Source organism: Acanthochromis polyacanthus, chromosome 10, assembly GCF_021347895.1.
Source record: "Acanthochromis polyacanthus isolate Apoly-LR-REF ecotype Palm Island chromosome 10, KAUST_Apoly_ChrSc, whole genome shotgun sequence".
Classification (NCBI taxonomy): Eukaryota; Metazoa; Chordata; class Actinopteri; family Pomacentridae; genus Acanthochromis; species Acanthochromis polyacanthus.
In genome coordinates, this window is record NC_067122.1 from 14259896 (window position 1) to 14385481 (window position 125586).

Here is a 125586-nt window from a genome sequence, read left to right on the forward strand (position 1 = left end):
AGTTGCTTTTCAATGGCATGTCTACATTATCTATTGTCCCTTATAATAATAGTTTAAAAAGAAAACACTTGTTGCTCATTGTTATGCATAGACAGGCTCATTAAGTTAAATCCCCTCATGCTTCCTTCAAAATGTTCCAGTGAGTTGTGTTTCTTTGCAGATGTTCTCCTGTGGTGACAAGAATATCTGACCTTTACTGGAAAATACACATGCTTTGAAACACACACGCACGTTTTTGCCGCTCAAATCTGAAAGACCAGATTTTTTCCATGACGCAATTTCTCTTTTCATGTAAAAGAAAGAAGTGAAAAAAAGTGCCTCAGAAGTCCCCCCCTCTCCCACTTTTTACATGGGGGTAACAGAGCGTTACGTGACCGGAGTGCAGATGGGATCAGGGATGAGGACTACTTGAACTTCAGCAGAGGAGAGCTCATGGTAAGCAGTCGCTGCAGGACTGTGTGGAGGTGCTGCACGGTGGCAACTGGATTAGTGTGCATGCATGTGCAGGGACAAAACCAGATGACTGATGTCGCCCGGTTTTTTGACTTAATTTATGATTCATGTCAGAGAAACACCCGAGAAAAATACATAAGAAAATAACTCAAGTTAACTGCTGGAGTGGCTTTGTGCGTACAGTGCAGGGTAACAGAGTCCTGTGTTGGGATCAGCTATAAATATTGTATTCAGGCTTTGCTTCAGTCTCAGTCCAGCTTAGCAGACAATGGCTGATGGTGTGCGTGTACAGAATGCAGTGCTGTGGTCCAGGCCGCTGCCAAAACGTCTCTGGGACCCAAAAAAAGCACTTTGTATCCCACCCCCAGTTTTCCTCCGTCCAGCGTTCATTCACTACGATGCGCGCCTAGTTGAAGGAGGCTCTCCACAGCCGGTCCCCTCTGCGAGCCTAAAACTTTCTAATGAAATCCCCAAACACTTTTTGACAAACATCCTTTTTTTTCTCGACGGGTCGAGGCGGTTTTCGACATATTAATCCGCGTTTTTATTGAAAAGAAAACTTCAGGTATGTCAGATTTTTTGTTTTTATTTTTTCATGACACTATCATTTCTTCTGTCTAATGGCAGATGAAGTAATTGAGGTAGTTTGGGAAGTTGAGAAAAGTTTGCAGATGTAAAAATGTGAGGTTTTAGTTCAATGGACAAGGTAGATGTGATTGGTTTAACAAGTACCTTTTATCTTTGTGAAGAATATGGAGCCCAGTTCCACAGAGGGAGGAGCTGAGGAGACGCTCCTTAAAAATCATCCAAGTCCTGTAAGTGCTGACATTAAATGACTTTTACTCTTTTCACTTTTAAAGCAAGTTTTCCTTTAGCAATGAAGTTTTTGTGACAAACAGCACAGTTATCATTTACTCAGTAATCTGAAAGCTCCCATAAAGGTTGTGAAGACAGCAGACTCTTGTAAAGGCCAACCTCTCACGAAGGAAGTGACTTTTTGATGGTACTCTCAAGTGTCCTAGGGTTCCTCTGGGATCTGTGTCTCCTGGCCTGTGGATGCTGAGAGTCAGTGAGTAACATCTGGCTGTCAGAGTGACCCTCCAGCTCTGCTGTCTGCAGCTGCTGCTCCAAGCAGGAGGGTCCACTCAGAGGAGGTCAGCTCTCCCAACGAGTGCCACAAGGTCACCAGCGGGTTTATAATTTGCAGAAACAGGGGACAGGACCATCAGTGTGATGTTCATTAATATGCAGAGCACTGTCTGGCAGCTTATATTATCCGTCATACTCGGATCAGGAGGCATGCCATTTTTTTCCTGCAGTAATTTGAAAAGAAAATAGGTTGACTGCAGAACCTGGCGGTTTAGAATATGTGTGGTGAGGGCTTTTTCTCTTCTCCTTCTTTCCACCAGCCTCACAAAGTGATACTCAAACATGGCCAGGAGCTGGAGGAAGAGCAGGAGGAGATGGCCGAGCATCACCCTCTAGAGCAGGAAGACCTGAACTTTGAGAGATGGAAGCGCAGACCGATTCCCCAGAGGACGCTCCACCAGAAAATAGACGACTTGAAGAAATACCTGTGGAATGCAGAGACCAACGAATTCATGGGTCGCTCTGGGAAGAGCTGGAGTGAGTTGATGGAGACTAGAGGGTCTGTGCTGTTGGGTTGTGGGGAGAGACGTTTGGATTGATTTTACTGCATGTGTCCACTAAGTACAGTGCTAACGTAAAATTGAATGTTTCTTTAACAAGCTTAAGAGCTGATGTGGTGTTTTTTTAAAAGATGCACTCAAGGATAGTTTGGGGGTGAGAAATGTTTCTCCAGTCCAGCGACTCTGCTCACTGTGCTGTGAGTGTGTGTGTGTCCTCATGCTCAATGTTTACATAGGTGCATGGACAATTCAGAGTGTCCTGACAAAAACAGACTGCCTGGGGACGTATCCCCAGCAGGAGTGTACAGTTCCAGGCCTCACATTGGCCCGGAATCACATTCCTCTTCATCTTACCATGCTCTCCACAGCCTCTTTCCCAAAGCCGTGGCGACCTCATTGCTGACCTTTACATGCTTACGGCCCCTCAGTTGCAGTAAAACACGTACCGATAGATGATCGTGTCTTTTTTTTCTTCCATAGAGATCTCTGCCAAATTGAGCTTTGGTGCAGAACAACCTTTTTGGCAGAAGTGACAGACTGGACGAGTTTGTTGAGTCAATGATGATGGAGCAGCCTCTTGGTATTCCAGGGGAGTTGCTATGTGACGTTGTTGAGCCCCCTCCTTCAGCTCCACTGTACACAATAGCAAACATGATCCAACTGAGTGCAGAGACAACATCTAAGGAAAGTGTGTGTTACTTGCATAAGCCAAAATGCTGGATCCCAGGAAGGGCTAAGAGCTGATTTCAGCCTCATAACCAGTGTGTGCACACTTGTGGAGGAGTGGGGCCCATGTGTCTGCTGAAGAAAGGCCCTGAGTTGAAGTCTGTGCTGTGTGTCCTGTGAGACGAGTGTGTAAGAGGGGACACAATACCAGAGTGGGGTGATTGGGGCTCCTTGGAGCTGGCTGGGCCTCTATGGCCGCAAAAGACCTTCACTACGATGGCAACCGGAGGTTCACTGTGTTCCTGAGTGAAAGGACAGCTGGGAGAATTCTCACTGAGCTCAAACAGAAAGGCCTTTGTGGCTCCGGGGACGCAAGGCTGGCTGCAGCTCGTCCCCTGTGAAATTGCCCGCACAGCAAAAGCCATTTAATTTAGGGCACGTTTAGCTCGATTAGTTGCTAATGGACTGTTAATTGAAAATTGCAGAACAATACTAGGTCCCAGGATTTCTTTGTTACGGGGTTCTCACATTAGCTCAGTACAGTGGGTTTTATAGCAGAACTATTGGCGTTATTTGCAAATCCAGACATTAGGGGCGGGCTGCGCTTTGTATGAGTAAACAAATTAGAGGCCGTCCTGATCAAGGACAGTAGCTGGAGTCCAGACAGACAGTCTGAGCAAAACTGGAAACTCCTAATGGTTCATTATTTCCCTCCACTCACATCAGACTTCATTTACTGAGGGATGTGTTGTGTGTTACATAAGACACTTTTATGAAAGTACTCTGCAAAAAAATGTTCAATCTAATGACTCATTTTTCAATCTCTCCCTTTAGGCCTCATCCTTCTCTTCTACGCTGCACTTTATATGTTTCTTGCAGCCATGTTTGGTGGCTGTTTGTTTTGCCTCATGTGGTCTATTAGTCCCTACCATCCCACCTATAATGATAGAGTGATGCCACCAGGTAAATATAACCCTAAACACAAGCTGCTCCACTGCACCCTCCGCTACCACCTCCCTCTCCCCTCTCCGTCCGACTGTCCTTCTGTCTCTTGCTTCTACTCGAGTCTCAGCACAGTTGACTGTCTCTGCGTCTCCACTGGCAGGTATGACGATGGCCCCACACCTAGAAGGCCATGAGATTACGTTTAATGCATCTGATCGCAAATCCTGGAAGAAGTATGCCAGGTCCATGGATGAATATCTAAGACGTGAGTCCGTGCCGATGTGATTGTGGGGGATGATGTTGAAGATGGGAGGTCTGATGAGGTTGTTGGGTTTGTCGAAAATGAAGCAGACGTGCAACGAGTTAATCCTCATCTCCAGTACCTTTGTCCCCTTTTTCCATTTGGTTCTTGCAGGGCATGCTGGGAAGGGAAGCCTCTTTGTGGGCAGAGGGCAGCTATTCAGTGCTGTGTTTTTTTCACACCCAGCTTTTGTCAAGCTTCCTTAATCAGAGGCCTGAGTCTGGCATGGCATTGCTGTTGCAAAGGTTTATTTATGCCCCCCTCTCTCGTTCTCCCTCCCTCCCTCTCTGCCTCTCTCTCTCTGCTCTTCGTTTGCAGCCTATAACGATGGTGCTCAGGACAGGAAGAATATTCGCTGCTCACAGGACACATACTTCATGCAGGACGATTTGGAGGAGAGTGCAGAGCGGAAAGCGTGTCAGTTTAAGCGGTCCTGGTTGGGGGAGTGTTCAGGGCTGCGGGATCCTCACTATGGCTATTCTCAGGGAAGGCCATGCATCCTCCTTCGAATGAACCGGGTAAGACAAGTGTCAGTCCTCAAAACCTGTAAAATACTTAGCTTTACAAAGTACAATTATGTGGAAAAATAATAAAAACAAACAGAAGAGGGAACATTATACAGCAGGACCACAGTGTTACTGTACCAATGCTCAGTTTTTCAATGTGAGCGACATCTTGTGGCCATTCCTGGAAGTACATGACGGTACATGAAGCCTTTGTGCACTACTTTTTGTCTTGTTCAGTGTTGGGAGCGATAGCGTGTGCCACATTAAAAAAATGCACAATTTTTGAATATTTTTTATACAAGTCAGAAATAAACCTTTGCATGTTATTTTAATTATTCAAACATGAATAAACTTTCCTCCTGGAGTTCAGTTTGAAGCTAAAATGGTGGATTGTGATCAAATGGGAAAATCAGAGGTTTTCCTCACATTGAAACAATAAAGCTACAAAAAATGTCGTGTTTCAGCCTCCAAGTGTTCAGTTTAAAGACATATTACTTCAGACTGATGACACTTTATTCTTTCTTTTCTTGCTCTTTTATAGATTCTTGGATACTTGCCTGGCCAAGGCAAACCAATAAATGTGACTTGTGGAGTTAAGGTACAATCACCATCAACATTTTTATGCAATTTCATACCACTGTTAAGCAACACTTCTAAAAAAAAATATCATAATCGTGGCATGCAAGTCAGTGTAAGTCAACAAATAAAATGTTTTTCTCTCTCAGAAAGGACCACCAGATGCTTTAGGGGAGATCCAGTTTTTCCCTAAAAGCATTTTTGACATGAAGTACTATCCGTACTACGGGAAGCTCAGACATGTGAGTGAAAGTTTCATCGTTGTTGAATACTGCTGCAGCATGAGTGGAATGTAAAATCGACCGGTTAGTAATCTTCTCTTTTGTCTCAGGTAAACTACTCTTCACCGGTGGTGGCTGTGCGTTTTGCAGGACTGCAGTACGACACTCACATCCAAGTACAATGCAAACTGAACGGAAAGGGCATCATCAATGATTCACCCACTGACCGCTACCTGGGCAGTGTGACCTTCTCCTTTGACGTCGGGGCGTAAGGGGGAAGCATGACAACGAGGCAGGAAAATAAGTACAAGAAAAAGAAATGTGTTGAACCATTATTTTCCATGAATTATATCACTCCCTTCTCCCCATCTTTCACTTAAATGTCCACATCTTCTGCTGTGAAACAAAATCCTCAAGAAGTAGATATTTTCTCTGGTGTTTCTGTTGTATCTTTGTTCGCTGAGTGTGCTACTGGCACCTGCACCCACCACAAACAGTGCTGAGCACAGGACGAGTGCATAGAGTGAGTTACAGTTCAATTCCTGATATTTTGTAATGATTAGCAAGATTAATCAAACTAAATTACACTCTGCCCAATAGTTAGCATTTCTGGCTATGCAAATCCAATTATGACTTAAAACATTAATAGGGAATTAGAAATATTATGTTGCCAGGCTAGATTATGGTTTTGTGTGCACAATTTTGTGTGACAAAGTGTACTAATTTGTTTTGCATTATATTTTTCAAACCTGTATATTGTAAGAATTCAAAGAACTATCATGCAAATACTGAAAGCAGGACTTGTACTGTACTTACACGGTAAAAAAAAAAGATATAATAAATGCAAATACATGATTACTATATTTTTGTTGAATAGAGCAGTATTATACAGTTATGATAAAGTATCACAAGCCACTTCTTCTTTTGTAAAAACATTTGCTTTTGAAAAATGAAATACTACACAAGACTGATCAATAAAGAGACATACTGTGCTGTGAAATAGTTTGTGAAAGGTCTGTACCGTTTTAAAATATATAACTATTTTGTGATAGCATTAATCCTGCCTGAACTGTGCTACTAAACTTGGTATCAATGTTGTATTTATTCCTATTATAGTACTTATAATAAATACAATGTTCTGGTTTGTACTGTAAGTTTTCTTCCACATGAGACTAACAGTCTGCATCAACTTTGACATATTGTTTTATAAAGCTCTCAACACATAAAAACTTCGAACATTTCAATAAAGCTGTAGATAGTAAGTAAATGCATTTGAACAGCAAAGCCAAAGTTAAGGGTTTTATTAATTTAGTATCTTCTTGGCTCACTTTGGGCTGTTAGTACTAACTGAGCATTGTTTAAACACCACAGCCTACCTGAGCATTGTTGCTAACCATGTCCATCCCTTTATGACCACATCTTCTGATGCTACTTCTAGCAGGATAATGCACCATGCCACAAAGCTCAGATCATCTCAAACTGGTTTCTTGAACATGGCAATGAGTTCACTGGACTCCAATGGCCTCCACAGTCACCAGATCTCAATCTAATAGAAACTTTGGGATGTGATGGAACTCAAGACTGGCATCATGGATGTGCAGCTGACAAATGTGCAGCAACTGTGTGATGCTATCATGCCATTATGGACCAAAATCTACCTATCTGTCAAGCTCATATGTAAATGTTAAAGTAGGTCCTCAACAAGTCAGACTGAATTTTAAAAATGTAGATTTTGCGGGTATTTTTTAAACTCAACAGTGGGATATTTGGGTCAAAAAGGAAAGTATGACAAACCACCAATGTTAATAGTTAATCTTCATTCCAGTCTCAGTGATCAATGGATCTTTGTGTGACCTCAGTGCCAACCTGCCTCCCTGCTGCAAGGCGGTGATAGCTGCAGTGAGTCACGCTTCTGTTTGCAGCAACAGCTCATAAAAAACAGATCAAAGTGGACTCAGCAGTGTTGAGCCTGCAGCCGTTAACCTTTAAATTTACCTTTGTCACATGACACCTTCTGCTGTACCTTTGCAATAAAAGTGCAGGGGGGAAAAAAAACTAAGAAGAATGACAGCGATACAAAACAAGAACAAAACTTTATTTAATTTGTTCCCCACTTGTGTTAAACAAGCTCATCACATCACATTCTTCATCAGATGGAGACAAGCTTCAAGCAAGCAACTCAGAGGTGCAAAACAGAAAGGCACGAAACTGTCGGGGAGTGATCGGACGCACTGAGGACCACATGAACGAAGGGTGTGGCTTCAGAAATGATCCTCATGGTCTTGTACTGTTCCTCCTGTTGTTACTGTACCATCACATGGAGGCTATTGTAGTGTAATACTTTGTTATGTAGCACAGATTACTGTACAAACTTTGAGAGAGGTGACAAGTGCAGGCCTGAGGCTGCTGAATGTGTGGAAATATCAAAAGATTACGAGGGAACATTACAATTAATTAATCCTATTACTCACATGTAAAGAAGTGCACAATTCAAGAAAATAAAAGTCCTAAATCTTCCTACTATGAGTGATATAAACATAACCTAAAATCACAATTTCAAAAAACAATCTGGTCCCAATGCTGGTAAAGTGTCTTGATAAGTTATTGTCCCTTTCATCAAGCTACAATTAAGTGACTATATGTGCAACAGGCAGAGTTTCATTGAGACATTATTAAATTTGTGTTACATGAAGGTTAAAGAATTACTGAAAAAGGTGCTAGTGGGAGGGAAATGAATGACAGTGGCTCTATTAGCTTGCTTGTACATTCACATCATCAAAAATCAACGCCATTCATTCTATACAAGAGAGTAATTTACACATATACTATTATACAGCACAGAAACCGAGAGCAGAAAAAGCCTCTCTGGGGAGGGTGGGAGGAGGTGGACGGCCACTCACAGCCAGAAATGTCATTTTTAAAACATGCAATCTATAATCAAATGATGCAATATCGATCATAAATGTTTTGGTACTTCATTCTGGCATCAAAGCAAAACAAACTGTTAGGAAGAGTGGCTGCCGGACAAATTTGGAACTGGATACGAGAAATAAGCTAAGGGTTCATTGAGGGAGATGCTGCCTTACAGGAAACGGAACAAAGCATAAATCTGGAAAGCTTCTGATGCACTGACGGGCAGGAAAAGTGTTTTTTTTTTTCTTTAAAGAGCTGTGAGGGTTCAAAAGGGATAAGAGGCAGAAGCAGCTGGGTTCGATTATACAGACTGGTAGCCAGTGCGACTCTTCCGCCGACCAATCAGGTAAGAGATAAGCACAAGGATGATTAGGAAGCTGAGCGCCACGCCCACAGCGATGGGCACCAAAAAGCTCAAATCAGAGTCCAGGAAGCATTCCTCAGCTGACAGACAGGAAGAAACACAGAGAGACGGCAGGTTAGTGCTTGAGTTAAGGTTAGAAACAAAGGGTCAGAAACAGAGCAAGAGCAGCAAGAAGAGACCGACAAAAACTGGAACCAACGAAGTGAATGTAGTGTATATTAGAGGAAAGGATCACTAAATACATTAAAAATAGTCAAGTGAGCTGTTATTTTATATGAACATTGGTTTCATGCAGAATGTTTGAATTTTTGGGGGGAAAATAAGCAAAAAAGCTTCACTGAGGAGAGTCAGATGAGAAGATCAGTACCACTCTAATGCCTGAGGTGGAGGTTACTTAGCTTAGCACAAAAAAATGGAAACAAATAGCTTTACTCTGTCAGAAGGTAAGCTAAGAGCACTTCTGTAGTTCACTAAGGAGTTTTGTTCAGATGAAACAAAAAATAAGAGTGAAACAAACAGCATTAGGTCATTGTGGAGCTAAAATTACTAGAACCGGAGCAATGGAACAAATTCACTTTCCTGCAAATATCAAAACAAATTAAGATTTTTTTTAAAGCATGATCCAACTTTATACAGTTCAGAAGGAACTGGCAAGTCTACCAGTGGGCTTCACTATCACCATTTCTGTATGAATTTACCCAAAGACATTAAGCTTGTTAATTAGAAAGCTTTAGAGGTGCTAGTAGACAGACTTGTGTTACAGTTTTTCCCAGTCTACATGCTAAGATACCTAGCTACAGCTTCATAATTACCACACAGACGTGAGAGTGGTATCGATCAGCTTCATCCAGCACTCAGCAAGAAAACAAAGGCTTCCCATAATGTCTTACAGTTCTACGACAGCACTAAGCACCACACACAAACACTGATACAAACACATACAGGCAATTCTTCCCCAGTTAGTCAAAAGCAGCACGGTAAACAGGCAGGTCAGGTCTGAATGAGGCACATTTAATTGAATTGCTGGTATTCAGCGCGCATGTTTCTCTTTCTCCCGATGAAATAGGCCACCAGAACAATAAGAATGAGAGCAAGCAGGGCAACTCCGACAATTATGGGAACAAGGAAGCTCTCCGCATCATCAGCTTGGCAATCCACAGCTAGACAGGAGTGAAGAGAGCAGAGAGGTGAATGTCTTATAGGCTTGAGAGGGGTTATGAATAAAACATATGGTTAGTGCAAGAACAGCTGAAAGAATGAAGAGTCTGCTCTGGAAATGTCCAAAATGGAACGGTTCTTCAAAAGCATGAACATTTACTCAAGTGTCACGGACAGCAACATGTTTGTTTATTTCCATAGATCTTACAATACTAAAAAAGCTCCACTTACACAATTTGAAATCCAGTTTATTACAGCTAACAGCATGAGAGAATGCAAACTGAATCAGCAGTCATTTGTATCCACATAACACACATTAACGGAGATGGTCTTGCAGCACAGATTCCCTTTGCTGAGCGTGTGTGTTCTCCACTAGCGGAGGGGAAATATAAAGTGAGCCCAATCACACCCAGTTCTCAGTGAGTTATTAAAAGGTACAAAACAGAAAGTTAACATCGAATGAAGCCCGTTTATCATGATCATAAAGCTGTTAGATGATTAATTGAGAACAAGGGGAACTTTCCATGAGAAAATCTCTAACAAAACTCCCTACAGTTGTGCTGCGAAACCACCTTGAAAGTTAAGGCAACTGAGTTTGTACAAAGCTCAAATACACAAGGCAGCAACAATCACAAGCAAAAAAAAAAAAAAAAAAAAAAAATCAAAGCTCATTTTTGATTAGGAACTCAAACACATGTACAATATCCTGCCAAATCTAATTTTATGAGAGACTTTAAAAAAAGCTCATCTCTGACATTGCAAAGAGCTGAAGCGGTGCAAACAGTACACAGTGCTCTGCAGGAATTAAGCAGCAATATAGAGCTACCGCCACGCTTTCTATCTTTACAAAAGTACACGTTCTGTGGCTTGCCGTCCCTGACGACGCCTCACTGACTTCGAAGGACCTGAAAACTTACTTTGAGCTACTTTTTATTGGGTTACTACACAAAAGCTAATCAGTCTGCCAACAGTTTTGTCCACTTTACTTCAGATTATATCACATATTTAGGTGCAGCAATCATCAGTAAATCACAATCTGCTGACAGTTGTGGAAATCTGATTAAACCGCTGTCACATGGCCCTAAAGAGGCAGATCTAGTTGAGCTTTCACAGGAATAGTTTGACAAACAGGGGACTGCACATTTTTTTTTTTTTATCTTTGTTGAAAGTTGGTTGTAGAAATTAAACAAGCAAGATATTAATGGTAACTGGTGAGCTTAGTGGCAAAAAATGCTGATTTGAAGAGAGTCAGCCTAAAGTGAACCCGTTTCTAGTCTTTGTGCTAAGCTAAGCAGCTCCTGGCTGCAGCTTTACATTTAGAATACTCCACTGAGAATAAAAGTTTTCTCGGCTGACTCATAAAAGCAAAACATTTCCCAATATGTCAAACTAATCCTGTTTTAAACTACCCAGGCTATTTTCTTCTAAACTTTACCTCCAATTGTTTAGGGTTTTCAGGGGCTTTAACGTCCCCTGATCCAGCTGCAGTTCAGGCCAAGCCCAGACCTTTACACAGGTAATTTAATGCGACAACAGTCTAAACACAAGCAAAACGTAGTGTCTTAGTGCATTTAAATGTAAATATCCTCGTTTCAGAATGGTCTGTGCTGAACGTGAATATCCACACAATAGTTCTATCCCTTTTCTAAACCTAATGCCACAATGTATTCTGTGAGGAAAAACCAGCAGACATTTATTTTCAGATTTATTCTGACTGTGCAAATGTAAAAGCAGGAAACACACAGATGTCATTAATAACACGGACAGTGGCTTCATCTGGTGCAGGTGTGTCAGTTCACGGTAAAAGAGCCACTGTTAGGGTCATTAGTTCCATGTGGGTGTTCACTGCTCAACAGGTTAGGATGTCTCTATCGAAGGTCTATTAGACAATATACATCTGATTTCACATTCCAAATATGATTAGAGCCACAGAATCAGGACAAAATTCCAATGTTTCTCCTGTTCTACAGGGTCAAACATGGGCTAAAGAATGTGTCTATAGACAGCTTTCCAAATGGAGGAGACATTCATCCATGTTAATGAATTTCTAGGAACAAAGAAAGAAAGCTTCTCGACCATCTGGCTTCAATTTTGTGCTGTGGAAATGGTCATTCATATGTGTCTTAATAATTATGGGGAGTAAGAGTCAAACCATAAATGTGTTCAAAGATTAAGAAATAAAGCAAACAATAAGGGAATGTTTTCTGAGCAAGTGCAGGATCCCACAGCAACAACTAATGAAATCATAGCGCTTTTTGCTAAAAATGTGTGAAAAATTTAGGTTGTGGGGCTTCAGTCGATGTCAGTTGTGCTGGGCATGATGCCACCTTTCATGCGATTGTAATTATAACTTTATTTTGAAAGATGTGGATCTTGCACTTGCCCATTCACAAAAAGCACAACAAAAAGGGAAAGACAAAACATTTAACAAAAAACAAACAAACCAAAAAAAAACAAACAAACACAAACACTAGGGGTAGACAAGTTTGGTCCTTGAGAAGAACACACAGTCTCCATTTTACTCTTCTTCTTAAATATGATTAATGACCGCCAACACTATTCATGCATCATTATGAGCAAGAACTTCAATATCAAAGGACAGTCAAATCTAATCTTCTGAAAGCTGTCGTTTTATAAAGTGACATCTCATGTCTTTCCATTAGAGGCACTATTTTTAGATTTTCAAATTTTTTTTTTTTTAAAGTCATTTGCCAATTAAACATCTGTACATGAATCCCAAGGACCAGGCTCGGGAACCCCATGATGATTCAGGATCGACTCTGCAAACTGGATTTAAAGGGTCTGATATCCAACATATGTCTTTCTTCGACCAATCACGTAAGCGATCACTACAATTAGAATCAAGCCAGCCAGAGCAGCGCCAACAATGATTGGGATTAAGATGCTGGTGTCATCCAATGAACATTCATGGGCTGCAGATAAAGAGAGAGTCAGTCAACAGGTGGAACAGTGATTCTGTGATTGATAACAAATCCTGAGACACAAGAGTGAAGCAGCAGGAAAGAATTTCACATTATTTGCAATCTTAAAAACATCTGAGCTGTCCTACTGTACCAAAATACTACACCCAGTCCTACCTGTTTAAAAGACATGTGCACCTTCTGATGAACATCTCTGGCAGGATGTTTGCTTTATTCATAATAAAGAGATTCTTGAAGTATTTTAGATCATTATGAAGTGGACAAACCAGATCTAAACTTGAAGCTTGAGTCTATTGTTTCCTATTTTTCCTCCTATTTCTGCTTTTATCCCCTTCTTTAATACTTGATACTGTCCCCTCTTCAGGCTCCTAAAATAACTCATATAATTTACAGCTGGTGGTACTGGTAACTGGAAAATTGCAGATTTGACTGGCTAATATGCCAGAAGCAGCAAAACAAAATCCAAGTGTCATTCTGTTTTTATTTGGTACATGTGGTTCTGCAATTATTATCATTGTTTTATTATTATTTTCAGTTCTCTAAAATGTGTCTTTATTTGGTTATCCTGGATTAAACCAAAAGCTGAAAGTTAGAATTTCAGCACAAAAATTAAATTTTCTAAACCGTTAAAATTTAAAATCTGTGGGGGGTGGGGGGGTGGGGGGGATTAATTGTATTTACTCTCAGGTCATTTGAATTCAATACCTTTTATATTTGACACTGTATTGTCTATGTATATGTAGAATTTTACTGTTTCATTTCAATTTACAGATGTCTGTTTATAATACCTTGTGTTTCCCAAACATTTTACTTCTTCTGTGAAGATGCTTTGCAAACATTGCCTAAAAACACTTTCTGCTACCCTTATAAGAAATAGTGGATGACAGCCATTATAAAAGTAACCCCTTAACTGACATACTCCTTGTAGGTGTACAAACTTCCAGTATAATCCATTAGGTTTGCTTCGAACAACAAAATTCATCTTTCTTGATTCAGCCTCTCCAGTCATCAAAGCCCTTTCCCTCAGACACTGTCAATATGAAGCAGCTGCAGTGTTTGATGTAAAGATATACAAAGGAATAACCTACCTGTACTGAAAAGACCCTTCTTGACTCCAAAAGGCTGCACTTGTACATTGAAGGTGTAGATGGTGAGCAGGCTGGCGACGGTGAAGTTCTGCTCCTTGTTGCACATGTAGGAGCTGCCGAGTGTTGCCTCCCACAGACTCATGTTGTTGTTAGCCTCAGAAACCATCGAACCTTCACAGACACGGATATAAAAGCAACTCAGCATCAGCTTTCTTTTCAGTGCGGTGCCTGCTGTATACGACTAGACAGGATTCTTTGAATTACCAGAGCCCATCTTTGCGGTGACATTCAAAGCATGTAGGCGGAATTTCTTCGTGTCCTGTGAGAAATGAGACGAATACAAAGCTATTTTTAAATCAAACTCAACTTTGCAAAATACCATCAAGGAAGCTCGTTCAACAACGGAAGACTTACAGACTCAACACTGATATTTGCGACATGATGAAGAAAATAGAACACCTTTTACATTCCTTCATTCCATTGCCCACTGGTATTCACAGTTCTCTTCAAAGCTCAAAGTACTAAGAGTGAAATTTCTTCAACAGATATAAGTAGTTTCCTTCTCTTTTATGGGTGATGGGTGATACTTTCTGCATACACTTAACATTTTGCTGTTTCACATCTAATTCTCAAAAGTTTTATAATGTTGGTATTCATACTGCGGACGAAAATGAATGACAAAAATATGTCTATAATTTGTGTTTAGGAGGAAAATGGACACACAAACAGTACTACAATTTGGAATGAATCTGATCTTTGCATATTTATCAAGGCAGTAATCTGTAGCCTTCTGTATACACCGCTGATTCACATCAACCTGAGTCAGTGGTAAAATCTGCAAGTGCTGTGATTGAGTGTGGATGAAAACACTTTACTTAGAAGAAAATAGTTTTAATAGTTCTACCCTTCACAGTTGCAGAAGTAGCAGCCAGGTAGTAAATTTTAACTCATTAAAATGTGGGCGTTCATGAGCCACTGACAGATAATTGTGCAAATTCACCAGCTGCTCAATAATTAATGACTATTTAGTGTCTGAAATCTATCGACCACTTTAATATTTTACCGGAACTTGGCTGGTGCTACTTCCACACTCTGAAAGTAACGATACAAAACAGGCCTAAACATGAACCACTCCAGGATCATTGTCTCCTATGGATTCACAATGAATCCACCACAGTTACTGTTGTGACTTTTCTATTCAAAACCACACAGTCATCTGATCTATCAATGAAGGGGTGCTTCAGCTCTTCTGATGAGGCTGCAGGATGAAAAACGAAAAGGCTGGGAACACTTTTAAAATTCCACAAACTTAAAAAAAAAAAGATTGACTGTTTGCTATGCTACACCCTAAACAAAAATGATTTTTGATGTGAAATGCAAAACCATATACTGACAATGAACACCACTCTGTTAAATCTGTGAAGTAAATGTATATGTAATGAAAGCAAGCAACTTGTTAGCTTAGCATTAACACTGACAATAAAATGAAGGAAACAACATGCTTGCCTCTGTCCAAAGGTTACCAAATATGTGTGTCAACAGCTTCAATCTGTCATCATTACCATACTTGACAATAATAATTTACAATCTCAACAGAGACTCCGCGTAGTTCCTGGTTGCAAGTGAATCTGAAGCTAAGCTAAGGAGCCGGTGTTTTTAATTTCATAGAGTGGGATCAACCTTACTCTGAACAGCAAAACAAATAGAAGTCTTTAAATATGACTTTCAAACTGAGAAAACGCTTAAATTAAACATCAGGACCTACATTGGTGAAAGTGAACTCGATGGTGATTGAGTTGGACACCAACTTAAGCTCGCTGCTGTTGACTCCACAAGATCCAGAGATTTGGGTCCCGTTGGGTTCGAAGTTAATCTCCTCCAATTTCTAAGCCAGGAAAAAGAGAAATTAGCGAAAGTCAACAAGGGCTGTGGAAGATCTGATTTTTGTAACGGGATAAAAGCATTATAACTCCGTGTGTATGAACGTACGTCTCCTTGCTTGACTCCAATTCGCAAGCCAAAGTTGGCCAACAGGCAGGCTGTGCTATTCTCATCAGGCTTGTAGCTGTACTTCCCGGTGCTGGGTGTGGGCAGGGTGGGTGTTGGGGTGGTGGTAGTATGAGGAGGGGCAGTACTGGTGGTCGGGGGGGCAACAGTAGGAGTATCGGCTTCACAAACGGTTACTGTGTGAGGAGGAAACGGAGAGAAATGATCAACAACTATGTGATGAAAATATTGCAGCCAGGAGGAGGCGTGTAAAAACATGTAGACTTACAGTTCTCACTCTTGCTGCCGTTAATGACAAAAGCCTGTATGAGCACGTTCCACAGTGTCATATTGACCAGATCAGCGTCGATCATGTCTTTGCTGTGGCAGGAGTAGCAGGTGTCAACGCGTACACCTTTCATTTGAGGCGTCACAGTCACAGTTTTAATATCTAAAAGAAATCCAAAAATCCGCATTAGTAACAAAACTTTTTATTCATGTATTCTGTTTTTTTTTTTTTTTAATTTAGGCATTGTGAGGTGAAGGAGTTACCCTTTGACACAGAATTGGGGAACAATTTTGAGTCACTGAGGTTGTAAGAAAAGGTGACGTTGGCTGCCTGGTAACTTTTTCCATCTGTGGTGAAGTTCACGCTCCAAGAGTGTCCTTCAAAATCAAGCTTCAGCAGTGAGCTTGTGTTGTCACATGTACTCTCATTTGCTACAGCGTTAGCGGGAAGCTCAAACACAGCCGTCTGAGTCTGAAAGGGAACGGAGTATAATCTCATTCAACATTATTATAAAAGGCTGATGTTAAGCTGTTTAAAATGAGCAAGCAAAAACCTCGAGCAAGTAGAATTTTCATTTCTGGACAGTTACAATGCCACTTACAAGAGTATAGTTCAAAATTATGCAAACACATCTGGCACCAATGAAGAAAGGAACACTATAGTTTAGTACTTTCATTGTTGGTTTAGTGTACTTCATAAAAAAACTGAATTCCAGTCAATGTCAAACTCTTAAAAACTAGTAATCGTACCAATCAATCACTGTTTTGCATCATCTGAAATGCCTCCCCAGTAAACATGCCACTAACAATATTCTAACAGATCACGACAGCATCACAGTTAGGAAGAATGATGAATGCAGATTATTGCTTTAAAGTGTATATATCTCTGTGAATTTATTTTTATTGCGCAAAAACTCACTTAAGTTAAAACTCAGGACATAACAACTGCAGGATCTGCACCAGGAAAACACACTAACTGAAATGCTGAATAGCAAGAATCTGCTTGCTTTGTAATGACTTCTTCATTTCCCTTTTCCATGATGACACTTGTTTCCATGCGTTGGGTGCCCTGATAAGAGCAGTGCTGCTTCCATGTCCTAGTAAAGCGTTTCATAAGGACCCCGCTACAGTAGGCTGATGTACTAAATATACAGTTCGTCTGAACAGAGCATCTTGTGGTTGGTGTGACTAAGACCAGACACCCACCTTGTTGTCAGCTACTTCATAGGAGACTGAGAAGTTGAGCATCAGATTGGCATAGAGGCATAACTTGTCATCTTTTGTGACATTCACCTCAATGCAAGAAGACAACTGGAACACTGAAAAGAAAAGGAAAAAAAATATTCCGTTTACTTCACAAATGAGCAGCAATTACTCCAGTAGAAGATTAACATCTGCAAAAGGAAGTCATAACAGGTGGCTACAAATGGATGAATTATACTCGCTTTTCCGTGAGAAGAATCAAAGGGCTCTGGAGCTAATCCTAAGGCACACCAGAACAAGTTGACAGTAGGGCTGCAGTGACACAATCTGTGGTGTTTTTCTTTAGTATCACTGTAATTGTTGCATTGAGAGGTTTTTGGCTCCAGTCAATGCGAGAGTTTTATGGAATGGGGGCGGGGGCAGAGTTCAACTCGGTTAAATGTAAATGTTTCCGAAGACCCAAGGCTGTGAGAATATGGGAGTATTTCAAATTAACAAAGAACAAGAATGTGGCTTGTAAACTGTGCAGAGTTTCGATGGCAGAACACAGCAGCACAGTTTGCGAATAACTGAAGAGAAACTCACATATGCTATTCACCACAGAGTCACTTTACAAATGTTTGTTTCTGTCTGTGCTCACGTATGCAGTATGTTAATACAGCTGAATTCTCAATAAAGCCATTCTCATTTGCATATTTTTCTGTTTCTGTTGTTGGATAATAGAATGAGTATGACACAGATGGAAACACAGCTCATTTGGAATAAATGTTAACCAGCAGTTGGATTTTTTGGGGGAATTACACTACTGACTTGATTAATAAGCCCTCTTTGACTATTTACTTTTATCATGCCGGAGCTTTCAGTCTAATTTTTAATTATGTCAATCTTTGTTTAAATTTTGTTCTGTGCTGCATTGTATCAATGACATGCAGTTTGTCAAGACAAAATAAAAATATATGAAATGGCCATTTTCCTTTGTATGAAGCAAATGTTTAGTTTAAGCGCATAATCTGTCAAATAGTCAGTAGAATAACTACAGGGCGAGTCAACAGTCAAGCGGAGGTCTGACACAGAAAGAGAGAACCATTCACACTCTGGTAGGTTCACCTCTTTCTGTGAGGAGGCAGCGCTAATCACAGCAACCTGAGAAAAATAAATATCTAATGGCAATATTTCAGACTGACATGTTCATAAAGTCAAGCCTCAGCTAAAAAATAGATTTAAAACGTGATGGAGCATAACCACGAGATATCATACGATTAAAAGCGTGACGGTCACACAAAGAGGACTGCAAGAATTTGTAAAACCATTGATAGGGCAGCTTAAACCCTGGGTCAAATGCACTCTGTAACGTATATCCTAAAACGCAGCTTTTGCAGTTTCCAGATTGCACTGTTTCAAATCTCGATTTCAATGTGAAATTTATTAAATGTTTAGCCTTAGCACCATAACCCTCCAGACAGCAGAAGACGACCCCCACAGCCAACTGCATGTATGAGAATATAGCTTGGTTTAGGAACAACAGGAAGGTAAACGGCCTTAAATTCATGTAGACCTCAACAAAACCAGGTTTACACTGTGACATGATAATATTGCACACAGCTACTGCAAGAAAGGAAATGTTCTTGTTTACCTCTCACAAAGTTACTTAAGAACAATTCTGTCTCAACTTGAAAACACAAGTTAAAATGAGAGCACATGATGCTACATGATCAAAAAACAAAGTCCATTACCTTTACAGTTTAACAGGGAAGACAAAGTACATTTATATGACCTACATAGTCATCAAGTTACATGGCCATAAACCCATAAAAACACCCAGCAATCAGGCACACAGAGATGATTGAGACCAAATTACAAGAACAGGTTTTATTTAAAACTGAAAGTCCAGGGCGAGGTGTACGCGTTGACACCTGACACCATTTGATTGAACACTTTAGCTAAGTCTGTCTCTCACAGAGATCTTTGTGCACACCCACCAAATGTTGCTAAAATAAGTATTATAAGGGCATCTGAAAAAGTACGCAATGTAAACGTGGGTGATAAGTCACACTGACATTTGCAGGGGCAACATAGCTGAAATTCCTGATAAGCTCACAGAATTTGGTATCTTTGTGCACTAGAGATGAACTTCTGAGAAAAAATATGCATTACGAACAAACTAAAACTGAACCTGTGTGAAAAAAAACAATTAATGGTAGCTTGTAAATAATAATCTAAAGTCGTCAGATAATTTGTTGGGTTAGGGTTGGGTTACTGCAATAACTTAGGTTAATTTATTACACTGAAAAGTCTTAACCTCAACATTTACATTATTCAGGCAAATTTGGATAATTGTTAATATTGTAGAGTATTACCTTAAATTGATATTTAAATCTGTACTGATAAACGGGTATTTGAAAGTGTTACATAGTTATTATAATTACGCGTTAGCTACCATCAACATAACAATTCAGCCATAAGCTTATTTGAAATAATAAGTAATCTTGTTTAAAGTGGTAGCTGCTTTGCCATCCCGTGTATTTTTAAATCAGTAATCTAATCATGTTAGTACTAATCACTGCAGGTTAGTTAGCTGGTTTGCACTTTAGCTTGCTGCGTTCTAGCTGTACGGTCACGTGGCAACTTACTGTAAACTGCCAAATGAAGCTAATGCTAGCCGTTTGCGCCAGTTCACACAATGCTAATACGTTTCATGTCGTGCCAACGGGGTTTTCGGTCTTATTTTTACACTCTAAGCCTTGGTGTGTTTTTGGCAAATGTTATGTAGCGGTAGACATGGCTCAGACGGTCTTAAGTTTTATCATTAACTCGATCTCCTGCTTCCAAAACAAGTGTTACCCAACCACTAACGCTATGAAGTCAACCAGTACGCTAACAGCTAAGCTAGCTAACTAACTAACTGCTCCAACGTTAACGGAAGGACTAACGTTATACCTGCTATTTGCCTTGACAGGTGTTTAAGGAATTGTTGGGTTGTTGGACCTTAGGATGAGAATATAAATAGCAGCTATTTTGAGAACAGGAGCTACATGCAGCCATTTGGCAGGGTTTCAGTTTTATGTTGACGTAGGTAACAATTAGCTACAATGCTACCGCAGCACAACATCACGACTGAGCTGCTCCTTTCACAAGCAGCCGAAAGAGGTTTAATTTGATGGCCTAAGCAGCCAATTCCCCACCAGCAAATGTATTTATGGAGAAACAATTAAAGACCACTGACAACTAGGAAATATCCTGTCATTCTGTTGTCCGGAGCAGCATTTAGCCTGAGCGCAGAAGCACCAGGCCCCAGAAGTTTAACCGCGTCACTTCTCGGAAACGGGCTGCGTTTTTTTCTTGTGTTATCACTTTACAAAAAAAACGATTTGTAGATGAATTAATGTGGTTATACGTACCTGCTCCAAAGGCGAGGAGCAAAACAAATCCAGCATGTCGGGACATCATCGCCTGGTGTTTAGAGCCACCGGAGAGAGAATGACAACAGTCGACAGCGACGCTCAGTCAGCGGTGTTTGGATAAAGTCAAGCCTCCGCTGGCTGTACCAGGAAATGAGAGTCTTATGACAGAGGCTGTTCAGTGTGTCAGACCTGAAGAGGTGTGGACTCCAGTCTGCCCTACATCTCAAACTGACTTAATTGGTGCGCATTTTCAGACTCACAAGAATATGTTTGTTAAATATGTTATGCTAAAAATCCACATTAATGATCTCCTTTCATACAAATGCAGTGAGATGTTTTTACAAACACTGATTAAAAATGAAACCCCGATTGAAACAGTTGTTTTAATTTGAAGCAGTAAATCTAACAGACTCGTACAAACAAGGGCATGTCTAATCAATCATGTTTCCTCAATATTTGAGGCATATTCCCTCCACTTTTCAGCAAGGCCTTCAAACCCAACAGTGAGACTTAAACAAAAAAATTAAGTGTGTGTGCATAATGACACCAGAAATGGACTTTCAATGCATTGTGCTTTTTAGCATACCTTCTAAGGGTTAACAAAAACCTAAGAAGCAGTTGACTGTCAGGTGGGATCATTTAACATCTCACTTTAGTGATGTATGTACAAAAACGTACAAAGAAAAAATGAGAAACTTAAATTCATATACTTGTACAACTGTCTTAGCAGCTTGAATATGCCCCGTTACAAAACAAGTGCTCCTTTTTTTTTGGCACAACCTCTGTTTTGAACATTTTGCGTGTTCATGGTCACAGCTTTATCATGTGGCTACATGGCCTTAAAAAAACTGTATAACTTTGCTGAAGGGTCACATTTGACACAGATATTCCCAAATTGCCAGCCCCTTACTATATATGTTATTACCATAGTCCCACATTTGACACTGACTGAAGAAACAAGCATCCATTTAATTTTTTGATCCTTTTTCTCTCCAACATGTGGTACATTTAGAGCTTTGTTAGGTGTGTCAGCATTTGCTTGGGATACTGAATGAACAAAGAGAGAAAAAAAAGTGACTCGATAACAAAGAGCATATTGATTCAAACTATGGACAAAGAAGAATCTAAGTTTGAAAATAAATATTTTTCCTCTCCATTAAAAAAAAGAGCAAACTGAACGTTATCTGTGTGTCTTCTTTGTCCCAGCTCTCTCAGAGGCACTGAGAAATATGGACAATATTCTCTTTTCAATGGGCATGCAGTCCACAGGATCACAAGACCCCTGACAAAAACCCTGTGGAGCAGTAGCCATTCACTTGTCGGTCGCTGGGTTGAAGATGATAATGGTTAACATCCACTGGAGCAAAAGATTTATAGACCGATCACTCAGAACAGCTTTCATCCTAACCGGACCATCTGCGTCTCTTTTCTGTTCTCTAGGCCACATAGTTGTACTGGTTGGAGTTCTCCTTGTCACGCTCCATATAGTCCCTGTCAATAAGAGACTCTATCCTCTTCTTCAAGTCAGCAGGCTGGAAGAGAGGAGGGCAGAGAGGAGGCATAAGTTAACACATGAAAAGCTGATTCATGTTAACCGTTCCACTTCCCCAGAGCCATTTATTACATAAATGTCCTTTTTATTTAAGCCATTTTGAACTTTCCCATCTAAACTTAAATCAACTTTACCGAACTTTCTGACAGTAGTCCCTGACAAATTATTTGACTAATTTATCTGCTGGTAAGACAGGTGATCCAAAAATATAAAACAAGCAGTTGAACTTGTGGATAAAAGTAAAATTACTAAGAGAATTACACAAAATCTCAGCCCATTGCTATTATTTTAAAAGACCTCACGGTGTCGAGATGGGTTTACATCTACTTGGAACTCAGGAGATTGATTAAGTTATAGTTCACTTTTACATAAGTCTTTACAAACAAATCTCACAAATTCTTACATTGCAGAATATGGATTTAGCAGGAACTAGGTCATATTTTATCATAAATTCTTAAGATAATTTACCAAATGGATCAGGAAGTCTTTATCAGCTTGACCTATTTAAAACCCTTTCACCATACGATTAAAAAGCTCATAAAAGTTTGCTACTTTATTGCCAAAGAATGAGTGACATCAAATAGCAATCAGTCGATCCTGTGCCAGTGCGAATGTGGATTCTCTGGAATAAATAATTCCACACAAGAGAAAATCACATATTGGATTAGAAATAGACTGACTGTAGCCATGTCCAAACTTAATCCCACAGTGTCACCAGTAACTGTCGATTGTTGTCGTCGTACTGATTTTAGTCTTGTCTGTTTTCCTCTCCTTTTAGCTACATTTGGTCTTCTGCACTTCTTAAAATGCTGCGGTTTCTAAAAAAAAGCATGATTAAATAAAATCCCTCATAGATGTATATCCTTAAACAGCTGGTAAATTAATTAAAAGTGAAGAGAGAAAAAAGCAAAGAATAGCCTCCTTTATTACAGCTAACTGACTCATCTACTGGGCTGATTATCATCCTGCTTAGTGCACATATGACAATAATGTTAGCTGAAATAGTCGATAAGTAACAAGAAATGGCAGCATAAAAATTTCAAAGACATGTCCAAGCTCATTTTTAAAGCATCTCTAGTTCATAGTTTGTCCACCACAGACCACTACTGTAATCATGATTAAAGGGACCCATATATGAACACTGCAATATAAATCACTGCAGGATTTTAACTCGTCTCTAAAATCTGGTATCTGGCAGACTATGATCCTCAAATGCGGTGGCTTCAGTGAAATAATCCCAGATAAAGTTCTATTAATGCCCCCGCCCCCCCTCCATATCCCTCCATAGGACATAGCAAATACAGAATATATGAAGGTGCAGGTCATTACACATTACCTAATTTTGAGAGTAAAACTGCAAAATGGAATGTATGGGAGTAAACATATAATTTCCACACAAATCAATGCCAAATTTCTCATAAATGAATATTAAAGATTGAGAGTTGTGGGGAATCCTAGTGGCCAAGGCCATTGTGACACAGGCTGTAAAACCCAACATCTTTGGCTCGAGTCCAGCCAGCGTTTCTGTTGCTCATCATCTCTCATCCCTCCTTTCATTTCCTGTCACCTCCCTACTGCTGCGGTATAATAAAAAGGCCAGAGAAAGATCCAGAGTCGTGCTTATCACCTTGACAGGGAACTTGAGCTGGTTGTACACCTCAGACATCAAGAGATTATGGCTCAGAGTCTTCCTCATCTTCATGATCCGCACAATCGCAGCATCGATCTGGTACTGACGATCCTGAAAGACCCGCTCGGTGGTGCTGGCTTGCTCCTCCACCTGGGGTTAAAAAGACACACGTTCAAACGATTCTGCAAAACCTCAAAGGTAATGACAGGTGTAAAACTGCAGTCAGAAAACAGTTATACCGTTTCTTTCATCTGGATCTGGTTTATTTTGATCCTGAAGAGTTTGTGTTTGAAGTCGTCATTGCAGGAAAACTTGTCTCCATCCTCCACATCTTTGCTTTTTGGGGTTTTGGTGAGGACACGTGCTTTTCCACACGCCAGTGACTGCAGCGTCCGCCTCAGTTCACTGTCCTCTGCAAAACACAAGGCACACAAACAGCGTTTTAGATCAGTGGTGCTGAATAAAGATGATGCTATTTCTCCATGAAAAATCAATGTGCTGCCCAACAAACTTTGATGTGATAATACAAACCTATTCCTGTCGCCAGTTTGATCTCCTCCAGGGTAAACTCCTCTCCTTCATTAAACATCAGCAGTACAAGTGTTTGGAAAAGCGACACCTGTAGCTCTTTCTTACCCTTTTGCAAGAAAAGCAAAGACAACAATTAACATCAGGCTTTATTCACTGTGAGTGAGCAAAACACACTGGAGTATTGACAGAAAAGAGTTGTAAACCTCTTTAAATTCAGCTTTTAAAACACAATGCCCTAGTGTTGATTGCCACTGCAGCTTCCTGCCACTGTGTTTGCCCAGGTAGAAGGTCTTGAATATCTCTTGCAGTCGCACCATCTGGTTAAAGATAACAGAAGCGTTACAAAGCATCCCAGTATTTTTATTGCACGGCTAGTTGTAAAAACAGCGTGTCCCAAAAATCCCAATATTTGCTCAGCACTAACCTCAGGAGGCAGGTGTACTTCCATTGGGACATAGGTGGGCCAGTAGCCCATAGTGAGGATGTTCACCGTCAGCTCGATGTTGCCGGGAATGTTTTGGCACTGCATATACTACAGAAATAAAAATAAAAAGACATCTTTTGCACCTGTCACTTCACACATGGTATCAATTTCTTAATCTAAGGAAACTGAACCTGTTACTGAGCTGAAAACAGCAGTGCATTAACAAACACAGAGGCAGTGTTGGTCAGTTCTCACTGTATTAGGTACCAGTGAGAAGGTAAGTATGAACCATGATGCCCAGTCTGAATAATGAATACATGAGTTTGAAAAGTAAGATTGAATTGATCTATATTTATATGAATAAGCACTTAAAATTTTGGAAACTTTTTTTTTAAATATAAGCTATAGAAAGTATGCAGGCCAGTGCAGTCCGTAGTCAGATCACATTTCACAGCAGCGTTAACAGAAAGTTAAGCAGAGGCAACCATACATCATTTGACTGGATGAGGATTACTGTAGCTTTTATGTTATTCCTGTCACTTGAAACCCATTATTTTTGTTTTTGTGTGTATGAGCGTTAAGTGTTTGGTTTTAGCATCTGCTGTTTTATCATTTTTCATGATGTTCATGTATATATTTGCTGTTTAAGCCTGTGTGTTTCAACTGACATCAAAACAACATCCCTTCAATGACAGGAAAATCAAGTTGACATTGAAGTCTGAGAATCAAGTTTTTGGCAGCTGACCAAGCATCTTTTTGCCGAAGTTTCTCTAAAATCAATGAAGATGATGCATCATTTCCATGTTATGCTGTTATCTATCTAAACACAACCTTCTCCATAAACTCACAATCAAATGAATCAGCTGAAAAATGTCCCATGAACATTTATGTCGACTGAACCAAATGTTGTCTTTACCTGTTTGAACTGCACCATGATGTCTTTAGAAAGCTCCATGTCCTTGAACATCCCCTCTAGTTTGCTGGTGAACGCTGCTCCACATTCTGGGGAAAAGGTCAATATGCATTCATGTTAATGTCAGGGTTCCCTTTTTGTCACTGCTTTGTGTATGTTAAAGAAGTGGTGCTGTGATGGATCAGACTGACCGTGCTTCAGCTTTGACAACATTGATTTTTCGGCATCCACTGAGGCGCTTTTTCCAACCAGCAACCTCTTGGCCAGATCCTTTTTGTAAAATGCCTCAAAAACATCTTTTCCTACAATGACAACAAATGATTACAATGTGGACAGCCATAAAAATGGAAAAAAACACAACTGAAACCATTGTGATTATAAACATTACCATAGATGAATCTAAAGATGATCATGATCTTATCCAACATCTTCTCCAGTTCTTCATCTGTCGCCTCTTTGTTGCCTGCCCTGAGCTTTGAATCCACATGTTTTGCTGTGAACAAACGTATATTTACATTATTTGCTCTTGAACTGACAGTGTGACAGCTATAATTGGGCAAAATGCGCAGTTTCTGACCTATGAGCTCTGCGGGTTTGTTTGGCCGTTTGTTGATGAACGTTTCGAAAGCCTCCTTCATTGCATTAACAAATTTCTCATTCTTCATGAAGCACACGTCGATGATGTGATCCACCTTATCTTTGAAGTCCAGCAACTCTTGCACCATTGTTTTGTCTTTTTCTGGATTGATTACAATTGTGCTTCCAAAAGCCTGGATGTTGATTTTCAAGACAGTGGAAAACAATAGAAAACATCGTCAAAATATCTTAAGACCAAAAAATTTGAAACATCTCCTGAGAGCTCAGCGTCTTCAGGCTAAATCATCTCTACTTAATGCCGTCATACCTTTATGTACTCTATCCAGTGCTGCAAGAGCACCTGAACACCCCCTCGCACTCGACTGAAGAGCTGATAGAGGAGAGACAGATCCTGAATTCTGTTCTCATCCAGCAGGTGAGTCAGCCCTGCAAATTTCCAACAGACAGTCAGAGGTCACTTTTAAGACATGACATGTGATGGAGAAAGGAAATACATCCTGGACATTTTCCTTCTGCTGCAGTGCTGTTTACATATGTAGTGTTTACTGCTGTGTACCGTACCTTTTTGCAGAGTTGCAGTGAGATGTTCACCCAGCAGCTGCTTCTCCACCGTGGCAATGAGGGGTTTTCTGAGAAGTGGAAGAAAGCTCATGTTACACTTGAATCTCTGTCAGTGTTATGTTGCAACCTGAATGCTACAGACCAACACTCACTGTGTGCTCTGGTCAAGATATGTGATTACTCTGTCGGCCTCCTCTTCTAAGCGTTTGTTGACATGATGCAGATATTCTGGTACCTAAAAAAAACAAAAACAAACAAAAAATGCAGTGTGTACAGTGTGTACAGATACTTGATCTCACCAGCTTCTAACATGTTTTACATGTGTCTTCAAAGTCTGCTTTCTGCTATACAGCTGAATATGATCCTTTTACCACACGGAGGTTAATTCAATAGAGCATTTTTCGAATCATAGGTTACAAAGCGCTTCACATATGATGGCTTTTTGAAAAGGATCTAATCGCACTGATAAACTATAGGTCAGAAAACACAAACAAAACAACAATAACATCCATTCTAAAAAGATTTTTAAAAAAACCCCAAAAAAACCACCCAGCCATGATGAAAATAAAATTCATGTCTGCAAAGTAATATTCAAGTGTAGGATTGTCTGCAAATCTGAATCTGAAAAAAAAGATTTAATAGATACTAACCCAACTATCTTGTACTTTCTGAGTTTAATTAGTCTCGCTGACATGAGTTAATGTGATATAGTTTTTAAATATTACCACAAAGTTGCATAATCAGATATGTGAGCAGGAACATCTTGATTACAGTCTCTTTATGCAGGATTTAACTGACAGGGCAAGAATAAGGTTTGCGTGATTTTCAGAAAACCCTTAACTTATTACATCGCAGCAATAAATAACTGCAAACAGAAAATAAAATTGTTTACAGCCTTTAGGGAAACAAGAAAGTCTGAGCTGTCACTTCTTGGATTAAAACCAGAGAAAATAAAGATCGCAGAGAAAATGCGTTTCAATCCACTGCTTCAGGACGTCAACAAAGCTGCCAGTCGCAAAGTGAATGTTTTATATTCTTGTTACTTTCATCAAGCAGAACAGGTTTTCAAGTTGAGATGAAAGTAAACCTTCACTCAACACACATTTAGCGCGTCTGACGTGCATTCTGAGCCTCTGAAGTTATAAACAGTGAATTTAAATGTCAATTTCCATATTTTATGATGGATTTCTAGTTGTGGATTGTTTCTGTAAACGAGTTTAACATTAGGACAAGATATCGAGACCTTTCTTTTTTATTTTGTGGGATAAAAAAATCTAAATCTGATGTCTTACATGGTAGAGCTTGACTAAAAATATCATATGTGCAGCTGCATTTAAGGAGTTTTCTCAAAGTTGATCAATGTACTTGCTATGTTCTTGTTTTTTGAATTACTTGTTTGGTCTATAGAAGTCAGAAAATGAACAATATAACTTAACAATCTGAAGATTAACTAATCAGAATGCTTGTTTTATCCAAGCTACAGTCCAAAACTCAAAGACATTCAGTGCACAACATAGAAAAGCTTCAAATCTTCACATCTCGAAAGCTAAAATCTGAACATGGTTGGAAGGCCTGCTTGAAATACTTATCAGATTACTAAAATAGATGGCGATTTTCTGTTGATCACCTAACTGGCTAACTAATCATTTTAGCCCTAATCATGAGGTAGAATCATATTAAGTCAGCTAATCTCTGAAATAAGAAAAATACACATCAATAATCAGAATGCTGAAGAGGATCATAAATCACCTCTCTCTCCTGCATCAGCCTCTGTCCCTCTGCAGCATACAGTCGATTAGTTTCCTCCAAAAAGCGCTGCTCAAAGGAGTCTTGATAAATCTGTCAGGCACAGAGAGAACACAGGTTTCATTAAAACCATTTGTCAACAGGAAACTGACAGTTCATCACATCAGCGTGGAGGTGATAATGTAAACAACGCTGTCGCCAAAGTCACTATTTTCTTGTAGTAGAAGGACAAATACAAATGACAGATGGACAAGCTTATCACCTAATGTGTGGATCATTATCAAGCCAAAAATGAGCTGGTGTGGTACCTGCAGGTCAGAGAGCATGCTCAGCAGGCTCCTCAGCAGACTGCGGTCTATCGCCTCTCCGTTTCGCTCCCTCTCAATGAGCAGCAGAATCCCGTCGATGGTTTTACTCTGGACCTTCAGATCACTGATGATGTAGAACCTAAACAGCTCCAGACCCATGTCCCTGCACAGCACAGCAGCTTGTTCAGCACCAGCTTCAACAGCAATCAGCCTCATGCGATTGTAAAACTGCGAAATCACCGATCACTCACCAGATTGATGGCAGCATTGAATTTTGTAAAACATAGGTGCGATCCAAAAACAAAAATATACTCCTAATCATAATCTGAAAGGCAATGACAGACATTCACAATTAGAAAAGAGTAGAAATGGCACAGTTAGTAGTTAGGTAGTTTGTTTTTTAGTTTTCTTTTGTGTAATATCTGAGAGAATATCTCAGACTGGGACTGAAACTTCAGTTTTGTTCTGTGTTACAAACTGGGAGCATGGGGACTGAATCACATAACAACAGACCAGCGTGGAGTCTGTTGATTGGAAGCTCTTGCACACGTCAGGCCGCATCCTTCATGTGTTTGTCTGTCTGACACGCTGCTAGAGCTGCCCTCAGCATGTTAAAAGTTCAAACTACTACAGTAAAATGTCCTCCTTTCTCTCTATGATTGGAAGTATAACCTACATAGAAGAGATGACATGCAAAATTGAATTGTTTCTGACAATAAACACCATCTATTCCTGTCTGTAGTGTAACAGATGAAGTTGTACATCTTCTGTCTACCTTCTCTTCAGTCATTTATACTACAGTTCTTCTGTTTGTCTTATTCTTTTGGATGGTTTGACTCATTGGTTTCATCACAATCATCTGGGGAGACTAATGCAAGATGCTGCCTCGCTAGATTATTGGAACTAGATCAGTGCAACATCCATTTATTGATGAGAAATGTTCAGAAATAATGCTTAGCAGTTTCAAAGAGATAGAACAATTATCACAGAACTTACTAAAGTTATAAAACATACCATTTGTCTGCAGTGATCTTGCCAGCACTTGTCAATTTTCTTCAGGAAAAGCACACTGTCCAGGGCATCCGTAAGAACAAAGTTAAGTCAACAGTGAACTTCAAGAGTTTTACCACACATGATTATATCCCATGATTCACTCCAAACAATTTTAGTGGCTGAAACTGTGAAGGATATTCTCTGAATTGATCAATTTGTGCCTTGATGTGGTCTTCACACACAGCCCTCAGCTGTTTGTAAAGCTTGGCAGATATCTTATGGGAGCAGAGGTTTTCGACAGCCTGAGGGGGACAGAAAAAATAAAACGTCACCAACATGATAGCAGAAGAGCGGCTTCCTGTAGACTGTACATGCAGCGAGGTTCCTCTGAGAGCTCAGCAGGTGTGATGTGATACCTGGTAGAGCTCCTCTAGATTGTACTTGATTGAAGTGCTGTTCTGTATGGCCTCCACTGCCTCCTTCAGCTTCTGCCAGGTCTCCTGTGTGTAGTTCTCAGGCAACTTAGGCTTTTCTGTAGGCAAAACAAAACACAAGGAGCTCTGACAACACTGTGGACTACAACAGGACGGTTGGCCTCAGTGGACCAATGTGTGGAGCCACTGTTTGCTTCCATTTAAAGCCAAGTATACATGATATCACCTGAGATGTTTTCTCTGATTTAATTCTTATAATTACACTACATGAATAATAGCATCCAATGCAGACTGGCAACAAATCTAACCATCTTGGTTCCACTGTCACCTAAATAAATACCACAACTCTAACACTAAACTGAGACAACCATTTTGTCTGACATCTCTGATTCCTCCTGCAGATTTTAAAGCTTTAACTCATTTAATTATTTCTATTTACTCCATTTGTTGATAGTGCTTTTTTTTTTTTTTAAAGTTCTTGTGTGCTAATTGTGTGGCTGAATTTTGATCTCAATAAAACTCTGATGTCAGTCACATGCAGTTCAAATTATTTTTATAATATTAATTTGGATATTCCCCAATATCGCAAAGGTAGCTATAAAATCACAACTTTTTATCTTTACACTTGTAGCATTTCCTTTTAAACTGCGTGTCAGACAACTTTAATAGCAAATTCTGCAAACTAACTGTAGCCACAATATGATCAAAACTACATAACAAGTCAAGTGGTTTCCACTAGAAAAATACACTTGAAGTTACAAATCAACCTAACAAGTACACTTATTGGAGTTACCCTGTAGTGCTTTTATGATGTAAATTAACCATATTAATTTCACAAAAATGAGATTAAACATAAACAAACGATAATAATTATTAGGGATCAGATCCTACAGACTTACTAAATGTACAGATTAGCCTAACAGACTTAAATGTAAAGGCTGAAGGCTGAGAGTATTATTAGACAATAAACTAATCTGCAAATAAATTGTAGTGCAAAAAAGATATATAAGGCCCATTCTTTTTATAGAATTATTTGCTTATTCAGTATAGTATAATGGGAATTAACTAATCACTTCTATGTCTAGTTTTGTCTCCCATATTGACATAACTGATACCAACATGTCTAGTAAAGGAAACGCATTGTTTTGTCAACTTTTTGTTCTTTTACTCATCTACATTACTACTATATCAACATTTAACTGTAACACAGCCTCTAGGATCAATCAAAGACTATTGAAAAGCAGATCTGATAAATGTGCTGTCCATCACTGTCGCAGCAGGGGCTAGTTAACAGTTGAGTGTATTTTTTAGGAGCCTGTTTCACATCATCCACCAGTGTCTCCGGTACCTCTGAAGTTCTTGATGACTAGTTTCTTGGCTGCTCCGGGTTTGCTGTTGGAGAAGGTGCCGGATCCTGCGGTTTTGGTCAGTCCGTTTGCATGGTGCCCCACGCCGCCGGCCAGGAACATGGCTTTGCTTTTGTTATTGGAGCACGAAGCGGCGGCAGCAGCAGCCTCCTCAGCCATTTTCACATCCAGTCCAATGAAATCCACTGAATCCTCGAACCTCAACTTCTTCTGGATGTGCAGCGGAGTGGGAGAGCAGGAGGAGGAGGAGGAAGAGGAGGAATTCAGGGTCTTGGGAGGCGAAGAGGAGATCGTGTCACTGGTGTCTTCCCTCTCGGAACCGTTTATTTTCCTCTTCTTGGGGGATGTGATGTTACCGCTGTCGTTTTTGACATCAGTAGCCGCGGGTCTAGCCTCCTGGGTTGGCGGTGGTGGGGGATTAGGGGAAGATAAACCTGTTGGAAACATGAAAAAACGGGAATACTAATTCTTAACAGCCAGTCTTCTGATCCGAAACTTCCAGGCTCGCCGGGGGAAGAGCTCAGTGTCCGAGAGCTGTAATCTGCCGGAGCACGGAGAGGTTTTACCCAAGTCCTTAACGTACTATAAAGCACACAATAAATTGCAAACTACACAGCTCCACTTGAACCTAGCCTTGTCTCTTTCTTGTTATTGCTGGCAGAAGAAGAAAGATGGTTGGCTACTGCTTCCTCTTTTTCCCTCTCTTGTCTAACCGCGTCGTAAAGTCGTTTTTTGCGAGCGGCGGTTCGGAGCAGCCGTTAAACACGATTATTTACAAAAGAAATGTAGTTAAGATGAGAACAGGCTCACATGATAGTATAACCTCCACGGACAAACACGGGAAAAAATTCGCTCATAAAAAGCTAGTCGGTGACCCCACCGGAAGTACTTTGTACAAAAGTACTTTTTGCACAAGCGTGTTTTCTTTTTCTTTTTTTTACACCGTCTACAGCTGCGGTAGCGCTTTTAACCAGCAGATGGCGTCATGGCAACGACTCTGTGACTTGTTTAGACCACAAGATGGCGCCACTGACTCAGGAGATAACGTCGCTGTCACGGTTTAAAAGCATTCACAACATTGAACGACGGTCAGCATAATTTAACTTTTGGACAAGAATTTACAAAACATTTGTGACAAAACACTCAGTGAAACAACAAAACAAAGCAAAACAAAAAACACTGTAAGAAATAAACCAGGCTTTTACAAACAGTAAAATATTAATGTTTTTAATGCTTTTAATCAACCATATCATATCATTTTCCAGAAGTTAGATACTTGATTAAAACTCCAGATAAACAAATCCGGGGCTGACAATTAAATTAATGCGAATTTTTTCAGCTTTCAAGGACAAAACATTCTTACAATCCAACAAATTCATCTTTTCATCGTTCTAGATTCTCATACAACACTTGCATCTACCAATTATACCATTGCAAACTGTGTTTTTTGTGTCTTCTTCTTAAATTTGCTGTGTAAAATATTTCTTTTTTTCTGTTTTGTGACATATGTAATATAATTTATTTCAATATTTTAAAACTATTAAACATTGTATAGAAATGATAACTGGGCATTTCATTGCACAATGTACTTTAAGATGTATGATTGTGCCCTATGTGATTAAAAATTGTGTTGTGCTGATTCTGAAATACTGTGACAGCTTTAACAACAGCACAGAATCCAGTATATTTAGACTACTGGTTTAGATGGCATAAAATATAAAACTGAGCTTTGTTTTTGTTTTATTTATATGTCAAACGAACAGTATTTATAATGTAGCTTCCACGCTTTGAATTATTATAATCTTGATCAGCATTATCTCTGTTTATGGAAGAATCCAAGTTACAAAGGGCTTTATGAGATGACAAAATAATACAAATATATCACGTTTGATGATTTAGATTCATTTTGGAATTAATGTAAAATGTTGCAGTAATACGTAATGTAAAACTAATGTGTAATGGTAATAGTCACAATCATACGAAGCAGCGTTGTCCGATTTTTTTATATATAAAATAGATTTTTTTATATGTTACCGAGTTGACAGTATGACCTGCCGTGTAAGGTAAGCAACTGTCGTAAAATGACGCGCCCCGTACACCGCTGGCCCTCCACTGCCAAACAGGCGTGGAATTGCTGTAGTGTTACTTGATTGAAGAATTGTATTTTGTGATTTTTCTCGTTTAACAAAACCGACCTGGCGTTGCAAGTTCGGACGAGTTTTGACACACTTGAGGAACGCGGTAACGGCGACCAACGAGGATGTTTAAAAAGTACGTTGCGGATATTTTCGGTGTTAGCTCGCCACAGTTAGGTGGCTAATGCTAACTGATCAGCCGTGCCGTCTTCTAGTTTGTAGGAAGCTAATGTTCAGTAAATGAGACAAGCAGACAGGAGTTATACTTTTAGATACCCTTTGTTGTAATTATTAGAGGCAGGCATACACAATTAAATAACCACACAGAGACGAGATTAAACAAACACGACATTCTCTATGTTTCTTTTAAGGTAATCTACACATCAGTATCATTGTCATGGACATTGTATTCAACATTATGTAAAGTTAGCATGGTAATTGTGGAATTATTGTGTTCAAGGACATATAACATAGTGGTTCACCGAAGTAGAATTGCAAAAGCAGTCTTAAAGTACCCTAAGATGAACATTTAACTTAAACGTGACAAGTTTTACAGCAAATGCTACAAAAATGCTTAAAATGGAGAGTATTGACAAATATTAGTTACTGTCTCGGGCAACCGTCATTTTAAAAAAATCATATTTTCTGGTAATTGTGAAAATGCATTCCATATTTTGGGAAATAGTTTGAGAACCTTTTAGCCTTTTCTGGAGCTCTAAACCTGTTTCTTGTCCTGTGTTTCAGATTTGATGAGAAAGAAAATGTGTCTAACTGTATCCAGCTGAAAACATCAGTGATCAAAGGCATCAAAAATCAGCTGTTGGAACAGTTTCCTGACATCGAGTCATGGCTCAATCACATAATGCCAAAAAAGGACCCTGTCAAGATAGTGAGATGGTATGACTTTGACATTTTTTTCTCATCTGTGTGTTTCATAACTGGTGGAACTGCAGTGATGAACCAGTTTGCTGTCAGCATTACATTCAATAGCAGATAATATGATAGTCAGTTTGAGTAATTTTGTAAGATTTCTTCAAAATTCTCTGATTGCAGTTTCTTAAACATAAGTATTATCTGGTTTCTTTACTTTTCTGTGACAGTAAACTGATTATCTTTCTATTAAGTTGAGCTCTACTATGCAGCGTCTTCTCATTGAGTGATTGCCTCCTACAGTTTATAATATTTCTTTATTTATTCCAGCCATGAACACATTGAAATCCTGACAGTGAATGGAGAACTGCTTTTCTTCAGACAAAGAGAAGGACCATTCTACCCAACCCTCAGATTGCTGCATAAATGTGTGTGAGATGTTCTAACATTACATGGTTAACGGTTGTATTTGAATGTCCTCATGCTGATAAGATATTTGTCCTTGTCATAGATCCTTTCATTCTTCCACACCAGCAAGTAGACAAAGGAGCCATTAAATTTGTCTTGAGTGGAGCCAACATCATGTGTCCCGGACTGACGTCACCAGGAGCTAAACTTTACCCGGCTGGGGCTGACACAGTAGTTGTATCCTTTTGTAAATAACGCTGCACACCACAGCTGTTTGATTTCTTTACTCAAAGTTTTTACAACCTTTGGGGTCGTAAAAAGTCACCTTCATTCTGCATTTTAAACGAGCTTGCCAACAACTTCTTCCTTAATAAGCGGATACAGGCCATAATGGCAGAGGGAAAACAACACGCACTTTGTGTTGGCGTAATGAAGATGTCTGCAGAAAGCATGTAAGACTTGTTTTGCTTAAGCAAATTCTGAACGGTTGCTGCTTTTACTAAAGGATGAATCTAATCTGTCTGTGTGTTTTGCAAACAGAGAAAAAGTCAACAAGGGAATCGGAATCGAGAATGTTCACTATCTGAATGACGGATTGTGGCACATGAAGACGTATAAATGATGCCTGCAACGCCCAACCCCAATCTCCTCGGAAAATGTGCGGAGCTCTTGACAATGAGGCATGAGCTGCCAGTCAACTGTTTACACGTACAGACTTAGCTGTGTAACCTGCTGGACGCTTCGACTTAACCATCATTATGCACAAATAAAAGATCTTGCTTTAAACTATATTCTCCGTTTATAATTTGTATTGGATCTCAGTCCTATGGTGGATTAAAATCAAATAGTACAGCATTGTGGGATTAAATATTTAGGTCTGACTGCTCCAGGTTACAAGGCTCCAATCTGTTGAGTCGGGTTTAGTTTAATTTGTGATGTTCCCTCTCAAAACCACAATACTGATGTATGTTTGCATAATGAATGAAAGACCAGTGCGTGCCACATTCTAGCTGTTAAACCGGTTATTTTGCTCCAGTGCTTGGGTACATTGTGGCTCTGTTCACTGTCACCTGAACGAGTGAATTTCCTTGTAGTCAGTAGCCAGTTTTTTTCACACATCCACTAGTCAAGCTGGAAATCCGACGCTCAGTGTTTAGTTTGTTTTTGACTGTCCTGTTAAACTGAGCTGATAGTATTTTTGTCCAACTTCATATCAGTGAGAGTGGCGTAGCAGTTCATTAGTGACAACGAGAATTTATGTCTTGATTGCAAAAATTTCAGATACAACACAAGGCTCACAAGTGCTACTAATAAAGTCGGATAAAAAATGCTGCCAGCAATAGGGGCCGTCCAGATAGCTCCAAGGGTTAAGTGGGTAACCCATGTACAGGGGCAATAATTCCCAATGCAGCGGCCTGAGTTTGACTCCCGCTCATGGCCCTTTGCTGCATGTCTTCTCCCTCCTTTCCTGCCTGTCTCCACTGCACCTATTGAATAACAGCGAAAAAGGCCAATAAAAAAAATTCTCTCAGCAATAGAAAACAGTTTCATATAGAAACTGTTCCAACATCAGTTGTCCTCTGAACAGTACAATTACTTCCTTCTCTCAAAAACCAGTCGCATCCACAGCGTCCCTGTTGGATGATTCACCACCACAGACCTGCATTAAGTTTATTCAGTAATTCATTTTATTTACTTTCATTATCCAAAAGTCACTTCATCTGTTCACTTTGATCCTCATTTAAAAATGTCAGTGGAATGGTAACACTTCCACTTGATTTATTGTCTTTATGTGACAGAATAAATACACAACTCCTTTAACAGTGAGGTATAGTTTGTCTATTTAGCTGTGAAGGCCAATTCTTCATACAAGGAGATAACCAAACATAACATGGCAAGAAAGAGCTGCACCATGATATGGCTCGGTCAATACTGAAAATTAGTGCTCTAGTACAATCTTTAAATCAGAGAGATGATTTTTATTCCAGGCAGAACTAAAAGTTAATTGTGGTAAAGAGGGCCGTGCATTTAGAACAGTTAAATAATTTTTGGAAACTTGCATCTCCCTCCAATGCAGATTTAAGACCACAAAAAGACATTTAAGATACATAACATTACATAAATCACCAAATCCTGTAAATCCGGTTAAGTCATGAGTCAAATCCATTCCCCAGCCCCACATGGATTCAAAGGGCGGCACACCCATCGGCTCTGTTTACTTAAAGAATGGGCTGCTGATTGTGTCAAGTACAAAAGGTACAAATATACATAAAAGTGTTGTTCCCTCCCAGGATCCAGTTTTACAAACAGCATAAGAAAACTATCTCCCCAAATTTAAATTTGCCGTCATAGAAGCAAAAGAATATGAGGACACACCCAGCTCGAAGGAATGACGTTCTAATCATTGTCTGAACCTTCAGGAGGGTAAAATGTCACCAAGTCATGAAAATCGTGCCCGTATGGACGAAGTCTGTAAACTCCAAACATCAGAACCTGCATCTGATTCGGTGACATCCCGTTGAATGTGACAGCCATGTCGGAGCAGCAGCCCTCCACTACATTAGTGGGGTTTTCCTTCATGCTGTCTGATATCAGGGTGTGAACAGTCTTGCTGTTGAACAGGCCCTTTCCGTGCATATCTTCTCCGTTCTCCGCAAACACACCTGAATATTTGAGACACACAGCCAGCTGCTTGTCTTCACCCAGCTTCCACAGGGCACGTCCTCTTTCTGGACACTTTTCTTCATCCTCAAACACGTTCACCAGCCTTTTCAAGGCTTCATAGCTTAAGACAATGCCGCTGTCCAACGCTACATATTCAAGCTCCCCTGACTTCATAGCGTTTCCCAGGTAGAAGGGTTCATTCGGATCCTTTGTGAGCACAAGATACTTGAGATTCTCAATGATAGCAAACGTGGTGGGCTGCGCCACAAAGAACCACCGCAGATCCCCGGCGTTATCATAAGCATGCTTCAGAGCTTTACGTAACCTCGCCCAATCATCTTTTTCATTTAGGTCTATTGCCTCGAGCGCCTTAGAGGACTCTGAGGTGTAAAAGACGGCCTTGTCACAGTGTTTGGCCCAGGTGTCAATAGCAGTAGCCCAGTAAACAAGGACACTGGGCTGGACCATGATGATGCAGGAGACTCGAACTTGATCGAGCAACTCCTGAGTATGACTGTCAGAGAGGTGCTTCAGCTCCTCTTTACTTGCAGCTTTGACGTGATGATGATGGTGGTCTTCTGTCGTGAACTCAGTGCTGGGACTGAAACTACTCAGGAACGACAGCACCAAGCAGAAGAGGCCTCCCATGACCATCCCCTTCATGAAAGAGCCTCCGTCAGACAACATGTTGGCAACAGACACTGGATGAGAGAGAAGAAGAATTATTGTACAACCACATATGCTATTCAGGATTTTTGTATTTAGATCTGAAAACATATCACGCAAGTATTTTATTTCATGAAATTTAATTGAAATGACACAATTAATGAGTTATGCCATTTTTTGTGCAAAAAAATACCACATAGTATGAATCTTATCTGTTCAAAGCTGATAAACTGTGGGGATTTACCACTTTTTGGTCATTTGTGATAACAAATTGAGTTTTGTACTGTCGGTCAGTCAAAGAGCAATTTCAAACTGAAGAATCTGACTGTCAGTGGGGTAATTAGTGAGGAAAGCAATCTTTAGTTGCACCATTGAAACTGTTGTGATATTCTACTAACATATAACAGGCAAAAAGGAGCTCACTTTGAGACCTTTGTATATGCTTTCACTTCCTCATATTTAGACAGCTGCGATCATCTCAGTACAAATGTTAGGCCTGATTATAATAAAATCTACTTTCACCATAAGGTTAGCATAGCTTCATGTATTCTGGGTTATATGAGTATATGTGTGCATTTAGGTGTAAATGTGGTTTGGTATGTGTAACATGTATTTATGATTTGATGTAAATTTAAAATTTTGACCTTTTGCACCTACTAATGATGCTATACAAATACACTCTATCACCATTATTATCCTTTGTACTACACCACCAGTCAAAAACTTGGACACACCTTCTCATTCAATGCTTTTATTTGATTTGTAGTATTTTGTATATTACAGATTAATACTGAACATGCACAGATGTATTCTTTTATACTTTTTATGTCTTCAGTATTTATTTACAATGTACAAAATAATTAAATAAAAACCACTGAATGAGAAGGTGTGTCCAAACTTTTGACTGGTAGTGTACAATCAAAAGTGTATTGGAATGCAGTATAATTAACCGAAGTTCAAGTTGCTTGTCTTGTCGAACCAGCAGAGCAATCCAAAGGATAGACAGTAGATCATCAGGTTTAACCTACATGAAACTAACCTGTAAATTAGGGCTGTCAAGATTCATTTCTATAACCACAAAATTACAAAATAAATGAAAAAGGCCATTATAAATCCAGTCCCAAATGAGTTTTGATACCTCAGAAAACATTGGTGCTTAACAGTCACTGAGTGTACTAACATTGAAGATCAATTGGACGTCAAAAATATTCACATTTCTATATTTTTTGTGGGAAAAGTGAAATAACTAAACTGATTAATCGATCGTCCAAATAGTTGACGTTTACAGATATTATTTTTCTGGACAAAACACTGTGTGATCGAAAAAATGTACAATCGTTGATTTCATGTTCTAAAAATAAATGTAACTTTCCATAAACACAAAATGAGAGCTTCACTTAATGTTTTGCATTTCTTCCACTTAACTGTTGTTGGCTTCTATGGCTACATAAATGGAATGAGACTTGTTAAGACTTTGTCGAGAAATGCTTCGAGACGAGCATTATACCTTCATGAAACATGCTCGACATGAGTCGCTTTGAGGTGTTTTGTGTTGATATTTTAATCAGCAGCTCAGTATTCAGATCCGGTAACTTGATAACATGGTTCCGGGCAGTTAGAGGCGAAGTCGCTGTAACAACCAGCTGTTAGCTAACTGTTAGCTTCGTAATGTTACACTCCGCGACTAACTATGGGCTGTCGTTAGCAATATAAATAAAGCAAACAAAGAGTATTTACTGTACCTAGCTATGTTAATGCTGCCGTGCCGGCTGGTGCTACCGCTTTGCCAGTCTTTCAGGTCCCACTTTTCCTGGCTGGTTACCAACGTCAGCAGGACAGTAAACTAACAACCAGGCATAAGCATGCTTCTTCTTCTACGGATTGTTCTTCTGTGCTTCTCCTTCTACTTCTGACTCTTCTTCGACGGTTTAAATGCAGACAGCAGCCTCTGCCATCCAAAGCACCTTCAAAGGCTCTGCTGCCCCCCTCCGGTCTTAGTGGAGCGTTGCCCAGGCTGCTTATCTCTGGTGAAAAACCTCTAAACCAGGTGTGTCAAACTCATTTGAGTTCAGGGACCACACACAATTTGAAAGTAAAGCGATCAGTAGAATCGTAGCATAATAACCTATAAACAAGGACAACTCCAACATTTTTCCCTTTGTTTTAGTGCAAAAACGTACATTCTGAAAATGTTCACATTTAATGAATCTTTTTTTTTTTTTTTTTACAAAACATTATGAACAACTTGAAATTTATTTTGAAAAAATAAATGCAATTTAAAAATTTCATACTTCATTTATACATGTGCAACACAACTAACAGAGTACAGTGACTCTGCAATGGCAAAAAATTTAAAAGAGCAATTACTTTTACTGAAAAAACTTCAGTTGATGTCTTCTCTGTGATTTTTGCACTTTGCAAAGACATACAAATAAATAAATGGACAATGTTTCAATGTTGAAATGCAATAAAAGCCGAACTTCTAAGGGGAATCAATACTTATTTATAAGCACTGTATATTGTAAGTAGACATATTGTGACAATTGTAAATGAACAATCTTTAAAATTTTATAGATTTTTTGCAATTAACTTCCTATAACGATAAAGACTGTGAAAATGGCAGACGTTATTCACCATATTTTTAGGGTTTAATAACTCTCCTTTAATATGAACTTTTTATGTGCACTCTACAATTTAATGATTTTTTAAATATATGTATTAATATTTAAATTATTTCAGGGCTGCATCCCTCAAATATTTTGCAGGGCTATGTTATAAGCAACTTTTCTTCAAAATGACCTGAATAATTTAGTGATTAGACAATAGGCTAATTTAGTTTTCATCTCATCATTCCAGCTTAAAATTTTCTTCTTTGTCTCCTGTTCGAACATCATTTTGCCAATATTGTGATTTTGTCTCCCTCTGTACGCTTCATTAAAAACACCCTGCTGTACATCTGTTCTTACTGCTGTGTTCTCTAACTTATGCTACGTGTTCAGGAAACAAGAGGTGATACGTCACACGATATGTTGAACGCGCATCTAAGGAACAGTTGAGCTGTACCTGAATAATTCATTGGACAAACAGATAAAACAGCATATCAGATCACAGTGTTTGGTTTCAGAAGATAGAAAACACAATGAAGTCGTTTACCAACATTTGTTCCAACCTAGTAAATGACACATTGTTATGAATGTTATCTTCACGCCACTAACAAAACTAGATTTAATTACAGGGCTGATACATATGGAGAGATACACATGAAAGATCTGTAGGCTTAAAGACTGACAGGACAAATGATTGAATGGAAAATCATTTCTCAGTGTATTGCGGTCTCTCTTTGATTTTGTGCTTCATCTACTGACAAATCAGAAAACAGCTGATAGATGCTGGTCTGTTTGACGAAATACTATGACATTTGAAGATATTTACTTGCAAAATATTTTTTGGTTGAGTGCAACAAATTAAATATATTTATTCAAGTAGAATATTGAAGCATATGCACACTTTTATATCTTTTCAATGCTACCAAACACTTCTACTCTTAATGCATTTCAGCTGGCCTCATGACTTGATTTAATTTGCATTTACCATCCAGTTCCAGGTCTACATCAGAAATAATGCAGTGTTTACTCCTGTTTATTGTTTGACATCTATTCATTTTCAGAATAAATGTTTGCATTTTAATTAAAAATGACAGTGTTTTCCCTTCTTCTTTTTGGTTTGTGAGCCATCAAAAATAAGTGATGCAGTTGTCTCTGTTGTTAGCAGATGCGTCAAAAGCACATTTTTCAAAGTTAACATGTAAAGAATTATATTTTTTTCCACACTGGAGGATCCTACACTGCACCAGATTGTATCTGAACCATTTGTTTAAGGTTGTTGAATGAAGGACGTTAAGTGAAAAGGCTGTTTGGTACAAAAACGACCAAAACAGATGTAGTATTTGCTGTCCGTCACTGTTGTTGCAGAATTGACTTCAACACAGTCAACCATTCGGCCATTCCATCTCTGACAGACACCAGTTCATCAGCGTCAACAAATGCAAATCCTCCACTGCTCACCTCTCCTAAGGCTCAGTTATCAGCCCCCTCCTCTTCGTCTACTCCATGCCCCCCCTTGGCCACTTAAATCGTCATTGTGGACTCCAGTTTCATTGCTTTCCAGATGACATCCAACTCTATATCTTCACCAAAACAATCACCGACTGTATCAGAGAAATAAAGCCGTGCCTCTAAACATGCTTCCACAAACTAAACCGTAACAAATCAGAAATCATTATAATCGATCCAAAAACACTCACAAAATCCACCCACAACTTCTCCCTCACCACTGACACTTCCACCCTCACATCAGAAATCTTGGCGCCATCTTTGACCAAACCCTTTCTTTCGACCAACACATCAAGCACATCACTAAAACAGCCTTCTGTCACCTTAAAGAACTGCCTGCTTCCATCTATCCCTCCCCCTTTCAGCTGCAGAAACTCTCAGCCACGCGTTCCTCACATCCAGCCTTACTACTGCAGCAGTCTTCTCTATGGGACATCATCTAGAACACTCAGGAAACTTCGGCACATCCTGAATTCTGCTGCACACCTGCTCACCCACTCCCACACCCGTGATCACATTACCCCCATTCTTCAGAACCTCCAGTGGCTCCATGCCCTCCAGCAAATCCACTCCAAAAATCCTCCTGATCACCTACAAAGCTCTCCATAACCCGGCTCCCCCCTACCTGACAGACTAATGCTAGCCTCCTATCTACCACTATCTGGACCAAAGACCTGTGTCACCCCAGGGCTTTCTCCTACGTCGCTCCCACCCTCTGGAACTCACTCTGTCTCTGTCAGATGCAGCAGCTTAAAATCTTTATTAAGACATTAATAATGCAATGATTTGTTGATCACTGAGGTTATTTTCCATTTGATTATGACATACTTTCACGAGTATTGGAGGGTTTGATATTTTTACTTTCTTTAACTACTGTTCATTTCTTATTTTCTCAAACCTTTCCTCAAATATTTACTTTAGCGTGTAAACAGAGGGTTGAATTAAACCTTGTGCTTTTCCACGATTAGTGTACACAAAGCTGAGTTTGACTAATCTTTCCAACCTGAATGTTTTCAAACAGAACATGTTTTTATATCAGGGGTTGTCCTTAACAGAGGAAGCTGTAATGACTTAAAATTTCCCACGACTCCAATCAGCAGGTAAATCACATGTACATTTTTGGCAGCATGTCATTGTTTCTTTACATGTTTGTAATGCGTCTGCTCCTTTGTCTGTTTCAAATCGCTTGACCTACAAACTGAGCTCTGCTTTGGCTTTGCTTCTTGTCACTGTCAGCTCAGCAGCCAGATGCATCGAATGTTGTTGTCCTCAGTGGTGATTTCACAGATGTGGAGACAATAAATCACCTGATGCTTCATCTGCTCATCTAAACAGCATTAGTGACATTTCAGTTTGACAAAAAGCCTTACGGGACAAAGCCTGCTTTAGTATCTAAAAATCTGAAACTTATGATTTTTTTTTCCAGTTTTGTAATTATTTATTTGGACCACGCTTACATATTTTAAACCTCAATGACATCAGTAATGGTATAATGTCTCGACCTATTATAAAAGCCTCTAAACATAGTTAATTTGAGGATATCTTCAAAACTTTGTCTATCATTTCATCCATTGCTTGTATCTAAATTAAATTATCTGAACAAACGGAGTGCCATTAAATCTATTACAGATATCCTCACTACTACAACAAATCAGGTAAACATTTTATTTGTCCCAGTAGCTGCAAAACTAAGGACATTTGTTACGGATCTTGCTGGCGGACCCGGGCAGAGAGCCACACAACCAGGAAAGGTGGAATTGAGAAGGTTTTATTGTACAGAGTGGATATGAGGTGGTGAGGGAACCAGGCACCGGAGAGACGGCAGGTGGAAGGAAGGTTGGACAGGCGGGTTCTGGAGCCGGGGATCGGCGGTCACCTTGGTCCGAATGGGGGGACGGAGTGCCGCAGGTGGAGCGGGGGGAACCCTGGCGGTCGGAGGCAGGTAGGGAAACGGGGCGGGAGCCGGTCCGGGGTTTCAGGGAGGGGTCCAAGCAGGAACGGGGGTCTGACGAGGGGGGAAACCGGTGCCGAATTGTCTGAGGAGAACCAGAGGGGAAACAAGTCGGCTGGGATCCCGGACAGCTGGTTCTGGCGAAGGCAGAAGAGAAAACACAGCTAGAAACGGTCAAAAACACAATCAAATCTGGAGGGCTAGAGAGAGAACTGACTGGCAAGTCTTATTCAACAATCTGGCAGGGAGTGGATAGTTGAACCGGTACTTATTGCAGGGATGGTAATCAGTGGGATGTGCGTCAGCTGTCTGGGAGCCATGGAGGTGGTTGATTGCCTGAGTGGAGTCAGCTGGGAAGCCGAACTCCACTCAGGCGCCGCGCTGTAGGGGAAGACATGGGTAGAGGAGTGGATGGGAGACCTAGAAGGAACCAGACAGACAGAGGAACAGAGAGACGGAGGAATAGGGAGATGGGAGGTAGGGAAAAGGGGTTTTTAGGGATGTCATGTGGGGAAGGGATGAGGAGAGAGAGCCCTGACAATATTACCATCAGCCATGATTGTATGTTTGTGCTTAATGCTAATTAGCAAATATTAAGATGCTAACATGCTAGATAGTCGCTTTTGAGCACCCCAGTCCTATTTTTGGCCTTACAAAGCAAATGTTTTTATCCATCACTATTATAATCCACCTCTAATATACCCATGACAACACTCGACCCTATTCTTGTTGCTTAATTATGACATTTTTATGCCAGATGCTTTGCTAGGTGTTCTTGGGCGTTTTAAAAAGCAGCAACATGCAAACCTTTACTTTTTCCTTTTATTTTCTTTAAAGAATCTTTAGTTTTCACACTAGTATTTCAGCTAATTACATTTTATTAACACACATTGCTTAAGCATATTACAAAAAAACATCCTCAAAACTTGCTTTCACACAGATTGTTAACATTTCGTACAATGAGTTTACTTAGATGTGGTCAGCAGTGAACAGTGAAGCCCATTTATATGATTAGAAATTCAAAGATTATCAAATAGCATGATACAAGAGCATTGTATATACCCCTTTTAAATTAAGGACTGACAAAATGCAGACGTATTCAGCACACTGTTACCTACAGCCATTGTTAATGCCATCTGGGATGTTTGTCATTCATCAGGCTGTGATGTAGAAGCCTGTAGTGACACACCTGCAGCAGCTCTGTGTGACCTGTGATCTCAGACATGAGCAATAGCACATCTGAGCAGCCCATCACACAGAAACGGTGTCAAACACAAACCATCAGAGCTCCTGTGGACAGATTACTGCTGCAGAGTAAACATTTGTTTGGCCGCTCTGTACAAGCAGAGATAGGCCTCGGCTGAATTGACAAGGTCTCCTAAATTGTGTCCATGACGCCTGATCCATCGTGTCAAAACCATTAAGAAGGAGACTGGGTGTGATGATAATGTATTGATCAGATTGTGATGGATGGCTGCTGGGGATATATAAGTGAAGTTCTCGGTCAAATTAAGGAATAGTCCAGGCTTGGCCAACTGAACATCGAGACATAATGCTGTCTGTAGCTCTGCTTTACCTCGTAGCTGTGATTTGTTCTGCAGCATGGACACATGCTCTGCCCCTGTACCCAGAAGCCAACCTGGATCTACAGCCAGGTAAGACTCTCTGCTTTGTTGATCATACGTCTTTGATTTTATTCAGACTTTTGGATTGCTTTTAGCTCATTTACTCTGACCTCTTGTCACGAGCAACACTTTGATATTTACCCTGCAAATCAGTTTTTCACAAACTCAGCCCAATTCTGCTCATGTTGATTCATAAAGAGGTGATCCCAAATCCAAAAATTGAAGAGAAAATGGTTTCATTTCAACAGATTTCATTCAGAAATTAGTGTCAGAGGTGGAGGATGGAGCCAACACTGCTGAGGGGGAGCAGAGAGAAGTGTTTCCTCTGCTGATGCTACACAATGGAGGGAGAGACTCCTGGAACAAAGGTGAAAACAACAACAATGTGCACACAGAGATTTGAAGTCCAAAGGCAAATTAGTTAAATGTGATGATGAAAGTAACAATGTGTTAACTTTCATTATCATTTTCTTTCAGGGGAAAAAGATTCAACACAACAGGAGAAGTTTGTGAATCTGGTAAGGCCGATAAGACTTCTCTGTACACTCTGAAAAAGCACATTTTTATATAATACATCACAAAAACATTTTAAAATTGCGTAACTTAAATGTGCCATGACACTGAAAGGCCAATTAGTGAACTGGATATGCAGCTACTTTAATTTTAAGATCAGGGGCGTTTGTAAGGAACATTTGGGCATAAAAACACACACCTGAAAACAAAAGCAACCACAAATGAGTGTTTGGTCTACACCTATGTTCAAACCGTTGCTTCTTTTTAAGGTCGAGGACTTCAAAGATGTGGTTTTGAAGCTGGCAGCGGCCGACAAGCTTCGCTCTCAGGGTTTTGTCCGATCAGAGCAGAGCCTGCCAAAAACCAACAAAAGAGGTGAGTTACTCAGATTATTCTCTGTTCACCGCATGCCGCACCTGCTCAAGTGTTTAGATCCTCCAACAACACCTGACATGATATCTGAGCTGGTGTTACTATAATAGAATTACCTCAATATAAGGATGTTTGAGCAAGGCTTGTGCTACTTAAAAGTGGGACAGATGACGTAAACCTGAACAGGTGGCAACAAGCGCAGCACATATTGATACTGATGTTAATATTTTTCTTATGGAGACAGAAAACACAGTAGAAGAAAACACTGCCACATAAATGACCTTTTCAAAGGTAGAAATGGCTTATTGTGTGAAGATTTTACAAGCTCATAAGCTATAAATTATACTGATCCTTCTTCATCCTCTGATTTAACATTTATTAAAAATATATGAGCATTTAATAAGTACTTTACTACAATATGCAATGTGGTTGTAATTAGCTGTAAGAACATATGAGCATCTGTGACAACAAATTTTAAATTATTGCAGCAGTTTTTTAATATATTGCCATTGTTTTGATGTCTTTATGTCGGTAATCATTTTTATAGTTGCTGCTAAATACATTAATAAACACATGCTTATTTACAGCTACATCCTACTGTGTTTATTAAATGCCTACATACTGATTATGAATGCAAACAAAGAGCAGCATCACCACACTTAATGAACAAATTGGAGGTATAAAGAACAAATAACAGTGTAATTACAAAATTCTGCTGTTAAATTTAAGGCACATCAGCATTTACTCAAATGGAGATGACTTTCTTTCGCTGAATCAGTCACAAATAATTAAAAATCCTAACTGTACAATACTCAGTTGGGGAAAAACAAGAAAAACTGAGCAACAGACAGATTAATCTTTAACAAAAGACACACAATGGATTCTGTTTATAGAATAATAAGCAGAATATACACGAGAAAATGACACGATAGAAACAGTTGATAGTAGAAAAACATTTTAAAAATGCAATATGTTAATGGACTGCACTGTTAAAAATGTTTATTTATTCTCTCTCCTGACAGCATGTTTCTGGAAATACTGCGTGACCAACTAGAGCACAGGGAGAGGACGTTTTGTGTGATTTCAGCTCGGCCCGGTTGGAGACGCTCTCACTCTCCATCCTCGTTTTTGTTTCCCATCAAACTCTATATTTATCGTCTATACTGGTTGAACAGAAGATATATTTTTGAAGCTGTTAAATGGTCTTTTTCGTGGCTGAAAATAAACTTGAATATGAGAAATGCCATCTATGTGACAAATGTTCATATTTTTGCTGTACAAAAGCAAAGAAAGGACAATGAAATCCAGGATTATGATCACACACTCAAACCATATGGAAATCAAGAATGACATATTTTTTATTAGTGTGAAACTGAAAAAAAATCAACCTTTCAAATTGCAGTTTTACAGGGTGAAATACATAATTCTGCATAAAAATGAACTGTTTCTGCAGCTGCTGCTACCACTAATACAATCATATATGTTTCAATGTGGGTGTTTAGATTGTAAAAAGAAGAGAAAAATATCTTTATTTACACTATAAACAACAACTCTGCTAAATAATCATCAACAGTTAATTGCACATTTGGCCTTTTGTTGTCTGTGAGTGACTCTGGATAAACAGTTAGCACATGCAACCAATAAAACATTTCACTTTTCCAAGTTCTACTGCAACACCAGCTCATGATTTTTAAAGGTGAAGTCAGCAACTTTGGAGAAATCCACAGAGCCAGGGCTGTGCACCAACACTACATGTCTTTCAGCACACACACAACATGGACATATATTCAGTGATTTTGACAAAAAGAATTATTAGATTAGAATCACATTCTCCACCTTTACAGTGGAATAGTGTCTGACTCACTGCTGTAGTTTGTTCTTATTCTATAGGTGGCAGTGTCCTCCACAGATCACCATTTCTACATGCACGGTTACACTAACAGTAAAAAAAGGACATTGACAACACAGAATGAAAAGTTTATGTTCTGTTCTTGGCCACGCTGAAGTAAGCCTTCTCGATCTCAATGTCGGCCGGACACGTCTGTTTGAACTCCTCTCTCTCGTAGGCGTTTTGAAGGTATCTCCAGACGCCGGTGAACTCGGCAGGAATGTCGAAGTCGCAGTATTTCTTGGAAGCAACCTGAAATAAATAGACAGAGAAACACATCAATAAAGATTTAGAGAGCTGCTCAGAGCATCTAGTAGAGCAAAAGCTCCAATATAGCAACGCATTAATATGTGAAAGTTGGATAATTTCACACAGAAGTAAAAATCTATGACATTCACACGATGTTAATTAAGCCAATGAGTGCCAAGTAAATCTGTCTATATTATACAGTATGCTGACATTTATGCACTGGAGAGCGATCAGTTTGCCAATGGAGCAGCAACGGCAACAGAGATAGAGTGTGTTACAGCAAGTATGGGAGAAGGTTTGACAGAAAAACCTAGAGACAGGAAAAAGAATCTTCTTGTGCTCCAGACAATAAAGAAACTCAGCATCTGCAGTGTATGAGTCTCACTGCTAGAATGCAGTGCAACACATACTTCTGCCTTATGTTAAACAGGTTAATGTGCTTTGCAACAATGCATAGTATTTTATGCTTATTACAGGCATCTAAAATCCTGATCCGTTATCTAACTAGTAACTACAGCTGGCATATAAATTAGATTAAAATTTCAATTTTCTCTTTGACATAGTGGCATAGAGCACCGAATAACTAAACTGTAAAAATACTCCTGCAAGCCTGCATTGAAAATGTTAGTAATGTAAGTAATGTCAGTAAAATGTACATAAAGTATCCAAAGTAAAGGTATTCATTTTGCATAAAATTGCTCCTGTGACTGACAGATTATTTTATATTACATTATTACACAGTTAATCCAGAAACGTCAATGTGTAAGCAGCAATCAGTTGGTTTATCTGAGTGAGTTGCAGCTTGTTTCTGTAAAATCTGGCAGTGACGTCCAGTGTTTGGGCTTCTGCAAAGACACAAGATAAATCTGAGGGATAATCTGAGGCAAGGGTTGTGAGAAGAACAGGAGATTCTTTTTTTCTTCTTTTCTACCTTTGAGACACCACATGTGCTTCTTTTCTGGCCGTTTGTGCAACAATAAGAAGACTGTCTCACCCTGATTACGTGAAGTTTGGGCAGCAGGTTGCAGTCGGCTAAGGTGAGGCGGTCACCGTCCAGAAACTTCCTCTTGGACACGGTGATGGTTTCTGTCGAGGTGTGGTCGATCTCCTCGGGGAGGGGTGAGTTCAGGTAGATGTCCAGACGTTTAAACTCCCGCAGCAGGTTTTTCAGTTGGACTGAAGAGTCAGAAACAGGTTTTATCAGTGAGTGCCTGGGTTTATTGTTACAACCTGTATTTTTTATATAATGCTTTTCATTTTTATGCTGCTTTATGCATTTACTAATTACAGGGAAACACTGTACTTTCAACACCTAAATTACTTTCACAGATGTTAATCTCACCTGATGACCTATGATAGGCTTATAGAATACAATAGTTTGCACGAGTTTACCCAACAGCTGTGAAAATTTGGACATGAATTCTCTCAAACACATAAATACATCAGTAAAAATAATCCGATAGTATAACATGGAGATAATAAAATAAGGAGTCATTTATTGCTCTAGTAAAATAAAAGTACTCATTGTTCAGGAGAATCTTCTCAGTGTTGCTGTTTTAATATCACATTACTGGGCTGATGATGCATTAACATTTTGTGTGTTTATGCCATAGCTGATCAAGGTAGATAATTTTACAGCATTAAACGGGTAACAAATGTAGTGAACAGATATCAGCAAGAAACACCCTCATTTGACTGCTTACATTACGACATGCTTTTGTATTACATGTATCACAAATGTTAGAAGTTATGTTTGAATATGCAAATTGGTACGCGTTATCTACCCAAATACAGGCTAATTTGCAAGTTCTTGTTTAATTTTGTTATATTAGTGGCAAAGGTTTTTACAAAGGGAATGTTATATCTTTTTTATCATTTCTTAAATCAAAAATTACTGTCAACAACCAGAAACAAACAAATAAACAAAAAATCCCCACATTTTTAGGAATTAAATGTTCTATAAATCTGATTGTGAGTGATTCTGAATTATACATTCTATATGTTGTTACTGAAAATTAATGTTTGTGGGTCAAAATTTTAATATATCAACATTCAACCTACCCAATTAATTACTTAGATTAAGATTATTATTTTTTTGTCAATTGAAACTTCATGTTTAAATATGTAAATGTACTACTAATATCTAATTAACTTGTCTGCAATTTGCATAGACAATGTGTCACAAAATGAACACTTACATGAGTATTTTGGATTGTTTTCTTTGCACTGGACTGAAAGACGGAAGAGAATATATGGACGCAAAAAACCCAAGTCTCAAAAATTGAGCAGTGCATGAAAAATAATATCTTTGCAGTACTGTTTTGCATAACAGTTTTATATACTGCTACAAAACAGCATAATCAAGAGGAAGATCTCATATTGTTGTGATATAATCATCATCTACAGACACAGTGCTCAGATGAACATAAAACTGCATAAACTATGAATATATTTGAGTAAAGTACAGGAATTTTCATGTTGTGCTCAATTGCAGCACTTGTATATATTTTTATTTTTAGGTCACATCCACATGCGCTGCTGCATGTTTAATAAATCACAAGAAATCGAACTTACAGGTGTTGTTTGGGCTGTTCTTGATGAAAGCAGAGAACTTTGCAAAAATGTCAGCACCCACGTCAAAGGACTCTTTGTTCAGCGGGCTGAGATGAGGATACCTGCAGGGGGGAGAAGAAAGGAGAAGCCCAGGAGAACACTTGTTCAAAGAGAATGAGCCATCATCAGAATCACACATCGCTGCTATTTGTGGAGTGATTCAGCGCAACAATACCTGGGAGGGGCCAGTGTTTGCTCAAGAAACTCCTCGATTTTGATGAAGTCTGTTTTGAGGGTGCCGTTGTAGAGGAGGAAAGGAGGGTTGGTTCCAGGGGCCAGGTCCTTGAGCTCGGCTGGCTTTCTGGAGAGGATGCAGAAAGAAGGAGGGGGAAGGAAGGCATGAAGGGAGAGATTCTGACTTCTATTCAATTCTGCAATCAGCCTGCTATTAAACATTTCAAAACAGAGAGCGTGTTGGTTATCAAGACTGTCAGGCTCAAATGTGGCACTCTGGATTAATGATTTCAACTCCGGCTGTTGGTTTAGTTATAAAAATACACATCGCTGGGAGTGGTCGCCTGTTTAAAAGGCCTGTTGTGTGTGTGTGTTCTGAATCACTCAATTATCAGCATCCTTTCAAAGTTTCCTGATCTTATTTGCTTGTCGGCAATGACCCTGAGAAATTCACACAATAAAACCTCAATTAAAGAAGGTGCTTGTTTCAAAGTGACACAGAGCTCTTTGTACAGTTTGGCTTTACGGCTCCTCCCTCTAAACTTCTGCAGGACAGAGTGAGCAACGTGTCTATTCACTGCTGAGAAATGGTTTGGATTGCTGAAAAAAAAGGCTCTCAATTTCTCTTAATAGAGTTCTGTGTGAAAGTCCCCGCGACCAGATGCTCAGGAAGTGTTGTTGCAAGTGGAGGGGTGCTTACTTCCTCATATCAACAGTGGTCACTGTGAACTTGACTCCTTTCAGCCACAGCACCATGAAGAGCCTCTGGCAGAAGGGGCAGTTCCCAACGTTCTCGCCATCATGTCCAGCCTGAAAAACACAAGAAATAAATGGTAAAAATGTGGCTTTATGATCACAAGTCACAGATGTTCCATTTTAGCTAATGAACTACATCCCCTTTATTGGTTAAAGAGCAATTTTGGAGGTGAAACATGTGAGTGGGATATTTAAAGGCAGTTTCCTCTATAGAGGGGAAATGCAGGCATTGTGCTGTAGCGGAAAATAACTTTTGCTCTGCTCAAGCTACTTTAAAACACCACAACAATCTGGTTCAAGCCCCACATGTTGTCAGTATGTTAATGTGAAAGGAATTGTGTGATTTGTGTTACATGAGAAAATGAATACTGCACTGTTTGTACAGTAAATATGAATAAAGACAACAGCTGGTTAGCAAGAAATAAGGGGGAATGAGCAGTCTGGATCCGCCATAAGGTCACAAAATGTGACTCTCAGCATCTTTAAAGCGTTGCCAGAAGATTGAATCTTTAATGGAGGTTTTGTGTCAAACTATTTCTTGTCTGGAAGCGGTGATTTTCCAAACATTCTCCTCATAAAATGACAAATTGGCATTTTATATGTAGTTTTTTTGTAACAATTAAACAAATATACATTGTTAACAAGGAAGCTTTAGTTGCTTCTTAGCCTAATTTTATGAACTTAGAACAGAGCTACACAAACTGTTTCTGGTCTTTATATTAAGGTAATCTACAAACAGCTGCAAATATGACAGGGATCTGTTTATCTAACTAAACTGTATTCCACAACCTGCTGACCTGTTTCTTAAAGTACCTGAATGTTTAACATTGCATTCATAAAGATACATAAAGTACTCTCTACCACAGTGCTTTTCACTTGATCTCAAAAAGAACTACACTGCCTCCTTCAGATAAAACATTCATGCGCAGGAACAGCACAAGGAGAAAAAAATCTTGCTGTATGTTTAAGAAGAAATGTGTTTATATGACCTGACAGTATCTGAACATGTGTGTACGTAAAGTGGGTGTGCCTGGTCAGGCTTGAGGCCAGTCACCCTCCATGCTGCTCGCTCCTTCTGGGTGTGCCATGATAAGGTGGACCGAGCGTCTGTGGACAGAGTTCACTGATAACAAGCTGCTGTGATCCTCAGCGGGGATACAAACACCTCAACATCTGGAGCTCGTGGTATCTGGAGATGGCACCAGTCGAAAGGAGAGTTGTCCTCTGATTGATGCTGCTCTTATGGCAACATTTGTAGAACTGTGGCAAAGCTGAGGACTAATAGGTGAGCAGGAAATCTTCGTGTGATGGATTTTTGGACTATTTTATCCTCAGAGGGAGGTGCTATAAAGTTCATGTTTTGTTTTGTCAACCAGTAGAAATCTCACGTGTAATCAAACTTTTCACAGCATCTGGTTTTGACAGAGAATCCAAGTTTGAAACTGGAAAAAAAAGTGACTAACCTTAATGAACAGCTCGATGCTTGGCTCCTTTTCTGAGTTCTGCCGAAGTGCCATCTTGTCCCAAAACTGTTTTATTCACTTTTTTTGAAGTCCAAGTGCTTCCTCCTGTCAAAGCTTCCCCTTCAGTCACTGGTTTTGTTCCTCCTAAAAATCCCCAGATGAGGAGAGACTAAGCTGATAATAGTGCCCTGGAAGACGTGCTGCTCTGGTTTCAAACGTGTTTTTGCGGCTGTGGATATCAGCAGAAAGTCTAACACCTCACGGCTGCTTGTGTTTGTCTGAGGGCTCCTTGGAGGCTATCGCTCTGAACATACTTCACAAGTCAAGGGAGAGGGAGGATCCAGAGAGATGGGCGGGGTACACACTCTTATATACCCAAAGTCAAACTCTATGAGGAGAGAGCTTAAAATAGGTCCTTCTGCATATTGCAATATACGCAGGAACTGATAGCGCAGAGTGACTCAAAACACACAAATTCAGACAATTCACTGGAACTACACATTCCAGCAGTGTTAGATATGGAATGGAAAAGGCTGCACTTAATACTGAGTGCTGAGGGAAGCTGGGAGACAGTAACTGAATTTTATGGCAGAAAAGTCTCATGTGTTGGACAGAGTAATGTACAATATGTTTTTTTTGGTTACATTAATGTCAGGAATATGTTAACAAGCTGCGTTAAAGGTTTTTGAAGTGTTTTTGATGAAGAAATGTGCGTATATCTGAATGAACGAGTAGTAGATAGAGCGATTAAGGATTCATTGAAGTACTTTCTGTGGTTTTCTACTTTATTCTACTCCAAAATGTCTCAAAAATGATTTTACTTTACTACAATGGTCATTTGAGAGCTATAATTAAGTTATTTTGCAGATTATTGTACATCTAATTTGTATTTTGAAATGTAAAACATATTAAACATCTAAAAGGAATTTAAAAAATGCAATCTTAATGACTTTTTAAGTTGGCATATTTAATTTCAGATAAGTTAGTGTCACAAAAATCAGTGTCTTACCCCAGTAAAAAAAACTATGGGGGTGGATTGCTGTGAAATTTTAAAAAATCAATCCCCTGACTTTTCGCCCACAATCTGATTAACATTTAAATTTGCTTATAATCAATTTTTTTGGCAACATTAATGGCATTCCCATCAATCTCACCTGTACTTTGTGTCTATTGTGCTGAGTTGGCATGCTAACATGTAAAAAAGACCCTTTTGAAAATGAAGGTTTTTCCCTTGTTAAGTGGTGTTTTCATACGCTAGAGGACATGTTATGAGCACCATGGGTGAGCAGTTTCAGAAATGATACGTTCAGATTTCTGCAGTTTAAAATTTAACGACATAAGAAAACCAGTCCTGTCAGCTTACAGGGTTGGACTTTCTGTATCATTCTTCTTCTTTAGAATCGGTTTCTGGTCTCAAACAAGCACGTCTGAATTACTCCAAAATTACACCTTTTGCCATTGTGTAACATAAAATAGTTTTACAGTGGTTAGCAGAGTTGTAGATGAGCTGGAGAGTTTGAGTTACAGCCACAAAGGAGGGGTGTGTGAACAAAGAGACAGAGGCTTCATAGATCTGCACATTCAAGAGGAAGGAAAGGTGTAAAGTTGCATCATTGTTTTCATGGAAATCACTAAATATGCAACTTTGATGCACAGAGGTCAGTTTTTAGGTTATTAGTCAATGACAGGAGAGAGATTTAAACTGAAGTGGTGAACATCATACAAATTGTGCTAGCATTATCATACTGCAAGTGAATGCAGCCTCACTGAGCTGCCAGCATGTGGACTCTCTGCTCTCCACTTAAAGGAGCAGCGTGTAGAACACAGTACCATCACCTAACCCTCCCTGAGAAGGAGGAACTACGGTGACTATATCAAAAAACATGAAATACCCCTTCTAGAGTCTGTTTTTGATGTGTCGTTTCAGGACCACTACTCACTTCCTCCAAATGTAACCAGATGCAGGCGCAGTACATCCGTGGGTGTGTCGTGTAGAAAGGTTAAACATTAGGTTCATGTTTGGGGGCTGTTGTGTAGCTGGTTTAAAGGTCTTCAAGGCTGCATCCGGATCCTTCTCGCTCCCTCTGTAGATATCAAGAACTCACCATAACATAATGATTCTTACTTCAGCTGATTATACATTAATGAAAACATAATTACAAATATTTCATTCACATGAGATCCTCCTAAATCTTACACACTGGTCTCTCCTGTGGACATCTTCGCTGGACTGGTACACTGAACACTGTATGGCAATGAATTCTGTCTCTACTTTGGCAAATTTAAAATCCTGCTCAAAGGTCAGTGCATCAGTAATGCCAGTCTAATCTCAGAATATATATTCATATTACCATCCATAGAGGAGGTTTTTCTGATGACATGTAAACATTTTTATCCAGTAAAAGTTAAAATGCAGGACTTTTAGCTGTGATGGAGTAGTTTTACACAAGTGTATTTTCATTTAAACTTGAAAAAAGATTTGATTATTCCTACAACCACTGAGTTTAGAGCATATTTTACTAAAAAAAAAAACCTCTATTACTACTACTCTACTGTACCTACTGAAAGAGCTTTGCTTTGTGTCCATTCTTTGAAACGGTGCTATGTAGGGGGATATTTCAGAGGTGTTTCTAGTAATGTGTTGTGTCATGATGGCAGGAATCCCCTCAGTGTTTTGGCAACAACGAGAAAGGAGTTAGTTGTGATAGGTGACGTGTTCTGTGTGAGTAGTGGTGTTTACAAAGTAAGGGGTATTAAACTACTTGTGTTTTACAGCTAAGGTATTTGATTTTTTTTTTTTAATTATTTTTTTTTACTGGATAAGCCGTTTTGGTAGCTATATGAATGAATTAGACAGATAATGTCGCTTTTATGTTAAGCCCACATGTCCTTAAAGAGCGAAAGGACTATGAGCTACAGTTCAGTGCTCATGTTTTTTGTAAAATGCTATCACTTACAGTAAGCAGGGGAGGGGAAATTTCATGACAAAATCCCCATGCTGCGGTGTAGACTTCCCTAAAAAAACAAGACCAACAGCACACGCAAGATTATGAAATATTTTACAAGGAATTTAAAAGGAAAATACACAACTCTGTGCCATGTCTCATATATCTGCTTGAGAGAATTTGAGGAATTTACAGAGAAGAAGGATGATGAAAACCAATCCCATCTCATAGAAATGACAAACGAATCCAGGAAATTTAATGAATAACACTCAAGCCATCACAGGAAATATTAGTGAGGAAGAGAAAGTTGTTGAAAAAAGGCTTCCTCCCATTCCTTTTTAAATGTCTACAAAGTCAGAGAGGTTAAGGTCTGAGATTTTCCAACTATCTGAAACCTGATCTCATTTTCCACACAGTGGTACAACCCTTCCTCCAAGACAGTCGGAGTGAACTCATGTAGGGAATAATTAATCACTTTATTCATACTTCCGATGGGAGGTAAATGGAATTTTACTGCAGTTCAGTGGGAGTACTCTGCTGTCTGTTAGAACGTACGTGAAAAATGACTCGAGTCAGAAGATCATTTTGATTTAACTTCACAAGTGGCTGCAATCATTGATAATGTCCTGACCTCAGCACGGACTAATGACTCCATGCGTATTATGTGTTCATGTTTGGTTGGTATGACAACAGGCGTCACACAGAGTTGAGAAAGAGAGGATGTGTAAAAGGGAAATTAGGGTTAAAATCACAGTTTTTATAGTAAACTGAAACCAACTATCCTGTAAAGATATTCACCAGCATAGATTTCCTTAGTATTCCTGGAAACAATCTGGCAGTTCTGGAAATGATCTTTCACTTCCTTTTCTACAGACAAAAAGATAGGAAAGCCCTATCTCATGGAGAGAAACACTCACATATCTCCAGCGGACACTCACAGCAGCTGGAAGTGACCACCGGGAATAAAAGTGCCTTATCTCAATAAACAGGACCCTCACTGTTGACAACAGAGAGTCCAAGAGAATGAGACTTGATTTTGCCATCACAAACACACAGAGTTAGAGAAAAGGTCAAAATGTTTTCCTACGAATAAAACCATCTGCTGCTTTGAAAAGGATTCAGAGCATCTATTTCATGGAAAAAATCAATGTATTGATTACATACCTTCAACAGAATTTCAAGAAAAAGCATTTAGGGGAATCTGGAATTGTTCATTTTCTCTCTGTAAATGAATAAATGTAATACCACTCTCATGTCTGTATTTATGCACTGCACAAAGCTGCAACTGGCAGGAATCACTTGGCACAAAAACTAGAAGCGACTGGAAACAGCTAGCAACTTCACAATTATCAAGACCTTTTTCTTTCTATGGAGGCTCCATATTGTGACCCTCTGTGACAAATTAATCAAAGTATCACATGCTGTCAGAGCGTATTCTTCAATTTTTAGTTCAAAATAGTGCCAAGATGGTTTTACCGTAACTGCATAATGCCTGGTTTTAGTCCTGGTCTGAATGGGCTGTTTCAGTATCTGTAGCTTTCCCCGCCCCCTTCAGGAAGAAGACTCTCTCTGTGCCTGTGACTGACAGCGTAAAGCAAAACAACTGATTGCACAGCAGCCGACACAGACATGAATGATTGTGTGAGCAATATCATCGTGTACGTACAAAGGCCTTTACTAAAAACTCTGCTAACAACTGTATTATCAGACATCTCATGTTGTACCCAGAGCTGAAGTGCTGAATGGATTGTTTTTACATTTGTGCACAGATAAAAAAAAAAGCTAAAAACATAAGGTACAACATGTTTTAGAGATGCCAGCATATTTTTAACTTTGGTCAGAGCCAGGCTAGCTGTTTCTTTGCGACAAATAATCATCTCCTGCTTTACAGGCACGAGAGGGTAATCTATCTTCTTACTTAACCTTTGGAAACAAAGTGAATAAGTGTGAAGCTATTCTCTCTTTTTTTTACCCCAGTCACATGTTGCAAAAACTGATCCAACAGTGAGTCAGGATGTAGTTCCAATATAAACACATTCTTGCCTTTGACCGAAATGCATCAACACACTGAATGTCTACCAAATGCACATTGAATACTTGTACATTCATCAAGAAAAAAAATCCCAATTTAAATGTGCATTTAAAACTATTAGCTTGAGCTCAGCCTACACATCACATATCTGTTTAATGCAGTCAGCTGTTTTTTTTTTTTATTGCTGAATGGGGGTGGCTGTTTTTTATAAACACAATGGCATCATTGACCGACTGACCGCTCTCTCCCAGGCGGTCAATAGCACAGCAACCCGCGAGGACAAAACCCCAGGGGTCTGTTGCAGGACATGCACAATGACAGTCCCATGGAGTTTCTGCTCGTCTTTTTATTTTCTGCCTCTCCTCCTGGCTCTGAAGCTGCCCGCTGCACTCTCAGCTCCTGATTTCTCTGGTAAGTGCCTTGACATCAACAATCGAGTCAAAATGCTGATACGTTGCTTTACAGTTGAGTAGGCATCACAAAGGAAGCTTCACATTCAACAGTTCCCGATATATCTGCACATCCTGCTTTTGAAGCAGCTGGTGAAGATCCTGCTGACAGACCAGAATCAGGGTGAGGAGGCTGCAGAACAGGTCCTGAACTCACATATTCTCATAATAGGACAAGATACTCCCAAAGCAATAAATAAACTACAGTTGACCTCTGTTTATATTTTGAGTTGTTTTGCTGTTGTTGGACAGTATGACTGATGGGATTATGGTAACAATGGAGGGTCCAGATAAAGCCAAAGGTAGCTTTTGTCTCAGCTATTGTGAGTTTTGTGTATCTCTCTATCTAACCTCAGCAAAGATCTCCATTTTTTGTGGCTGCAGGCTCTAATAATAGCTCATTGTGAGTGAGCGCCTGGTACTGTGTGTCATTGGCTCCCTGAAGGTCCAGACTGTGCAGCGCGCACACACACAGCTGTGTTTCAGTTACTTCAGAGGACATTACACTGACTTAAATTCATGTTTTGGAGACTTAACCCAGCCCCAACCATAACCTTAACTGCAACCCCAATCCATAAACCGAGTCTTCATACTAAAATATATCAATTTGCATTGCGATGACTTGCTTTATGTCACCCAAAGGAAGGTGTGTTTCCATAATGTGACTGTTTGAACAATTTACGTCCTCACAGTATGAGTAATACAAGTATACACACACAGACAGGAAACGCTCACGGGAGGGGGAGACTTCAGTCCAGTGTCTGTGTGTCGTTGCCGTGCATGTTTGCATGTGTGGTCATAGTCCAAACATTGTGCTACAGAGCTACACCCAGTGACTGGGACACCACCCTGTTGACAACCAGGACTGAGCTGCAAGGCCTAAAAAAAAAAATCATCTAATAAGTCACTGACTTGTAGACAATGACAGCCTACTATATTATATAGTATTTGTACACGAGGGAAAAGTGCCTCATTTGCAATAAATAAAATATGAAGCCCATGTTTTATTACCAAAATATAGTTCAACTCATTTATACATTTAAATGAGGTGAAGGTGATATTTGATATTCAATCACCTCTATTCACTGGGATTACCTTCTTGCTGATTTTGCTGCACTACTCATTTTTTCCACCTGCATTTGTTGACTAGAGTTTAAAGGTTCTTCCACACTCAGCAGATACATGGAGTGAACTCAGCATCACCTTGTGTTCTCTACAGCTTATCTTCACACCATTCTGAAGAACCACACGGCTCATGCCTGTGAAGGAGAGACGCTCCTCATCCAGTGTCCCTCCAGGACGTCTGTGGCCGTCCTATCAGCCTTCTATGGACGCCGTGTTCCTAATCAGCATTTATGCCCATCTGCGAACACAAATGTAACTGCTGAGGAGAACACAGAGTGCACTTCTCCAGTTGCTATCGAGGTATAAAATGCCGCAGTGAGATGATTCAGTTGTTTTAGTGAAGCTCTGCCTTCCTAAAAATTCTTTCACCAATGACTCCTGTTGCAGAAGACAGTAGTCAGCACGTGTTTTCCTGCCATTGCAGAAAGTGCTGTCAGAGTGTCAGGATCGGCGGTCATGTCACATCCCAGTCTACAGTCCAGTGTTTGGGCAGGACCCCTGTCCACTTACCACCAAGTACCTGCTGGTGTCCTATAAGTGCCGACCAGGTACCTATTATTTAATATGGACAGTCTAGTTGCTAAAAGTCTAGTGAGCACGTGATTTTTCTTCATTTATGTTACCTAATCGGGAATTTTCATGCTTTCCATGAAAACGCACGCTTTTGTTCATGTGGTAACATAACTGCACAAGGGTTTTCTAATCATCAATTAGCTTTTCAACACCATTAGCTAACACAGTGTCGCATTAGAACACAGAAGTGATGGTTGCTGGAAATGTTCCTCTGTACCCCTATGGAGATATTCCATTAAAAACCAGCCGTTTCAGCTAGAACAGTCATTTACCTTATTAACAGAGTCCAGACTGTATTTCTAAATAAATTAATGTTATCTTCACTGAAAAAAATGCTTTTCTTTCAAAGATAAGGACATTTCTAAGTGACCCCAAACTTTTAAACAGCTGTGTTTGTAATGTCCATTTACTACCTTTTTCCTGCTATTTTACCCACATCATGCAGTCTTCATGTGCAGACTAAAATATTTCAACTGGCATGGAGATGTACCTGCAGTTGTGCAAAGTTACTACCTGACAGTATTTAATCTTTACCACCTCTAGAGCATTTGGTCGATGTGATTTTGGATTATAATTTAAACATTTTACAAGATCGTTCTGAAAAAACGCTAAAACATCTGCTGATGTAGAAAACTAGTAAGAGGACCTCAGTTAGGGAAAAAAGAGCTCTGAAACTTAATAACATAAATGTAGCTGTTAATTAGTACATTTGGGCAAACAACACACTAAATAGTTTATTTATTTGCTGATTTTCTTTCTTATCATATTTGTGGGTTGTATGTTAACACATATCTAAAATCTAAAAAATACAAAGCTTACAAAGAAAAGACATACTATTTTGTCAATCATTTATATTTTTTGCTGTGTTTTTCTTTCTAAACTCAAGTCAATCTCTCTAAAGTTTTAGAGTTTACATGCTATCCTCATGGACACTGTGTGGGGGGAATACAAAGAGCAAAGTCTGACTGAAAAAGACTGCAACTTTGACAGACAGTCACATGATTTGCCCAGCTAACTGCTGATGTTTACTTTAGATAAACTTTGAAATCCATTTTTATATTGAATTAAGGTTTGATTTATATGTCAGGTAAATTTCTGTTATTCATAATATTATAGGTTCCCTAATATTTAAATCTGTTAGGCAAATTTATGACATTAATTTCACATTTTCAGTGGAAAGCACTTTGGTGCAATGGTTCTTGATTTAAATATGTTAGTTAAATAAGAGTGACTTAAGTTGACTTGACGATGTATGTATCTTATAATGCCCAGAAAGAACAGAAGGAATAATTACAGAAAGCAAAAACCATTTTAGTGTGTAGATGGGCATTTGAGTGTTGATTTAAGGAGAGAAAAAAGTGAACCTATCCTTTGACATCATCTCTGTTGTGACTGCAGGTGAAACTGTACACACCTCATAGAGATACACACACGTATCACACATTGATGTCAACTTGGACTGCAATACAAATAGACAGGATTTCCACTGTGCAACCTGGAAGCACTCATAAAACATGTTATTACTAAACCTCTGCATAGAAAGGTTCTGAAAGCTGCTTTGTTGAGCTTCAAGAAAATGTTTTTTTGTACCATCTTTGACTGAGGCTATTTGTTTTTCAGAGCATCACCGCACAAGGCTGGTGTGTGAAAATGAGCGCATGAGGCTGATGTGTAAAAACGAGACTGTGCTCGCCATCTACTCCGCCACGTTTGGGCACCTGCTGCACGGCAGTCCATACTGTCCTCAGGAACCCGGATCACGCGTCGACATGGGTCTGAAACGTTGCACTCAAGTGTCATCTAGTGGCAAAACAGTGGAACAAATGTCTTGTTGAGACATAATGTAACATCATTTATTTATTAATTGTAAATGAATAAATCTTTTAAAAATAATTAATGATCTAGGCTCCTGGATGTTTTAAAGATATTTTTATTTGATCACAGGTGAATTGAATTACAGGTATTTCTGCATCATAATACCTTATTTTATTAATCTTCATTTAATCCAGAGTGCTTGTCACCTTCGGCTCTGAGGAAGGTGTCACGCAGGTGTCATGGCAGAACAAACTGTTCAGTATTGGCCGACACAATAACCTTTGGGGACCCCTGCTTCCCCGACACCAGGAAGCACCTGCGGGTGTCCTTCACTTGTGGTAAATAACAAACCAGATGTTGCTGTTGTGACAGAGACGATCTAGTTTGCGGCCTAATGTAACAATCTTTCATTTCCTCTTTAGTTCCCCGGTATCTTCTGGAAGATGTGGGTCGAGGGTCAACAGATCCTTTCATGATCTCAGACTACACACACGGTGAGAGTGACATCAGATATTGATAGGTTTTGTTTCATGCAGCAGACTTTGACTGGCGTCTGAGTCCAGACCCTCTCACCTGCAGGTGGATGGTACACTGGCCCCACCTACAGGCCTCAAAACGTGCTCTTAACCAACTCTCTGGAGATCTTTGAAAAAATACTGGGTATGTGCATTGATGCCTGTCAGGCTACAGAAGCATATACAATTCTTATTATTCTTGTGTTTAAAGGAGAAGCGGATATTTTAGCATGCTGACAGCCACAGGAAAAAAATTTACCTCCTGAACATCTCACAAGTAGCACAGAAAAAATGTAGAGGTGGTGTTAAATAGAAAAAAATATATTTTTAATATGCTCAATCAGCAGTCAGATCAACACAATCCTAATGAGTTCTGAGGAGCTGCCTGTGAAAGCTCATTTATGCTTCTGTTGTCTCTTTTGGCATAAACTGAGAATAATAAAAATATCTCTTCATTTGTCTGCATTGAGCAGCTGTCCTTCATTTTTCTATGTAGTAAAATGAAATTTGGAATACTATTTTAAATTGCTGCTGGCCACTTTCCAAAACATGCCATGCTTTTTTATTATATTGTTGTGCATTTTTTTTCTCTTATGTTAGTCACTCATTTCTGCTCTTTTAGTTTATCGTGAAATCAACTTAGACACATGCAAAAGCTGACTGAGATACATAATCAATCAGCAAACATGTAATTATCTTTGTTGAGTCAAAGTTAAATGATCAAAAACGTGTTGGAATGCTGCATCTTTTAAAATTTCCCCGGATTGTGGGTTTGTGTGGTGGTTGTAAATACTAGCAATAGTCAATATGGACGAAATGACTTTGCTTTTTATAGACTTCTGCAATGATAATGCTGGTTGAGAGCCAACTCTGAAGTCTTAGATGAAGACTGTGTGCAGTCTATCACATCATCTGTTTATAGCACATTAAAAGGCAAAATACTTTCAATCTTAGAAGAATGAATGATGACCCATGTGATCAGTTGCCTATTTTCATTCAGAAAATTAAACAGTTGATTATAATTCAGTGCTGACAGACAACAAACCTGTTGGTTTTCCTTAAAGGTCATTGCTTCTTTAAAGCACAATAAACATTTCTTGAAATTTTGGTAAACTGTCACCAGAAATAAAAAGTGACACAGGTAAAAGCAGCAACAGGCATCATATTATAAGATGTTCCACAGGACAACATAAACAACTGTGAATTTGCTGTCTTATTCTAGCACATTAAAATTTAATTTCCTCTTCTAGGCCTCCCGGAGCGAGTGGCTCTGTACTTTGTCTCTGGTATTTGTGCTGGTCTGGTGTTCCTGCTCTGCCTGTTTGGCCTTCGCTCCACACTAGTGAGAGACGTTAAAGATCTGGTTTCTGACCTGAACGATGAGCTGAAATCATCTCGCAGGCGGCGCAAAGAGCTCATGGAGGACCTCTTTGATGAAGACGTCTCAGACACGTCGTCTTTCCGTCGCCTCACACAGTCCTACCGCACAACAGACATCTTCAGCCCTTCCACTTTAACGGTCGAGATGGTTGACCGAGAGGTGGAACAGACGAGGGATCTGCCCAACGGAGACATTTGGCCGCCTCGGGACTCCAGCCCTTATGCCATTCACAAGATTAAAACCTACACCAATTAAGAAGAGTCATATATATTAGAGAAGCTGCTGCTACACCGTCCTTATGCACTATAAAATATAAGTTACTGACTAAACTTTTACAGGTGTTTCTTTAATTTTAAATATATTTGTGACTGTGTCGCTCATGGTAAAGAGACTTTAGTGAAATGCTTGAGAATAACATCTGACAATTTGTGATTTTATTTCATTTTAAATGTGATTATAGTTTTTGAAATAACTGTGCATGAAGCCAATGATTCAGCTTAAGTTAAGTTAGCAGTTTTTTGTTTAAATTTGCTTGAATCAAAAAGTGTTGTGATGAACATATTTTTAAATTGAAGGTGAAGGCATTTCTGTTAACCTCCACCTTTCACTGAAACAAATCCAAGGCCTTTGAATATCTAAACTGCACTGCAACTTTTACGCCATGTTTTATCCTACTTTTTTATTCTCTATTAAACTTTTTGTAATTGCTGTTGTAATCTTTTTTTAAAATAGAAATGTATGTGTCTTTTACACCTTGACTAGATGCTTTTTTATTTATTTATTTTATTGTATTTTTGTGTTTCATGTAAAGCAAATTGAATTGCTTTGTTGTACAAATCTGCTACACCAATAAACTTGCAATGTAAGTTATTTTTAGTAATAAAGACTGCGTTTGCTGGGTGACGATTCTGTCTGATTACAGTGTCATTAATATTTCACAAATTCTTTCTGAATGGTTAAAAATTTCAAAGCACAGTGCATCACATGACATGCAATCAAGTACAGACCGAGTTAAAGTCATGCTACAGGGACATATGAGCATCAACAAGCAATATATGTATATATTATAACCTGCTGTTACCGTTACCTATTGTACTACGAGTCTAAGAAAAGAAGGGGCCACAATCTCAAAAGTGTTATGCCTTGAGTTGTGTTGTGAAGATATTTAAGCTCATCATTCAGGGGTATTTTTATTATAATAATTATTTGCAAAGTGATTGCATGTTCCTTTTACTTAAAGTGCATTCAATGGCACTTTAAAGTATCATGATTATTCCCACTGTAGTGTACCTGCACGCAATGTTTTCAAAATCTTTGCTTAAATTTGATTTATTTTCCCAATAATAATCTCAAATTCCTTCGGGTATATCATGTGACACATTGGAGGTCTGGATGCATTTTTGTTAATCATGTAATTTATTAGTATGAATGAGTTAGGGGGAGCAGTTTTCAGCAAAAATAGTTCCTGTATTTTAGTAGAATCTCTATGTCAGGGGTGTCATGTGGGACAACTTTGCAAAGTGTAAAAATTACAGAGAAGACATCAACCGCAAATTGTAAATATGTAAACCTATAAATTACAAATAATTTTTAGATCTTGACAAGTTGTTTGGATCAAAAAGCAAAATACTGTTGCATTCTAGATACACTAAGTTGTAGTGTGTAAATGATAAAATTAGGCACAATATTGTTATAATTTCACTTATTTTTCTTCAGAAATTTCAGGTTGTTCATAATTTTATGTAAAACTATTTTTATGTAAAACATTGAAGGAATGTGAACATTTCCTTAAATGTTCACATTTTCAGAATGCACTTTTTTGCACTAAAACAAAGGGGAAATTGAGAGTTGTCTTTTGTATTTATAGGTTATTATACTGAGATTTTACTGGGCCCACTTGAGATCAAACTGGGCTAAACTAAAATGAGTTTGACACCATTAGTCTAGTTAATATACTAGGGAATGTCAGCTAGAAGCCACAAAAATCATGTGTTGAAGCTTGAAAGTAAGTTTGATGAGAAAATAATAAAAGTTTACCTCATGATGTAGCAGGGCTTCTTCCATTTTATTCCACGGGCTGCTGTCCCTCTGGTTCTCACTCCGGGCCAGAAGGTGGCGTTATGCACCTTAAAATAGTTGGAAGCTGCAGTTAAAAAAAACAACACGATGAAGCCGAGTTGCCTAATATCTGAGCAGAGAGGGACAGACTGAGCAGGGAGTCCACATAGCAAACTCTCTCCCATACCGTAACTAGCTAAATCTGCCACTTACTGCCCGCTAATGTTATGTAGTCCGAGCAGGACACACGAAACGGCGGATATTTTAAGGTTTTCGACAGAGTGGTGGACACTAACCGCAGTATTTTTTTGACTCCCGGGCTCTGCTAAAGATTTGTGCCACCTTCCAGGAACAACAACAACAGCTGGCTAACAAGCGGTTAGCATTAGCAACCGACGGCTGTACAGCTGCCCGGAAGGAGGCCGCCGCGCCGGGTGGGGATTTAACTTTCTCTGCCTGCAACGTCTGGACCGAACCGACATAAAGTCTACTCGCCAATGATAAACTAATATTTATGTTCTCTCGGTAAGAATGGAGCCCTCTTTGGGGATATGCGGCGAGGAATGCTTGGCAATATCCTTTTTGAATTATGTTTTGGATTTTTTATTTTTTTTTAGTTTGCTTTAGCTAGTTAGCTAACGTTAGCTTTCAGTGGTTCTGAATCTCAGGTAACGACAGCGTTTTGGCTAACTTAATATATAACACAACTCATTAACGTTAACCATATTTAGTAGCTTGCTGGTTAACTCTTAAGGAGTTTAATTACCACATTATGATAGAGCTACAGCCGACTCTTGGTCCAGTTCACAACTAATGATGCGAATTTGTGACCAGTCGCATCTAACTAACATTATTAAACTCGCTTGTTTAACAGAATAACATGAGCCATGCTTCAATTTGAGTGGGCTGCAATGGCTGCCAACAACAAACTCTTTCTCTCTTCTTTCACTCCCTTATGACTTGTCATTTGCCGCATTAATTTGCCTTCTAATTTTCAATTAGCATGGCCTCTCCCAATACAGATCATCACCTCTGATTGTCTTCAGTCTAACCAACACGATTTAACACTGGATACAGCCTTGGATTATAATTACAGCTCAGTAGTTGTGATGTCCAAGTGCCTTTCTCATCCTCAGTCACAATAATTCCTTGATTGTGCTGCTCACACTGTAAGAGGTCAGGAGCTGAGGTCTGGCCAGAAGGAGCCCAGACTACTGTCACTAATTGAGCGCAGTGGAGAGTTTATGTAAGTATCAGAAAATGTAATGACTGAAAACATGTGTTCTTTTGTCAGGCAGTAGATAAATGTAGAGAGATGGCACAGACCGTGTTTATGTTTCTGCAGCATCTACTCCCTTTAGAGTTTGCTGTATTCTGATAAAATTCAAGTTTTTGTCTTTATTTTAGGGTATACTCCTGGTGGTGGTGGTGTGTCTTTAGTGTCTGACCTGCATTTGTGGGCAGTCTGTGTATTTGGGAGCTGTTTTGTAGCTTTTTCTGTCATCAGGTAACCTACACAGAATATCTGTGCTGCTTTGTCAACCAAGTTTGGCTTTAAACATTCTCATAAACTTATGTCAGTATGGTTCAAAATACAGCCTGTTCTATCAGAAAGGTGCATCTCACAATATTGTCACACTGGACAATATATGAGTAGGGTTGGATATCGAAATTCGGTTCTAAGTAGGAACCGAATCAAAAACGGCGGGTACCTGGTACCCATAGAAAATATTTACTTTCGGTTCTGCTTTTCGGTTCTTGGACGGACTTATCACCTTTTTTACAATGGCTGCGTGTCGGCCAGGAAACCTCAGCGAGAGGGCTCTGGGAGACCTGTCTGATATGAGATGGTGCAGATAGTAGAGTTGTCATATTGAATAAACGAGTTTGAACATGTCTGTGACTAAGTCATACGTTTATAAACCAAAAAAATAAGTCAGAGGTTGGGATTTTTCAGGTGAAAAGGCAACGTTTTTTCTCTTGAGTGCAGAATAATTGAGAACCTGCAACTAATTTTCAGTATCTGACAGCCCAACAGACTGAAGTTGGTTGCTGCAGGTATCCGTGACTTCACTGACCTCCTCCTTGGAGGTCAGGAAGGATACTAGACAACAGCGTTTCCCATGGAGCTGTGGTGATATGGACGCCATGCTCTCTGTAGTCATGCCACCCTGCTCCACTGTCAGATTTGCTGAGATTTAATTGAAAGTCACATGCACAAAACCTGACCCGTGTTGGTGGTTGTAGAGGGCGACAGTCGAGGGTACGTTACATCATAAGTGCAGCTTGTGTTAGGAACCAGTTAGTCTGACCAGCAGCCAGCTCATTGCCGATTACGTGAAGGAATTCTGCCTTCACTTCGTCCTCGACTGTAATGAGGCTCACATGGCAACACAAGCCAGATCGGCTGATTGTATTAAAACCTCAAGTGTTAAACTGAGGAGCAGTCCTGAGGGGGAAAAGAGGTTTGGAGAGAAGCTAGTTAGCGAGAGGGTTTTATTACCAATAATTTATTCTAGCTAAACTGTTAGTGCTGACATTTGTTGAATGATTTTTTTAAAGATCATCAAAATATTGTTTTTACAGGGTGAGCATAAATATCAGCACATTACAATACAACAGCCCTGTTTGTTTGAACTCATTTTGAATCACGTTTGTGTTGTTAAGCAAACATCCTGTAAAGTGTTTTTGAGTGAACGTTTGATAAGGAAATAATTTATCACTATCTGTATTCTGTGCCAATTTATTGCTTTGTGTTTGGCAGTTGTTGATTTCTAAAACAGTTGTTTTGGTCACAATTTGTGCACCAGTACCATATGGCAGTTTTAATAAGGTTTATTTTTTATAGTTGAAAGAGGTTCAAAAGAGGATGTATAATAGGAACTGTACAGCCTCAAAAATAAACAGCAAATTGAAGCACATATCTGATATGAATAACACAATCTTCCTGAGCTTTCACCACATTTGTGGGCTACTATATTGTAAAGTGCTTGCATTGTTTCATCCATCCCCGTGAGAAGGATGAGATGTTGTCTGTTGTTAGAAGTTATGTAGCTTTTCATATCAGAGCTTCCAGGGAACCACAAGAGCCTCTGACACATGAAGTCCCGCAGGGCTGAATCATTTTCCTCTCCTAAGCTGTAATCAGACTTATTGTGAAGTGGAGGGGAAGCGTGGGCAGTGCCCAAAGTGCTGCTTTGACCTGGACTGTTAGTCAGCCATTGTTAGAGAGTGAAACATGACCCCGCCTACATTAACCCACATTTCACATTTGAAGCTGTATGCTGACCATTTAAAGACACAAAGCTGAGCTCTTCTTACTATGCTTCATGTTGCGACAGTGAGTTTTTGTCAGCAAGACTTGATAAAGCACAATGCTTGGTTTTGTGTCACTGTTTGCTTGTTCAACTAAAGCAACTGCATATTAAATTAAAGTTCTGCATGTGTGCATGTGCTTTAGATTTTCTTTGAGAATCTTAATTTTTTTTGTTTTAATCACTCAGTGATCATGATCTAATCCCAATAATACATATACCCACATTATGGCTCAAATGTTCAGATGTTCTAATATTTTCATATGAAATGCAGTGCATGAAAACGCTTTGTAATTGCAAGAGAAAGGCTGTTGAGCTGAGGAAAAAGAAATTGCTGCAGCTTGTCTGTATATGCTTTTGTGTTTTAGATTTGGTTTTATTGATAAGCTTAAAAAATATCTAAATTAAACTGCATATTTTAAGTGGTAGTCTGTGCTGTTCTCATCCAGATTGGGTGTTTTGGCCACCCCTGATGCTGTTGTGTCTCGTCCAGTGGCTCAGTTGTCCATACCAATCAATGGTAATTTTGAAATTTTGCGAGGTATGTGACTTTACTTGTTTTCTTTATCATACTATTACCTGTTTTCTGTTTGCTCAGTATAATCAAATGATTATGCCACCAGCTGTTACAAACTTTTGTTGAATACTTTGTATTCTTCCTTAAGATGTTTGTGATTCCTGTCCAATAGATGCAGCCTGTGGCGGTCAGACCTCACATTCTTACTACATAGTATTGTTGCGGTTTACTCAGTGTTACAGCGGTGGTGATAAAGTAAAAGTCCAGAGTGCATTTCCTTTTTCCTGAAAGAGAACATTTAAAAATCAACACAACTAACGCCTGTTAAAATACTTTACAACACCACCTGGTTACTGGAACTACAGACCTTTGAACTGCACTGTATACACCCTTTTTTCCCTGTCTTGTTTCAGAAGCTGAAGAAGCCCTTCTTATTGATTTCTCAGTAGATTGTAAGTACTTTTTTAACCTTTGCTCCAAAGCCCCTATCCAGCCTTACTACATTTTTAGAGCATGCCTGCAGCTAAATGTCTTTCTTTAGTAACACACTGTGGTCATGAGTTGCCAGGACTTTGTGAAAGAATGCTGAATTGGTTCACTGTTAAATCGCTTTGCTTTGTTTCCTGGACAGTCTGCATTTCTTACGTGTTTGCAGAGTCTGATGGTGTCCAACGTGTGTGTGTTGTCTTTGCCCTTCTCAAGCCTGTGTTAGGATACGAATCAAAGGAGAAAAAGTGCCAGAGCTGCTGTTGGAACTCCAGGATGATGATCGGACTCAGACTTTCTTTGCCCAGGTGAAGAGCGCACAGCAACAAGGTAAGACTCCCTTGTCTGTCAGTAGTCTAAAGTGGTGGGATGATTAATTATTTAATCACTCATCTAACATTTATTTACTAAGGGTGGATTACACCTCTTCCTGATTTCCTGTGTATTCATGCCACACACACATTGGTGGAAAGATACTTTGGCTTCCATTTTTGAAATCAGATCCGCCTATAAAGGTGCCGGCCCATCTTCGTGAATGCAGCCCAAAAGGACTTCAGCTTGCATGTTTCTGATTTCACTCTTCCGTTTATGTTTTGGCTTTGTAACTGAATATTTCCATTTGTATTTTAGTGGCAATTTTTAAGATATAGCTGGCAGGGAGTGCAAGGAGCAGCATGCTGTGAAAAAAAAAATCATGCAGAGTAGAATGAATTTCTTTGTGTTTGAAGTTAGTTGAGAAAAGGAAACAACATAAGCTGTAGCGGGGCAAGTATTTGGCTGTATGTACTACCTATACTACTTTTATATTCATTATCTACCAGCAGTGGAATAGGAAAATGTTTTATGGTGACAGACTGGAATACGGGATGAGTCAGTGTCGGAGTGATGCTGCCTTTCGAAGTTAGCCATTGGAACACAAGGAATTGTATATTACAGGAGTAGGGTGTGTTATGTGTTTATTTAAACTGACTGAAGCAGTGTTTCCCCTGGGTTGAAATGGCTGTGAGGTGGTGTGGTCACTTTCAGCTGAAAGTTGTTGATGGGGGGGCGGTCGGTCGGTCGGAGGTCGGAGGAAGGAATTATATATACTATTGGGCCGTTTCCACCGTCTCCGCCGCAGCCGCGCACCCCCCCAGGGACGGTCTCGTCGGTCCGGCGGGTTTTGCACTGCACTTTGTTTTTTGTTTTTTTTGCCGCGGACCAATGAGGCAGCAATGTCGGCAGAATTTTAATGAGGCCGTGGCCTATACCGGTGAGGCGGCCCGCCTTGTCGGTTATATGGGAGGGGAAACACTGCTGAAGTCCTTCTGCTCTTACTGGTTTGCACCACACTGTGCATGCTGCCAGACATAAGGAGATAATACAATCCTGCACAAAGATTAGCGATTTCTGTGAATTATATGGACACCTTAATTGGCATTTGCAAATAAGAGTGTCACACACTGCTTTTGGGAAACCGGATGCATGCTGTTGTTGAACTACTGGCTACCTTTTGGTGGAAAACGGTGAGATTATTGTGTTTGCAGTTATGTGTCTGATTAGGTCACCAACTTTAGTACATTTAGAATGGAGATGTATGCACTACTGCAGCAGGGCCTGTGTGTTTTATTTGTGCTTTTTTGCTTGATTTTTAAAAAAATATTCTGAGAGTACTGTGTAGCCTTTGACACTGTACAGTGTAGTTATTTATCGGGATACAGTTTGTTTTCACAAAAACAACAATCTGTATTTTTATTTTGCTTTGTTTTTAATGCAACATAGACTCATCTGCAGCATTTGCCCTAAACATGCTATTAGGTTGCCTCAAAATTTTGCAGCTTTTAAATGCATGTTCTGGATGCCAGCTCAGTAACCAGCTTCCAGGAGGGATGACATAATTTTTACCAATAATTGTTTTACTTTTAACTTGTTCATCCAGTTTGACAGCTGCTAGTACCGTTTGCTTTTATGTACTAGTTAATGCTTGTATCATCTTGTTGTAACAGCAGCAAGTGGATCTGTGCCCTCTTCAGTCTTATCATAGCCCACATTTTAGCTGGTTTCCTCTTCTTCCTGTAATAACAACTTTGCTCTTTGGGTGTTGGATAATTTTTATTTGTGTTTTTCATTATATTTAGTGAGGCCTGTTGAAACTGTATGTAAATTGCTGTTTTTACTTAAAATATGAAGCTAGCATAACTACACAATGGCGTTTTTTCCTGAGCAAGTTGTTTCATGTTCATTGATTGTTTCTGAATATTTACTTTTTCATGTCTTACGATAACCGCCATATGTGACATACAAATTGAGCAAGCATGTTGATCATTGTGTGTGCTTTTCACAGTTAAGTCCAAACCCACCAAACCCAAAGCAATGGAGCCCCTCGCACCCTCAGCCCAGAGAGGTCCAGTCCCAATCCCACCACAAAGAGCAACCAAGACAACTAACGCTGGATCTGGAGTCAACCTTCCCAAACCTACCGGTGCACTGCCTCCCAACCTCAACAACAGCACTTCAACAAATCAGAATAATGCAGGTAATAGACCAATACAGTACTGTGCATAATGCAAAGCTGATGTGAAAACAAAGTCCTAAACATAACTATATCAGTTGTTTTCAATTAGTTCTGTTTTAAATAATCTGAATCCTGTTTCTAAAGATCCAGTTCAATCACTCGCCTCAGACTTTGGCTTTGAGGAAAACTTCAATCACGCTCTCAAAGTGGAAGAAAAGAAGAATCACCAGAATCGTATAGTAGCGTCCCGGGAGCCTCCACCAGTTCCTCCTCTACCTCCTCGCAAGGCCTCCTTCACTCCAACCAATCCTCTGCCTCCTGCACCGGTCCCTAAAGACAGAGCTGTCTCCTTACAGCCCAAAGACAACTCCTTAATCACTAACACCAAGCCAGAGTAAGTTGGCCTCCCATTATGTCTGACTTACTAAAAACTACTGTCATGGTGAAGTATGCTTTACATATATATATATATATATATATATGGAACTTTCTTTTAATAACTGATGTCAAGAGGCTCAGTTTCCTAATGTGGAATCTGTCAGTAATGTTGCTGGTGTTAAATTATTCCTGCTTTATTCGTTGCAGTAGTTTTAGGTCAGGGTTTGACCGCTTGGACAGGCCACCGTCTTGGTGTGACAGTCCCACCACCAACAGCATGAGACAGGCCATGTTTTCCAGCCAGGCGGGACAAAGAGAATACCTCATCAAACACCGCTTGGGGAAGAAGGAGAACGAGTATGTGGACATCCGGCCCTTCAAGTAAGAGGAGCTCTTTAATTCGGTGTATTCTGTTGATTATTTGGAATGTATGGTAAAGTATGATTTCATAAAAAGGCTAAAGAGTGCTGCTTCTGCTGTGACCCACCGTAAACTGTATGTTGTTTCTTAGGTTTTTCACAGGTACATGGAATGTAAACGGCCAGCCTCCAGACAGCAGCCTTGAATCATGGCTCGGCTGTGACCCTGAACCTCCTGATATTTACGCTCTTGGGTCAGCAAGAATTAATGATTCAGTACTTTTCTGACCATTAAGTACTACATGTTGCCTCATGCTTGAACGCAATCCAGTATGATGACTTGTTCTATGGCTCTAGTTTTCAAGAATTGGACCTGAGCACTGAAGCTTTCTTCTACATGGACTCATCTAAGGAGCAGCTGTGGGTGGAAGCTGTGGAGAGGAGCTTGCATTCAAAGGCCAAGTACAAGAAGGTGAGTAGGGAAAAACTTAATGAAAGATGAATTGGGCATGTTTGCTAACAAGTAAAAGCTTAAGGTTGTGTACATAAAAAAGTAATGTTGTTTAAAGATGCAATTAACTAGGAATACACAGTCTAACTTTGCAAATATATTTGGAACTACCATGTTTGGTGGACACACTGGTAAAAGTACAAACTTGCTCTTTTACATCTACAGGTTCGGATCATACGACTAGTTGGGATGATGCTTGTGGTCTTTGTCAAAAAGATACACAAGAGTCACATAAAAGAAGTGGCTGCAGAGCACGTGGGGACAGGAATCATGGGAAAAATGGTTTGTCCAAACAACTGCCTTAAACACAAATTACACAGTGATCGACAATAATAAGCTATACGAGTCATGCTTTTTTTTGTCATTCAAATATGCAGAAATCATGACAAATTTATAAAATGTTTAACTCAGTGTTGAGAGGCTTTTTAAAAATGTGTATGTCTACACCTGTAGCAAATACTATTTGATTGTTTCTTACTGGTTTTATGCTTTTAATTAAATTGTACTAAATCTGTGAAGAAACACTTTAGCTAACAACCTTAACTTCTTCCTTCTTTTATGTTTTTAACTGCGGTCACATAATATTGGACCTCTGTTTGAATTATAAACATGTTATGTGCAGTTTCCATTAATCTTGTCCCTGCATGTATTTTCTGGTATAGGAATAAGTACCTGTTTTATTTGTTTTTAACCTTTTTTCTGTGATCAGACACGTAATTTTGTCAAAGTTATACCTGACATGTTTCGACGGAGCCTTCCGTCTTCGTCAGAGGTGTGACGCGGTTAAAAACCAGCTGATGTTCACTGGGCAGCGTCAACCTGTCAAATTCTGACAGGTCGACACCGCCCCTCGCTGCTGGAGGATGTCGCTCCATGTGTGTGAAAGTAGGAAGACCCCCTCATCCCGGTTCATGACCGTTTCGGCCCGTTTCCTGATCTCCACTGCACTCCGTTATCCAACGTTGGTGTCTGTTTGCTTCCGTGCAGATGATTTTGGCCTTCTCCCAATTCATAATATGGTTCTCTCGTTTGGAATGGTCCGTGATCGCTGATTTCATGTATTGTTGTAGTGCCTGTTCTTTTATTGATCGTTTGTCTTTTTGCCGTTTCCTTTTCACGTTCTTTTTGATATTCTGTCTTTCGTATGATGAAACGACGTCCTGTCTCCCCAATGTATGTTTTATTGCAAGAATGGCATGGAATCTCATATACATGTATGTGTGTATATATATATATGTTGATTTTGTCCTTTGGGTGTACCAGGAGTTGTCTAAGATTTTTAAAAGGTTTGACCGAAATGCTGATATGTTTTTTCATGGCCCTCTGGATACGTTCAGTTGTGCCTCTGATGTACGGCAATGTGACTATTCCCGTGTGTTCGGTTTTGATTTTGAGTTTCTTTTTTCCGGTTTCTTGTGCTCCCTCTGCTCCACCTGCTGTCGTCCCTTTTTTATTGCCCATTTTGGATATTGGCACCTGGTCAGTGCAGTTTGGATGTTTGTTTTTTTTCCTCCTCTTTCCTGTCTTCCTCTTCTGTTATCAATTGTGCTCGATCATATAGATGTTTTATTTGTGTTTCAGGGAAACAAAGGAGGTGTAGCGGTGAGGTTTGTTTTCCACAACACGAGCTTCTGCATCGTCAACTCCCACCTAGCAGCACACGTGGAAGACTTTGAGCGCCGCAATCAGGATTATAAAGACATATGTGCCCGCATGACCTTCCACTTACTGGACCACCCCCCCCTCAGTATCGTCAAGCACGAGTGAGTTTTTTAGTCGCTCATGTGCAGACTGACAACGTGGCTTTGATTTAATGTTGGACTTCACTGTCATTGGCTGTTTAATATCATCAGCCTGAGGTTGTGTTCACCATTGTAACTCTTTTTTTTTTTTGTCCCTTCTGTTTTCTTCATGTTGCCTACCAACATTTCCTGTTTTCTGTAATACCATGTTCTATGCAACACAGAAGTATTATGACGTAACAATTTGACTTGGTTTTCTTTCCTTGCACATACTGTATGCCAAGCACAATGAATCTCTTTGACTGAAATTTTGTTTTTGTGAGAATAATCATATTCACTACACAGATGCTGCTGTACTTCAGTTGTTTAAAGTTTTCTCCTTTTCCTTGTGTGTTTCAGTGTAGTAATCTGGCTCGGAGACTTAAACTATCGCCTGTTTATAAATGAAGCTTCTGAGGTGAAACAGCTCATTGCTCAAAATGAACTAAAGAAGCTCCAGGAGTATGATCAGGTAAGCTTAATTACTGCGTACTGATGACTAACAGCAGAGAGAAAGCTTACCGGCAGCTCTTATTATTAGGTACAGATAATGGCCCCTTCACAATTTCTGTTCTACCAAAGTGACCCTTTCATGTCATAAATAAAGTATGCTTTGTAAGTGCTTTGTAGAAAATTAACTGCACTTGCAACTGTCAGATGTGGACTTGACAGGAAAGGCTAGCGTAAAAAGAAAAATATTAAATAAATAAAAAGAACTAGGACATAATTATTTCATGTTTTTAGGATTGCCACATGCTATGAAGTATTAAATTGATTAAATGATTGACAGTAATTAAAGAGCCTGTTTTTACTCACTTTCCCCAAATAGTACTTGACAGTGTTTTCTTTTGTAATGTGTAGCTGAACATTCAGAGGCAGACAAAGCGAGCCTTCACAGACTTCATGGAAGGAGACATTAACTTCATTCCCACGTACAAGTACGACCCCAAAACGGATCGATGGGACTCAAGGTAAAAACAAGTCCTTGTGTTGAATCTTTCCTCTAAAAAATGAATACGCAAGCTTACTCCAGAATTTGTATTGCCATTGTCAGGTTGACCACAGCTTCAGTTTTCATCTTTAGGATCCTGATAAAGATTTGCTTGTGTGAAAATGTTTTCCTGCCTTATTGTTACACTACCGCGCAGTCAGCAGTACTGTGTTTTTGTCTAATATGCAATCTCTGAGTTTGCTTCTGAAACTGCGTCTGTTTCCTGCAGTGGGAAGTGCCGTGTCCCGGCTTGGTGTGATAGAATCCTGTGGAGGGGCAACAATGTTCAGCAGCTAAAATACCGAAGTCACATGGAGCTGAAAACCAGTGACCACAAGCCTGTCAGCTCCCTCTTCGATATAGGGGTAAGAATCTGAGTGGCCAAATCAAATACCTCAAGCTGACTGGTTTAGCCTTTGCGATGTTATTTATTGTAGCAGTATGTGTGAGTTTTACACAAAGCATCAAATTTGACATATGTAAAAAAAAATAAATAAATAAAAAAAGTAAAAACACTTGTATTAAATGAATGAGTGTTTGGGTAACAGGTGAAGGTGGTCGATGAGCAGCGCCACAAAAAAGTGTTTGAGGAGATTGTTCGTGCAATGGATAGAATGGAGAACGACTTCCTTCCATCTGTATCCCTGAGCAGGAGAGAGGTAGTAATACTCAAATTTTTATTATGCTAATATTATATTTCCTCATCAGTGACAGTAAGTCAGTGAAAGCTTTGTCAAAAACATTGCCCTGCTGCTATTTCTCCTAAAATGTGTTGATTAGTTACTTGAATCATGTTTCTTCTTTTTGCTTGCTCTACAGTTTACATTTGAGAATGTAAAATTCCGGCAGCTTCAAAAGGAGCGCTTCCTAATAAAAAATGACGGGCAGGTACCTTGTCACTTTGCCTTCATCCCCAAACTCAGTGACTCGCAGTACTGCAAGCCTTGGCTGCGTGCCGAGCCAAGTGATGGATTCTTGGAGCCCAGTGAGTCCCTTTGATCCTAATAACATCCTTATCCTTTTAATTTCCTTTGACGCTTATTACCTCAAACTGTAAAGCCTGTGATCATGTGGTGTTTTAGTAATTTATAAGAAAATAAGAGTATCATTTTTGTTTGTAAATATCTCAGATTTGCCACTATTATAGTGTTAGTTTGAGTATTGTGGAGTATTACAGCCTATTCTGATGTCCAAATGGAAACTACCTGGTTCACACTCGAAATGAAGAGTTTCAAATTGGGGAGCTCTCATTTGTGTTATGTTTTGTGTCATTAATTTACAGTATAGATAACTGAAAAGCACAAAAATCTTGTCTGATTGCTTTCTCAGTGTGTTTAATGCCCACCTCAGGTTCATTAATATTTCTACTCTCATTTGCAAACATAGTAAGGCAAATGTAGGGAAAATTAGATGAGTGGTACTCCATACAAGAGATAATAGATCAAGTGAGGCACGTTTTAGAAATGTTCCCTCACAAGAGTATAAAATTTCCTTTAGCTTGCAATAATCTGAACCGTGTCGTATGTTCTTGAACAGATGAGACTCTGGAGATCTATCTGGAGGTGTATGTCAGTAAAGACTCCGTCACGCTGCTGAACTCTGGAGAAGACTCCATAGAAGACATTCTGGTGCTCCATCTGGACCGTGGCAAGGACTACTTCATAACCATTTCTGGCAAATACATGCCCAGCTGCTTTGGCACCTCGCTGGAGACTCTGTGCCGCATGAAGAAGCCCATCAGAGAGATTCCCATCACCAAACTCATTGACCTGGTGAGGGAGAGGCCGTCCAGCAGTCATAAAAACGAAAATGTGATCAGATCAATGAAAAGCGACAGGATTAATGAACAGGCACAAATTGGTTGAAATGGTTTGGTGTGAAACGTAAAACTTCCTCTGCACAAACCAGCTTAGCTCAGATTATAATGTCATTGCTGCTCCTCACTTTAAAACTGTTCACTACTTGACACTGGAGTGGGGGCACGTGAGGGCTTGTTCTCCCTCAGGGTAAACTCAGTCACATAGAGAGCTAAATTTGGAAAGTCTAAAATGTCTCAACATGCGTATTTCTGGCCATGAGGGGCCAAGGGAACGAGGAAGTGGCAAAAACAAGGGAGCTCCTAAAGAACAGGGAAGACTGACTCAGGTTCGACCCACTTTAGCCTATTTCTTATAAATAGAGTCCTCTGGTCCTAACATGATCACCACTGTCTGTTTCCATAATGTTATTTGACCTAATCTCATATGACTTTGGATTATAGTCTTGCTATCATTCAGTACTCCTTTATTTCTGCTTAAACTGTTCCATTTTCCTACTGGCCTGGTGATTTGATCAAATGATTACTGCAAGAACTATCCATAATCAACTCCTCTGATTCTGTGGTGCATAGTACTTCTGTCTACTTTGTTCTTTCTTCCTTGTTTCCCTCCATCGCCTCTGCTTGCCTTGATCATTCCTTTCCAACTCTTCACTGTGGTTGTGGGCTGACTTCTTGCTCAGGGAGAGGACAGCTACATGGAAAAGGTAAAATATTCTGATCAGCTATTAGTCACATCAGGGTCAATATCACCTTGAATATACGACTACTTTGATTGGCTATCTGCTTTATGACACACTGACCTTCCTCAGTTGTTCATGTCATAAAGAGAAAGTAGTTCAAGTGTTTTCACAATCAGTCATGTAGGGATGTGATGTCGAAAATGATCCGAATTACATCTTGGCAATGTGTAACTTAAAGATTTCACATGCTGTAGGACAACAATACAATTGAGGTACTTTAATGAGCTACAGCAATGTGTCAGTTTGATTGGATGATTGAAAAGAAAGAAATTACAGTGGCCAGCCTCTGACATGTGAACACTTCTAAAGCTTTTTATAATGTATAGTTTCAAATCATTGTTTGGACAAAAGAAGCATCTATGGCCATGTGAACTTATTCTGGGCGTTTTGTGGTCCAAACTACTAATTTTATGTTTTAAGCTGATGATACTTAACTCTAGTAGCTGTTATTTGCAGCTTGAGAATTTACCATTTGATGTGTTGACTGGACAAAGAACCAATTGTAGGATGTCTTCTTGAGCTCTGGCAAATCGTGAAGGAAATTTTCCGCCATTTTTTTTAATGTTTAATTGACATTGATTAATTTCACAGATTAACTGATAGTAAAAATGTTATTTGCAGCCTACTATCAAAGAACCTGATATGTAATTTGCTTGAGTAGCTCAAACCAGTAGCTGTTTTACTCAGCTGTTGTTTTGTATGTCAATACTGCAGTTTAGGCTGTAAAAGCTAATCTGAAAGTGAATCATACTCATACTAGCTTCATGTTTTAGAAAGCTGACACAGGCAGCAGTTTGTAATCCACAGGCCGTCACAGACTGGACCATGCCTTAGTTAGCTTGGTATAATCTCTGAGCCTGGATCAGTCACGCATTAAATCTGACATGGGCCATTGAGGGGAAGGAGGATACGCCAGTCTGCTAAAAGTTAGACACACACTAAGTCTCATTTCACAGCAGGTCACCCTCACTGCACAGTGTGCTCACACACATGATTAAAGCTAATGACAAAGGCCTGATCAGCTAAAGCTTAGACATCCATATAAATCCTAATGAAAAACTTCCTCCTTCCTTTAATAACTAGCTACTGATCAGTAAGAGTCATTGGCTGCATGAATAATCAGAAAGCCACTTGGACTAAAAATCTGGCCCAATTTCTGTGCAGTTTAGCAATTTGATATATTTTATGTTACAGCCATCTGAGACTTCAGTCTCTGTCAGATTTACTACACTATAAACATCCTTAAGGATCACAGTAGAGGCTTTTGTGGTAAAGCATTTTACAGAGTATCACATTAGTTCTGCATGTTAGCGTCATCACCCCCCTCATTAAAGACCCTCTCCAGTTTCCCCCGCCTTTATGTGCAGCCTCCGTAGCTGTGGTTATTTTTGGAAGTCTCTTGTGAGCCTCGAAGATCCATTTGCAGAGACAAAAGGAATGTGATATTCACTTCCTTTGGATATGAGTAAAATGGCTCCCCGTTAAGTCTCCAGACCTTTGAGATTATTTTAACCTCGCTGCTGCTCGTACTCAATTACTAATTGATCAGATGTTTCATGTGCAGTCATTGTAGTATGCTCTGTTGCACTTAATTAAAGCAGCGTAAATCGTTCTGTATGGTGTTATGAGTTCAGAAAAGTTTTAACTGTAATTATTAAATAAGAAATTAATGACAGGTCATGACATGTTAATCCACAGAATAAGATACAAGCTCATTGTGATTTCCTCCGACCAGGAAAAGTCAAAGGTGAGCTTCCTGATGGTGGATGGGGCGAGCACTGAGGACAAACCTCTGAAGATCCCCAAGGAGGTCTGGATTCTGGTCAACCACCTCTTTACCAAGTCCTGTGATCAGGTGAGAAGCTGCATTAAACGGTGTTTAATATTGAGAAGAGCCAGAACTGCTGAACTGTGAAAATGAGGGATGTAGTTTATTTCTTTATGTACTTTATGTCACTATATCACTTTATGTAAACGATTAAAATGCTTGGGCAAAAAACATCTGTTTTCTAATATATTAATGTGGAGGAACAGAATAGTATTTTACATTAAGTGCCTTGGTGTACATGATGATACCTTATTGTAAGGAATTGCTACTAGTGGTGAAGAAGGCCATTTGCAGACAAGTACATTTTTAGAAGTGAAGCTCAGCATTGCACATATAGTGGTCACACAAATAATAGAATAGTCTAAAATTGCAGAAAAATTGAATATCCCAGTATCCATTGTATGCAATGCTATGAAAGCATGCATCTCTAGACATGTCAATTAGCTGACAAAAACTGTATTTGATAGATAATTTGAGTTTTTAAATCCTTCATTTATTTGGGATCTAGCATCATTTTTCAGCCTATGAAGGAACGCTCAGTCCTGTAAGTTTAAAATCGCCCATTCTGCGGATGCCTTGCTTTCACTGGGTAATAATAAACTGTACATGTAACATGCATATACTGTTAGATATGTTACTGTTAGATATACTATTAGATATTTTGCATGGGTGCTGCAGATGTTAGTAACTTAGAAACATTCTAGCTTTTAAGATTGATTCTTGTTGTTTTTTTAAATGGTATTACAGTGCATATTATGATGTTCTGTGCAATCTTTTTCTAATGTGTAAAGACAGATGGACTATTGTGTGATGTTTGGTATAAACCTAAATTGTCACCATCAGCATCATATTATCTGATGAAAAACAACTACAGTGTATTTTTATTCGGTTACATCACCATTGGATATAAAATCTGGTAGGCTTATTGGTCTCTGAAGTGAACAGACAGTTTGTATGAGATTTTGTTGACACAAGTTTTGTTGCTCTTATGATGATGCAAGGGCACATTTAGTGAGTAACATGTTTAATTTCCAGTCAATTATTCAAGGTGAATAATTATAAGAAACTTTGAGCTATGTTTTAAGATGAGAACTTTTCATGAGGCAGATTTTATTTATAGAGACATTTTAACAGTGTTTGCAGTGTGATTTGAGCTCTCTTCATGTCTGACATAAGTATCACCACTGCAGTGGTCTTTTATGGTCTTTTACAAGTCCATGTGGGCTGAGCACTTGTATGTGCATGACACAATAAATACCAACTATAGTGACACTAATTGGACACAGAAGGCGTGAACGCTGGTTTAAATGTTCCACATTTGCCTCCCAGGAGGACTTGTTCCAGACACCAGGACTACAAGAGGAGCTGCAGAGCATCATCGACTGTCTGGACACCAGCATCCCGGAATCCATCCGTATCCTCTTTAATGCTGCCATTCTCACAAGCCCAAACTTCACCAACATCCACTTGTATATTTAGTCAAATGCCAAAGAGCAAACAACACAAACAGACATGAATACTGAACATCTTCTTCAATTAAAACACGAACTATGTTGTTGAATTCTAAAGTGTTAAAATTAAAGTGAGCTTGCTAGCCACCTGCTGACTTAAAGTAAGAAATGAAATTCAAACATGACCAAATGGAAAACTTGTAGTCGCTAACACGATCAAGTATTCATTCTGATCCGGTAATGGGCCCTACGCTCAACTCCACAAATGTTTGTTCTTCCCTAACTGTTTGTGTAGCTGGCTGTAACCACTCTGTAGCCGAGGCTCTGTTGATCTTCTTAGAGGCCTTACCAGAGCCAGTGGTATGTTATGAACTCTACCAGCGGTGCTTGGACTCCAGCCATGACAGCCGCCTCTGCAAACAGGTGCAGGTTTTTTCTGCTATACTGTGAATCAGAGATTGTTTTCATGCCACTGTACAGAAAAGTGCCTTTTATATTTATTTAAATTTTGAATTAATTGTCGACATGTTTCCACTTTGATGTCATGCAGTTGATCTCCCAGTTGCCCCGGGCCCATCGCAACGTGTTTCGCTACTTAATGGCCTTTCTGAAAGAACTTCTCAAGCACTCACACAATAACAATCTAACAGCCAGCCTCATAGGTAAGACAGAGACAGCTTCTGTTGTTTACATAGATATATTACCTTAGAGCTTATTAAAGAATTGTTAAGGGTTTCATATATCAGTCTGTTAATTTCATAGCGTAGCACAATGTAAGTTTGTTTGTTGACCTTTGCCTTTATTTTTGGATATATGTATATATATATATATATATATATATATATTGAATAAGAGATTGAATGACTGATTATGGATTTTTATAGACCATGATGGATTTTTGTTTTTGCAAGCATCAGCTTAAAATATGCTTTTGCCTTAATTTGCTTTTATTTTTAGAAGATTGTGACCATGAATTCAATGTTATCGTCACATGAGCTCATTCACAGGCAGTAAGATGATGGTGTTTCAGCTGCCAGCCTTTAATGTTTTTGTTCCACGGTCTTGTTTTTTAGCTACCCTATTTGCCAGCCTTCTTATCCGACCACCTCCCAACTTGGTGTCCAGGCAGACATCACACGACCGACAGAAGGCCATCGACTTCGTCCTGGGTTTCCTCATGGCAGGAGACGAGGACTAATTGGGTTTAAGAGTTCTCATGGCGCAAGATGAGTTCCCAACCTCGCTTCTTGGCAACAAAGGACCTGGACCTGTATGACACTGCATAACATGACCTACTTGGTATTTTGCCATCTATCGGAGACCAGTGCAGCTGTTCTGCACCCTACCTTTTACAAACTCTCATATTAGAGGTACATAAGACTTGCATTAGAACTTGGACGATTCTAGCAAGTGTCATATCTTCAGTCCCTTCACAGTACGGTGGTTTGCTTGATGTGGAGGCACTTGGGTGACGTTTGAGCTGATGCCTATGCACTTTCTGATGACACAAAGGACCTGTGCCTCCAGATTAGAGTTATCCTCGTTCTTAGCTGGCACTTCTATTTGTTGGTGCTCATGCCAAAATAACCCTGAACAGTGAATGGTGTGAATGGGAAAACACTATGTATCCGTAAATGCTAAACGAAAGACTCACTCACACTAAAGTAAGGAAAATTACTCTCTGTTCATGAAATGGTTTGAAATGGGATAATTATGGAAATGTGTCACTAAGAATGTTTAAGCTTAAGATAAACCATGACAATCATTCATTTGCAGCATTTTAGCTGATCAGACAATATCAAGATAGAATTATTTGGTAACATATCCATTGTATTTTAACTGTTATTTATATTTTCTTTTCTTCTGAGTTTGCACCATCTGAACAGTTCTTAATTTCTGCTGCAGAGTGGTTTATCTTCAGGTCTGCATTGTTTTTTAAAATGTTTCATTGGAAGTATTCATCACTAGTTTTTATCACCCTGTTATAGAAAACTCTTTGTTGTGAATGTTTGCTGTGTTTTTGTGTAACTTCAGCCGTGAGCCTTACCTCTGGTTTGTCAGTTCCTCTTGAGTTACAGAACAAGTCTGTTAACACACTAACTTCCTGGTCAACCGGAATCAAGTGGAGACTCCCTCTGTGGTTCTTGACGTCTTAAATGGTGTAAATAGTGATTGTTTCCCTGTTTCATGGCTGTTTGAGTGTCTGGTGGTGCGAGTCTGTGATGGTATCATTGATTTGTTATGTTTGTCATGAAGGTGGTACTGTCAGTGTCTGTGTTTATTTACGTCTTTTGCTCTCTTCTGCCACATCTTAAAGCTTCATTATTCATTGTTTTAGGCCTGAGTGATGCCAAGACACAGCCGTTGTTTTCCTCATGGTAATTCCAGCTGAGTAATGCTTTTATTTAAAGTAATGCAGCATTTTCTGGGTGCAAGTTTAGCAAGATTTAATGGCTCATTACTCTGCGGGATACAGCCTGTCTTTGTGCTCCTTTCTCTTTTGTGCCACAGAGGATTTTTTTTTTCCCGTACTTACTGTTGCAAAACATGTCATGGTTATTGAAATAAGGAAGTTCTGTGCTTTGTTTAACAAATATTTCCTCTTTAACAGTTTCACCCAACAGATGTCAGCATTACCCGTCACATTGCTATTCATATCCTTGGCTTAGTGTCTCATGTAATGTACTCATGCCAGAAAAAGCCTGGAGGTTTTCTTCTGAGATGCTTCCGGATTTCAGATTTTAACTTGGGAGATGGGAACATATGATGTAATCTTAAAATGCTGGCAATCACGGCACTGCTTTAAATGCCTGTTGGGCTGAAGTTGATCTTTTCTTCTGTAATTTCTTCTGCCTTTTTGCTATCAATACACTATATTTCTCTGCTGGCTTTAATCAAGCTGAGCTTTGCCAAAAAGTAGCTTGAGCCTAAAGGGATAATTCCTGTCGATTCAGATTTGGGAGAAGCATCTAATGACATTCACTTTCTTTAGAAATACTGCCTTCATCGTGTTCAACAGAAAATCAATGTAATCGAAATCCTCCGATTTTAAGTGTTGTCTTATGCCACTGTACCGACTGATGTAATGGGTGGATTTATTGTGAGTTTGTCTTCAGTTTTGTCATAAAATTAAGGTACATTTAAGGTACACAAGGAAACACTTGTTTTCAACTTTAGATTTTTTGGTACTTTTAATTTATTTAAAAGAAATAAAACCATGTATAAAGCTGTTTTGTGCTCCGGTTCAACACCCTTTTGTTGGAAATCCATTTCATCGCCTCTCAGTTATGCAAACAACAACTGCACGGTAGATGTTGGAGCGCACTCCTCAGGTACACGTGAAATCGTGACTGGCTGATGTTCACGCTATAGTTAGTCTGCTTCACCTCGGTGCTACATTCTCATTCCCTGTGAATATATATAAACCCACCTTGAATCTGCTGCCACCATTTGCCTGTTGTGTTTTATCCTAGTTTGCACCCATCCGCAGCTATGGCCGTGCTCAGAGTGTCTTCATACCGCAAGCTGTTTGAAGAAGACGGCTGGAGTCGAAATGGAGGGTCCAGTGTGCAGTGTGCAGGGCAGTACCGGGCCTCTGTCAGGTCAGTCTGGGTCTCAGCTGGCAATTTTTAGGTATAAGGATGTTAAAATATTATTTTTAAAAAAAGCTTTTAATGAAAGAAAATTACATGCAGGTTATTGTGTGGAATGGGGTTGAAAACAGCATTTATATTTTTGTAAGCAATTATGGGTTAATGAAGGTATTTGTCACCACATAACTTCATATTTTGGGTATAGATATTTACGTGTTAAAACCAATATATGTTTACGGGTTATAAACAATAAGTAGGAGTTAAAATAAATTGTTGGCACAGAGTAAAGTTCTGTCCTTTTGATGGCAAATGCCTTTTGTGCTTATTGGAAAACTCATTCCTCATGTTCATTTACCTTGATGGGTGGAGCAAAAATGCACTCAAGCGTTCAGTGTCTCACGATAGAAGCCTCTCCTAATGTGAATTAATGTTTCGCTATACTGTATGCATTCCTGTGGTTTCTTTTAAAATCTTCAGCAATCTTGAGTCCAGTCTTTGGAGCTTTGTGTCTTTTCAGGAGTGCAACTGCTGATGATTGTGACTGTGATAAGTTCGACTTTGTGGCTGCAAAGGCTCTAAACAAAGAGGGTTCTGCACCAGTTTGTCCAGGATCGCACCATCATCGCTGCCCTCAATGACCGCCTGGTCAGACTTATTGAGCTGGTGAGAACAAACATTGCTGCCAACGATACATCAGCACTTCATTTTCCACCTGCTGTTTCATGCCTTTGTTCTGCATGTATCTGCTCTGAGTTTATCCCTTTTTTTTATTCTGTCTCTGTGTCCTTGAGGCCCATTGTTTTGAGGAAGAGAATGAGTCTCTTGAATGTCAGATAATTGAACTAGAGGAGAAGCTGAACAGTCAGAAAGCTACCTCCAGCTTCACCTCCACTGTGGCGTTGCCTGACTACAGTCTGGATGCAGTGGTGGAAAGACTGCGCAGGCAGAGGGTAGGGTTCTGCTGGGTGTGTCTGCTGCATCTTTCTCTGTGAGATGGCATACCTAAATTAGGTGTTCTATCATTTCATAAGCACGCCTCATTGCACCCCAAAAATTTGACTTCACTTTGTACAGCTTCAGACAGGCTCAACCTGTAACCTTGTCAGGATCCATCACTGTTGTCATTGTGTGTCCCTGCAGGATGCGATTCTGTGTGACACCATAGAGCTGCAGAAAGAGCTTGAATGTCTGAAGGAAAAGTATGCGCAGGCTGCAGGGCAGAGGATCCTCCTCCAGCAGGAACGACAAGATGTTGCCGAGGTAATAGTTGTCAGCTGTTCAATCTGTAAGCTTTATTTCCTGCATGGAAGCCTTAAGGCTGCTTCAGGACCACAGCTAGGAGAAAAACTCTAGTAGGCCAATACAGAGCAATTCGTGATTCTGTTTATGGACCTAACTATATTAGTAATTATCCATCCATCCATCCATCTATACACCACTTAATCTTTTGTATGGCCATAGAGGGACTGCAGTTTATCCCAGCAGACTCAGAGTGAAGGCTGAGGACACCCTGGACAGGTCACCAGTCTATCACAGGGCTACACATAGAGACGGACAACCAAGCGCACTTACATTCACTCCTGTAGACAGTTTACCTCAGCATGTTTTGGGATATCAGAAATTATATATAGGTTATATAGAAAACACTTAAATCGGGGAATAAATTCCTAAAATTCAAAATTGCCCATAAACAGTTACTGAGGACATGACCACAGTTGTCTCAGCGGTAGCTATGTCTCTGGTAGAAGTCCAGCATCTTGGGTAACTAAGTTGTGAACCTGCAGCTGGTAGACAAAATAGCAGAGGATGGCTCAATAAATTTAAATAAACTCCAAAACACTGGGTCCTATATTTCCCAGAATACAACTGGCAGTACCTTTCATTAGACAGGCAACGTCCCACATATTTCACATGCTATAACCTCAGCTCAGAATGAATGGATTTAATAACAAATATGAAATCTGCAACCTAAAGAGGAAGATTTCAAAATGTGTAAAGCTGATGTGAACGCCCTCTAAAGAGTAGAAATGTCACAATAATAATATAAATGGTTATTATATTAGTGTTAAATTTGCAAAGCTTAGACGTAAACCTAAAAACTGTGCTACTGCTTATCGGAGTGCCGTTGTGATAAAGTACTTCCAGCACTAGATGGCAGTGGCGTCAAGCGTCTCGGCCTCCCTGTGAACCGGCAGCTGCTCCACTGTAGTGTTGCCCAATGGGTGTTGATCAGCAGCAGTGGCACAGTCTGGGCTGGTGGCCCACTGCAACCTGAGCCACCAGCCTCTCCACTCCCCCTCCCTCACACATGCCAGAGCCCATCTCCTACCAGCTGGGCCAGATGCGAGGGAGGCTTTGATTTCTGCCTTACAGATGTAACGCAGGATGTAATATGGTGCCGTAATGTTCCCGCTGGCTCAGTTCTTCGGTTCTGAATTGGAAGCAGCTGCAGGGTGACGAGACTTGGTGGGAAAACGGCAGGGAGGTAGAGGACGAGCAGAGATGCGGAGGAGAGGAGTGAATACTACACAGATCAGCCCACAGCAAACCACAGTTCTCTACACACAATAAACAAGCCACGTTTGATTTGTTTTAAAGTATATGACTGGCTATTGTGCTGTTTCTCTTTTGTGATATTGTCAAGGCTCACAAACTCCATGTCTTTGTTGTCTTTCTGCTTTTCTGTGACTGTGATACAACAGTGCGTTTGAGTAGATGGATGAGGTGGTCAGTCAGTTCAACATATAGTGAAGATCAGCTGCTTTTGAAGGTGAAACAAGGCTCGAAACTACACTAAAGTGAAGTACATTGAATAAAATCTTACCCAGTTTCAACCTCACGGGGTCTTTTAAGGACAGAAAACTAGACGGACCGCAGCTGCATTAGTGCAAAGTGGCACAAGTCTATATTCTCAAATTAAAAAGGTGTCAAAAGGATAAAGTGTGACATGAAATGAGTTGTGTGATGATGAAGCCACAGAGAATTATCCCCAAAAATCTGCAACTCCGTTCAGCTCTACAAAGCCATGACTCTCTTTTAGGTTGTTGTTTTGGTTTCAAGACCTGTAGTTTCACAGTTTTTCACTCTCATTGCGCTCATTGTTTCGATTGCAGCTGCAAAACTCTGACAAGTTTAGCTGGTCAGCATAGTTTGAAGCTAAAGTTATTCAGCAGTTATTTCCCTCAAGAATTGGTGGAGGGTAAAGAATTTAAAGCACAGTGAAAATTAGACCTACTTCAAGAGGTGAACTCAAATGGGCCTATGTTTCATTAAGTTGATAGTAACAACTTTATGCATTGATATTTTCTTTATAGCTCGTTCCACTGGTCAAAGAAATTAGTTAATACTGTGCTAAAGTTGTGCAGAATGTAATTTCTCTCCAGCTGCTGCCTGCTATTTGAACACAGCAGTTTTTCCTGCTGCTGTACATCAGTGACCCTGCCACCCTCCCAGCGAGGATCCACAACTTCACCACCAAACGCTCCCTTCATGTGATCAAATGTACATGCAGGCACCCACAGTTATTGCATCCAACACCAATTAGTCTGGTTCTTTTAAAAGGGTAGATGAGCTGAGAACCCCTGCTGGCAAATGGATTGGGCGACAGAGCTTTTGTGTCTAGTTAGCCTCCTTCTCATCTTCCTCCTCCTCCCCCCCCCCTTTCCTCTGCAATGCAGTGTCTACTTGCTGTTCAGTGAAACAGAGTGGATGTGCTGGTGCTGATGGTTCTTAAAATGGGTGTACAGGGTGGAAACAAAGACTTTTTTTTTCTTTGTTTATTCAACCTGTGGTTTGATTTAGTCCCCAAACCGCAGACGTCTCCTCTGACACCTCCAGAAATTGAGTTGAACTTCTTTATTTTCAACATTGTTCTCTGTTAACTTGATTTTCTCTGCAGGAAGTGGATGCTGTGACAGCAGAGTGTTTGGCACTGAGGGAGCAAGTGGCTATCTACGAGGAGCAGCTGGCCAACATGGAGGCCGAGCACAAGACGGTGAGGGGGAGAGAGAGAGTGTAGCTGCAGTGTGGTGAAATGGGAACAGTTTATAGCCATGGAAATGGCTCAAAATGTGGCACTTAGGTCCGACAGGAGTGTTGGAGGCATGCCCAGATCTGTGGTGACAAACACAGCTCTGATGACCCCAGTCACCTTGCTGAGGAGTTGTAGCCAAAAACAGCCATGTCAACAGAAATATATGGAGAGAGGATTAAAATGGAAAAGTCCGAATTGGGCCCCTTGTAATTGTTTTGTGCTCAAGAGTCATTATTTTACTCTTAAAGGGACAGAAGAAGATTTTAGGAGATAGGCTTTCTGTCGGAGTTAAATAAATGAACTGAGAGCTCGTGTTTTCGGTGTAAATATGAAGCTACTGCCAGCAGCCATTTAGTTTAGCCTTGAAGCAACTAGTATAGCTCTGTCAAACATAGCAAAACCTGTTTATTTGTTGAATTCATGCGAACAATAAAATGTAAAATGGATAATTCACTATGTGCAGTAACAAACTGAGATCTTCATACTTCAATTTTCTGTACAAATAAACAACACAAAATATCTTAAGCTTTAGAAGGGATTCTGGGAGATTTTCTTCTAAACAGAGCCTGTTTCCATTCCTTATGCTGAGTTAAGCTAATTAGCTCATTGCTGTAGCCTTTTAGAAATTTTTAGATGTGACATGAATGCAGAGTCAATAAAAAACACACATTTAATTAAAAATGTAGTTGCACAAGTGTTATGTTGAGCAACACGTTTGTGTGTTTACCGTTGCTTGTCTTTAAGAATCTGCATCATGGATCTACATAGAGTAAGATATAACCGAGAGACTGGAGAAAAATTACAAGGACTGAAGTTTCAACTTAGCTTTTTGTTCTGACTCGCACTAAGCTGCACAAAAGCTTCAAATTGTATACAAAGATGGATGTAGCGAGGTGTTGCCCCACCCATTGATGGGGGGTTTGAAGGCGAGAGCTGCAGTTGCCTTTCCATTTTGAGCCAGGACCTTCAAAATAAGTAGTGTTTGAAGTAAACAATAGTTTACTGGAAACACAGGAGGGTTCACACCTGGGCTAACGTTAGCTACTTCAGTTTTTTTGCGCTATCAAAGCAGGTATCATAATCAAGTAACCCTAAACTTAATAAAATATTGTGTGACAAAATTCTATGATCTATTATTGATCTCATTCTTTAAATACGCTGCCCGTCCCCAAATAAAGTCGCACACTCTCATATTTCGTTGGACCACCTTTAGGAGGAGTAGGGCACTCATTCACTGTGACATCATTTCGATGAGTTTCTGCAATGTCACAGCATTTTTTTTGTCCAGAGATACATTCATTTTCTACATTGATGATGGGAGAATCGGACTGCTGCACAAAGTCTTCTCCAGAACATCTCAAAGATTCCTAGAAAGATGATGGTTCACCACTATCCTTCAGGCTTTAATAATGTGTTGGATTGTTCTTAACCTGATTTCAGTAGTTTCAGAAATGTCTTCAGTTATTTTCTTTGCTTGATGCAGGCCAATAACTTCACCCTTCTGAGACAGACTAACATCCTTTCCATGACCACAGGATACGTCTTCTAATATTGTTTAAGAAATGAGAAGCTACTCACTGTATCAGCTAGGGTTAGATATGTTGTTTCCAACTGAAACATATTCATCACTGCAGTAATTATCCAATGGAAGGCTCTTAACTATTGGCATAGTTAAATCTAGGTGGCAACTTTTTATTTGGACAGGCAGTGTACGCAATAAAACTGTGTGTCTGGAGATTTGATTTTTAAACAGAAGATACAAATGTCTCTTCTCAGCTGGCAACTGGTGACGATACAATAAACATAAAAGCCCTCTAAGAACCATTAAATCTCATTTATCAGTTAGTTTGAGCCAGCATCAGTTGGAGAGAATGCACTTTAAGTGACTTTACACTGACTTAAGCCTTCAGTCGTGGTTGTTTTTCCAACATACATGTGCCTATTGGCAGATAACTTACAGCAAGCATCTGTGCAGTCTGTAAATTTGTTGTTTTGGTTAAAGTCACAAACACTTCAGCAGTCAGATTAGTTGAGTATTATACAAGGCAAGAATTTGCATCATTGTCTGAACCCTAGTATGTGCCAGACAAAAAGGACGGTAGTGTCCATCTTCTTATGGAATTCTTAGAAAGAAAGCGAATAAGTGTAGCCCAATGTTCTGAACTGCTCCTTTAAAACAAGCACATGTTTGCAGCCATATCCTACACACATCTTATCTTATATCGCATCCACACACACCCTGCTCTCTGCATCTTGTACAGTTTTCTCCACCTCACCAGGAGATGACAGACGCGCCCCAGTATCAGATCTAGAGGCTGGAGGCAGAGGGAGTGAGGCAGCTGAAGCAGGAGTAGCTCCATCACTCTGTGTTTTTCTCTGCAAAGCCGGGCCGCCCAGCGTTTAACACACTCCCTCTGGGACACGCTCGATAACTCACAGTCCGGGAAATGCGGCTGAATACCAAATGAAAACAGAAGTTCCCTTTGTTTTATTAACTGTTGTTATTATCAGCACTTCCAGATACCCCATATTCCCCTGACAAATCGGCAGCCATGTCGTTATTTAGGTGCAGTGAAAAGGAGAAAAATGTTCGACTGCCACTGCAGCTCTGTAGCAGTTCATTTTCTCTGTCATGGATGTGGGTTTTTTTTTACTGAAGGGGCTGCATATTGGAAGCTGAGGACATACATGCTAAGGCTTTTGTTGTGTGTAAAATGCATCACCATGTACTGTTTGCATTTTTTTTATTTGCAGATGTGCATTTACTTGTATACTGTATTTTAGGCTGTATTCTGCTTGAGCATTTCATTGCTACTTTACACTTCTACTGCACAATATTTCAGTGAGAAATGCTGTACTTTTTACCAGCTATTAGACAGATGTGGTTGCAGGACGCTGCACAGATCAAGAGATACATAGAAAGTACAGAAAGCAATGTTATAGATAAACCACTTAGCAGTACACACCATAAGTAATTCAATCTGTGCTACAACTGTAGACGTATACTTTTACTTTTAAAGCATTACTAAAAATCTAATGACACAATATGTCATACTACTTACTCACAGGTGTAGCTTTGCTGCAATGAGGCATTTACTTGTCGTTAAATAGTTAATGGACAAATGGGGAAGAAGTATGTGGATATTTAAGTAAATGTTGCAATATGACTTGAGTAAAAAAACTGCGTTAAAAAAAGTTAAATTGCTGCATTCAAAATGTTGAGATACTAAGTATTATCAGCGAAGTGTATTTAAAGTATCAGTCAAAGTACTCCTTGTGAATAATGGTCCTTTTTCAAATTGTTATACATTATCGATTTATTAAGAGCAGAGTTTTAATGTTGCAGCAGGTCAATTTTAACTGCTTATTATACGGTTTTGTAATTTGATCGTTGATTATTCGTCACATATTAGAATGTGAGCTTGTTTGGTTTGTGTATATAAAATTAATGTAGTGCAAATGAAAATATTCCTTCTGAAATATAAGAAGCAACAATCAAAACTGATCATCAGTAGTGTCTAGTTAATAAATGTATTTAGTTACATTTCACCACTGAGTAGAGCATTAAAATATACCTCACTGTAGTGTATTTTCTATGTGTTGCATGTGTGTGCAGGATGTGGAGAGTCTGCTGGAGCCAGATGAAGGCATGGCGGGAGCAGTAGCTTTTAAATTTGGCAGCCCAGACATCACTCCGGCCTTGGATGTAAAGAAGTACTACTGCCAGCTGGCTGAGAGCCTCCAGGTACTGCAGAGTGTAGCATAAGACACAAAAAAACATACCATGAAGACGTTTTAGAACCGCAATCCTATTTGTGGCTTTAGATACAGCCACATATACATGAATGGACTCCACACACACCAGAAGCAGAAAATGCATTCACTCAAAAGTATTGTATTTAAGTAGAATTTCAGTGGACAGTACTAAGTCAAGTAATCACTTTACATTTCTACTTCACTGCGTCTTTTGTTTTAGTTACACTTAACTTATCACACAAGTATTTTCAGATTGTGATTTTCAGGTTATATTTTTTGAAGTCTTGCAGTATTTAAGATTAAAATGTTTCCTGACCTTGATGACTCTGATTAGAGCCTTTGTTGTGTTCAAATGTCTGTTTTCTGCGTTCCATCTAGATGTAGTCCACATTTTAACAAAATTTCCAGAAAATACACAAAAAGAAAATGCCAATTACCAATATCAGGAGTTGTGCACGTCATTATAAACAGCTGGTCAGGCTAATTCTCCAGCTGCTGAAACAAAATTGCAGGAGAAAAAGGTGAAATGCAGTTAAAAGAGCCTCTGCTCAAGCATCACATGGTGGAAGAACGTGTGGAAAGGAAGATGGGAATGTGACATTTCTTTTTGCTTCCTGTACTAACGTAAAGAGTCCTACAGTCTCCTTATCGCTCCTCAGAGATCTGAAGGTTTCTACTATGTAGTGTTGGGAAACTTCAGTCGTGTGTTTCCACTGCTGTGTCCTGCTTAATTGACTCTAGTTCCTCATTTTGTTTTAACTATCACACAAAGCTTTCCACTTCAGCCAAGTGTAAAAACTTTGCTGCAAAGTTGTTGGGTTTTTTTTTTTTAATTTTTTGCAGCATTTCCATTCAGATTGTTTTATGTGCAAACACAATTTACGAGCTGTTATATCAAAGGGAGGTTTTCTCTATTATCTCTTCACATGGCTGCTAAACTGTTCAAGTTGTCCACTATTTCAGGGATGTAAAACTGAATGCAAATTTGTGTAACACAATTTTGTTTTCTCCTACCCCATTAATCAATTCCAGACACTGCAGATTTATTGTAACTACTTTAAAGGAACTCCATTAATTTTCTAGGTTGACAAGTGCTGGACTAAACTATGTAACTGTATATAAAGTAACTCAAATTCCTTTTTGATGAATAATAAGAAACCAACAACTCGAATAATTCCACAGAGGGTTTATTTTTTTCCTGTAGAGCAAGTATTTTTTTACACCAGATACTTAAAGTACCTTTTGCAGCTAATACGTTTGTATATGTAGGATTTTAGTGCAGGTCTTCTGCTTTTGATGGATTATTGTGAATTTCTTGTGCCATTACTCTCATTTAAGTAAAGGATCTGCTACACACCACCCATAGAGCAGCTCCTTATTCACCTCCTGATCACGTGACTTCTACTATTCTCACCACATCATCCTCTCTCCGTGCTTCGGAAACGGCCCGGTCAGGTCCAGACATAAATCTCAACTTTCACAAATCACACAACGGTACTCCGACTTGTTTTCTTTTCCTCTTAACACAACATCAGGGAAGAACTTGAGAATCAGAGGTTCAGTTCTGGACGTGAACAGAATGCCTTTGTCCACCTGTGTGTGTCTGTGAGTGTGTGTGTGTTGCGGCGCTGAGGTACTGCATTGGGGTCAAACTTCAGCTCCGGTGGGTCTGACCCCCTCTGGGGCGAGGATGTCTGCCTGGTTCAGAGGTCAGGGCTGTAATCAGACTGCAGGCCGCCTTCCCAGGCTCCTGAGCAGCACTGGAGTGGACGCTGGTGTGTGTGTGTGTCCTTCATTTGGCGGCATGGCTGAAGGGTATCCGGCGTACTTACATAGATGTGTGCCTGCTGTGTGTCGCTGTGTTTCTGCCCCCCCTTTAAACCCATCTATTCCCTCTCTCCCGCTCTGCCTCTTCCTTCGCCAGCTGGACACCGTCCTGTCTGCGTCTGGCCTCGATTACGAGATGCAATCGTCTCGACGCTAAAATGATTGCTATTGGTTTTGAACAGTAATGGTGATTGCTGGCTGACTCCCACACACCTGTGCACCCTCATGTTGCTTGTTTCGGCTGCATTTGTTCCATCCAATCATGACTGCAGTGAACACAAGGAGAGCTTTAACCATCAGCCAGTGTGAGAGGTGCTGATTGCTCTTTGCTCCCTCTGTCAAAGTGCACTTAACTGCCCCAAAGACAGCACTAGCCTGCCTGGTGTTATGCATTTCTAGATTCAAACTGAAAGATGTAATGGTTGTTTCATGCATGCAAACTTTTACAACTGCGCTGACTCCTCATCTCCTGTCTCTGCAGTATGAGTGTGGTGCATCTTCCTCTGCTGTGGTTCGTAGTGGTGATGGAAAGAAACTGGAAGTGGGAGGAACTGTAGGGTCAGCGGTCAAAGACTTGTCCAAGATGAAGGATGTTGGAGAGATAAAAATGCTGGTGAGTAGGCTCCCTTTTTTCAGTTTCTCTTTTTCAAGGGTCAATTCACTCAAATTGCGAAAATGTGGAATTGATGCATTTAAACCAAAACATTTAAATCTATATAGCACATTTTGATGTAAATAAACTAGCTCTGCTTGCAGATAAATTTGAAGTTTTTATGCAATGATTTTGACATAATCACCTCTGATATCTCCCAAATCTAAACCATATACTGTTGCAGACCTGTGAGGTAAGCAAGCTGGTTGGTTGAAAAAACAAATAAGAAATGGTCCCTGCTGATGGAAGCGCTACTGTGCATGTACAGTGGGCCACAAAATGCAGGGGTTATAAAGTTTTTTTGGTTCATGTGTCAGGTGAGCAATTTTCTTTTAACCATCTTTAAGTACAGCCATGGTGGAGTCCAGAGACATACATTTCAGCTTCAAACTAAGAGTTCAACATTTTTAGAAATTCACATACAAGCAGTCAATACCACTCTGTCTACAAATTAAATATGAAGCTACAACCTGCAGCTTGTTAGCTTAACTCAGCACAAAAACCGGAAACACTGAAACACAACTAGCCTGGCTCTGTCTAAAAGGAACAACATCCTCATACTAGGACTTCTACAAGTTTGCTAATTAACATGTTAAAATGAAGTGAAACAAATGACAAGTTGGGATTTTCTGAGGGTTTATATACCCACCTATGTTTTTTTCTGGGTACGGTCAACTTCTGAACTTTATTTGTCTCCGACCGTCAGGCTGTTTCCTCATTGCCAGTCTTTAGGCTAAGCTAAAGTAGTTACTTTTCTTAGTAATTTCATATCAATATACAGACATTAGAGTGGTAATAAAGTTCTCATCTAGTTCTCAATAAAGTAAATTTCCCCAAAATGCCAAAGTATTGCTTTAAATAACAGCCCGGTGTTATGAGATATGTCTACTGTTGTGTTTGCTCAAAGAGGATCCAAAGGATATTCTGAATTTGTTGATTTTCTGTGTAGAATTTTATTTATGATCTAAAGTGTCTTAAAATGATGCGTGTTGTGAATTGATGCTATAAAAATGAAACTGAAGCATTGAGGGTACTGTTTATAGGTATCATTTGTAGCTATCATTTAATTATTCAAATGTAGCTTTTCAATGCTGTGAACTCCACAGCTAAAGCGAAGTTGATTTCTGTTCCTTTACCTGTAGGAAGTACCAAATCAAAACTGTCTGCATGGCTGCTAATACTACTGCCAAGAAAGAAAATATATACTGTAGGGGGCTAACCGACCCGTATCGTGTCTACACATCATCTAAATCCTTCGGTTACTGCCTACTGATTCAGATCTTCCCATGATACATTTTCAACCTCTTTACTGACACAGAACAGTGGAGTCTTACAACCCACGACCGACTCTGCATCGTCCATCAGCTCTTAAATCAGACATAATGGTGAAAATGAATGGTTTCCCACAGCAGGCAAAGGGAGTGGAGGACAGCTGAGTGACAGCAGAGCAACAGTGTGGGAGATCCTGCTGACCAGAGTGTTTATTCTGCGGACACTTTCAGCAGGAGATGTGAAGGGCTCGACTGCAGCTCAGACAGGATTTATTGCCCTCTGTGTCCTAAGTTATTAAGTACAGTCTTTCAGAGCGCCTACAGCATCATAAACGTCTTAAAACTTCACACACACACACACACACACACACACTGACTGTAGACTCAATCTGTAACTCGAAAAGAGGAAATAAACCTTCATCTGATATTTTTCATCCAGCCAGCAAAAAAAAAAAAGAAATACCGGGAAAGCAAGGGGAGAGACAGACCACAAAGTAAGGTGGTCAATAAAGATACAAACCAGGAAACTGTGACTCAGGTAAAATCACCGGATGACTTCAGGAAACAAAGACCACCTCCTCTTAGTCTACCTTGGTCTCTTTAACATCCATCAGTGGCCCGACCACAGCAGGCACCCAACCACATCTGTAACAAACATGCTGGTTTGGTTCTCATTACTGTGACTGTGGCTCTACCTCCAGCTCTTTAAATAAACAGTGAGCCTCTGTAACCACAGCAGACTCTCCCAACATCATCTACTTTTCTCTAATGTGCAGCACACAAGCCCCAGTTCGGCTCAGTCCAGCCTGACGGATGGACAGCACGGCTTGATCTGCTCTGTTTCCTCTCTCGCCTGTGATGGATGCCTCGGGTCTGGTTTCTCACTAAGATACAACATGGCCAAACAAACAGATTGCAGTGAAATCAGCCCTGACACAGAAATGTATATAATAGAGCCGGCACTGATGGGGTTGTACGCCGCTACTCGCCTACACATGCACCACCAGACTCCACTTATCATGACAGGGAGAATGAAGGAGAGTGTGAGTAAGTGACTCGACCAGTTTGGGAAGTCATCATCAGCCTGTGAGTAGTAACTGGGTCGTCTTATGCTCACATGATCTCGCTGAAAGACGAGCAGGACCGCCTGGATCCCCATCTGGCTCTGACAGCTAATTGTTGAACTTCTGTGATTGCTGTAATTACTCATGGCAGGACACCACAGTCTTGAGACATCAGGGGGAGGGATGCTCCTCGATTAGTTTGTAGTAGAGGTAAAAGTACCTGTTCTGTATGTGTTCACTGAGGCAATTGGTATACTTAAGTTGTAGTTGGTTAAGCTCAATTTTATCTGTTATCATTTAGTATTAAACACTAAGCACAGCTAAAGATGATGGGAATGTGTTAAGTTTGAAGGTATTAAATATAAACCTGACTATTGGACAAAATGTTGATGTGATGATGGCTTTAGATGAGAGCTAAGGGGATCACCAGAATAAATACAGTTCCTCCTGAGGAGGTGTGAGCATGTGAACCAAATTTCATTGCACTCCATCCAATATATGCTGAAATATTTCACCTTAAAACCACAAACCTTGTCATAGGATTGGATACAATGTCAGGCGATCACCAAAGTAAAAAGGAACCCTCATCTGGAAACAATGAATGTCTGTACAAAACTTTGTGACAATCCATCCAGTATACACTGAGATATTTCAGTCTGGACCATACTGATGGACCATTATGTCAACTTGCTGCTAACTCGGCTAAAAAGGTTCTAATGAGGCCAAAATGGAGCTTAAAGAAAAGTAAATATAGGAATTGTGGTAGTCAGGTGGCCAGAAACATGACTCAGATTACTCTGAAATCTCCAACAGGGACATATGTACCAACAAGTTCAATATTGTATATTCGATGCTGGGTATTTAATTATCATTTCGAGTGCTCTTCAGCTGCACGTTTTGAACTGAAAATGACCTTGACGGGAAAATTATGTTGTCGTCTAACATCAATAAAATAAGTAAGTGTCTTTTGCAGGCATATTTTGAATGAATAACTGCTGTTTTTCTGTGTTTCTGTAGATTTCAGAGCTGCAAAAGGAGCTCGCTGAGCTGGAGAAGAGTAACGAGGAATTGGAGGACGAGGCTGAGATGAAGAAGGCTGCCTACATCGACGAGATTGCTGAGTTAGAGGTATGAGAGTGGATGGATTAATGTAATCACGACCTGTAATGGACCCGTGGTTTGGACTAATTCTGTCATTTAATCTCATCTTCTACGGCCCACCCTGTGCTGTGTGTATGTGCATGTTATTTAGTGTGCTATACACGAAATGAGGCAGCAAGAGGTCGACCTGAAAGCACAGATGAGGGAGCAGTGTGAAGACTATAAGGAGCTGCTCAGTGAGAAGATGGCCAGAGACATGGAGATTACTGCCTACAGGTCAGACACTGAGATGTGATAAATCTGGCTCATGTTGTTTTTTGCTGATTGTATGAAGTTGCACTGAATAACATAGTCCACACTTTAAAGTGCAAGAAAAAACGGATAATCAGGTTTCAGTCAGATGATGACAGAACAAACACAGCTGATCCACTTAAAACTAACTGGCATTACACTAGACAATCAGATACATAGCAACCAATGAGCATCCAGAAAGTTCCATCAATAAAATGTACAGAAAAGCTGACTTATTAATATTTTCCAGTGATCCGAAATTGTTTGTTTATAGGAGAGTTTTTTGAGCTTGTCTGTTTCATTCCCACACATGGTACAAAACATAAATCTGGATTTTAGTCATGGATGTAATGAATGATGTATAATCCAACAATGAAAGAAAAATTACTCGTTAATAATGAGATTGAATTAGTACATGCACACGTATACATGGTACAAAGACAGGCATGCATACATTTACTGTGCATAACCACGTAAAAAAATAACCTCCTTTATTAAGTTAGCTCTTTTAAAAGTGTACAGAGGTAAGCTAGCATTTATGCTGCTTTGTATTTGCCATGTTAGTCTGGGCTGGGACTGACATCACACTGAGTTGACTTTGTTCTAGTATAACAAGTCTGTAAACTTTGATGAACACCTCCAAAAAAACATTTTCAGGTTAGCAGTTGTTGACAATACCATGGATTATGCTTTTTTTTTTTTTTTTTTTTTTGGACATATGAACAACATAGCGACATATAAACAGTTAGAAGTCAGACGAATACTGTGTGTTCAACCGATTTAATGAGACAGTAGTCCTAATAAACAGCGTATTACTACACAAACTTTCACTACTTTTGAGATGCTGAGCAGCTATCTTGGATTTTGAGGTCAGGGTTGATGAGGTTCTTCCACTTTTCCGAGTTAAAAAGTCTGACTTTAAGAGCTGTCCCATTTAAAATTTCATACTGCGATTTTATAAACTGTGACTTCCCATTTCAAATGAACAGCACCATTAATCCCCTTTAAATGAAGCTCCACTCCACTGAAACTACTCCTAGAGAAATGTAAGAAGCTAAGCTACACCAAAAGAGCAAAAACGATTTACTGCATCAGATACAACTTTACTTTCATTTCATTATTTTAGTCATCTGATGCCTACATACACCCAAACCCACAAATTCACAGATTACCACTAGCAGCTAGCTCATGTTTGCAGACTACATTAAGTGCTGGTACAAGATGTCACACAAATATGCCTATCGAATATGTAAACTAGCATATATCCATGTGTAGCAGTGGCATCATGCACTGATGCTTAATTTGCTCCACTATGCTTGTGTCAATGCTACCACACAACTTAAATAAAATAAAATAAGTTCCTTAATTATATACTGTTTGATTCAAAAACAGCAGCGTTACCACCAGAACACTGGCAAATGCAGCGTTACTGTTGTAATAAAGACAGTGCTGCCCAATGCTAAAAATTAGAACATAGGTTCTTACAAAGAGTTAAATATGGACTCAGTCCATTATTATAATAAATCATTTTACCTGAAATATGTTTCCGTCACAATTTTAAATCCTTTCTTAAAGTAATCTGTTTTATGTAACAGGTTGCAGTATGAGGAAGCTCTGTATTCAACAGTGTCCTTCAGATAATTTCTTTTAGGGATGGGAACATCCTTTCCTCCAGGGATCGACTTTATAGCAGTAATTACATTTTAACTGAAAGACCTTATGTGCTGCAGCAGACCATAATGGGCAAGCGCTGATCCACGTCTCGTTTGCACATTTTGAAATGAAGAGCTGCCATAAACGCAAACCTCAGTGTGATTCCTCTGAGCTTTCACGACTCTCATAATATAACAGAGCTGCGGGTTGTTATTCTTAAGTGAGAACAGTTAAATTTTAACACGCACACTCTGACATGTGTAGCGAGGTTTATACCAGGGACATGAGAAGATTTTTGGACAGTGTGTGGTTTAACTGACAGGTCAGGCAAGAGAACAGCCATGTCTGCTGGAGGTTTTCATTCCAACTAAAACACCGCACCAGGTGATTTCACTGATTAGTTTGCCTTCCCCTGTTAAAGGTGTTCAAGTCTAAAGCTGTAGTATCTGATTGCAATTAAAGTCTGCAGACTCAGAGCCTTCCCTGACATATATTGTGGATTCCCATCTCTGCGGTAGGGGGTCAAATGAAACCAGACGTCCCCTACGGTGCTCAATAAAGTGCCACATATTATTTAAACATGTCAAGTGGAGTGAACTGTTCGGAGGCAAATAATGGACCTGGGATGGTTTCATTAAATCCAAATTAACTTGATGCTCTGTTTACTTTTGGCATTCTTCACTTATGAGCAAATCACCAGAAACTGTTCAAATGACCACTCAGTGTCCGTCCTCTTCCTAAAAACATTACTGTGAATAATAGAAGGAATATTTCCGTAAGATCCTGTGTATGAGTCCTGTATTGTCCAGGCATCGCATTCAATGTCACTTGGACATCCGCAGTGTCCGTTTTAAGATATTCCTGCAGACAAAGGACTGACATCAAGGGGTGGCTGAGGTCACAGGAAACGACTCCTGAATATGATGCAATTTCCTTTATGCGACCTTGAAGACGTTTCATGTCATTCCCTGCATTCGTCGAGCTTGTTTAACCATCTGCCCTTCTGGTATGTGGACTGACGCATTTCAGCCATCCCATCCCATCCCACTGCCACAGGCTTCCTCCTGGTCTCCTCCATCACCCATCCAACTGCATCTGACCCCCAGGGGGCCCCGCTGCAGGCCTCAGCTCAGACCCTCAAAATACCTCATTAGAATGGGAAAAGAGGACCTCACACTGTCAGTGCTGTGAGCTGAGCCTCTGCCAGCTCTACTCCATGCCAGCCTGTTAATGTCAGCCCCCCCCACCCCCCCACCCCCACCCCTACACACATTTACAAATTCGCCACAGTTTTAATTCCCTCTCATTACCCAGCAGACTGTCCCAAAGACATTTAAAGCACAGGAAAGACACACAGTCAATGCCAACTTTTTCCCTCCCTTCCTCTATTTACTGGATGTTTTGTCATCCGTGATTAAAGCCATGAATAAGAAATGAAAATGGTGGTTGTTTATTCTCTCCGTGCCGTGGCAAACTGTCTGCACAACAGACCCTAATGACCCCAGGTTGCCATTACCGAGTGGCTTATCGTCTGTGAAAGCATCTCAGAGCAGTTTGAGCAGATGCTCTCTGCTTTTGCTCGCTGCTGATGTGAACCGTGTTACACTATAATACATTCTGCTGTTCTTTGTGGTTTCCTCATACTGCTGCAATACATGGCAACAAGTAGGCTGGCTAAGGACAATATCCTTTTTAGATTAACCTGTACTGTCGGTCCTGTTGTAAAGCCGCTATGATTGTTTGCTCCTTTGAGCTTTGTAGTAGCTTTCAGCTCATTTTTGTTGGTCTTCTAGCTTGCTAATTGAACATTTTGGCTGATTTGCACCTTCTTTCTTTACTCCTTTATTACGATAAAAGGAAAAGATCTTTGCATTGTGGACAAAACAAGACATTTGAGGGTGTAATCGTGGACTTTAGGAAACACTGATCAATATTTTTCACCATTTCCTGGCATTTTGTACACAAAACAACTGATCAGTTATTTCGGAGACTTGACTAAGCACACAATTGTTATTTGGATCCTTAAATCACTCTGCTCTCATCTCCAGTGTTTCAAGTTCTAGTAGGCAGCTGTTGTCTACTGTGTGCTACAACCACTGCTCTTTCCCTCAAGAGCTGAATGAGACAAAAAATAGTTTAAAATAGAGGCAAAAAATTCCTTAAGTTCTTTCAGCAGACACAAACATGACTTCATACGACAATGTTACTCTCTATCTGCATTTCTATCTATACATGACTGCTTGCCAAAATTTCCATCATATAATTGAATATCTAAGATGACAATATGTCAATGTTGTGTTCACAAATGACCATAAAATATATTTTATGCTATATTTTTAAATATACTACTAAAACAGCAATTTACGGACATATGATGAACCTATTTAAGATGGTTTTGCAACACTGATCTCATCACAAGGTCCATTAAGTGGTATTAAGTCTTCATCTACAGCCTGCCAGTTGTCATGTGGATTGTACACTGTAAGGACTTCTCTTTGATGACGGCTTAAAAGCTGAGTTTCAGAGTTCATTCTTTAGCCTGAAAATGCCACTCCAAGATCCATGTTCAAGGTTTATGATCAAAAGCTCCAGAACAGCTACTCCATGAACTGGAGCTGAAATGATTGTTCAACAGCCAATCAACATTTCAACCATACTGAATATGATTATTTATTTAAGGAAATGTTCAAGCATAATGCTTATATAGTTCTGAAAATAAAAGCAATATTCGTTTATCATTTCTGCCTTCAGGATTTATTTTTTACTGTTTTCTGTCATTTTTGAGCCAAAAATAGTCAAATAGTGGGGAAAAAAAACCTTCAGTCCTGTCTGTAATCACCTCAGACTAACAGCACTTATCATCTCTACCTGTAAGAGTTATAACCTGCATGTTATGTTTTTATGTATTTCTGGGGTTCAGGAGTCTGGTGGAGGAAGAGGAGGAAAGGCTGTGCTGCCTCTGACTTCACCCTGAACAGTCAGACTGTCTGGACTCCGGCTGGATGTTCTCCGACACATGGATTAGAAAACAGACAAAAGAGAAACAAGAAAAACAGACCCCAAATCAGCACTTCAATTAAACTCAGGGTACCAGTGCAACAATTTGAGCAGATGTAAACTTATCATGACAGATTAATGCCGTCTGGAGGCCTAAGTTGGGTCATTGATAACAGGTCACTGGCACATGACCCCGAGACTCCAAGAAAGATTGAGCTGTCTAAACCAGGTGGGAGGATGAGGGCTGTACGATGAGTGCAAATCCATTTAGTGTCTGGCAGGGATATTTCCTTAAGAGGGTTTTACCTGTACTAACTCACTGATGTGATTCATAAATGTTTGGTTCTGTCTTTGTTAAAAAAGTCTAACACAAAAACACAGAGACACACACAAGCTAAACTGTGGAGTCATTCCCGCCCTGATATCACTTCGTCCATCACTCAAACTTTGTCTGATTACCAGCTCTTAACCTGTGACCCCTTCTCTGTTAACAAACATATTGACAGCTCTCTGCTCGGTAACTAAAAGCATCTCGCCTTCCCTTTGCTTTTACAGTCATGCGTTTGTGTTGGTTTTGACAGTCAAGTGTGCAGTGCACGGTGTTTGCTTTACAAATGGTTCGTGAAGTTGTTTTTTCGCAGCTCTTTCAAAATGAGCACCTGGATCCTTCTGCAAGAAAAGTCTGAGCGATTCATTATTTCTTCTTTGAAAAGCAAATGTCCCAATTTGCTGTCATTTCAGAAACAAGCATTTGGTAATGCATTCCTCAGTAATCTTTTCCTTATTTCCTGGATGACGCTAAAGCTGTCTGTGATAAATAATTTTTGGTTTCTGCCTCTGCACAAGCATCACAATGATTTAAATGAAATAAAAGTAGTTGTATGAGAGATCACCTCATACTGTGTGATTTCTTTTGTTTCATGAGAACTGCTTGTGAATCGTTGGGCTTAAGACTTTGCCCGCACTGTAGAACTATGCAGAGAGCAAAGTGATTTATGTTCAGTGATCCTTCTTCCATTCATCTTCATGCTTGATGTGAGATTTGAACATTCCCAGCTATTAACAATCTCAGAGGCTTGTTAGCTCTGCCATAAAGATGAAAAATGCTGCTAATAACAGATCAGATAAGATTAGCCACAGTCTGTGAACTTGTGGTGATGAGGAGTTAGCCTCTGTAATAATTGAGTTCAGTGTCTGGAGAAGGAACTGGGTGGCTGCAGCGACTTGTTTAATTGTCCCGACATGAGACATGGTCAGCTCGGGGAAGAAGCCGCTGTCTCTGTTTTCTCAGAGAAGAGGACCGTGTAGTTTCTTTCATCAACATCAAGTAAATTATGTTGTCTAACTGATACAAGCGATGCCTTATAAAACCTTGTTTTTGGGCAAAGTCTCCAAACTGTTAAAGCAGTCTTTATCAGATTGATGATTCTATATAAGCAGTTTTTATGTCCCACTGACCACTGAATTTGTAGTTATGGCAATCTCTGCAGTTATTTCGATCAGGCCCACCTCTGTTAGTCTGTAGTAACTGTTCAAGATGGCTGCCTAGTCATGATTCCTATCTATGATGACTTTTTGTTGATTGATCTTCCAGCAGCTGCTGGCTTAGCCTAAATGACTGCAGACAGACTCCTGGATGTGCCTGTGGCTAATGTTAGCAAGAGTGCTAAGAACACAACATTTATTTAAGTCCAGAATTACTTGAAGTCTGGTCTGCTTCAAGGTAACATGTACCAGATCAGTGAATGCAGACAGCAACCGCCTAGCTAAAGATAGAAGTAAACTGACAAGTTATCACCTAACGGGTATGTCACTGGATTTCAAAAGTAATTGCTTATGCTGCTCATCACAGAAAAACGGAATAATTTCCCAGTTTTTCTGCTAGTGATGGCTCTAGCTGACTCAAACCATCTGAGGTTAACGTTTGACGTGAATATTTACTAAAGTAGACCACAGTCCAGGGAATTCATCCTCTGAGCACCCTGAATATCTGCACTAAAGTTCATGGCAATCTGTTAAATATCTGTTGAGATAATTCAGCCTGCCCCAAAAGGGGTAAATTGACTAGCAGACATTAACATGCACAGAATAGAAAAGAAAAGCAGTTCAACAGTGTCGTGATCCTCCTCAACATAAGAAAAGAAAAATGCTCCCAGGCTAAAACGTTACACAGCTTAAAACAACCTGATTCCTATCAAATGCCAATGCAGAATAAATAAACTGGTTGTCGTCCTCAAGCAGATCAATAAACTTAGTGACCAGATGTGCTTTTTTAAAAGCAAAAGCTAAGATGTTTAATGTTGTGTTTAGATTTGTAGTTGGCATTTTCAGCTTCTCTTATAACCCAATTAAGTAGTTCAAAGGCTCTTGATATTTGGAGTGCAGTGACCTCTGAGCTTGTCTGTATTCTTTTGCCCCCATCACACGTCCTTGACAACTGAGAGAAATGCGTGTTAACCCCTTAAAGCTGGCCAGTGACACTGAGTGGCCCGGGGCAGGACTGTGACACCTCTCCTCCTTGAAGCCGGACAATTTGATTTGAAGGCGGAGACTTTCAAAGCTGAGTCATGCATCAGTGGTCAGGCAGTGGCTTGGCCTTTTTACTGGCCTTTTCTTTTTCTTTTTGCCTCGATGGTTTCTGTGGACGGGGGTTTTAAAAGCAGCAACACCAACAAACAAAGAAGCCACTGCTGTGATTAAACAAGGATTGGGTCACTTTGGTGTAAGATTGAACGTTGCAGCGTGCTTTTGCTGAAAGAAACCCTTACACACATGTGCTGTGTACATAGCATCTCATTAAGCTCACATGGTGCAGGAATGTCTTTACATTAAGAGTGGCAGCACTAGGCTGATAAATTATGACATCTGAGCTCGTTGTATCAGTCGACATATCTTCAATCTGTAGCAGAAGAATCTGATTAGCGCCTGACGTAATGCTAACCGAGGTCAGCTTGTACGACTCAGCTCAGCTGTCACCTACGCATAGGTATTCCCAAAATACTCGTATCCCTTCAGGTTCACTCAGACAAATAAACACTGTCCACATTGAGGACAAAACTCATTTTTTAAAGTCTCTTCATGGCAGCTTGAATGTAACGAACCAAGCTGGTGTTTAGAAAGCAAATAAATAAGAGAAGACGGGATTGGATCAAGGAAGAAAATAAGAACAGTAAAAATATACAAAGGAGAAAGAGCTATTGAGAAAGTATTTCCTTAACAAGAGGGGAACAAATAATAAATTATGGGGCCCCTCTCCCATGAGGCAGGACTGGCATGCCTGAGGGTAGAAGGAAGTGGGCATCCCTCTCTTTCTATAGAGGCCGTGGACAGGCTTCCTCTGTGGGAGCATCACATAAGACAAGGCCTGAGAGAAAACTGCTTTAAGGAATGTTGACACAAACAAACACACAAAGAGCTCGTCGCACGGGCTTTACAAGGCGTGCAGTGTTGAATGAAGATAGTGATAGTGACTGTTGTAACCCTCATGTCCCTCATCGTGTCAGCGCTGCAGTTTCTGCCCTCCTCATATCTAAACTCCCTCTTGGCCTGTATAACTGAGATCCTGCTGACAGCCGTGACCCCACGTTTACCCCACGCTCCCCTCACGTCTGTCCCAAAGCAGGTGGCAAACAGCACCAACATGAGACCCTTCATCCTTATCCATCTATGCTAATTTTTGATACCTTTATTTCTTGGCAAACATTTCAGTGCCTCATCTTGTGATCAGGAGATAAAGCAGAGCAGCTTTTTTAATTTCCTCTTCGTCCACACAGTGGGTTAGTCACGGTGAAAGTTGATAAAAGTTTCTTTTTTGTCCCAAAGTGTTCAATTAATCAACTTCACAGGGCATGCTGGATGGAAGCGGATAAAAGTCTGGGCTACAGGGAGCACGGGAGAAAAACAGCCAGGATTTGTATTCTCCTGCAGCGGCTTTCATACCCATTAAAGGATGTTAGCATCTTTTTAAGCACAGTGACTTTATTTTCAGCTTAGGGCTTACACGGATCCAACCATTTGCTGTATTAGATTCTTGGCAGATGGCCTGCATGGATCTTGGCCACCCTTGAATTTAGTTCTCATGTTAAGCTTCACCGTGTCAGTAAATGGGCTGCTCCCTGCACTTACCTTACATATAGCAGCTCATGTCTTGCTAATGTAATGGTTTCTTATCAGAAGAAAAAAAGACTATCACTTAGTTGCTGCAAGAGGTCCTCCCACCTGCTGTAGCACTTAAACTGATTATTCTTCTGGAATTCCTCTGTTGATAGATAACATACTGTGATGCACACTGAGTGCACATACATACACTATAAGAATGAATTGGATTGAATTATGTTGTGGACATTGATCTCTCTCATAGAGTACATGAGGAACACACTGCATCATGGATGTATTTGCAGACCACCAGCACAGCCCTCAATTCGGCATAATCCGCTCCCAAAATGTTTTTATTTGGAGTTTATTAAACCGGCATTTACAGAATTCTTGTGCAATAACTTTCATTCAAACTTGGGCAAAAAATTTTATCTATTTCAAGTGCAATTAAAGTCTAATAATCAACATTTATATCAATGCAACCACACCCTGTAGTGTTTATAATTTATTGTTTATATCTTTTTTTGTGCATGTCTTAATGCGCAAATTAGGAGTAGCATTCTTGCGGTTGTTGTATTTTGCACAATGCAAAGACAATAAAGGCTTTCTATGTTATTCTTTTTCTACTTTTGGCAACTTAGGGACATATGATAAGCTTATTAAGTCAATATGTCAGAAATATTAGCAAAAAGTTGCCTTTGTAAACAGACATTATTCACTGGAGTCGTTTTTCAGAACATTTGATTGAAGTCCACTGTTCGCTGTTAGGGTTCCTTTCTGGTCTGCTCAGGGTTATACCTGGAAATATCTTCAGCTACTGAAAGCACCAGCTGTATATATAAGATGGATGTAAATTTCAGGTCTGAAAAGTGAAGCCAACGCTAAAGCGCCTTCAATGCTGCTTCTTTCTAATGGCCAGGAGGGGGCGACTCCTCTGGTTGCAAAAAGATTTCAGATTATTCAGATGACAACCTTGCTCTACTTCTCACTTGTTCTGTTATCTCAGAGAACATATTTTCAAATAGTTTATGGTCTCAATTCTAAGTTTCAAGAGTTTGTTTTTTTTTAAACAAAGGATTGTGTTACTTTAGTAAGTTATGGTCCTGTTTAGAATGAAATAGACCGCGAAAACCAAGTCCAAATTCAGGCCTCCACAAAGCAGTCTTCCACAAAGCAATGAGTGACATCACAGTGTCCAAGTCCAACTTATATATGCAATCTATAGCTAAAAGTTAATGTTAGCTACCGTTTCACTTTTTTTTTGCTCCTGGACAGATAGTGTATTGTGAGTTGATTAGAAAACTGCGAGATCAAAACAAAGTGGTTGCAGTCAGTAAAACTAAAATTAGCAGCTGAAACACACTAAAATGCTCTGTAGGGATAATTAGCTGAGGGTCTGTCACAATGAGCAATACCTTTTAGATTATTTTTAACAATTATCCATAAAAAAATATTTATGTGTCGCTTTTAAATCCTTAATATGGGAACTGAAACTGCTTTGTATTGCTTGTAGAACTTCAGTTCTGTAATGATCTATTGATTCATTCGGACCCGCAACCAATTCCTCTTCCTGAGCCTCTGAGGACTTGGAACCAGAGCACCAGTAGTCCAAAGCATCATAATTTGTGCTGGGAGTAAGAAATCACATGTGTCACAGTTTATGTCGGCAGCCGTGGCCTGAAGCGATGGCTGGTTTAGAATTTGGAACAAACTATGAAATCATTTTCTTTGTGCACCAGTCATTCATCTTTTCCCCAGACACCCAGACATCTCAGACCTGCTTCCTCTCAAACTGACATGATGGCAGGTAAGCAACATTTTCCATTCCTGGATCACATGGAGAGTTTATAGGTATATTTTAAGGCACATTAAAATGTAATCGGATGGTTATTTGGCCACATCTTGAACTGAAGTCTGTCTTTTATTTGACAGAAATCTCTTAGTGTCAAGTAAAGTGCAACATAATGGAGCAAACTGAGATTACGTTGTGGTGTTGAATCCACCAATTTAACTTTGGAATTGTTGACCACATCATTAACAATGGGGGGGCTGAAAGTCATCTTAGATGTCTTTCAGCTCGTAGTTGCCTCTTTGTTCAGTTTATCTCCTGAAATCCTTCTTCATAAGTGACCATAAATGGACGGTTGAGTGTTCAGCCACCAGTGAGCCTCAGTAGAGCTACCAAAGGTCTGTGTTGCCCTTGTGCCGTTTCACCTTAGAGGCTCACCAGAGGACCTGTCAGGCCTGCGATGTTTTACAGCTCAGTTTGCAGACAAAACACCTCACAACCAAATCCCCTCAACACCATCTGCTGCCAATTTAGCCGAGGCATTCCTGCAGTCTGTGCTGTTTAATATTCACAGGGGTTAGGATCTGCCGGGACGAGGGTGGGTGGGGACCGTGGGGAGGAGAGGGGGGACCAGCTTCTACAACCCTTTGGTCCACAGTCCAGACACGGTGAAAAATGAGGGGTTAACAAAGAGTGAGCTGGAGCAGGGGCAGGTTAACTGGGCTAATTTGCAGGGATAATAATGGTGTTCACGCAAGGCCTTTGGGGAGCAGCGGTGTGGAACACAGACCTGACGGTGCAACCACACAGGAAGTTTACAACATGGCCCGGCAAATCAAAATGTATTTAATCATCAAACAAGCAATAAGGAGCTGGCGGCAAGGCCAGAGCCAGCAGCCATCCCGAAGATGAAGACAAATGTTTGGAGAGTGGGCCAGACAGAGTGCCAGATCTGCACCTCAAAGATCTCAGAACGCTGAAACCCCACATTTTAATGGCCAACTCTAAGTACACCATGTCAGAGGTGCATATTTTCTTCTACCTTTGCCAGTAGCCTTGAGCATGGTATTAACATTTTAGGGTACGTTATATGTTTTTAATTATTCTCATGGGACTATCTAAAAATATGTTGTGCTATGAAATGAACAATAAATGTGGATGCATGTACTTATGAATGGTATAGCAAAAAAAAGATTGGCTTTAATCAGCGTGTCCTGCATACATAATAGCACATATGTGCTGCCTGACTGCTTTAAGAGAGAGTAATAACCCAGTTAATTGATAATTAGAGCCATGGCCTCCTTAAATATGGCCACACAATGTCCTTGTGAATTTTTATGGATGTATCCCAGGCACTGCTAACTTTAGAAACAGAGGAAACTCAAACCAGTTTCCTCCTTTGTGCCCAACTTTATCTGTTTATGCTTATTTCTGTGAGAAAATGTATTTATATGTATGTGTATTATGCTTTGGGAAATACAATACCTTGCATAGAAGGAAATCTCAACATGAAAACAATAACACAGAGAATCTAGACTACTGAAGCTCTGCTGTTTTTATTTCACTGGGATGTCCTCATTTCTGATAATATTTATTTTTCATTACTTGCAGAAACTATCAGTAACTCCCTGGCTGTTTTGAGTGAAAATGGCAATTTATGTCAAAATAAATTCTGTATATATTTTGCATTACGTGTCTTCGTCCCTGAATGACTGCACTCACCCCGGTGAGGCAGCGGTATTTCAGCCGTAGACACAAGCGGGGCTGTCTAATGACTCTGTGAGGGGGTGATGTGGATCGTGCAACACCTCTGCAGCTCCCACACTAAAGGACACCCCTTGCCATGGCAACTGCACAAACATCTGTCTCCCCATTCAGGGGACGCTCATGAGGGAATATAGAAGGCTGCAATTTATTATATATAAGAGCTGCCTGAGCTTGTGTGTACTCCACATTACTGCTTAGTGGACCGAGAGAACTGCATGTTATAATGAGACCATCAGATCTCATATTTTACAGAGTGCAGCGTGCACGACGTTGCACCACATGTGTGATGTGTGTGAAATGTGATGGCAGGAGCTGGAAACTGTACATAATTTGCTGTTCAAGGAATAGTTTGGGAAATATGCTCTCTGACTTTTTTTGGCAGAGAGTTTTTTTTGAGAATGCTGATACTTTTGTCATATTTGTATATAAATATAAGTTAGCCTAGCTTAACATTAAAACTAGAAACTGTGGAAAACCTGTGGCCTGTCCAAAGGGAAGAAAATCCACCTCACAGCACCTCTAAAGCTCACCAGGTAACACATCCTATCTTTTTGTATTTTAATCCACTAAAAAGTCACCTTTTGGAGTCTCTGCTGGTTGCCTGGCAACTGCTCCCCACCATGAAATAGTCCTGCACATGTTTGCCCATAAAATGGTGAATTTTCATTGTTCAGTTTTTGCACCAACTAATCAAACTGAATACATAAAGTGTTGTTGTTTTAAGGCTAAATGTTGCAACTTTGGTCAGAACCAAGCTGTTTCCAGCTGTTTGTAGTCATAATGCTGAACTTAGCTCCATGGTTACCATACAGATAACTTATACGGATAACTGTATCGATTTTCACCAAATTTAAACTGCTTACAGAGGAATACATAGAATTAAAACAATTCAACATCAATGAGTTGTAAAAGCTCAGTCGGGTGGTTCATCATCATCGGTTTATGTTCTGCTGTGAAATTGCAAAGCTGAAGCAAAAAATTTAAGACGCACAAACATCATCTGTGGCTGATTGTTGTACGTCTGTGTCATCTGTTCTTTATTCCTCTGGTGCTGTTTCAATTTAAAACGTTCCTTTGCATCATACACTGGATGCTGCCACCTTGATGTCTCACACACAGACGATGTGTGTGTTCGTTTCTTGTTAAGACCATGATGCAGTTCATCACTTTATGTTCATTTTTTAAAATATATAGTGTTAATTACTAGTATGGTTTTGCTGCAAATTATACATCCTACAGATTTTCCATGGATTTTTGGGATTTTTTCTTTGTGTAGTACAGTTGGATAACCCAAGATGTTGACATGTGTGCAGACAGACAGAGTTTTGTCAATTTTCTCATCAAGTCGTTGTCCAAAATGCCAATAAGCAAATTTACCAAAATATTAAGCTTCCTTTAGGGCACCCGACGATAAAGGGTTTATAGTTGTACCAAATGGCTTTAATGCATTACAGACCAGTAATAAGCAGTTATTAAGACATTAGCATTGTGGTTGCCAGGTTAGAGCTGCTGTTGGTCCTCCATCAGCATTAGACTTTATTTGTTTGTTTAGTTCATGCTATGGGTAATTTGACCCCTGATCTTTTGAAAAGTGTTACTGTGACAACAATTGATCAGTTATTATTCAGTTGTTTAATTCCACATAACTTTTACTCTTGACGCCTGTTAAATTGAGTTTTTAACACTTGTAAATGTAAAAATAATGTTTATCGCCATTTATTTTCATCTTAAATGCAAACTAAACATACATTCTGCACACTTTATGTCTAATTATATGAAAAACTCTTTACTGGGGACTTGTCAGTTAATGACTTACCTGAGTGGTAAAGAAAATGCTGTAACTTATTAACAGGTTGTTACTGAACTAGAAAGATATAGTAATTAATTTACCAATAAAGCTGTAGTAATTTCTTTTAACCTGCTGTAACAGATGTCTTATCAGAAACTGGCACACATGAATCAAGCAGACGTGTGTTTCTTTCTATCAGTTTCATCGTCTGCTGTGTATGTTGACATGTTCTACATCCACTGACCTGGAGTTAAGGCCCTGCTTACATTTCTCATTCCCAGATTCATGTAACATTCAGGATTCTGTCTTTCCCGCATCTTGTAGCTGTGTCAAAACACATTTCAGAGATCTGTGATACATGGCATCCAAGAGTCATCCATGCTCCTTAGCGTGTTTTACATTCCCGCCTCATGCCTCACACACACACATTACACGGTGGAGCAATTAGCTCGATGCTGACGGAGTCCCTAAACATTCAGTGTAGGAGGAACATTTTGCTCATGCTGAAAATGAAATGACCTCGGGGTGATGGAAATGCACGCAGTGGCCTCATTTTGAAATGGTTTAAAAATGATTTATGACAATATGATTTATGGCCAAACACCATTACCTATGAAAGTAGTGCAATTGAGTATTTCTTGTCCTAAAAAATATTTCTGGTACACAAGTGCACTGTTTGTTGTAAAGTGATACTGATGAACGAGACTTTGTTCATGAGTAATGCACTGAAAATGTTAGTCAAGAGTGCTGATGAATAAGTTGCAGGGTAGAGTTAAGGTAAAAGTCTTTTAGAGCCATTAGTAGATGTTTTTTATGCTGATGACCCCCATAAGAGTCTGAAAAATGCATTAAATATTTTTCTAACCCTAAACACAAAATCATTTTTACTGCCTGTTGGTACAAAAAACATTCCAACAAGTTGAACATGACCATTATCAGGCTGAAAAGCAAACATCGGTTGGTTAAAACTACAGCCAGGAGCAGTCGATCCTATCTCCATGCTCAGCTACGGTTGGTTTCTGCTTTCATATTGTCTGGACTGTAAATGAAGCGTATCTAATGGGATAATAACCTGTCAGATATTCAGGTTGAGCACAGAGCTGCCCTGTTTTTCAGGAGATGCCGAGTGTGTCAAAGAGCCAGAGGTTTGTTCGGGTGTCCCTTTTGTTGCCTTTTGAGTTGTGTTTCTGGCACATGGTGAAAGGTCTGTGGAGAGCTGCCAGTGGCTGAGGTCATTATCGTGTGATTTTCTAGTAAACTGTGACCACAAAGTTACTTTCACTGAATCAGACACTGCAGACAAACAATGCGCCATGGGACTGTGGCTGCATGCGGTCTGAATTGAAGTTGTTACCACAGTTTGAAAAGCGCACTACAATCAAAAGGCTAGCCTTTGATTCAAACTACTGTCCCTACAGACATTTGCACTGCTGGCTACCTTGTACTTTGGTACCCCGTCCTGTAGAAATTACTTCTTTATGCGCTTAATTTGCAGCAGCATTTGACAGAAAACCTAATGCCATTTCAACCAGCGCCAAGTCATTTTTTTCCCACCACTCTGGTCCAAGCAAGTGTTGAGTGGATTTAATGGCTGATGCATCAAGAATTAGACCTCCTCTACCACAGAAAAGTACACATGCTCCTACAGACAGGTGACAAGTTGAAAGGGGGGAAAAAACACATGAAGTACCTTAGTAAGGCATTTGGCCCCTTTACAACTCCAAAACAGCCTCAGGGCATTTTGGTATTGATTCTCCACATCTCTGCAACTCTCCAGGAGGGATACATGGCATTCTTCTAAAAGACATTCCCTTATCTGGTGATTTGAGGATGGTGGTGGTGAAGAGCACTGTCTAACCCGTTGGGTGCTCCTTGGGTTGAGATGTGGTAGCTGTCAAGGCCATAACATTTGATACACATCATATTCATCAAACCATTTAATGACTATTGGGTGTTTGAGGACATTGTTGTCCTGGAAGAGTCCACTCCCATCAGAACAGAAATCGTAGGATAAAGGTGATCATCCAGAAGAACTGTGTATTGATTTGTAGTAATCCTTTCTACTGAGATTAATGGCCTCCACAGCAAAACAGAGCCACTGGGTCCCCTCAGTTAGGGGGTCAAAAATTCACGTTTTTTCCTTTACCACTTCTCTTTAGCTACCCATTGTCAAATTTTGAAGTTAACCTCCTAAAATAATGAAGTCATAGGGACAGGCAGTGACATGTAGGCCTGTTGCCATTTTTCACTTTTTTTTTCTAGAAAATTAGCTAGAAAAACAGGAAATCAGCAGTCGCTGTACTGTACATTTTAAAATATATTTTTTATTTATGGAAAAATATATTTTTCAGTGCAAAACGCCTGCTGAAAGGAGAGCACAGACCCAAAACATGAACAGAATAGAAACAGTCTTAGTATAAAATGTTTGTCTAGTCTTAGCTAGAAACTAAGACTTTAAAGTGAATAATGAGCAAAAAATGCAAATATCAAACTAGTTCAGAAAAAAGATCACTTCTTGATAGTTTATGCAGAGACTACAGCAGGGACTTTTCAAAAAGTGATGGTGGTGGGTAATCCAGCCTCAATAAATAATGTTCGGCTGCACCTAAACTGCATTCTCAGTCACAGTTTGAGGGAAATATATTTTCTGCTCAGTTAAGTTTTCTTGTAATGTATCACAAATACGTTTTAATTAGCATGTCTTTGACATTTATTTTGTTGTTTGACTGTCCCTTCTTTTCAGCAAATCCATTATTTATTAGATGGGCAGAACTCGTAACCCTTGAAACCCATAGAAACCCTAGAAAATCATGCTTCAAACATGTCTTGAAATAATCATTTTTTAACCCAAATGATGAGATTTTTGCAAAGTAACTTTGGTGCCGTTGCTTTTACCAAGCTTTAAACAAGTTAAAAAGTCCAACAAAGCTTGGTATTTTCTTAAACCTAACCACTTACTTTTGGTGCCAAAGCCAAACCAGAAAGCAAGTGAAGACTGAAAACAAACAAAAGCGGAAAACAAAACTTATTTCTGTGACTGATAGTCTTGAGTCTACCAAGCAAACCTATAGGTTTCTCACCACATCACACATTTAAGCTTTTGCATATTTTGATGCAAAATCCTGTTCTCCTAAAAACATAATCAACAATGTAGTTTCACTGCATAGGAACATTTTGTGGAGACTGGGTTGCAGTTGGGTGTTGTTGACGAAGAAATAGAGATTTTACTTGGGTTTTTTCAAACTGATGTTTCTACCCTCGGAATATGAACTCTATTTGCTTTGATGATCCTCTCACCTCTCCTCTCATGTCTCCATCAGGCTGACATTTGGAGCAAAAGGCCTGAAGATCTATCGGGCAGATTGTCGTTAAATTTGGTGCCAAATGTTGTGTTTCCACTCCACCACATAATTAAACCTTCTTCTTTATTTAGTCTATAAAAAGTATCAGAAAACTAAAATGGGAAAAGATATGAACATGTTTGACTTCTGTGTGATACAAGAATGCAATACTGCCTTAATTTGAGAAAAATGTTGTCATAATCGTAGCAGCAATGAGGTTAATGCATTTGACAGAACAAATGGTTAATAGTTTCACGTCTTTACTGTGCAAGCTGAGGTTGAAATGAACTGCCCCGTTACAGAACAGCAATTTCCTGAGTTAGAGGACATAAATGCGACAATAAAATGTGTAAGCTGACATGTTGTTCAGGGATTATTTCCTGGAGGTGATTTCCATTTCTTCCCGGCACTGAAAGAGGTGCAGGATGATGCTCATGCTGCTGTGAAAGCAGTCAACTCATTCACTGTGGAATAAAATTAAACAGAGACACAGACAAATGTTAGAATTAAGCTTTGTTCTGTGATGGATTACTGGGTTTTAGTTACTTTGTCAGCAGCATGTCACTGTGTTTTTCACGCTGTACAGACATGAATCATAGCAGATGTCTTCTCTTCAAGGTATGCCAGCATATAGGGATAGCGTGAAGATAGCTCAGACATCAGTATTATCCGTTAAGGAAACCTCTGCTTCACAAGATAGTCCACAGCGGAACATGACAGGAAATTTGGGAAGGAAACAGATGATGTCTAGTGCAGGTCATGAGCTGGTTTTGAACCCGTGATGACAGGAACACATGGTGCTCACCTCCAGGCCGCTGCACCATGAAGACCTTTGATTTATCTTCAAACCAAAGTTGAGAATGTGTCACTGAATTTCTGCCTGTCTCTGCTAAGCCGAGTGTTTGGCGCTCGCATACTTGGGTTCTTTTTTTCTCACCGTGCTTGGTCTGGTTTTATAGAGCGTCCCCTTAGAATGAGATTACTTTTAAAATTTTTCAGACTGTTGTTAGTCTAACAGAGGTCATGTTTACATAAGTGGAGGAGCTGCTGAAGGGGACGGCCTCCTGTGGGCCACAAGACCAGTCTGGATCTGTAATGGTCAAAATGATTCTTTTGGTCACACCACTGAATGTAACTCAAATATTTTAAACATCTGTGTTAATATATAACATGTGATCAAGGGAAGTATCATTTCAATATGTTTTATGTCCTTGTTTGTGCTTCCTGATCGTGCATGTCGCCCACACATATGACCTTTGGAGATCTGACTCATGTCAAATCATCCCTAATCCACCGTCATCCTTATCAGTCAGTGTGTACTCTGGATGCCTCACTGCCTTCCCCCACTGTTTTTCTGACGTGTGATTGGGCGGTTGTGGGTTGATCCATGAGGTTTGCCTTTCCTGTTTACCTGTTGCAGGCAGATGTTCTCCAGAATAAGTGGAAGCTCATCCTGACTGGGTGTCAGTGCTCGATGTACCGAATACCCAAGCCAGAGATCTGCCAACGTAAACTAACCTAAAGCTGCATCATCAGCTGTAAACAGTTAGTCAGCCAGGATGGTCAGGGTTGTTTAACATGTAGCGGATTTATAAGGAGAAGGTTTTAAGTCAGGGCTGATTGTTAACATGATTAAACCACACTGTGATTTAACAAAGCTTTTTCTGTTTTTGATCGCACTCAAATATCAATAAAAATACAAATGTCTAACATAACATACCATTAAAAACCTGTAACTGTTAATAACCATAAAATGCCCTTTTGTGTAAAGAAAAAAAATACATTTTTAAAAATTGAAAATACTGTAAAATTACTGTAAAAACACTTCAACAGGTGAACCTGTGAAATTTATTATTTATTTTCCTTATAAAAATTACATAGAATAACAAAAAGCAGTATCCATCCATCCATCCATCCATCCATCCATCACAAAGTAGGCTTTAATTGTGAAAATGTATTGAAATTTTTTTTCTTACAGTTTTGTGCAGTAGTTTAACCCCTTTAATCATCAATAATCACAAAGATTATTGTATATTGTTGATTATTGTATTAAATTGTATATGAACTCAATAATGCCTTGTGAAAAATGCACCTTTTTCTAGAAATGATCCATTCACTTCTCAACAGTTGTCTCTAGGTTTTGCCTGGATAAGAAAACACTTAAATTACATTTATAAAGCATGAATCACTGTGTGTCCTGTATTATAAATGCTGGCAACATAACCTGCGGCCAACTTAGCAAAGGAATGGATGGGTCAAAACATGCAGTGTGCTGTGATCGACATTTTGGTATAATCCAGTTAATCATGCTTTTGAACAAAGTACAGCTGAAGTTTTTAGCTTTACTAGGTTCACTTTATCTCCATATCTGAATTGACTTTGTGGATTTTAGTAATTTTTATCATAGGAAAGACAACCAAAGGAATTACAGAATCTTGTAGGTGTTATGTATGTGTCAATGTAAGTTGTAACAGTGAAACTTCATGCACAAAATCAGAAAATCCCCACAGTTAAAACATATATCTGCATTGAACCAGTTCTACACCTGAGTTTTAGTGAGTCTACGCACATGTCCACAGTCCTTACAGGCTGATAAAGTCCAAACTGAGACAATCAGGACTATTGGATGCTAAAAAAAACTCCTTATAGCTTCATTTTATACAGTCACTTTAACCTTTTAGAAGTATCAACTATGTTATGTTGGCGCATCTCTATAGTTTGCATGAAAGGAAGTTCTTTTTTTTGACTGAAGCTTTCAAAATGTAGAAACCACTGTTTGCTGTGCATTTTAACATTACAACATATGGTTTGTATATTTGTAAGCAGAAATGGTTTATGCAGCACAAGTTAAATGTAAATGTTGACGTTAGCTCACTAAATTATGAACCAGACCAGGATTGTTGTTTCAGATGTTTACTGTGTTCAAAGATGTTAAATACGGCCTGTGGCTGCAACTTGAAAAAATAATGTTGTTTTTTCAGATTATGTAAGGCGGATTTGTAGGTCTTTCTGTCATTTAAAAACTCTGACACTAGCAGTGGTTACGTAATATGAATATCTTAGCTAAATGTTTGTTTTTATGTTCGTTTTTAGCATTTAGACAAAAGAAAGATCAGTTAATTAAAGCTCTTTTTTAGTGCTTTTGTCATATTTTAAATAACTGTCTTTGTTCAGTTAGTGCAAAGTAAAAAGAAATATTGAGTTCAATTCTGAATAGGAGTTGATTGATGACACTTGTCTATACAATATTTGCTTTGTTTTTTTTGTTTTATGAATTCATTATTGGATGCCAAAAAGAAACAAAAGCGAAAGTCAAGTCAAAATGGTTTTAATGACATTTTTCGTATATATATATATATATATATATATATATATATTTTTATTTTTTTTTTTTTTTTTTTAAAGGGAGAGCAGCCACATGTTATATTCCAACTTACAAATCTCATTATTACGATTCTATCAAAAGTATTAGGAATCACTGATAAGTAGTGATGCTCGATCCATTATCATTTAATTTTATAATGCTACAGTTTGCACTTTTCCATCTGATAATAGACTCCTTACATTTGAGAAAGGTACTACTTGGGGCAAATCTCCAAAAATATTTCTCTCTTCTTAACTTAAGTGTAACTTATCTGTATTTCAAATGATACGCTGAAGCAGAATACATAAATCTGACATAAATAAATCCCTGGAAGGTAGGTGTAGCTGTCTCCCAAAGGCAGACTTGTAAACTCAATGTTCCTCTTATATATGATATTTTCTCCTACACATTGCTGAAATGTTTGCTAAAGTAGTTTTTCATTGCACGGTAAGAATAAGGTATGTGGGATGCAGCATAATGTGTGGCTGGTTTTTACGTTTTAATTACACTGTAAAAAACACTGTTAAAAACATGTTTTCCTGACCAGGTTTATTTCACTGTACTATAACCTGCAGGTACCAGTAGTTACAAAATTTATATCTCCTTGTTTTTGTTCCAACATTTATGTCCCAGCAGGAAACCAATAAGTACTGTAGGATTGCCTGATTCATAAAAGGAAATGACCCTATAAATTGTTGGTTGTATTTTAAACTTAAACACATGTGCATAGCTTTTGTTTGAATGTTGAGGGGAAGACGCATTAAGTGGAGGATCTGAGAGTCCAGGCAACTTTGAGCTGCTGTAAATATCGATATGGATATACCCTCTGCATCTCCTTGAAATCTATGCATTTTATTCTTATATATACTTACACACACTGTATAAGAATATCCATGAAAACAATATTGAATCTGGCAGTAAAAGTGTCAGAAAAACATAAATAAAAAACTGTGGAATATTGTAAAAACAGTGAAAATTGCAGCCAATTTTTTTCTAAATAATAACAGTTTTTGCCAATTAACATACAGTAAAATGTGCAATTTTATGGTCACACACTGTAAAAAAAAATTTACTATTGTAAAATTTTTGACATGGACATTATATACAGTACATTACAATGCTTTTTCACACTCAGCATGTAAATTAGTACTTTTTTTTGTCATTTTACAAAATATTTTGTTGAGTTCAACAAAACAAGGAAAATCTGTAAACATTAAAAACATGTTTACCATTTTTCATTTCTTAATCTAGATATTTATTCTTTCAGATAATGGGAAATATCTGTGAAATAATTGTATTCATAGGGATTTTAAACACAGGAAGGTTATAATCATGCGTTGTTCATAAACAAATTGTAATTCATACAAATCTAATTAAAACAAAATAAAATAAAATTTGATCTGGATAATATTTACAACTTTTTGCCCTTTTTAGGGTTGATGTGTAAATAAAAAACTGTTTTCTGTGATTTTACTAATTATTATTTGCAATTAAAAATGAAGTTTGTCTATAAAAAATAATAATCTTCTCAAAAACTGCAGTTAAATACTGATATATATATATATATATATATATATATATATATATATATATATATATTTACTATGAACTGTTAAAAAACTTAAAAAATTAAATAATACTTTTTTTCCCACAAGTTCATTAGTTAATTAGTTCATATCTGTAATTTAACAGACAAGGTGAGACCCGCAAAATAAAAGTAATTTAAAAAGCATTTTGTACATTTTCTAAAAAGATTTAAATATTTTTATAGTGCTGCTGATTCAAAAAGATGTTTAATGCATTTTTGAAAGATCTGTGAAGCTGTTTTTTCCAGGAATTTATGTTTTAATATTATCTATTATTCTATCTATCTCTACCTGTGTGTCCAATGACAGTGAAGTTGAGCCTTTAATTTGAAAGATCTGACTACTTTTTAGGGATAAACTAAGTCAAGCAAGACTCAAGCAGAGTCTAAAATGTATTTCCATAATTACCCGTCCTCATTTAGCTGACACAGCTTACAGGAAGTGCATTGAACCACAATCAACACTTGTAAGCGTCTCATATAAAAGTGCTGTGTGCTCTTTTCAGCATTAACCTGCTGGCCCTTCATCATTTCCTCCAGCCTCCGGCCCTCCTGACTCATCTCCACTGTGACTCCCTGTGGCATCCAATGGTCAGTGTGCTTTGTATATTGCTGATGTCTGTGTTTACCGGCCTTACACGCAATGTTAGCCAGAGGTGTCACCTACCGCACACATGCAGAAAGTCTGCACCCCATTCACACAACAGAGTTTAAACAGAAACAAGCAGCAGCAGCAAAGGAGAGAAAAGTCTTCAGGCTTTGTGTTTGATAAACAACTGAGTGCAGATAATTAGTTGATAAGTCGTCACTTTCATTTAGAGCCGGGACTCGACTGCATCTATTGCCTGCAAGCTGAGCCTCACTCACAGGCTTTGTATTACCATATGTTGAATTTTTAATCAATTAACGTCCTGAAGGAGAGATGGGAAAGTGCAGATTCGCTCCAGTGGGGATGTAGGGGCAAAGACAATTCTGTGATATTTGCATATGGCTCATTTTTGCACCCTCATGTACACTTGTGCTGCTGTATGGCATTAAGAAAATGTCGCAATACTGCTGTCTGCCCGCTTCTGAAGTAATTAGTAGCTCTGACCACTCAGACAGCTGGCCAATTAAACGTGCTTGTGGCTGCTGCTGCTGCTTGATGTGTGCTGGGCTTCACACAGAGGTGTAGATGGGAGGACAAACTCATCTCTCCATAGTGGGGGGAGGCAATGCCAGGAAAGCTTGGCTGTGTCTGAGAGTGTCTGTGTGCTTCTCCACTGGCTGTGTGAGCAGATAAGAAAGGAGGCAGAAGGAGAGCTGCTGATTCTGGGTTTATTCCACATCCTCCCTTCTCCCAGTCTGTCTTTCTGTGTGCAGCTGCAGGTCTGGGAGCTGACCTGCATTAAGACATAAGAAAGCGCCTGACGGGCTAATAGGAACAGTTTTCTAGAACATCTTCAAAAGCTTGTTAAACTGCGGAGCTTTGGCAGTGATTTAAGGAAATCTGCTATTATGGTTTAAATAGAGTTCACCTAATCTGTGTTGGCAGATTAGAAATGCCTGGACATCACCCAAACGCTCCCCGGCTAACTGATGTCTCTGTCTCCGCACTAATGTATTTATTAGACATGTACAAACGCAGCCTTTTGCTGCGTAACCCAATGAATGAAAGTCATAAGCCAAAGCATTTCTTTATTTGCCTATTACTTTTCATGCATTAAACGGACTCACGACTGCCCTGTGAGAAAAATCAAACGCTCTTTGTTCTTCTAAGACATTAACGCTTTTTTTTGTTGAAACATGCCCAAAGGATTCTTTCTTTTTTACTGTAACCATCGTGCTTTTATTGTTTTCTATAAACCCTGTGATGCTAATGGGAAAATAGCTTCAATTTGG

General features: G+C 39.5%; 10 protein-coding genes across 17 annotated transcripts; 6 read left to right on the top strand and 4 right to left on the bottom strand.

Moving 5' to 3' along the window:
- Positions 1 to 371: 371 nt before the first annotated feature.
- atp1b4 (ATPase Na+/K+ transporting subunit beta 4) lies at positions 372 to 6461 on the top strand. 3 transcript variants are annotated; one of them, XM_022214399.1, is made up of 9 exons: positions 372 to 435; positions 1203 to 1268; positions 1863 to 2079; positions 3603 to 3731; positions 3874 to 3978; positions 4333 to 4532; positions 5062 to 5118; positions 5246 to 5338; positions 5428 to 6461. In XM_022214399.1, the coding sequence occupies exons 1-9, from the start codon at positions 433 to 435 to the stop codon at positions 5587 to 5589; spliced, it is 1032 nt and encodes a 343-aa protein (XP_022070091.1). In that variant the 5' UTR covers positions 372 to 432; the 3' UTR covers positions 5590 to 6461. The 3 variants fall into 3 exon arrangements, with proteins under 3 accessions (XP_022070091.1, XP_051810645.1, XP_022070099.1); XM_022214407.2 differs by lacking the exon at positions 372 to 435 and adding an exon at positions 825 to 1018; XM_051954685.1 differs by lacking the exon at positions 1203 to 1268 and having other exon boundaries at positions 418 to 435.
- A 930-nt stretch (positions 6462 to 7391) lies between these two features.
- lamp2 (lysosomal-associated membrane protein 2) lies at positions 7392 to 20826 on the bottom strand. Of its 3 annotated transcripts, none has more exons than XM_022214431.2 (9): positions 20658 to 20826; positions 17263 to 17375; positions 16321 to 16528; positions 16058 to 16219; positions 15772 to 15965; positions 15548 to 15667; positions 14047 to 14101; positions 13783 to 13953; positions 7392 to 8674 (listed from the first exon to the last, which is right to left on the bottom strand). In XM_022214431.2, the coding sequence occupies exons 1-9, from the start codon at positions 20704 to 20706 to the stop codon at positions 8532 to 8534; spliced, it is 1215 nt and encodes a 404-aa protein (XP_022070123.1). In that variant the 5' UTR covers positions 20707 to 20826; the 3' UTR covers positions 7392 to 8531. The 3 variants fall into 3 exon arrangements, with proteins under 3 accessions (XP_022070123.1, XP_022070112.1, XP_022070131.1); XM_022214420.2 differs by lacking the exon at positions 7392 to 8674 and adding an exon at positions 9585 to 9754; XM_022214439.2 differs by lacking the exon at positions 7392 to 8674 and adding an exon at positions 9920 to 12685.
- A 203-nt stretch (positions 20827 to 21029) lies between these two features.
- On the bottom strand, positions 21030 to 32604 carry cul4b (cullin 4B). The gene is made up of 20 exons (XM_022214446.2): positions 31698 to 32604; positions 30332 to 30447; positions 30114 to 30217; positions 29937 to 30006; positions 29174 to 29247; positions 28923 to 29085; positions 28618 to 28707; positions 27021 to 27103; positions 26869 to 26936; positions 26615 to 26733; positions 26288 to 26480; positions 26099 to 26203; positions 25902 to 26012; positions 25714 to 25799; positions 24798 to 24905; positions 24577 to 24690; positions 24374 to 24479; positions 24082 to 24254; positions 23840 to 23992; positions 21030 to 22192 (listed from the first exon to the last, which is right to left on the bottom strand). Exons 1-20 carry the CDS (start codon positions 32161 to 32163, stop codon positions 22097 to 22099), a joined length of 2598 nt encoding a protein of 865 aa, XP_022070138.2. The 5' UTR covers positions 32164 to 32604; the 3' UTR covers positions 21030 to 22096.
- Positions 32605 to 33792: 1188 nt separating this feature from the next.
- mcts1 (MCTS1 re-initiation and release factor) lies at positions 33793 to 35920 on the top strand. The gene is made up of 6 exons (XM_022214470.2): positions 33793 to 33987; positions 34596 to 34748; positions 35052 to 35149; positions 35233 to 35366; positions 35514 to 35581; positions 35670 to 35920. The coding sequence occupies exons 1-6, from the start codon at positions 33977 to 33979 to the stop codon at positions 35749 to 35751; spliced, it is 546 nt and encodes a 181-aa protein (XP_022070162.1). The 5' UTR covers positions 33793 to 33976; the 3' UTR covers positions 35752 to 35920.
- An 874-nt stretch (positions 35921 to 36794) lies between these two features.
- c1galt1c1 (C1GALT1-specific chaperone 1) lies at positions 36795 to 40373 on the bottom strand. Its single transcript, XM_022214459.2, has 2 exons — positions 40202 to 40373; positions 36795 to 38494 (listed from the first exon to the last, which is right to left on the bottom strand). Exon 2 carries the CDS (start codon positions 38478 to 38480, stop codon positions 37527 to 37529), a length of 954 nt encoding a protein of 317 aa, XP_022070151.1. The 5' UTR covers positions 38481 to 38494; positions 40202 to 40373; the 3' UTR covers positions 36795 to 37526.
- A 4908-nt stretch (positions 40374 to 45281) lies between these two features.
- On the top strand, positions 45282 to 48278 carry urp1 (urotensin-related peptide 1). Its single transcript, XM_051954746.1, has 5 exons — positions 45282 to 46177; positions 46396 to 46515; positions 46625 to 46665; positions 46930 to 47035; positions 48055 to 48278. Exons 1-5 carry the CDS (start codon positions 46075 to 46077, stop codon positions 48084 to 48086), a joined length of 402 nt encoding a protein of 133 aa, XP_051810706.1. The 5' UTR covers positions 45282 to 46074; the 3' UTR covers positions 48087 to 48278.
- An 88-nt stretch (positions 48279 to 48366) lies between these two features.
- On the bottom strand, positions 48367 to 54512 carry clic2 (chloride intracellular channel 2). The gene is made up of 6 exons (XM_022214505.2): positions 54176 to 54512; positions 52657 to 52766; positions 51958 to 52083; positions 51744 to 51844; positions 50164 to 50345; positions 48367 to 49172 (listed from the first exon to the last, which is right to left on the bottom strand). Exons 1-6 carry the CDS (start codon positions 54227 to 54229, stop codon positions 49011 to 49013), a joined length of 735 nt encoding a protein of 244 aa, XP_022070197.1. The 5' UTR covers positions 54230 to 54512; the 3' UTR covers positions 48367 to 49010.
- Positions 54513 to 59385: 4873 nt separating this feature from the next.
- On the top strand, positions 59386 to 65916 carry si:ch73-335m24.2 (protein eva-1 homolog C). Of its 2 annotated transcripts, XM_022214481.2 has the most exons (8): positions 59386 to 59563; positions 60821 to 61026; positions 61151 to 61274; positions 62920 to 63072; positions 63309 to 63452; positions 63537 to 63608; positions 63694 to 63774; positions 64880 to 65916. In XM_022214481.2, exons 1-8 carry the CDS (start codon positions 59467 to 59469, stop codon positions 65263 to 65265), a joined length of 1263 nt encoding a protein of 420 aa, XP_022070173.1. In that variant the 5' UTR covers positions 59386 to 59466; the 3' UTR covers positions 65266 to 65916. The 2 variants fall into 2 exon arrangements, with proteins under 2 accessions (XP_022070173.1, XP_022070183.1); XM_022214491.2 differs by lacking the exon at positions 63694 to 63774 and having other exon boundaries at positions 59387 to 59563.
- Positions 65917 to 67174: 1258 nt separating this feature from the next.
- Positions 67175 to 86967, top strand: ocrl (OCRL inositol polyphosphate-5-phosphatase). Of its 3 annotated transcripts, XM_022214527.2 has the most exons (24): positions 67176 to 67641; positions 68235 to 68314; positions 70832 to 70923; positions 71313 to 71351; positions 71602 to 71715; positions 73709 to 73900; positions 74024 to 74273; positions 74465 to 74638; positions 74769 to 74870; positions 74974 to 75088; positions 75293 to 75409; positions 76709 to 76890; positions 77269 to 77380; positions 77770 to 77879; positions 78129 to 78264; positions 78448 to 78558; positions 78719 to 78884; positions 79436 to 79671; positions 80399 to 80422; positions 82194 to 82313; positions 83616 to 83700; positions 84033 to 84160; positions 84288 to 84399; positions 84811 to 86967. In XM_022214527.2, the coding sequence occupies exons 1-24, from the start codon at positions 67600 to 67602 to the stop codon at positions 84933 to 84935; spliced, it is 2964 nt and encodes a 987-aa protein (XP_022070219.1). In that variant the 5' UTR covers positions 67176 to 67599; the 3' UTR covers positions 84936 to 86967. The 3 variants fall into 3 exon arrangements, with proteins under 3 accessions (XP_022070228.1, XP_022070219.1, XP_022070237.1); XM_022214536.2 differs by lacking the exon at positions 80399 to 80422 and having other exon boundaries at positions 67175 to 67641; XM_022214545.2 differs by lacking the exon at positions 68235 to 68314 and having other exon boundaries at positions 67176 to 67593.
- A 127-nt stretch (positions 86968 to 87094) lies between these two features.
- On the top strand, positions 87095 to 106867 carry vimr2 (vimentin-related 2). The gene is given in 11 exon segments (XM_022214558.2): positions 87095 to 87339; positions 87848 to 87920; positions 87922 to 87993; positions 88122 to 88280; positions 88471 to 88590; positions 91229 to 91324; positions 94980 to 95108; positions 97428 to 97559; positions 100951 to 101061; positions 101186 to 101310; positions 105899 to 106867. Coding segments are annotated over 11 exon segments (1170 nt in total). The 5' UTR covers positions 87095 to 87229; the 3' UTR covers positions 105942 to 106867.
- Positions 106868 to 125586: the final 18719 nt, after the last annotated feature.

Coding starts and splice junctions, on each gene's coding strand:
- si:ch73-335m24.2 (XM_022214481.2), top strand. CDS start 59,467: ATGACAGTCCCATGGAGTTTCTGCTCGTCTTTTTATTTTCTGCCTCTC. Junction 61,027..61,150: donor CTTCTCCAGTTGCTATCGAG/GTATAAAATGCC, acceptor CTGCCATTGCAG/AAAGTGCTGTCAGAGTGTCA. Junction 63,453..63,536: donor GCGGGTGTCCTTCACTTGTG/GTAAATAACAAA, acceptor TTTCCTCTTTAG/TTCCCCGGTATCTTCTGGAA.
- c1galt1c1 (XM_022214459.2), bottom strand. CDS start 38,480: ATGTTGTCTGACGGAGGCTCTTTCATGAAGGGGATGGTCATGGGAGGC.
- atp1b4 (XM_022214399.1), top strand. Junction 5,119..5,245: donor ATGTGACTTGTGGAGTTAAG/GTACAATCACCA, acceptor TTTCTCTCTCAG/AAAGGACCACCAGATGCTTT. Junction 5,339..5,427: donor ACTACGGGAAGCTCAGACAT/GTGAGTGAAAGT, acceptor CTTTTGTCTCAG/GTAAACTACTCTTCACCGGT.
- lamp2 (XM_022214420.2), bottom strand. CDS start 20,706: ATGATGTCCCGACATGCTGGATTTGTTTTGCTCCTCGCCTTTGGAGCA. Junction 15,668..15,771: donor TTGGAGTCAAGCAAGGAGAC/GTACGTTCATAC, acceptor TTCCTGGCTTAG/AAATTGGAGGAGATTAACTT. Junction 13,954..14,046: donor CACCGCAAAGATGGGCTCTG/GTAATTCAAAGA, acceptor GTGTCTGTGAAG/GTTCGATGGTTTCTGAGGCT.
- urp1 (XM_051954746.1), top strand. CDS start 46,075: ATGCTGTCTGTAGCTCTGCTTTACCTCGTAGCTGTGATTTGTTCTGCA. Junction 46,516..46,624: donor GAGAGACTCCTGGAACAAAG/GTGAAAACAACA, acceptor ATTTTCTTTCAG/GGGAAAAAGATTCAACACAA. Junction 47,036..48,054: donor GCCAAAAACCAACAAAAGAG/GTGAGTTACTCA, acceptor CTCTCCTGACAG/CATGTTTCTGGAAATACTGC.
- clic2 (XM_022214505.2), bottom strand. CDS start 54,229: ATGGCACTTCGGCAGAACTCAGAAAAGGAGCCAAGCATCGAGCTGTTC. Junction 52,084..52,656: donor ACCACTGTTGATATGAGGAA/GTAAGCACCCCT, acceptor CATCCTCTCCAG/AAAGCCAGCCGAGCTCAAGG. Junction 51,845..51,957: donor CAAACACTGGCCCCTCCCAG/GTATTGTTGCGC, acceptor TCCCCCCTGCAG/GTATCCTCATCTCAGCCCGC.
- ocrl (XM_022214527.2), top strand. CDS start 67,600: ATGGAGCCCTCTTTGGGGATATGCGGCGAGGAATGCTTGGCA. Junction 71,716..73,708: donor GAAGAGCGCACAGCAACAAG/GTAAGACTCCCT, acceptor TGCTTTTCACAG/TTAAGTCCAAACCCACCAAA. Junction 74,639..74,768: donor GTGGACATCCGGCCCTTCAA/GTAAGAGGAGCT, acceptor GTTGTTTCTTAG/GTTTTTCACAGGTACATGGA.
- cul4b (XM_022214446.2), bottom strand. CDS start 32,163: ATGTTTCCAACAGGTTTATCTTCCCCTAATCCCCCACCACCGCCAACC. Junction 27,104..28,617: donor GGCTGATGCAGGAGAGAGAG/GTGATTTATGAT, acceptor TGTTTTTTTTAG/GTACCAGAATATCTGCATCA. Junction 26,204..26,287: donor CAAACCCGCAGAGCTCATAG/GTCAGAAACTGC, acceptor GTTTGTTCACAG/CAAAACATGTGGATTCAAAG.
- mcts1 (XM_022214470.2), top strand. Junction 35,150..35,232: donor CCTCAGATTGCTGCATAAAT/GTGTGTGAGATG, acceptor TCCTTGTCATAG/ATCCTTTCATTCTTCCACAC. Junction 35,582..35,669: donor AAGATGTCTGCAGAAAGCAT/GTAAGACTTGTT, acceptor TTTTGCAAACAG/AGAAAAAGTCAACAAGGGAA.